Raw genomic sequence first — 139,651 nt, forward strand, 5'->3', positions numbered from 1 at the left:
ACCTCTGAAGGCTGGGCAGGGCTGGGCTTGTGCTTCTGAGGGTTGGCTTTGGACTTGCCCCCTGGGCTCCTCTGACAAAGTCCCACATCACCTGGTGCCTTTTGATGGGCCTGGTAAGTGCAGGCTTGGGAGTCGGAGCTGTGCTGTCACAGCACTGAGCTGCTGGAGGGCAGCGCAGAGGAGGGAGAGGGACCTGGGGGTGCTGGGGGCCAGAGGAGCCTGAGGGCTGCCCTCATAGCTGGTGATAAAGAAGTGCAGGGCTGGAGCCAGGCTCTGCTCAGGGATGTCCAAGCACAGCACAAGGGGCACTGGGGGCAAGCTGGAGCAGAGGAGGTGCCACAGGAACAGCAGGGGGAAAACTTTGTCCCTGGGAGGGTGCTGAGGCCTGGAGCAGGCTGCCCAGAGAGGTTGTGGAGGCTCCTTCTCCAGAGCCTTTCCAAACTCTCCTGGCTGTGTTCCTGGGTGCCCTGCCCTGTGTGTCCCTGCTGTAGGCCTCCAGATGTCTCCACGGATGCATTTTTAGCTACTCTCTCTGCTCAGAACAAAGACACTGAAGAGGCTACGGAGAACGACCCAAAGAGGCAGCTGCCTGACAAGGACACTGCTGCCCAGGAAGTCAGAAGGACCACAAGTTCCAGCTTCCCCTCCTCCTCCTCCAGCACAGGGAAAAAACCCAATGAGAACAACCTTGCAGCAGGCTGCTCTGAGGGTGCCCCTGCCACCACCTCTAAAGCCTCTCCCTTCATTAACCTAAAGAGGGACCCGCGGCAGGCAGCTGGCCGCAGCCAGCAGGCTGCAGAGAGCAAGGAAGGGGAGGCCAGCAGGGGAGAGGAGCGCCAGGGGCCCCCGGGCGCTGAGCCAGCAGAGGCAGACTGCAAGCAGCCTCCTGCAGAAGCGGCAGTGAAGCCCTACCAGGGAGAGGCTCAGGGCAGCGAGGCGCAGCAGGGCCCGGCCGCAGCCCAGGCGGAGGCCGCGGAGGCCAAGCAGCCCCAGGAGGATGCCCTGCTGCAGAGCGTGGAGGCAGCGGCTGCCTTCAGGAGGGGCCCGGCGGCAGCCGCGGCTCCCTTCGAAGCAGAGAACCCTTCTCGCTCGGAATTCCTCCCCCAGGGCCCCGGCCCCGTCCCGGGCAGCAGCTTCCCCCCGGCCAGAGCCGCCCAGCAGAGCTTCCAGCACGCCAAGCCCAGCCCAGCCGGCTTTCAGTTCCAGGCCCCGGCGCCCCCCAGCTTCCCACTGCTGCAGAGAGCAGGGAAGGGGAGGCCAGCTCTATGAATCCCTTTTTGGTTTGTTTTGCACTGATTGTAATGATTCAGAATTTCCACCCAGTCAAATCCATTTGTGTTGTTTTAATACTCAAAAGTCTCACCCATCAAAAGCCTTTTTTCTTCCCCCTAATAACTCCACTTCTCCAGCCATCAAAATGCCTTTTTCATACCCAAAGTCTCCAGGCCTTCTCCCACCACATCTGTTGCACACCCCATGGCTTGGCTGTCCCCCGTTTGGGGCCTGAATGGGTTTCTGGACCTGTGACCTTTCCCTGTTCTAAAGGGCTCTTCACCACTTCCCCATTACTTTCCCTGGTTCCCACTGTGAACGTTGAACCCTTCTGCTTTCATCAGCTGGATCTTCCTGGAGTCCTGGAAGAGCACCACGTCCTTCACCTTGCCAACAAAGTCCTTGTGGAAGAGCCCTCTGGTGACCTCGCTGACCTTCCTGCCCAGCTCAAAGCCCCCCAGGTAGCAGACGCCGCCGTAGTTGAGCGCGGTGTACGTCCTGCGGGGGTCGATGTCTTCGAAGACCACCAGCTCCTCGTCCAGGAACACCTTGATGCAGGTCTGGTTTTGCAGGACGGTGACCACGTGCCACCTTCGGTCGCTGCAGGTGGGCTGCTGCCTGTCGGCCAGAGGGACGGAGATCCTCTCCCCGAGGTTGACCACCACCTTCAGCCTTCCCTCGGCCAGGCCGATGGCCAGGAAGTCGTCGTCCTCGTCCTGGCCTTCCCCCATCCAGGCCAGCAGGCCCTCGGCTTGGCTGGTGCTGAAGTTGAGGGAGATGCGGCTGTGCCGCAGGTCCCTGCGGGGGTAGAGAGGGTCTCTGTACTTGATGTAGGAGCCGCCGACAAACTCCGCTATGAAGAAGGAGACTCTGCTGCGGCAGAACCTCCCTGCCCAGCCCAGGGAGCAGAGGCAGACGTAGGAGGCGGCGGCGGGCCGAGGAAGGCAGAGCGCCTGCGGCCCGCACGCGGCGCGCGCGCAGAGGAGGTGCTGCCGGCAGGTGCTGCCTGCCCAGGGCCGGGGGCAGGCGCAGGAGAAGCCGGAGGGCCGCGGCAGGCAGCTGCCCCGCTTCCCGCAGACGCCGTAGCCGCAGGCGGTGCCGTCGCAGTCGCCCACGTTGGCCCCGCCGCTGGCCCCGGCGGCCGTCAGCAGCAGCTCCCTGCCGTTGACCACGGCCTCCCGCAGGCAGCCGCTGAAGCCCGAGGGGCCCCCTCCAGCTGCCAGGGGGTGAACGAGGTGCGGGGAGGACACCCCCCCCACAAAGAACTCCGTCCGCGTGTCCAGCGCCCTCCTCCCGGGCCGCGCCGCCTGGCTGACGTTGACGCCATCCAGCTGCAGGTAGCCCTCGTTGCCAACCCTGCCTGCCTGCAGCAGGTGCCACCTGTGCCCGGCCGTGGGCACCTGCTGGAGGCTCTGCAGGGTGATGGTCCTGTCCCCCAGGTTGTAGCGCAGCTGCACGAAGCCTTTCAGCAGGGAGATGCACAGAAAGTCTCCTGCAAAACACCAGCACGGAGCAGTTCAGCCTCTCAGGGCAGGGCCTTCTCTGCTGGCACTTCCCAGCCTCTGCTCCCAGCCTGGAGCCTTCCTGGGGTGGTTGTGGCCCAAGGGCAGGACCCAGCCCTTGGCCTTGTTGAGCCCTATCCCACTGGCCTCAGCCATGGATGTGGCCTGGCCAGGTCCCTCAGCAGAGCCTTCCTGCCCTCCAGCAGATCACCGCTGCCACCCAGCCTACTGCCATCTGCAAGCTGACTGAGGCTGCCTGGCTGCCCTCGCCCAGCCCATTGCTAGAGATGTCCAAGGGAACAGGTGGCACTGGAAGCTTCTTTTCTCCCCTGAAGAAAGGGTCTCAGTGGAGCACCTCTGCAGGGGCTGATGTCACTGTGCCACTCACTGCCCCTCCCTGGAGATGCTCAAGGCCAGAGAAGTGCTCTGGTGGGAGGTGTCCCTGCCCATGGCAGCGGGGTAGAGCTGGGTGATCCAAGGCCCCTTCCAACCCAACCCATCTATGACCTTGAAGGTCCCTCCCAGGCCAACTCATTCTGACTGCTTCACGAGCTGCACAGTCCAAGCCTGTTTCTTTTAGCAAGAAAAAACAGGGCCTGGAAACAAAAATCCCCATTCTAATTGGGTGCCACAAAGAGGAGCTGTAGGGAAAGCACCAAAATCTTCTGATCTTGGCCATCAGTTCATTAACACTTGCATAACTGGGGGAGGGAAAAGGCCCTCTGCACTAATCCCCAGCAGAAAGCTCCTTCACATCTGCTGCCTGCTAAGAATACTTCTGAGTCCTTCAGCAGTCTAATTCTGGCTGGATTGGAGGGGATTAGGTGAAGGCAAACCAAAGGAGATGGACAATTGGCTCCCTCCAGTGACAGAGGTTCTTCCTCACGTTCAGGTGAATTTCTGATGTTCCAGTTTGTGCCCCTTGCCCTGTCCCTGGGCACCACTGACCCAAGCTTGGCCCCATCCTCCTCACCTCCACCTCTGAAGCATTTATCAGCTCTGATCAGATCCCCCTCAGGGGGGAAAACTGCTGCTCAAGGCCTCAACTTGGCTGCTCAAGGTGCTTCCCTGTGGAGCTGCTTCCCAGCAGTTCACTCCCTGCCAGCTGTCCCAGTGCTGGGGCTGTTCCTGTCCAGATGCAGGACACTCATCACCACCTTTCCTCCCCTAGAACTGCTGTGGGTGTCTGACACCAAGGAGCTGCCCCCACCCCTACCTGCCCGAGAGCCCAGGTGCTGTGCTGTGTAGAACAGGATCCCATCAGCAGCCAGGGGCTGAAACTGGAGTTGGATGTGAGTCCTGTGGCGGATGTAGAAGGGTGCAAAGGACATCCAGGAGGAGTGGTTGCTTCTGAAGGATGCATCACTGATGGAAACAGCTGAAACACAGCACACAGGGCTTGGAAAGATGTTTGGAGAGGCACAGGAAGGGCTGTGGGACCTGGCTGAGTGATCGACTCCAACCAGCAACCCAACCCCACCCTGGCCACTAAACCCTGGCCCCCAGTGCCATGGCCACAGGTTTCTGGAACACCTCCAGGGGTGGGGACTCCACCACCTCCCTGGGCAGCCTGTGCCAGTGTCTCTCCACCCTCACTGTCAGGAACTTCCTCCTCCTCTGCAGTCTCCATCTGCCCTCTCCCAGCCTCACCCGTGCTGCTCTCCCTGCCCTACCTTGCTCGCAGTAGTCCCCGGCTGTGCCCAGAGGGCAGTGGCAGCTGTAGCCGCTGGGCAGTGGCACACAGGTGCCCCCTTGCTGACAGAGGTGTGGGGGGTGATGCTCAGGGTCACACACGGACACTGCCTCTGTGCAGAAGGCTCCTTTCCAGCCAGGGAGGCACTCACAGCTGTGGAGGGGGAGGGACAGCAAAGAGCCAATGTTAGCACCAGACACAGCCTCCCCCCTGGGCAGCCTCTGCCAGTCCTTGACCTCTCCTGCAGCAAGGAAATGTCCCCCAGGCTCCAACCTAACCCTTCCCTGGCACATTCCAGGCCATTTCCTCTCCTGTCACCTGAGACTGGGAAGCAGAGCCCAACCCCCAGCTCCCTGCAGCCTCCTCTCAGGGAGCTGGAGAGAGCAGTGAGGTCTCACTCAGCCTCCTCTTCTCCAGGCTGAACACCCTCAACTCCCTCAGCTGCTCCTCCCCAGCCCCTTCCCCCTTGGCTGCTGCCATGCCTGTGCTCCCCAGCCCCTCGGCTCCACTACTCACTACACAGAGGCTCCTCTCTCTCTGCACTTGCCGCCGTTGCTGCATCTGATCAGGCTGCACGGGGAGTGCCTGCACTGCCCCACGCTGCGCCCGGAGCTGGGCTGCCCTGCTGGAGCCCCTGGCCAGCTGAACTCCTGCTCCCCGCTGCTGCGGACCTGCACCTCAAAAATGCAACCTCAGAGGCAGAAAGGAAAGGAAAAATCAATGAATGAAGAGGAGAGCAGAGAGGAAAAGGGAAAGCAGCCAGGATGGCAAGGGCAGCCCGCGGGGAAGCGGAAGTTGTGCTGGCTTCCCACAGGGCCTGGCATGAGGAGAAAAGCAGGCAGGCACTTGTAGCAAGGAAAGGATGGCTGCCTTGGGATCCCATCAAGCACTTCAGCCCAGCCAATCCCATCCAAACCACACCACACCAATCCAATCCAATCCTATCCATGCAGTCCAATCCCTTCCAAACCACACTCATCCAATCCCATCCAATTGAAACCAATCCAATCCCATCCAAACCAAATGCATCCCATCCAATCCCATCCAGTCCAATCCCAGTCCTAGGAATGTGCATTTTAAAAGTGGGATTTTGCCCAGGCAGTGTTGGTAGAGGTAGAGAATGGTTGGACTTGATCACCCTGGGGAGCATCAAGACAACTCTGGGGTCAAAGGAGGTTTTCCTCTCCCTCTGCTCTGCTGAGGCCACATCTGGAGTGTTGTGCCCAGCTATGGTCTCCCCAGTTCCTGGGGGTGAGGCCTCCACCACCTCTGTGAGCAACCTCCTCTAGCCCTGATGAAGCCAAAGGAGGTCACTGTGGAGTGGTGCTGTGGGACAGAGCCAGAGAAGAAGATCTGATGTCCTGGAGAGCTTCCCCTCTGAGCAGCAACTGAAGCTGTTGGAACAGCTGCCAGAGCTCCCTGGAGGCTCTTGGGAGGTTCAGTGAGGAGGGGAAAGCCACAGGGGTCTCAGAAAGGAGGCTCCAGGAGGTGTTGACTCCTGGTCCCACTCACACCCAGCACCTCCTGCATGCTGGGGAGGAGCTGAGCTCAGCCTTACCTTCGAAGCTGTTCCGGAATCTGGAGCCCTTGGGCAGGAGCTCTGGAGTGTACTCCCCATAGCCTCCTAGGTAAAACTGGCTGAAGACATTGAGCCCAAGCAGCCTGCCAGGAGAAGTGATGGTTCTGTTCTCCTGCTCATCCACCTGCCAAGGAGACATTTCCTGTGGTCACAAGGAGGCAGTTCAGCTCCCTCAGCACCTCCTGCCGAGGACTGTCCTCCACTGCCTGGCACAAAAGGAGTTTCTGAACTTCCACAGCAGCACAGCAGAGAGGGATGGAGTCATGAGGAGTGGGAGAAGAGCTTCTCAGGACTGAGATGGGGATGGAACCTGGCCTGGAAATGGCCTCAGGTTGCCCCAGGGGAGGGTTAGGTTGAAGAGGAGGAAAGATCTCTTTGCTGCAAGAGTGGCCAGGGACTGGCAGAGGCTGCCCAGGGAGGTGGTGGAGTCCCCCTCCCTGGAGGGGGTTCCAGCAAGCTGTGGCCTTGGCACTTGGGGCCATGGTGGGGTTGGGCTGGGTGATCTCAGAGAACTCTTCCATCCTTAGTGATTCCATCTCAAAGGTATCCTAGAGATAATTTCTTACCTTCAGCCATCCCTCTTGGAGGTACCTGCCCAGATGGACCACGTGGAGGTCCAGTGTCAGATCCAGAGGCTCACTGGTGATGGTTGCTGTGCCAGAACCCAGGTTATAGCTGTATACCACTCTGCCCTTCCTCAGCCCCAGCTCCAGGAAATCATCTCCATTCAGACCTGGGGAGACAAAGAACAACAAAATAACTCCAGGCTCCAGGACTCATGCCAGGATGGAGGAACTGCTGATCCATAAGATGCCAGTGACACAGACAGGGATGGAGGCAGCCTCAGCAGGTCTGCAGGTGACACCAGGCTGTGTGGTGTGGTTCCCATGCTGGAGGGAAGGATCTGTCCTGAGGGAGCTGAGCAGGCTGCAGAGCTGGGACCAAGCCAGCCTCATGCAGTTCAACAAGGCCAAGGGCAAGGTCCTGCAGCTGGGGCAGGGCAATCCTAGATCCAGGCTGGGTAAGGAGTGGCTAACAGCAGCATGGAGGAGAAGGCCTTGGGGGTGTCAGGTGGTGACAAAGTCCCCAGGAGCCAGCAATGGTCCCTGGCAGCCCAGAGGCAGCTGTGTGCTGAGCTGCAGCCAGAGCAGGGAGAGCAGCAGCACAGGGAGGGGATTCTGCCCCTCTGCTCTGCTCAGACCCCACCTGCAGCATTGCCTCCAGCTCTGGGGTTCCCAGCACAAGAGGGACCTGGAGCTGCTGGAAAGGATCCAGAAGAGACTTATGAAGATGATCAGAGGGCTGGAGAACCTTCCCTGTGGGGACAGGCTTGGAGCGTTGGGGCTGTGCAGCCTGGAGAAGAAAAAGCTCCAGGGAGATCTTAGAGCTGCCTTATAGTAGGGAGAAGTGCTCCAGGGGTGGTGGAGTCCCCAATCCTGGGGGTGTTCAGAGATGTGCGGGTGTGGTGCGGGTGTGGTGCGGGTGTGGTGCGGAGCGGGTGTGGAGCGGAGCGGGTGTGGAGCGGGTGTGGTGCGGGTGTGGTGCAGAGCGGATGTGGTGTGGGTGTGGTGCGGGTGTGGTGCGGAGCGGGTGTGGTGCGGAGCGGGTGTGGTGTGGGTGTGGAGCAGAGTGGATGTGGTGCAGAGCGGATGTGGTGCAGAGCGGATGTGGTGTGGGTGTGGTGCGGACTGGGTGTGGTGTGGAGCGGGTGTGGTGCGGGTGTGGAGCAGAGCGGATGTGGTGCAGAGCGGATGTGGTGCGGGTGTGGTGCAGGTGTGGTGCGGGTGTGGAGCAGAGCGGATGTGGTGCAGAGCGGATGTGGTGCAGAGCGGATGTGGTGCGGGTGTGGTGCGGGTGTGGTGCGGGTGTGGTGCTGAGCGGGTGCGGGTGTGGAGCGGGTGCGGGTGAGGTGCGGGTGTGGAGCGGGTGCGGGTGTGGTGCGGGTGTGGTGCGGGTGTGGTGCAGAGCGGGTGTGGTGCAGAGCGGATGTGGTGCAGAGCGGATGTGGTGTGGGTGTGGTGCGGAGTGGGTGTGGTGTGGAGCGGGTGTGGTGTGGGTGTGGAGCAGAGCGGATGTGGTGCAGAGCGGATGTGGTGTGGGTGTGGTGCGGGTGTGGTGCGGGTGTGGTGCTGAGCGGGTGCGGGTGTGGAGCGGGTGCGGGTGAGGTGCGGGTGTGGAGCGGGTGTGGGTGTGGAGCGGGTGTGGTGCGGTGCGGGTGTGGTGCGGAGCGGGTGTGGTGCGGGTGTGGTGCAGAGCGGGTGTGTATGTGGTGTGGATGTGGTGCGGGTGTGTATGTGGTGTGTATGTGGTGCGGGTGTGTATGTGGTGTGGGTGTGGTGCGGGTGTGGTGCAGAGCGGATGTGGTGCAGAGCGGATGTGGTGCGGGTGTGGTGCGGGTGTGGTGCGGGTTGTGTGTGGAGCGGGTGTGGTGCGGAGCGGGTGCGGGTGTGGAGCGGAGCGGGTGTGGTGCGGGTGTGGTGCAGAGCGGGTGTGGATGTGGTGTGGATGTGGTGCGGGTGTGTATGTGGTGTGTATGTGGTGCGGGTGTGGTGCGGGTGTGGTGCTGAGGGCTGTGGCTCAGTGGCAGTGGTGGGATCCTGAGCTCTGGGTGAGGGGCTGGGCTTGGTGGTCTCTAAGGTCCCTTCCAGCCTCAGCAGATCCATGGCTGTGTGGTTGTAAACCCCGGCCTAGAGCAGGCTCGGGGAGCAGCTGTCTGTGTCTTCAGCTGTCCAGTCAGGACCTGGAAGCCACACCAACAGAACTGACCTTGACCCTTCTGCCCAGTGAAGAAGATCAGGTTGTCCTCCAGAGCCGAGTGGTGGTTGGCCAGCTGGAACTTGAGGTGGAACTCGTGGGACAAGGAGATGTTGGGGATGGTGGAGTAGGCCAGGAAGGAGGTGTAGCCAAAGGCATCTGTGCCGCTGAAGCTCGGCTGGCTGATGGAGATCACTGCAGGGAAACAACAGCGGCATCCAGCATGAGGGCAACATCTTGAACTAGGATGTGGAAGTTCTGTTTAACAGCCTGGTTTAGAACTTAATAGTACCAAATAATGGTTAATGGTGCTTAATAACAGAGACGTAGCCCTAGAGATGAGACCTGGAGGTGTTGGGTGCTGAGCAGCCCCCCAGGAGCCAGCAGTGCCCTCCTGCGGCCCAGCAGGCAGCTGTGTGCTGGGCTGCAGCCAGAGCAGTGTGGGCAGCAGGGCAGGAGAGGGGATGCTGCCCCTGGGCTCTGCTCTGCTCAGACCTCACCTCCAATCCTGCCTCCAGCTCTGCTGTCCCCAGCACCAGAAGGACACAGAGCTGTGGAGTGAGGCCAGAGGAGGCCACAAAGATGATCCCAGGGCTGGAGCAGCTGTGCTGTGAGGCCAGGCTGAGGGAGCTGGGAGTGCTCAGCCTGGAGAAGGCTCTGGGAGACCTGAGCAACCTGGGCTGGTGGAAGGTGTCCCTGCCCATGGCAGGGGGTTGGAACCGGGTGGTCGTTAGGGTCCCTTCACCCCAGCCCTTTCTCGGGGGCTGTCTCCTGACTGAACTCCCTCTCGTTTCCAGGGTTCCACCCAGGGTGATGCATTCTCGGCCTCTGCTGCCCTCTGCTGGACTGCAGAGGACACTGCTGCGGAGAGCAGCCAGGCTGCGCGACTCGGGCAGCCTCCAAAGCAAATTCTCTGCTGCAGAGGAAATCCAACCTCTGAGGCACCTCTGAGAGGCTGTGCTGAAGAGGCGAGCTCAGGATGGAAGGGACCTCAGCGCTCAGCTGCTCGAGTGCCATGGCCACAGGTTTCTTGAACACCTCCAGGGATGGGGACTCCACCACCTCCTCTCCTTCTGCTACCTGAGCCTAGGGAACAGAGCTCCATCCCCAGCTCCCTGCAGCCTTCTCTCAGGGAGCTGCAGAGAGCAAGGAGGTCTCCCTCAGCCTCCTCTGCTCCACACTCAACACCCCCAGCTCCCTCAGCTGCTCCTCCCCAGCCCTCTTCTCCAGACCCTTCCCCAGCTCTGTTGCCCTTCTCTGGACCTCTTTCAGCCTCTCAATGTCTTTCTGGGAGTGAGCAGCCCAAAACTGAACCCAGCACTCAAGCTGTGGCCTCCCCAGTGCCCAGCCCAGGGGCACAGTCCTGCTGGCCACACCATTGCTGCTCCAGGTCAGGCTGCTGGTGGCCTTCTTGGCCACCTGGGCACCCCCTGGCTCATCTCCAGCTGCTGGCACCCAGCACCCCCAGGGCCTTTCCTGCTGGGCACTTTCCAGCCACTCTGCCCCCAGCCTGGAGCCTTCCTGGGGTTGTTGTGCTCCAGGTGCAGTGCCCAGCCCTTGGCCTTGGTGAGCCTCAGCCCGTTGGCCTCAGCCATGGATGCAGCTGGCCTCTCCACCCTCCCCACTTCTCTGAATGGTAGGAAGCACAGCCAGTGATGCAGAAGGCTTGGTTCTTACCCTCAGTGCAGAGGATGCCAGCCCTTCCATATGGGCACAGGCAGACAGCATCTCTGCTGGACTTTGGCACACAGGTGGCACCGTTCCCACAGGGGTTTCCATCACAGGTGGCAAACTGGCAGAGTTTCCCAGAGTAGAGCTTGGGGCATTCACAAAACCAGTTTTCTGCATTGCTGCCAAATGGGCATGGGAAAAGAAAAGAAAAGTAACTATGAGTAAACACCAAAATGGCCTTAAAACCACCCAGGGTGGGCTCCCAGGCTCAGAGGAAAGCACAGGAACACAGAATGTGTCTGGCTGGAAGAGACCTCCATGGCCCTCCATGGATCTCTGCTTGTGGTTTGTCATAGACACAGTAAGCAGAGGGTGGTAGGGCTTGGAAGGGACCTCTGGAGCTCCCCCAGTCCAACCCCCTGCCAGAGCAGGGCACACATCCAGGTGGAAAGTGTGCAGAGGAGACTCCACAACTGCTTGGGGCAGCTCAGTTCCTCGTTTTGACTCTCTTCTCTCCTCACCTGTTGCGTTGTACCCAGCACTGGAGATGCCCAAGTGGTGCCTGGCTGACTTGAGCTGAGAGATTGCTTGGGGCTCCATTTGATGTCTGGGCTTTGCTTTCCTTTTCTGGTCAGAGATTTGACTTGCTGGATCCCAGAAAGGCTCAGGCTGGAAGCAGCAGAGTCTGGTTGAGAGGAGACCCTGCCCATGGTGGGGAGGTTGGAGCTCTGAGCTCCCTTCCAGCCTGAGCCCTTCTGGGATTCCATGGAACCCCCTGCCATGGGCAGGGACACCTCCCACCAGCCCAGCTTGCTCAAGGCCTCATCCAGCCTGGCCCTGCACACCTCCAGGCAGGAGGTATCCACAGCCTCCCTGTTCCATTGCAGAATTACCTCCTGCTTGTCCTTTTTATCCAAGGGTCACTTTCAGCTGCACCATGCTGCTGCTAAGCCCCAAAGGCACAACTGAATTTGTTCTCCCCAGGACTCCATAAATCTCCCATTTGTGGGGCAGACAAGAAAAACCTGCTCTCTGCAGGGCCCTTCAGCACTCCCTTTGTTAGCTAGAAAAGATGTTCTCCTCTGCAGCAAGCCTCTTACTGTGTCCCCCCAGCAGCACAGCTCCCAGCTCGTCTCAGAGCTGAGCCTTGCTGCTGGTGGGACACAGTGAGGGGCAAGGAGCACCAGCACCATGAATTTATCCAGGAGCATAAATCATGCAGGGTCAGCAACCCTGCATCCATCACTCCTGCCTCAGAGCTCACCACCTGCCAGGGGATAGCTGGGAACCTGCCCTGGCTCCTTCCCAGGGAGCTGCAGGCACTGCCTGAAGTAGTTTGATGTCCTCTTTGATGAAGGTTAAGTGTGCTGAGAGCAGACCTCTGCCTCCTGCTCCCCAAGCTGTTCAAAGGTCTCCCCCTCCATCCATCCCCATCAGCATTTCCAGGGATGCTCTGCAATGCCAGGGCCTGACCCTCTGCAGACCCCAGCCTGCAGCAGCTTCCCCCCAGCTATCACACTGCAAGGGCAGAGCTGTTCCATGTGAGCACCACAGACCCTGCCACAAAGCTCCAAACACGTTGCCCTGCAGCCAGCCTGATGACAAAGGGGGAAAAATTCCTTCCCAGCACCCCTAAAGAAATTATCCTGAGGGTCACAGGCCTGACTGTGTGCTCTGAGCTGTGGTTGCCACAGTCCCAGCATGCTGGGGCTGGAAGGGACCTCTAGGGATCCAGCAGGGCACCCACAGCAGCTTGCCCAGGAGCACAATGCCTGGGGGGGGGTGGGGTGGGGTGTTGAAATCTCTCCACCACCTCTCAGGGCAGCCTGCTCCAGGGCTCAGCACCCTCACACCAGAGAACCCTGGGGCAGTGCTGGAGTCCTGCCTTCCAGTTTTTGGCTTCTCACTCCAAGAGGGACACTGAGAGGCTGGAGCAGGTCCAGAGGAGGACAACCAAGCTGGGGATGGGTCTGAAGAGCAGGGCTGGGGAGGAGCAGTTGAGGGTGCTGGGTGTGGAGAAGAGGAGGCTGAGGAGGACATTACAAGAAGGACACAGAGCTGCTGGAGAGAGGCCAGAGGAGGCCACAAAGATGATCCCAGGGCTGGAGCAGCTCTGCTGTGAGGCCAGGCCGAGGGAGCTGGGGGTGCTCAGCCTGGAGAAGGCTCCAGGGGGACCTCAGAGTTCTCCATCAAATCAGAATGGTTTGGGTTGGAAGGGACCCCCAGAGCTCATCCAGTCCAACCCCCTGCAGCCAGCAGGGACATCCTCTACCAGATCAGGTTGCTCAGCCTGACCTTGAATTTCTCCAGAGATGAAGCCTCAACCACCTCCCTGGGCAACCTGCTGCAGGGTTTCAGCAGCCTCCTGGTGCAGAGCTCCTCTCCTCTCCGAACCTCTCCGAACCTCTCCTCTCCTCTCCGAACCTCTCCTCTCTTCTCCTCTCCTCTCCGAACCTCTCCTCTCTTCTCCTCTCCTCTCCCAACCTCTCCTCTCCGAACCTCTCCTCTCCGAACCTCTCCTCTCCGAACCTCTCCTCTCCTCTCCTCTCCTCACTGAACCTCTCCTCGCCGAACCTCTCCTCTCCTCTCTTCTCCTCGCCGAACCTCTCCTCTCCTCTCCTCTCCTCTCCTCTCCTCTCCTCTCCTCTCCTCTCCTCTCCTCTCCTCTCCTCTCCTCTCCTCTCCGAACCTCTCCTCTCCGAACCTCTCCTCTCCGAACCTCTCCTCTCCGAACCTCTCCTCTCCGAACCTCTCCTCTCCGAACCTCTCCTCTCCGAACCTCTCCTCTCTGAACCTCTCCTCTCCTCTCCTCTCCGAACCTCTCCTCTCTGAACCTCTCCTCTCCTCCCCGAACCTCTCCGAACCTCTCCTCTCTTCTCCTCTCCTCTCCGAACCTCTCCTCTCTTCTCCTCTCCGAACCTCTCCTCTCCTCTCTGAACCTCTCCTCGCCGAACCTCTCCTCTCCTCTCCTCTCCGAACCTCTCCTCTCCTCTCCTCTCCTCTCCTCTCCTCTCCTCTCCTCTCCTCTCCTCTCCTCTCCTCTCCTCTCCTCTCCTCTCCTCTCCTCTCCTCTCCTCTCCTCTCCTCTCCTCTCCTCTCCTCTCCTCTCCTCCCCTCCCCTCTCCTCCCCTCCCCTCCCCTCTCCGAACCTCTCCCCTTCCACTGCCCTCAACACCCCCAGGTGCTTCTCAGGCAGGTTCCAAACGTGACTGCAGAAGTCCCACTCTCTGTGCAGCCTCAGCAGGACCAGAGCCTGGAGACTGCTTCGTGGCACAGGAACGGATGTCCCCGCAGGCACGCCAGCAGCAGGCAGAGGGGAGGCAGGCCGGGAGGTGCCCCTCACCTGATGCAGGTGCCGCCGTTGCGGCAGGGCCGGTGGGCACAGACCGGCACCTCGCAGTTCTCCACGTTCCTGCCCCCCACAGCCTCCTCTATCAGGAACAGCTCCTTCTGGTTCACTTGGAAATCCCTAATGCAGCCCTGGAAGCCATGGATCTCTCCTGCACAGCCAGGAACCCCTTGGGGAGCAGGGAGGCTGCCGAGGAAGATGGCTCCAAAGGTGACCTGCGGAGACCAGGAGAGAAGCATGGACAAAGCCTGCCCCCTGGGGGGTGCTGGGGGGGGGGGGGGGGGGGAGGGTGGGTAGTGGTGATGATGACAGGGAGCTACTGGAGAGCCCAGAGCAGGGACACTCAGATGGGGAAAAGTCTCTCTGCAGCCTTCCTGCAGGATCCTTTCAGGTCCTGGCAGGCAGCTCTGAGGTCCCCCTGGTGTCTGAGCACCCCCAGCTCCCTCAGCCTGGCCTCACAGCACAGCTGCTCCAGCCCTGGGAGCATCTTTGTGGCCTCCTCTGGACTCAATCCACAGCTCTGTGTTCTTCTCCTGCTGGGGACAGCAGAGCTGGAGGCAGGACTGGAGGTGAGGTCTGAGCAGAGCAGGGTCAGGGGGCACAGGAACTGCCCCCAGGAGCCTCTCTGGCGCTCCCCAATGCACAGATCCTGCTCTGCTGCTTCATTTGCCCAGACTGGAGTTAGGCTGCTCACAGTTTCAGGTGAATCTGGCAGGTGCCAGGCAGATGAAGGTCAGCAGAGCCTCCTCTGCTCAGTGGGCAGAGCACAGTGAAATGCTGCAAGGCAGGAGCTGTGCTGCGGTGCTCTGGGGACTCACCTGAGGTGCTGGGTAGGGCAGGGACAGCTTGTGCTGCACAGGAGGGCTCCCAGCTGCAGCCAATTCGATCATGCAGGAGCCTTCAGGGCTGCTCCCAGGCAAGGTGAAGCTGGAAGGGAGTAGAAGATCTCATGACCCTTCAAGCTGGCTGACCACAGAGCCTTCAGACCTCACCCAGTGGGGAACCAAGGGCTGCTGCCTCCACACATGGGGACACCAACATCCCTGGACACCAACATTCCAGCTGCATGGATACTGGGACAAACCACCTCAGTACTGCTGGGAGTGCCCCAAGGGAGGAAGGCTCTGCAGAGGGACCTGGACAGGCTGACTGATGGCACTTCAGGGCATGGAGGTGTTGGGTAGACACCCCCCACCTCCCCAACGTACTGATCAGCACTGATCAGATCCCCTTGGCTTCATTTCAAGGGGGTGTGTGTTTCACTCTATGCCTGTTTTGAAGGCATTTTGTCCTTCTTCTCCATTTCCAGGGTGCTTCACACACTCACAGGATGGTGTAGGGGTTGGAAGGGACCTTTGCAGGTCACCCAGTCCAACCCCCTGCCAGGGCAGGGGCATCCAGGGCAGGGCACACAGAACACTTCCAGCTGGGGCTGGAAAGCCTCCAGAGAAGGACACTCTACCACCTCTCTGGGCAGCCTGCTCCAGGGCTCAGCACCCTCCAGTTACAGAAGTTCTTCTTCATGCTCAGATGAACTTCTGATGTTCCACTCTGTGCCCCTTGCTCCTTGTCCTGTCCCTGGGCACCACTGAACCAAGCCTGGTCCCAGCCCCCTGACCCCCACCCTTGCAGTATTGATCAGCACTGATCAGATCCCCTCAGGCTGCTCCTCTCCAGGCTCTGAGCCCCAGGGCTCTCAGCCTTTGCTCCTCCCAGAGCTGCTCCAGGCCCCTCAGCAGCTCTGCAGCCCTTTGCTGTGCCCTCTGCAGCAAGTCCCTGTCCTTGGACTGGGGAGCCCAGAACTGGAGAGCAGCCTCCAGCTGTGGCCTCATCAGGGCAGAGCAGAGGGGCAGGAGAAGCTCCCCTGAGCGGCTGGCCACACTCTTCATGGTGCCCCCCAGGCTGCCCTTGGCCTTCTTGGCCCCAAGAGCAGCTTGCTGGCTCCTGGGCATCCTGCTGGCCACCAGCACCCCCAGGGCTGCTCCCCAGAGCTGCAGGAGGTTGGAGCTTGCTCAATTGTTTCCCCTTTCTAAGCAGTCACCAATTTGCCCATTTCTGAGTAATTAACCAAGGGCAACTTTCTGCCCCATGCTGTGGAGCTCACTTGGGGGCTTCAGAGCTGCCACCACTGCTTCCTTCACCTCCTCTCTCTGCTAGGGTTTCTGTATTATTATACATAGATATATAAATCCATATTTAGATCTAGAAAAAGTCTATCTAGAGAGAGGGAAATGATCTATATTTATATATAGTCAAACCCCTATACATAGATTAAAAGCCAGAGCTATAGGTGCTGTATACCTTGGGATATAGAATAATTGCACTGATTAAAATGAGGTCTTCAACTTGAAAAGGGAAACAAACACACAAATAACATTAGCCATCAAAGGAAATAAAATTTAGCATGAATCTTCCATTGGCAGTAAGTAACAAAAAAAGTAAGTAAGCAGCAAAAAGGGAATTTAACAAAAAAAATAAAGGAAGAAAAATACAATAAAGTAACAAAAAATAAAGTAAGAGAAAATAAAATAAAGTAAGAGAAAATAAAGCAAGAAAAAATAAATTAAAGCAAGAGAAAATAAATTAAAGCAAGAGAAAAGAAATTAAAGCAAGAAAAAATAAAGCAAGAGAAAATAAATTAAAGCAAGAAAAAATAAATTAAAGCAAGAAAAAATAAAGCAAGAGAAAAATTAAAGCAAGAGAAAAGAAATTAAAGCAAGAGAAAAGAAATTAAAGCAAGAAAAAAGAAATTAAAGCAAGAAAAATAAATTAAAGCAAGAGAAAAGAAATTAAAGCAAGAGAAAAGAAATTAAAGCAAGAAAAAAGAAATTAAAGCAAGAAAAATAAATTAAAGCAAGAGAAAAGAAATTAAAGCAAGAAAAAATAAAGCAAGAGAAAAATTAAAGCAAGAGAAAAGAAATTAAAGCAAGAGAAAAGAAATTAAAGCAAGAAAAAATAAAGCAAGAAAAAATAAATTAAAGCAAGAAAAAATAAATTAAAGCAAGAAAAAATAAAGCAAGAGAAAAATTAAAGCAAGAGAAAAGAAATTAAAGCAAGAGAAAAGAAATTAAAGCAAGAAAAAAGAAATTAAAGCAAGAAAAATAAATTAAAGCAAGAGAAAAGAAATTAAAGCAAGAGAAAAGAAATTAAAGCAAGAAAAAAGAAATTAAAGCAAGAAAAATAAATTAAAGCAAGAGAAAAGAAATTAAAGCAAGAAAAAATAAAGCAAGAGAAAAATTAAAGCAAGAGAAAAGAAATTAAAGCAAGAGAAAAGAAATTAAAGCAAGAAAAAAGAAATTAAAGCAAGAAAAATAAATTAAAGCAAGAGAAAAGAAATTAAAGCAAGAAAAAATAAAGCAAGAAAAAATAAATTAGACCAAGAGAAAAGAAATTAAAGCAAGAAAAAATAAATTAAAGCAAGAAAAAATAAATTAAAGCAAGAAAAATAAAGCAAGAAAAAATAAAGCAAGAGAAAAGAAATTAAAGCAAGAAAAAATAAATTAAAGCAAGAAAAAATAAATTAAAGCAAGAAAAAATAAATTAAAGCAAGAAAAAAGAAGTTAAAGTAAGAAAGAAAAAAGGAAAAAATTAAGTTACCAAAAAAAGTCACAAAAAATAAAGAAAAAAAAAGGCAACCAAAAAAATTTAAGCAACAAAAAAATTTAAGCAACAAAAAATAACAAAAAATTAAGTAAACACAAACAAACAAAAAAATCTAAGCAACAACAAAAAAATTAAGCAACAAAATAAATTAAGCAACCCAAAAAAGTTAAGCAACCAAAAAATTAAGTCACAAAAAAATTGAAGTAACAAAAAATTGAACCAAGAAAAAATTAACAAGAAAATGTAACAAAATCATTAAGTAACCAAAAAAATTAACAAAAAATTGAAGCAGCCAAAAAAAATTGAAGCAGCCAAAATATTTAAGCAGCCAAAAAAAAAAATTCAAGCAGCAAAAAAAATTTAAGCAACCAAAAAGTTTAAGCAACCAAAAAGTTTAAGCAGCCAAAAAATGTAAGCAGCAAAAATATTCGAGCAGCAAAAAAAATTTAAGCAAAAAAATTTAAGCAACCAAAAAGTTTAAGCAGCAAAAAATAACAAAAAATTAAGTAAAAAAGGCAACAAAAAATTAAGCAACCAAAAAAAAGCAGTAAACAAAATTCAAGCAACAAAAAAAAAAAATTCAAGCAGCAAAAACATTAAAGCAACCAAAAAGTTTAAGCAGCCTAAAAATTTAAGCAGCAAAAAAATACAAGCAGCAAAAAAATAACAAAAAATTAAGTAAAAAAGGCAACAAACAATTAAGCAACAAAAAAATTCAAGCAACAACAACAAAAAAAATTCAAGCAACAAAAAAAAAATTCAAGCAGCAAAAACATTTAAGCAACCAAAAAGTTTAAGCAGCCAAAAAATTTAAGCAGCAAAAAAATTCAAGCAGCAAAAAATAACAAAAAATTAAGTAAAAAATGCAACAAAAAATTAAGCAACAAAAAAAAATCAAGCAGTAAAAAAAAATTCAAGCAACAAAAAAAAAATTCTAGCAGCAAAAACATTTAAGCAACCAAAAAGTTTAAGCAGCCTAAAAATTTAAGCAGCAAAAAAATTCAAGCAGCAAAAAAATAACAAAAAATTAAGTAAAAAAGGCAACAAAAAATTAAGCAACAAAAAAATCAAGCAGAAAAAAAAAATTCAAGCAGCAAAAAAAATTCAAGCAGCAGAAAAATTCAAGCAGCAGAAAAATTCAAGCAGCAGAAAAATAACAAAAAATTAAGTAAAAAAGGCAACAAAAAATTAAGCAACAAAAAAAAAGCAATAAAAAAAATTCAAGCAACAAAAAAAAAATTCAAGCAGCAAAAACATTTAAGCAACCAAAAAGTTTAAGCAGCCAAAAAATTTAAGCAGCAAAAAAATGCAAGCAGCAAAAAATAACAAAAAAATTAAGTAAAAAATGATACAAAAAATTAAGCAACAAAAAAAAATCAAGCTGTAAAAAAAAATTCAAGCAACAAAAAAAAAATTCAAGCAGCAAAAACATTTAAGCAACCAAAAAGTTTAAGCAGCCTAAAAATTTAAGCAGCAAAAAAAAAAATCAAGCAGCAAAAAAATTCAAGCAGCAAAAAAATTCAAGCAGCAAAAAAATTCAAGCAGCAAAAAAACCCAAAAAATTAAGTAAAAAAGGCAACAAAAAATTAAGCAACAAAAAAAATCAAGCAGTAAAAAAAAATTCAAGCAGCAAAGAAAAATTCAAGCAGCAAAAAAAATTGAAGCAGCAAAAAAAAATTGAAGCAGCAACCCCCCCCCCCAAAAAGTAAAAAAAAGCAACAAAAAATGAAGCAACAAAAAAAAAAGGAACAAAAAATTAACAAAAAATTCAAGCAGCAAAAAAATTGAAGCAACAAAAAAAATTAGCAACAAAAAAAATAACAAAAGAGTAAAAAAAAAGTAACAAAACATTGAAGCAACAAAAACTTGAAGCAACAAAACATTGAAGCAACAAAAAATTAACAAAAGAAATTCCAAGCAGCAAAAAAAAAAATAAATGAACAAAAAAAAAAAAGAAGGAACAAAAAAAATTTAGCTCACAAAAAAAAAATTGAAGTCACAAAAAATGAAGTCACAGTATCACAGTAACACAGTATAACCAAGGTTGGAAGAGACCCCAAGGATCATCAAGTCCAACCTGTCCCAACAGACCTCACAACTAGACCATGGCACCAAGTGCCACGTCCAATCTCCCCTTGAACACCTCCAGGGACGGCGACTCCACCACCTCCCTGGGCAGCACACTCCAATGACGAACGACTCGCTCAGTGAAGAACTTTCTCCTCACCTCGAGTCTAAACCTCCCCTGGCACAGCTTGAGACTGTGTCCCCTTGTTCTGGTGCTGGTTGCCTGGGAGAAGAGACCAACCCCTTCCTGTCTACAACCACCTTTCAGGTAGTTGTAGAGGGCAATGAGGTCTCCCCTGATCCTTCTCTTCTCCAGGCTAAACAACCCCAGCTCCCTCAGCCTCTCCTCACAGGGCTGTGCTCAAGGCCTCTCCCCAGCCTTGTTGCCCTTCTCTGGACACGTTCAAGTGTCTCAATGTCCTTCCTAAACTGAGGGGCCCAGAACTGGACACAGGACTCAAGGTGTGGCCTAACCAATGCAGAGTCCAGGGGCACAATGACCTCCCTGCTCCTGCTGGCCACACTATTCCTAATACAGGCCAGGATGCCATTGGCCCTCTTGGCCACCTGGGCACACTGCTGGCTCATGTTTAGGCGGGTGTCAATCAGCACCCCCAGGTCCCTCTCTGTTTGGCAGCTCTCCAGCCACTCTGCCCCCAGCCTGTAGCTCTGCATGGGGTTGCCGTGGCCAAAGTGCAGCCCCTGGCACTTGGACTTGTTGAATGCCATCCTGTTGGACTCTGCCCATCTGTCCAGTCGGTCGAGGTCCCTCTGCAGAGCCTTTCTACCCTCTAACTGACCAACATCCGTTCCCAACTTGGTGTCATAAAAAATTAAGTTACAAGAAAAATTAAGTAACCAAAAAAAGAATTGAGCCACACAAATCTCTTAAGGAAGAAAAGCTAAAGTAAGGGAAGTGACGGCGAGATAAAAGTCAAGGAGCTCCTTTAAGCGATGCTGTCGTTTGAAAGCTCCCCCCGCGCCCCCTCCCCGCGTTGTGCTTCCCTGCCGGGCAGTCAGCAGGTGGCACTGAAGGAGCGCAGCAGCCCTGCGCACAGCTCACCCCAAAGCCTCTTCTAACCATTGACCAAGTTCGATTCTCTCTCTCTCTCTCTCCCCAGTCGCAATTGATCTCCTGATTGCTTCAGCGCCCAGCTGGCAGCAGGGGAGCCCCGGGGAAGTGTCCTGACCTGCTGGGCAGAGTGGATGGGGACAGGGCTGGGGACTGCAGCTGCTGGGAGATTGTCCTCTGCTGCTGCTGCTGCACTGCAGCAGCCTCCTGAGAGCAGCTGAGGCTGCTCGGAGGCTGTGCATGTTGGTGGAAGAGCTGCTTGGCTGTTCCTGTGCCCCCTGACCCTGCTCTGCTCAGACCTCACCTCCAGTCCTGCCTCCAGCTCTGCTGTCCCCAGCAGGAGAAGGACACAGAGCTGTGGAGTGAGTCCAGAGGAGGCCACAAAGATGCTCTGCTGTGAGGCCAGGCTGAGGGAGCTGGGGGTGCTCAGCCTGCAGAGGAGAAGGCTCCAGGGGGACCTCAGAGCTGCCTGCCAGGACCTGAAGGCATCCTGCAGGAAGGCTGCAGAGAGACTTCTGCTGAGGGTGTCTGGGACAGGCCAAGGGGGAATGGTTTGGAGCTGAGGCAGAGCAGGGGCAGACTGGAGCTGAGGAAGAAGTTGTTCAGTGCCAGGGTGCTGAGACTCTGGCACAGGCTGCCCAGGGAGGCTGTGGCTGCCTCCTGCCTGGGGGTGTTGAAGGCCAGGCTGGATGAGGCCCTGAGCAGCTGAGCCTAGCTGAGAGGTGTCCCTGGGCATGGTGGGGAGGTTGGAGGAGATGAGGTCTGAGCTCCCTTCCCACCTGAGCCTTTTCCTTCCTTTTCCCATTCCCTTACCCTTCCCTTTTTTCCTTTCCCCCTTCCTTTCCCCATTCCCTTTCCATTTCCCTTTCTTTCTTCTTCTCCTCTCCTTTCCCTCCATCTCTTTCTCCTCTTTCTCTCTCATTTTTCTTTTTCCTTTGATTTTTTTCCTTCACCTTTATCCTTTCCTTTTCCCTTTGCTATTTTTGGTGCAAACTGGTCCAGCCCTGCTGGCAGAAGGCAGAGCCCCAAGCAGAGGTCACATCTGCCTGTGGTGAGCATACCAAAGGCTGCATGCTGCATACAGAAGGACCAAGGGCCCCAACCCATTTCTGGCTACATTAAGTAGGAAATGAAGCAGCAGGGAATGGTTCAGTTTGAGTGCAGGCAGAGCTCCTCCAGCTCACCTCACCTTACACAAGGGCTTGAACTCAGCACAAACCAACATTTCACACCCTGCAGCTTCCAGGCTGTTAGCCCTGGGACTGCTTGGCCTGAACAAGGGCAGATCAAAGCATTCCTGTGCAGTGATCCTTTCCTTCTTCCCTATTGAACTCTGAAGGACAACTTCCTCCTCCAGACCTTGCAAATCCTGGTGCCCCCAGCACAAGAAGGACCTGGAGCTGCTGGAGGGAACTGCTCTGAGAGTGGCCAGCAGGAGCAGGGAAGTCCTTGTGCCCTGTGCTCAGCACTGCTCAGGCCACACCTTGAGTCCTGTGTCCAGTTCTGGGCTCCTCAGTTTAAGAAGGACATTGAGACTCTTGAAGGTGTCCAGAGAAGGGCAATGAGGCTGGGGAGAGGCCTTGAGCACAGCCCTGTGAGGAGAGGCTGAGGGAGCTGGGGTTGCTTAGCCTGGAGAAGAGGAGGCTCAGGGGAGACCTTCTTGCTGTCTGCAACTCCCTGAAGGGAGGTTGTAGCCAGGTGGGGGTTGGGCTCTTCTGCCAGGCAATCAGCACCAGAACAAGAGGACACAGTCTCAAGCTGTGCCAGGGGAGGGTTAGGCTGGAGGTGAGGAAGAAGTTCTTCCCAGCAAGAGAGATTGGCCATTGGAATGTGCTGCCCAGGGAGGTGGTGGAGTCCCCATCCCTGGAGGTGTTCAAGAGGGGACTGGATGAGGCACTTGGTGCCATGGTTTAGTAGTCATGAGGTGTTGGGTGACAGGTTGGACTTGATCTCTGAGGTCTTTTCCAACCTTATTGATTCTATGAGATCCTCCAGGACAGCCATCCTCTGGCTCTGCCCAGGCTGGGGCTAACCCACAGCCCTCAGCACCACAGCTCTGCCTCTGACACACCTCCAGGGATGGGGATGCAGTCACCTCCCTGGGCAGCCTGGGCCAGGCTTAGAGAACCCTTTCAGACAAGAAGGTTCTGCTAATCTCCAACCTATGCCTCCCCTGCCACAATCCCAGGACATTTCCTCTCCTTCTATAACCATAGACTAGGGAGCAACCCCCAGCTCCCTGCAGCCTCCTCTCAGGGAGCTGCAGAGAGCAAGGAGGTCTCCCTCAGCCTCCTCTGCTCCACACTCAACACCCCCAGCTCCCTCAGCTGCTCCTCCCCAGCCCTCTTCTCCAGACCCTTCCCCAGCTCTGTTGCCCTTCTCTGGCCCTGCTCCAGCCCTCAATATCTTTCTGGGAGTGAGGAGCACAGAACTGAACCCAGCACTCAAGCTCCTCAGTGCCCAGCCCAGGGGCACAATCCCTGCCCTGCTCCTGCTGCCCACACCATTGCTGCTCCAGGCCAGGCTGCTGGTGCCACCTGGGCACCCCCTTGGCTCATCTCCAGCTGCTGGCACCCAGCACCCCCAGCTCCTTTCCTGCTGGGCACTTTCCAGCCACTCTATCCCTAGCCTGGAGCCTTCCTGGGGTTGTTGTGCCCCAGGTGCAGGACCCAGCCCTTGGCCTTGGTGAATGTCATCCCATTGACCTCAGCCATGGGTGCAGCCTGGCCAGGTCCCTCTGCAGAGCCTTCCTGCCCAGCTCCCTCTGCAGAGCCTTCCTGCCCATCACTCTTTTGCCCCTTCTTCAAAGACAGCAAACACAAACTGCAGTAGGCAAAGCAAGGAATAAATGGAACCAAGCTCACTTTTTAGTGTCAACTCCACAAGCACCCAGGTGTTCATTCTGGGGTAGAGAAGAGGGAAATAAATCCATTCTGAATGCTCTAATGAGAATCAGTCTTCCCAGTGCCATGGAGCTGCAGTTATTGCTAAGGCCTGATCTGACTTAGAAACCTCTACAGCACTTTGATCTCTTCATCTGGTGAAGCAGAGACAGAGTTACCACCAGGGCTGATGGGGTGTGGACAATTAGCTGAGCAACATCCCACCCAAGAGTGGCTTTGAGACTGCAAGACAAACTCAGAGCCCTTTGGTGGCAATGAGTTGTAGGCTTCCATCTTGATACACTCACACCTCGTGTCCTCCTACCTTCCCAGAGGTAGAAGGTTCTCTCTGGCAGGAGAACCTTCTTGACTGAAAGGGCTCTCAAAGCCTCACCAGGGTAGAGTAGAGGGGGAGGAGAACCTCTCTGGACCTACTCCCCACAGCCCTTCTCATCCACCCCAGGCTGCCCTTGGCCCCCTTGGTCACAAGGGCACATTGCTGGCTCTTGGGCACCCTCCTGGCCACCAGCACCCCCAGGTCCTTCTCCCCAGAGCTGCTTTTCAGCCTCTGCTGGCCATGGGGTTTTTCTTCCCCAGATGCCAGACTCTACCCCTGCCCCTGTTGGCTTTCCTTGTGTGCTCCAGAGGTTCTCACCTGAGTGTGATGGGGGTGAGGCTACCCTGGCTGATGGCCTGCCTGAGGGACACGGTCAGGATGTTCTGAGAGCTCCCACAGCCCAGGCGAGCTGTTGGCCTCCCCTCCACCAGGTACAAGTGCAGGAACTGCTCTCCCAGACTCCTTTCTCCAGCTGGGAAAACAAGCATTGGAGACAGTCACACAGATGGAAGTGCAGAACATCCCCAGTCCAGTGCTCCAGCACCTTACATGGTGTAGCAGCGGTCCCTGGCAGCCCAGAGGCAGCTGTGTGCTGAGCTGCAGGGAGAGCAGCAGCACAGGGAGGGGATTCTGCCCCTCTGCTCTGCTCTGCTCAGACCCCACCTGCAGCACTGCCTCCAGCTCTGGGGTCCCCAGTACAAGAGGGACCCTGGAGCTGCTGGAGAGGCTCCAGAGGAGGCCACCAAGATGCTCAGAGGCTGGAGAACCTCCCCTGCAGAGCCAGGCTGGGAGAGTTAGGGCTGTGCAGCCTGGGGAAGAGAAGGCTCTGGGGAGACCTCAGAGCAGCCTTCCAGTACCTGAAGGGGCTCCAGGAGAGCTGGAGAAGGACTTTGGGCAAGGGATGAGAGTGCCAGGAGGAGGGACAGTGGCTTTGAGCTGGGAGAGGAGAGACTGAGACTGGAGATGAGGAAGAAATTCTTGCCAGTGAGGGTGGGGAGACTCTGGCACAGGCTGCCCAGGGAGGCTGTGGCTGCCTCCTCCCTGGAGGTGTTCAAGGCCAGGCTGGATGAGGCCCTGAGCAACCTGAGCTGGTGGGAGGTGTCCCTGGGCATGGCAGGGGGTTAGGACTGGATGAGCTCTGAGGTCCCTTCCAACCCAACCCATTCTGTGACCTCTGAGGTCCCTTCCAGCCCAACCCATCTCATGCTTCCATGATCTGTGTCTCAGAGCTGCAGCTCTCCCAGCTGCACTCCTGTGCCTGCCATGCTCTGTGCTGGCAGGAAGCAGCACTCTGCAGTCTTTCTGTGTTGCTCAAGGAGCCATAAATCAGAGCACTTTCCAGAGGCACACAAGGAGCAAAGGCTCCAGACTGGAGCATCAGGATCCCCACAAGGCTTCTCCTGCCTTTTAAGGCCTCATGCTCTGTGCTGAGTGGGAAGTGCCAGGCTGAAGGGGGACCTGGAGGAGCCCCAGCTGATGGTCAGCTGCAAGGGCCCTGGGTACTCACTGTAGAGAATGGTGCCACGTGGAGCTGTTGTCTTCACTGTCAGGTGCAGAGTGGTCACACTGCTGGGTTCCTGCCCAGGGGCAGCCCTGCTCCCAGATCCTGGTGCCAGGGGAGGGAGCTCCAGGTAGGAATTTCCAGTGAAGGATGGGAAAAAAAGTGCAGTGTCTGAAACAAGGCACAGAGCAGAGCTGCAGCACCACATTTCATCACAGAATCATGGAACTGAGGCACCCTCCAAGGGCATCCAACCCCTGCAGGGAGCAGGCACACCTCCACAGGCTGAGCTTGAATGTCCCCAGGGATGGAGCCTCCACCACCTCCCTGGGCAGCCTGTGCCAGTGTCTCCCCAGCCTCACTGTGCAGAACTTCCTCCTGATGTCCAACCTAAGCCTGCCCTGCTCCAGTTCCAAACCACTGCCCCTTGCCCTATCCCCACTGCCCCTTGCCCTATCCCCACTGCCCCTTCTGAACAGTCCCTCCCCAGCCTGCCTGCAAGTCCCCTGCAGATATTGAAACTCTAGTGTCTCCCTGGAGCCTTCTCTACTCCAGGCTGAACAGCCCCAGCTCCCTCAACCTGTCCCCACAGCAGAACTTCTCCAGCCTCTGCTCATCTCTGTGACCTCCTCTAGACCCTCTCCATCAGGTCTGTGTCTCTCTTGTGCTGGGGGCCCAGAGCTGGGCACAGCCCTGCAGGTGAGGTCTCCCCAGAGCAGAGCAGAGGGGCAGGATCCCCTCTCTCCACCTCTGGCCACACTGCTTTGGATGCAGCCCAGGCTGCCCTTGGCCTTCTGTGCTGCCAGTGCCCATGGCTGGCTCCTGCCCAGCTTCTCCTCCATGCCTTGCCCTCTCCATCAACACCTCCATGAAGATGGAGGAGAGGGGAGACCTCATTGCTCTCTGCATCTCCTTGAAAGGAGGTTGGAGCCAGCCTGGGGCTGATCTCTTCTTCCTAGCCACAAGTGACCAGGACAAGAGGCAGTGGCCTCAGGCTGCAGCAGGGGAGGTGTAGGCTGGGTGTGAGGAGAAGCCTCTTGCTGCTCAGTGCAACAAGGCTGTTGCAATCCACCAAGAACAGAGCTGCTCCCAGCAGGCAGAGGGTTTAGCAGCCACATCAAGGGAGTGATGAATACCTGCCTTGCTCTCTCCATCTCCAGCTCAAAGAATGGCCCCAAGGAACCAAATTTCACAGCCTGGAGTGAAAGTTTATCTTTTATCTCATGGTCAGGGTGGGAATTAAATATCAAAGAGAAATAAACATGGTGCAGAAAGTCCTTAGGGATTCTGCCTGGCTCCAGGCAAAACCTGACCTGGATATTTCCTGAAGCATCACCCAGCACAGCCCAGCAGCACCAGACCCAGCTCAGCTGGAGCTGCAGAGAGCTGGGAAGCAATGGATGTGCTGAGAGCAGCTGCTTCCAGACAACGAAACAGCATCCAAGAGAGAACAAGAGGACACAGTCTCAAGCTGTGCCAGGGGAGGTTTAGGCTGGAGGTTAGGAAGAAGTTCTTCCCAGCAAGAGAGATTGGCCATAGGAATGTGCTGCCCAGGGAGGTGGTGGAGTCATCATCACTGGAGGTGTGTAGGAGGACACTGAATGAGGCACTTGGTTGATTAGATGGTGTTGGGTGATAGGTTGGACTTGATGATCTCAAAGGTATTTTCCAACCTGGTTAATTCTATTCTATTCTATTCTATTCTATTCTATTCTATTCTATTCTATTCTATTCTATTCTATTCTATTCTATTCTATTCTATTCTATCCTATCCTACTCTATCCTATCCTATCCTATTCTATTCTATCCCTATCCTATCCTACTCTATCCTATCCTATCCTATCCTACTCTATTCTATCCTATCCTATTCTATCCTATCCTATCCTACTCTATTCTATCCTATCCTATCCTATTCTATCCTATCCTACTCTATTCTATCCCAGTCTAGTCTAAATCTCCCCCTGCTGCTCTGCTCAGTTTTGCTACTGGGCCCAGTTCTGGGCTCCCCAGCTCAACAGGGACAGGCATCTGCTGCAGAGAATCCCACAGAGAGCTCCAAGGACAATGGAGGGCCTGGAACATCTCTGGGTGGAGGAGAGGCTGAGAGCCCTGGGGCTGAGAGCCTGGAGAGGAGAAGGCTGAGAGGGGATCTGAGCAATGTCTGTAAATATCTGAGGGGTGGGGGGCAAGAAGGGGCCAGGCTCTGGTCAGTGGTGTCCTGGGGCAGGACAAGGGGCAGTGGACACCAGCTGGAACCCAGGAGGTTCCAGCTCAGCAGGAGGAGAAACTTCCTTGGTGTGAGGGTGCTGAGCCCTGGAGCAGGCTGCCCAGAGAGGCTGTGGAGTCTCCTTCTCTGGAGGCTTTGCAGCCCCAGCTGGATGTGTTCTGGGTGCCCTGCTCTGGCAGGGGCTTGGAGTTGGTCTCCAGAGGTCCCTTCCAACCCCTGCCAGTCTGTGGTGCCTGTCACAGACCAATGGTGCCCAGAGCTCTCCATGGCCCTGCTGGCTCTGCAGCCTTGTTGCAGAGGACCTGACCTAAAGCAACACACAAAGCCCTTCAGGCAGGCTCCCAGAGCCAGCAGCTCTCTTCCCAAGCCCAGGACATTTCACTCCTCCTTTTCATGGAACAGTTCAGCAAACCTTCCCAGAATACTAAACAACAGGGGGGGAGGAGGCTTGCAAAATGTTAATGCTGTAATTACCAGGCAGGCAGAGCCTTGTCCCTAGCAAGGATGTGCCACAGCTCTCATGGTGAACTTCAGGGTAAGAGGCAACCATCTGCCCTCAGGGCAGTCCCCTACCTGTGTGCAGGGACTGCAGAGACAGCAGCTGAGCAAAGAGAATCTCCTGGACATAATTCATAGAGTCACAGAATGGTTTGGGTGGGAAGGGACCTCCACAGCTCACCCACTCCAACCCCCTGCAGCCAGCAGGGACATCCTCCACTGGATCAGGCTGCCAGAGCCCTGTCCAGCCTCACCTTGAGTATCTCCAGGGATGGAGCCCCAACCACCTCCCTGGGCAACCTGTTGCAGTGTTCCAGCAGCCTCCTGGTGCAGAACTTTTTCCTTCCATCCAATCTCAATCTGCTCTGCTCTCATTTCAAACCATTCCCCCTTGGCCTGTCTCCAAGGGGGAATGGCCTCTCTCCCTCAGGAGAAGTCTCTCTGCAGCCTTCCTGCAGATCCCTTCAGGTCCTGGCAGGCAGCTCTGAGGTCCCCCTGGAGCCTTCTCCTCTCCAGGCTGAACACCCTCAGCTCCCTCAGCCTGACCTCCAACTCTCAGAGTTCCCCCAACCCCACACAATGATCCTGCCCCTGAGTTTGCAGCAGTCCCTGGGATGGTCAGGTGAGATAGAATAGAACAGAAAAAAACAGGCTGGAAGAGACCTTCAAGATCACCAAGTCCAACCTATCACCCAACACCATCTGATCAACTAAACCATGGCACCAAGCACCCTATCAAGTCTCCTCCTGAACACCTCCAATGATGGTGACTCCACCACCTCCCTGGGCAGCACATTCCAATGGCCAATCTTTCTCTCTGTGTAGAACTTCCTCCTAACCTCCAGCCTAAACCTCCCCTGGCACAGCTTGAGACTGTGTCCTCTTGTTCTGGTGCTGGCTGCCTGGGAGAAGAGACCAACCCCCACCTGGCTACAGCCTCCCTTCAGGGAGTTGCAGACAGCAAGAAGGTCTCCCCTGAGCCTCCTCTTCTCCAGGCTAAGCAACCCCAGCTCCCTCAGCCTCTCCTCACAGGGCTGTGCTCCAGACCCCTCCCCAGCTTTGTTGCCCTTCTCTGGACACCTTCCAGCACCTCAACATCTTGCCTAACCTGAGGGGCCCAGAACTGGACCCAGGACTCAAGGTGTGGCCTGAGCAGTGCTGAGCACAGGGCACAATGACTTCCCTGCTCCTGCTGGCCACACTCTTCCTGATGCAGGCCCTCCTGGCTGCCTGGGCACACTGCAGGCTCATGTTCAGCCTACCATCAACCAGCAGCCCCCCAGGTCCCTCTCTGCCTGGCTGCTCTCAGCCACTCTGCCCCCAGCCTGTAGCACTGCCTGGGGTTGCTGTGGCCAATGTGCAGAACCTGGCACTTGGATGTGTTCAGTCTCCTGCCCTTGACCTCTGCCCATCTGTCCAGCCTGGCAAGGTCCCTCTGCAGAGCTCTCCAACCCTCTAACAGATCCACTCCTACCCCCAGCTCGGTGTCATCTGCACATTTACTGCTGATGGACTCAATGCCCTCCTCCAGATCATCAATAAAGCTATTGACCAGGCTGGGGCCCAGCACTGATCCCTGGGGCACACCACTGGTGCCTGGCTGCCAGCTGGCTGTGGCACCATTCCCCACCACTCTCTGGGCTCAGCCTCCAGCCAGTTCCTGACCCAGCTCAGAGAGCTGCTGCCCAAGCCAGGGGCTGACAGCTTGGCCAGCAGTTTGCTGTTGGGGAATGGTGTCAAAGGCCTTGCTGAAGCCCAGGCAGACTACATGCACAGCCTGCCCCACATCCACCAGGCAGTCACCTGATTACTGATCCCTGCTGCTGCCCAGCCCTCCCCTGTGGCAGCTCCCTGGCAGCAGGGGCTGGCAGCCCAGAGCTCCGAGCAGCCCCCTGTACCTTTCTGGCAGAAGCGGCCGGTGAAGTGCAGGGGGCAGTGGCACTGGAAGGAGCTGGCCCCAGTGGGCAGAGTCAGAGGCTGGCAGGTGCCTCCATTGTGGCACAGCCCCTCCTGGCACACAGGGGGCAACGGGGAAAGCTCCTCAGAGGGCACGGCAGGCTCGGGCAGCCCGGGCACGGCAGGGGAACGCAAGGGCAGCGCTGCTGGCCGGGGGCTGGGGACAGGAGTCCTGGAAGGAGAGAGGAATAGTGTCAGAGCTACTCAAAACAAAACAACCAGGAGAGCAAGTTCACCACTTCAGGCAAATCCCAGACAGGCATCCCTGGAGCTGCTCCAGGAAGCTGTGGCCATGGCACCTGGGGCCGTGGTGGGGGTGGGTTGCTGGTTGGACTGGCTGCTCTCAGAGGGCTTTTCCAGCCCAGACCATTCCATGAGTTTATGGGTTTCATTTCCCCCCACCCTCCTCTCCTATAACCATTGTTAAATTCCCTGAAGTGGTCACTCCAGAGAGGAAGCAACACCAGCACAAACCTTTCCTTCCACTCCAGCAGAGCAGCAGAGGGACCTTACCTGCACCGCTCCACTTTGCTCCTTCCCACAGCGCTGGAGAGGTTGAAAGGTCCCAGGCTGTTGACTTGGACAAGCTGTATGCAGCCAGTGAAATTGGAGCCAGGGCCAGCCCTCTGCAAAAGAGAAGCTGCTCAGAGCTGGTTTGCTTCCTGCTGCTGTGATCAGCTGGAAAATCATCCCAGAGGCACAAATGGCAGGGGCTGGGAGGGGCCTCTGGAGATCAGCCAGTGCAGACCCCCTGCCAGAGCAGGGGCACCCAGGGCAGGGCACCCAGGAACACAGCCAGCAGGGTTTGAATGCCTGCAGAGATGGAGACTCCACAGCCTGCCTGGGCACCCTGCCCCTGTTGCCAGTCCTGTCCCATGTGCCAGTCCCCAAACCAGAAGCAGCTTCAGACTGAAGGGGCGCAGAAGACACTGACCTGCTGCACTGCATCACCACCAGGCAGTCCTCCAACAAACATGGGTCCTGTGCCAAGCCTGGAGGGAGTGCCCTGAGCAGGCTGAGGGCTGCTTCTTTCTCCTGGCAGCCCCAGGACTGACATCTGTGCCTCACACGGGGCCAGGCTGTGCCTGCAGGGGGGGAGAGGCAGGCACCGGCTCAGCACCACCAAGGGCTGAGATTGCTCTGCAGCTGGCAAAGGCATGAGGCTGGGACTACAGCAAGGAGAGAGGAAGACTAAGCAAAGACTTGGGTTGACATTGCAAGACCATGAAGAGGAAAGAAGCTGGAAGCTGGTGTGGCTCTGGGGGTCTGAGCTGCCATGGGGATGAAGGCACCTGGTAAATCTGAGCGGCGCAATCGCTAACTCCCCTCAGCACCTCGTGGTGGCTGAGCAGAACAGGGAGCACTGAAAGCTTCATCCCTGGACAAAAGTCAGCCACTGACCTCAAATGATTTCAGGATCCCTCTTTTTCAGCACTAAAAGCAACCCCCAGCAAAGCAACTGAGAATAAACTGCACCTGAGAGGGTGGATCACAGGAAGGTAGTGGCTGGAAGGGACCTCGGGAGCTCCAACCAGAGCAGGCTGCCCAGGTGTCCAAGGGGGGATTGGATGTGGCACTTGGTGCCATGGTTTAGTAGTCATGAGGTGCTGGGTGACAGGTTGGACTTGATGATCTCTGAGGTCTTTTCCTACCTTATTGATTCTATGACACAGCAAGGCTGAGACTGTCCCCAGGGATGGGACCTGCTCCTGCTGGTTGCACTACTGCTGAGCCAGGCCAGCATGTCTCCATGTGCCATGGCCACAGGTTTCTTAGTCCCCACCCCTGGAGGGATTCGACGTTCTGTGAAGACTTCTTCCCTGCTGCTGCCCCCAGGGGGTTTTACTCAGCCAGAAAAGGTCCCAGCTCCCTTCACAGTCATTAAGCTCTCACTCTGCAGCAGGCTGCAGCATTTGAGGCTCCTCACACCTGCTGCTGCTGACTGTGCCCTGCTGAGACACCAGGCAGCAGCAGCAGCTTCCTTGGCTGCAGATGAGCTGAGGAGACAACACCACATCAATTCTGTTCTCATTCTCCCTGACAGCAGACTCCCAGTCCCTGGAGCTGGAGCTGATTTTCTCTGCTGTTCCTAGAGGATGATTCAGCCAAATGAGTAAGAAGAACAGAGCTCAAGACAAGGCATGATGGAAACATTGCTAACAACACAGGGGGGGGGGGAGGGGGAAACCCACCCCAGCCTGTGTCTGATGCTCTGAGGGATGAGTAAGAGCAGCAGCCTCTTCCCTCCACAGAGCTTACACCTGCAGTACTAAATGCAGCTCATAGAATCTTGGAGCTCTTCAGGTTGGCAAAGCCCTCTGAGATCACCCAGCCCAACCATCCCCCCAGCCCCACCATGGCCCCCAAACCCTGGGCCCAAGTGCCATGGCCACAGCTGGCTGGAACCCCTCCAGGGCTGGGGACTCCACCACCTCCCTGGGCAGCCTCTGCCAGCCCCTGGCCACTCTTGCAGCACACAAGTCAGAGCTTCCTCCAGCATCCACTCACAGCCTTTTGTGGGGTGAATTTCTCTGCTCCCCTGCCACCCTTCCTAAACAAACTCTCCAGCTGCATCCCCTTCTGCAGGAACCAAGGCAGAAAGGTCATGGCAGCTCTGCAGAGATGCTCTGAACACCCCCAGGGAGAAGGCAGCCACAGCCTCCCTGGGCAACCTGTGCCATTGTCTCCCCAACCCTCACTCTCAGGAATTTCTTCCTCTTCTCCAGTCTCAGTCTCTCCTCTCTCAGCTCACAGCCATTGTCCCTCATCCTGGCACTCCCAGCCCTTGTCCAAAGTCCCTCTCCACTGCTTCTGGAGCCCCTTCAGGTACTGGAAGGCTGCTCTAAGTTCTCTGAGGAGCCCTCACTGTGCTCCAGTAGCATCAGCAGTAGAAAGCATGACAGTTCTGAGGGCAAGTGCCATTGCTCCTTTTAAGGAGCCAAGCTGTAGGCTAAAATTTGAGAGAAATTCTGAGAGCAAATGGAGGACTGAAGAAAAGGAGGCTGCAGGGAGCCCTTCTCTCTCCTGCTCTCTGAAAGATCACAGAATCACCAAGGTTGGAAGAGACCTCAGAGATCATCAAGTCCAACCTGTCACCCAACACCTCATAACCATGGCACCAAGTGCCACATCCAATCCCCTCTTGAACACCTCCAGAGATGGTGACTCCACCACCTCCCTGGGCAGCACATTCCAATGGCTAACAACCCTCTCTGGGAAGAACTTTCTCCTCACCTCCAGCCTAAACCTCCCCTGGCACAGCTTGAGACTGTGTCCTCTTGTTCTGGTGCTGCTTGCCTGGGAGAAGAGATCAACCCCCACCTGACTACAACCTCCCTTCAGGGAGTTGGAGAGAGCATATAAAAACAGAATCATAGAATCAATAAGATTGGAAAAGACCTCAGAGATCATCAAGTCCAACCTGTCACCCAACACTTCATGAATAACTAAACCATGGCACCAAGTGCCACATCCAATCCCCTCTTGAACACCTCCAGGGATGGGGACTCCACCACCTCCCTGGGCAGCACATTCCAGTGGCCAATCTCTCTTTCTATGAAGAACTTCTTCCTCACCTCCAGCCTAAACCTCCCCTGGCACAGCTTGAGACTGTGTCCCCTTGTTCTGGTGCTGGTTGCCTGGGAGAAGAGACCAACCCCTTCCTGTCTATAACCACCTTTCAGGTAGTTGTAGAGGGCAATGAGGTCACCTCTGATCCTTCTCTTCTCCAGGCTAAGCAACCCCAGCTCCCCCAGCCTCTCCTCACAGGGCTGTGCTCCAGACCCCTCCCCAGCTTTGTTGCCCTTCTCTGGATGTTCCAGTTGGTCTCTTCCCTCAAGTAAGAAGTGACAGGACAAGGGGCAGTGGACACCAACTGGAACCCAGGAAGTTCCACCTGAGCATGAGGAGAAGCTTCTTTGGTGTGAGGGTGCTGAGCCCTGGAGCAGGCTGCCCAGAGAGGTTGTGGAGTCTCCTTCTCTGGAGACCTTCCAGCCCCACCTGGCTGTACTCTGTGTCCCCTGCCCTGGGTGCCCTGCTCTGGCAGGGGGTTGGTCTGGGTGATCTCCAGAGGTCCCTTCCAAGCCCTGCTGCTGTGTGGCTGTAAAGCAGCAGGAGGAGAGGCAGCAGTCAGACAGGAACCTTACCTGACCTGCACCTCGTACCAGCGGCCATCGTCCACCCCAGCAGCTGCAGCGATGCTTCTGACCTCTGCTGCTTCCCCACAGGCAAACTGCAGCTGCAGGGTGGGGAAAGCAAGTTGTGATTGCAGAACTCCTGAGAAGTGAACACAGGCTCAGGAGCTGCAGTTCAGAAACACTGAAAGGTTTCCTAAACCCTGAGGGATGTCAGTGTGAGAAAGTGAATGCCAGGATGGCTCAGGCTGGAAGGGAGCTCAGAGCTCATCCCCTCCAAACATCAAAGGAGAAAGGAAAAACGAGAGAGAAAGAGGAGAAAGAGATGGAGGGAAAGGAGAGGAGAAGGAGAAAGAAAGGGGAAGGGAAAGGGAATGGCAAAAGGAAGGGGGAAAGGGAATGGCAAAAGGAAGGGGGAAAGGGAATGGCAAAAGGAAGGGGGAAAGGGAATGGCAAAAGGAAGGGGGAAAGGGAATGGCAAAAGGAAGGGGGAAAGGGAATGGCAAAAGGAAGGGGGAAAGCAAAAAAGGGAAGGGTAAGGGAATGGGAAAAGGAAGGAAAAGGCTCAGGCTGGAAGGGAGCTCAGAGCTCATCCCCTCCACCCTCCCCACCATGCCCAGGGACACCTCTCAGCTAGGCTCAGCTGCTCAGGGCCTCATCCAGCCTGGCCTTGAGCACCCCCAGGCAGGAGGCAGCCACAGCCTCCCTGGGCAGCCTGTGCCAGAGTCTCAGCACCCTGGCACTGAACAACTTCTTCCTCAGCTCCACTCTGCCCCTGCTCTGCCTCAGCTCCAAACCATTCCCCCTTGGCCTGTCACAGACACCCTCAGCAAAAGTCTCTCTGCAGCCTTCCTGCAGGATCCCTTCAGGTCCTGGCAGGCAGCTCTGAGGTCCCCCTGGAGCCTTCTCCTCTGCAGGCTGAGCACCCCCAGCTCCCTCAGCCTGGCCTCACAGCAGAGCTGCTCATGAGCCACGAGGAGGAGGATGTCTGCAACAGCAGAGATGTTCAAGCCCACCTGGCTGCTTCCCAGCCTGCAGGAAAAGGCTTTAGAGGTTGTGCAGCTCACAGCCAGGTCCTGTGGACCTGACCTGCAGAGATCCTGCCCAGCTGCAGCCCGGCTGCAATCCGCTCTGGCCACGGCTGGATTTAAGTGGCTGTTTTACAGCCTCCTTCCAGTTCCACACACCTAATGGGGCATGAAAGGGCCGAGCAGTTTGCAACACCATTGAATTTCCTCTGCTAATGTGAACAAGCTCCTGATTTCATGGTTTGTCTGCTGGTAATTGGGGCTTGATTGGGAGCTTGGAGCCCTTTCTGCCTTGGGTTTTAAATCTGGGTGTAATTGAGCAGCCTTGGAAAAGGATGAAGGGAAGGCAATTACTCTTAACATGCCACTTGGGGACCTCTGAAGAGGGTTTTTTTGTCACTCAGAGGACTTTGGAGCTTTATGGGGCTTGGGGTAGGGCAGGAAAATATTTGTTTGTGCTGGTACTTCACTTGAACACAACTAAGATGGACTGAGAGCCAGTGGTGGTCTCTGTACCTTGGATAACTTCCTGCCCCTGACTGAGTTCATCGAATCCTATTCTAGAGTGGCTCAGGCTGGCAGGGAGCTCAGAGCTCATCCCCTCCACCCTCCCCACCGTGCCCAGGGACACCTCTCAGCTAGGCTCAGCTGCTCAGGGCCTCATCCAGCCTGGCCTTCAACACCCCCAGGCAGGAGGCAGCCACAGCCTCCCTGGGCAGCCTGTGCCAGACTCTCAGCACCCTGGCACTGAACAACTTCTTCCTCAGCTCCACTCTGCCCCTGCTCTGCCTCAGCTCCAAACCATTCCCCCTTGGCCTGTCCCAGACACCCTCAGCAGAAGTCTCTCTGCAGCCTTCCTGCAGGATCCCTTCAGGTCCTGGCAGGCAGCTCTGAGGTCCCCCTGGAGCCTTCTCCTCTGCAGGCTGAGCACCCCCAGCTCCCTCAGCCTGGCCTCACAGCAGAGCTGCTCCAGCCCTGGGATCATCCTCATGAAGCCTCTCTGTAGCTCTATCTACTAAATTCTACACCAGGAGACAGAAAACCACTGTCTAAACTTTCCCCACATCCCAGTTTCTCCTGCCTTCATGGGCAGGACTGGATGCCTTACCTGCAGGCTGCCCCCTTGGATGAACAGCTGAAGTAAAAACTCTCCTCTTCTGCCTGGGCTCTGGGCAACATACAGCAGGAGTCCATGAGGGCTGGAGGTGATGAATGCCAAGTGGATGAAGTTTTCCATGCTCAGATGCCAGCCCTGGAACTGCAGGTAGGAGTCCCCCTGGTAGTGAGCAGCACTGTAATCTGGGAAGAGAATGTGGAGAGCTCCCAGCACACAAAGCCCTCTGGCTGCTTCTCTCAGGGCCTTCTCCTCCCCCTGCTCAGGGTATCAGAGGTACAGGGTCACAGAATGGGTTGGGTTGGAATGGATCTCAGTGATCATGCAGTGCCAAGCCCCTGCCATGGGCAGGGACACCTCCCACCAGCCCAGGCTGCTCAGGGCCTCATCCAGCCTGGCCTTGAACACCTCCAGGGAGGAGGCAGCCACAGCCTCCCTGGGCAGCCTGTGCCAGAGTCTCCCCAGCCTCACTGCAAAGAATTTCTTCCTCCTCTCCAGTCTCAGTCTGCCCTCTTCAAGCTTCACATCCAGCCTGGCCTTGAACACCTCCAGGGCAGGGACAGCCACAACAGAATGTTCAGGATTGGAAGGTGCCTCTGGAGCTCACCCAGTCCAGCCCTCTGCCAGAGCAGGGCACCCAGAACACAGCCAGCTGGGGCTGCAAAGCCTCCAGAGAAGGAGACTCCACAGCCTCTCTGGGCAGCCTGCTCCAGGGCTCAGCACCCTCACACCAAACAAGTCCCTGACCACTCTTGCAGCATAGAAATGTTTCCTGATGTCCATCCTGACCCTCCCCTGCTGCAGCCTGCAATGCTGGGCTTGAGATAACCACAGCCAAGGTCAAAGCTGCTCCCTGAGCACTGCATGTGCTGGATGCTGCCTGTGTTGCTTTCCCCTTTCTCCCACCCTCCCATGGCTGAGTACCCCCAGCACTGCAGTGCTCATGGCCAAGTCCCTGCAGAGTGGCTTCCTGCCCTCCCTCAGGTAGGATCAAGACCTCTGCAGGACTTGGAAAGGGAACCAATTTTTCAACCAGCCCCCCCCAGAGCCAATGCAGGAAGCAGGACTCCATCTCCAGCTGGGTAACAGAAACCAGGGAAAGCAGTGGCAGGGCCTCTGAGCCCTCTGCAGCTGCCAGGGGTCTGCTGAAGGACCACATGCAGGTGCCTGAGCACGGGAGCTGAAGGCCAGGACCTTCTGCTGTGCACTGACACGTCCAAGTGACCTCTCTAGGAGCCACAGAGGGCTCATTACAGTCCTGGCCAGCACTGCCAGGGAGCTGCTGCCACTGCCACTGCTCAGCTTGGCTGCTCCAGGCCAATCATTACCCTGCTCAGCCCGGGGCTGACCCAGGTTCATTCCACTTGCTTTGTCTAGGACTCAGCCTCTGCAGCCTCCACACCCAAGCCACTAGACAGAAGCACAGCCCCAAGGGCAGCTTGGCCTCCAGAAGGGCAGCACTCAGCAAAAACCATCAGGGGAAAAAGGATCATTTCTGTTCTGTGTCCTTAGGTCATAGAACCATGGGATTGGTCGGGCTGGAAAAGCCCTCTGAGATCACCCAGCCCAGCCAACCCCACCATGGCCACCAAACCATGGCCCTAGGTGCCATGGCCACAGCTTTCTGGAGCACCTCCAGGCATGGGGAGTCCACCACCCCCCTGGGCAGCCTCTACCAGGGCTTTTTGTTTCCACTCAGGCACTAAGAGAGACCTAAAGCAATGCCAGTGCTGAAAATGCTTGGGAGGGATTAAAGCCAGGAGGTGTGAAACACTGCAGAGTGCCCAGGGGAGTGTTTTATGAGCTGCTGCTTCCACCTGACTGCAGCAGATGAGTAAATCTGAGGTAACCACTCTTGATTTAAGTGTCCATGGAGAATAGCTTGGAAATAAAGCAAGCCACACAAACAAGGAAGCAAAGACTGGAGGTGTCTGCAGTCCTCAGACACAGAGGGCAGAAGCCTGGGGGGCTGGGGGCTGGAATGAACCTCTGCAGACCACTCTGCCCTGGGGAGACCTCACCTGCAGCTCTAAGGCATTCAGCACAGGAGGGAGAGGGACCTGATGGTGCAGGGCCAGGGTGATGATCAGAGGGCTGAGAACCTGCCCTGTGGGGACAGGCTGGGAGAGTTGGGGCTGCTCAGCCTGGAGAGGAGAAGGCTCCAGGGAGACCTTGGAGCAGCCTCCCAGTTCCTGAAGGGGCTACAAGCATGAAGATAAAGATGATAAAATCAGTAAGGTTGGAAAAGACCTCAGAGATCATCAGGTCCAACCTGTCAGCCAACACCTCATGACTAAACCATGGCTCCAAGTGCCACATCCAGTCCCCTCTTGAACACCTCCAGGGATGGGGACTCCACCACCTCCCTGGGCAGCACATTCCAGTGGCCAGTCTCTCTTTCAGCTCTTGTTACAAGGGCTTGTAGTGAGAGGACGAGGGGCAATGGTCTGGAACCAGAGCAGGGCAGGTTTGGGCTGGACAGCAGGAGGATATTCTGCACAGGGAGGGTGAGGAGACACTGGAACAGGTGAAAATAGAACCATGGGTGTGAGGAGGAAGGGGGTTTGGGCCAGGATTAATGGAGTGCAAACATGGGGAGAAAAAAGAGATGCTGCACCTGATCTATGAACAGTCCCAGAGGCAGAGCCCAGCAGGAGATGAGTGCTCAGTGATTAGAAGCTGCAGAAATGAGTGAAGAGCAGATGGGGGTTGGCCTAGGTCCCAGGGATGCATCAGCTGAGCACAGCTAAGGGACCAGGGGAAGTCTTCTGCACTAGCAAAGATTTACAGCCTGAGCCCACCCTGAGCAGCCAGAACACAGCACTGAGCACCAGCCTGCCTGTGGCTTTTGCATTGCTCCTCACAGCACCAGGAGGGTTGGCAAAGCCCTCCAGGGTCACTGAGTCCAGGTCCAGGTCCACCACACAGGCTGCAGCTGCAGAGAGAAGGAAGGCCCCCAGGACTCAGCACTGCTCAGGCAGCACCTGGAGTGCTGGGTGCCCAGCACAGGGGCACAATCCTGCCCTGCTCCTGCTGACCACACCAGGCTGCTGGTGGCCTTCTTGCCCACCTGGGCACCCCCTGGCTCATCTGCAGCTGCTGGCACCCAGCACCCCCAGCTCCTTTCCTGCTGGGCACTTTCCAGCCACTCTGTCCCCAGCCTGGAGCCTTCCTGGGGTTGTTGTGCCCCAGGTGCAGGACCCAGCCCTTGGCCTTGTTGAACTTCATCCCATTAGCCTCAGCCATGGATGCAGCCTGGCCAGGTCCCTCTGCAGAGCCTTCCTGCCCTCCAGCAGATCACCACTGCCGCTCAAGTTAGAGCCATCTGCAGTGATGATCTCTGGAGGCCCTCTCCAGCCCCTCTCACTCTGTGATTTATGTTTGCCTTCTAATTCTTTGTGTCCTTGGTCCTGAGCAGTGGTCAAAGACAGCCCAAAGCTGTTGTCACTCAGGCTGGACACTGATGTGTTCAGACACTGTTCCCAAGCAGAGCTGGAGGGCAGAGGAAGTGGTTCCCAGAGGAGGCTGCAACATGGGAGCTGTTTTGCTCACCAGAATATTTCACTGCTAAGAGAAGTGTGAGAGTGCCTCAAATCCTGTGCTGGGCTGCAGCCAGAGCAGTGTGGGCAGCAGGGCAGGAGAGGGGATGCTGCCCCTGGGCTCTGCTCTGCTCAGACCTCACCTCCAATCCTGCCTCCAGCTCTGCTGTCCCCAGCAGGAGAAGGACACAGAGCTGTGGAGTGAGGCCAGAGGAGGACACAAAGATGATCCCAGGGCTGGAGCAGCTCTGCTGTGAGCACAGGCTGAGGGAGCTGGGGGTGCTCAGCCTGGAGATGAAGGAGGCTCCAGGGGGACCTCAGAGCTGCCTGCCAGGACCTGAAGGCATCCTGCAGGAAGGCTGCAGAGAGACTTCTGCTGAGGGTGTCTGGGACAGGCCAAGGGGGAATGGTTTGGAGCTGAGGCAGAGCAGGGGCAGACTGGAGCTGAGGAAGAAGTTGTTCAGTGCCAGGGTGCTGAGACTCTGGCACAGGCTGCCCAGGGAGGCTGTGGCTGCCTCCTGCCTGGGGGTGTTGAAGGCCAGGCTGGATGAGGCCCTGAGCAGCTGAGCCTAGCTGAGAGGTGTCCCTGGGCATGGTGGGGAGGGTGGAGGGGATGAGCTCTGAGCTCTCTTCCAGCCTGAGCCATTCTGGGCTCCTCCTTCCAGCTGTCCCTGGCACTCACAGTTTCACCCTCCCAACACCTCTGGTTTTGCTATGGCTGTGCCCAAGCCTGGCTGCTGCTGCTGAGCTCCCTGAGCAGGGAGCTTGTTTCACATCACCACTAAATCTTTGCTGCAGGGAGACAAAGTGACTTCAGAAGGCAGCTTTGTGTTTACTTGGAGGTCACATAGGTCACCCTGAGACTGAACTCATGACTCAACTCTCCTGATGATTGGTCCTGGTCAGCAGTAAGCTGCCCTCTGGCCTGACTTGGCCTGGCCAGCAATTTGTCACACAGAGCTGAGCTTGGTTTCTGGGGTTTGAAAGGAAGGTGCAGCCTGTTGGTGCTTACTGACAGCTGCAGTGTGCAGCAAGGCTTTTGGTCCCCAAAAGTCATGGAATGGATGGGGTTGGAAGGGACATTCAAGACCACCCAGTCCCAACCCCCTGCCCTGTCCCTGCAGGGACACCTCCCACCAGCCCAGGTTGCTCAAGGCCTCATCCAGCCTGGCCCAGAACACCTCCAGACAGTGGACAACCACAGCCTCCCTGGGCAGCCCGTTCCAGAGTCTCCCCACCCTCACTGGCAGGACTTTCTTCCTCCTCTCCAGTCTCAATCTGCCTTCTTCCATCTCAGGCCCTGCCCCTTGTCCTGGCACTGCCAGCCCCTGCATAATCCCTCAGCAGCTGCTTTGGCAGTTGCTGGGAGCTTTGCCCCAGGTATTGGCAGCAAAAGGCCCTTAGGAGGCACAGAGAAGTGCTCAGAACAGATGTGAGCTAGGAGAGGCAAACACAAGTCCCCATGGAGTGAGGCACATTATCTCTCAGCTTCTGACCAGTCAAGCAAGGAGGGAAGATGGGCATCAGGGGCAGAGAGAGCTGGGCACAGCAGGAGCTCCATCAGACTTCCAGCAAAGCAGGGTGGAAAGCAAGCAAAGAGAGAGTGCAGTTTCCCTTACCTGGTATGGAAGCTGCTGGGGAAAAAAAACCTGTTTTGAGGGCAAAAAGTAATGTGCCAGTTAGATTGCAGTGCCATTAGGGATGGTGGGTTAAATGACAGGAACAGAAGGGCGTAGAAGAGGTAGAAATCAGCATACTTGAGATGAAAACTAAACCCTTTTGCTCTGGTGTGACCCCACCTGCAGCACTGCCTCCAGCTGTGGTGCCCCAGTACAAGAACATGCAACTGTTGGACAGGGTCCAGAGGAGGTCACCAAGGTGATCAGAGAGCTGGAGAACCTCTCCCCTGTGGGGACAGGCTGGGAGAGTTGGGGCTGTGCAGCCTGCAGGGGAGAAGGCTCCAGGGAGACCTCAGAGCAGCCTTCCAGTACCTGAAGGGGCTCCAGGAGAGCTGGGGAGGGACTTTGGACAAGGGGTAGGAGTGTCAGGGTGGGGGACAATGGGTTTGAGCTGGGAGAGGAGAGACTGAGACTGGAGATGAGGAAGAAATTCTTGCCAGTGAGGGTTGGGAGACACTGGCACAGGTTGCCCAGGGAGGCTGTGGCTGCCTCCTCCCTGGAGCCATTCGAGGTCAGGCTGGATGTGGCTCTGAGCAAGCTGGGCTGGTGGGAGGTGTCCCTGCCCATGGCAGGGGGTGGGAGCTGGCTGATGTTGAAGGTCCCTTCCAACCCAACCCACTCTAAGGAATGAGCTCTGCTAGCTGCATTTCTCAGTTGTCTGTTTACCTTGGGCCACCTCTCCTGAGGGAGCCCCAGGAGAAACCTCTTTGGACCAAACATCCACAGGCAGGGCTGGGGGAAGGTCATTGCCCACAAGCTCATCAGGGGACACTTCAGCCACCTGAGGGGCTGGTGGCCTGCTCTGGGGGGTGGCAGGCAGGCAGCTGATGTTGTTTATTCCATCCACACAGAGGAAGCCAGGCGAGCAGGAGCGCAGGAGGCAGTCGTCGTAGTTCAGCTCGCAGCTTCGGCCCTGCAAGGCAAACAGTGACCAAAGCCAGCAGCTGTTGGAGGCAAAGTGCAGCTCAGCCTCGGGCTGCCCAGGCAGGTGGGGGAGTCCCCAGCCCTGGAAACCTGTGGCCATGGCACTTGGGGCCACGCTGGGCCTGGCTTGGATGATCCCAGAGGGCTCTTCCAACCTTACTGATTGTCAGCCACTCTCAAAGGATCCTTTTGGTGTGTTAAAGAGAGAACAAAACCCAGGCTTGGAGTGGAGGCACCTTTCCAGCCTAAGCCATTCCATGATGGCACCAAACCCACAGGGTCAAGGCTTCAGAGGAGTTAGTTGCTTTGCTTTCAGGGAATTTGTTTCCTGTATGGAAGAGTTTCAAGTCTGAGTTGCCTTCAGTTTAGGCAAGATGTTGAGTTGCTGGAAGGTGTCCAGAGAAGGGCAACAAAGCTGGGGAGGGGTCTGGGGCACAGCCCTGTGAGGAGAGGCTGAGGGAGCTGGGGTTGCTTAGCCTGGAGAAGAGAAGGCTCAGGGGAGATCTTCTTGCTGTCTCCAACTCCCTGAATGGAGGCTGTAGCAAGGTGGGGGTTGGTCTCTTCTCCCAGGCAAGCAGCACCAGAACAAGAGGACACAGTCTCAAGCTGTGCCAGGGGAGGGTTAGGTTGGAGGTGAGGAAAAAGTTCTTCCCAGAGAGAGTTGTTGGCCATTGGAATGTGCTGCCCAGGGAGGTGGTGGAATCCTCATCCCTAAAGGTGTTTAGGAAGAGCCTGGATGAGGCACTTGGTGCCATGCTTTAGTTGGTTAGATGGTGTTGGGTGAGAGGTTGGACTCAATCGCAAAGGTCTTTTCCAACCTGGTTAATCCAATCCTATCCTATCCTATCCTATCCTATCCTATCCTATCCTATCCTATCCTATCCCATCCCATCCCATCCCATTCCCTTCCCTTCCCAGTCCCCCTGCCAAGGCAGAGTCATCTGGAGAAGGTCACACAGGGACACATCCAACATGTTTGGAATGCCTCCAGAGAGGCCTTGAGCACCAAGTCCAGCTGAGAGGCCTCATCCAGCCTGGCCTTCAACACCCCCAGGCAGGAGGCAGCCACAGCCTCCCTGGGCAGCCTGTGCCAGAGTCTCAGCACCCTGGCACTGAACAACTTCTTCCTCAGCTCCAGTCTGCCCCTGCTCTGCCTCAGCTCCAAACCATTCCCCCTTGGCCTGTCCCAGACACCCTCAGGAGAAGTCTCTCTGCAGCCTTCCTGCAGGATCCCTTCAGGCACTGGCAGGCAGCTCTGAGGTCCCCCTGGAGCCTTCTCTTCTCCAGGCTGAGAACCCCCAGCTATTCCATTCCATTCCATTCCATTCCATTCCATTCCATTCCATTCCATTCCATTCCATTCCATTCCATTCCATTCCATTCCATTCCATTCCATCCCATCCCATCCCATCCCATCCCATCCCTAACTGGTGTGTGAAAGGAAAGCATGAATTGGCACTGGAAGGCAGTGATTAGTGTACTGACACCAGCATAGGCTGACAGGTGCCAGGATCACCCTGGCCACTTCATGGACATTAGGTAAATACTTGTTGGGAATCTTGGAGCTCCTGGTAATGAACCAAACATGGTGGAATGGGCTTGGGAGGAGAGCTGGACTCGGGGATCTTAAAGGTCTCTTCCAGCTGAAACGACTCCATGCAGGGCAGCAAAGAACTGCTAACTGAAAGGTGGTGTTTCTCAGCCAGGCCCAGGTGAGGTGGGGGAGGAGGGCACCAAGGGAAGGGTAATCCCCTGTCAGCGATGGATGTGCAGCTTCTGTGGCAGGAGGAAGGGGGGAGGGCAGCGTCTCACCACGAATCCTGGCTTGCAGAAGCAGGAGTAGCCAAAGGCGGGCTGCTGCTGAACGCAGATGCCGTGGATGCAAGGGCTGGAGAGGCACTCGTCAACATCCAGCTCGCAGTGCAGGCCTTCCCACCCTGCGGGGAGGGAAACCAAATCCAGACCAAAGCCAAAGCCGCAGCCACGCCAAGGCCGCAGCCAAGCCTCAACCAAAGCTGCAGCCAAGGTCACAGCTGTAGCCGCAGCCAAGGTCACAGCCATAGCTACAGCCAAAGCCGCGGTCGCAGCCGCAGCCCAGCCCACAGCCGCACTCAAAGCCACAGCCAAGCTGTGGTCAAAGCTGCAGCCAAAACCACAGCTGCAGCCAAAGCTGCAGTCGCAGCCACAGCTGCAGCCAAAGCCTCAGCCAAGGCCGCAGTCAAGCCTGCAGCCACGGCCAAGGCCGCAGCCAAGCCAAAGCTGCAGCCAAGCCATGGTCGCGGCTGCGGCCAAGCTCGCAGTCAAGGCACAGCTGCAGCCACAGCCAAAGCCGCAGCCAAAGCCGCAACCAGGCAGTGGTTGCAGCTGTGGCCAAGACTGCAGGCAAGCCGCAGCCAAGCCTGCTGCTGCAGCCAAGCCCAAGGCCAAGCTCGCAGCCAAGGCACAGCTGCAGCCGCAGCCAGGCCGTGGTCGCAGCTGCGGCCAAGACTGCAGGCAAGCCGCAGCCAAGCCTGCTGCTGCAGCCAAGCCCACAGCCAAGCCCAAGGCCAAGCTTGCAGCCAAGGCACAGCTGCAGCTGCAGCCAGGCCATGGTTGCAGCTGTGGCCAAGACTGCAGCCAAGCCACAGCCAAGCCTGCTGCTGCAGCCAAGCCCACAGCCAAGCCCAAGGCCAAGCTTGCAGCCAAGGCACAGCTGCAGCCGCAGCCAGGCCGTGGTTGCAGCTGCGGCCAAGGCTGCAGCCAAGCTGCAGCCAAGCCTGCTGCTGCAGCCAAGCCCAAGGCCAAGCCCGCAGCCAAGGCACAGCTGCAGCCACAGCCAAAGCTGCAGCCAGGCCGTAGTTGCAGCTGCGGCCAAGGCTGCAGCCAAGCCGCAGCCAAGCCTGCTGCTGCAGCCAAGCCCAAGGCCAAGCTTGCAGCCAAGGCACAGCTGCAGCCGCAGCCAAAGCCGCAGCCAGGCCGTGGTTGCAGCTGTAGCCAAGACTGCAGCCAAGCCGCAGCCAAGCTTGCTGCTGCAGCCAAGCCCACAGCCAAGCCCAAGGCCAAGCTTGCAGCCAAGGCACAGCTGCAGCCGCAGCCAGGCCGTGGTTGCAGCTGCGGCCAAGGCTGCAGCCAAGCCGCAGCCAAGCCTGCTGCTGCAGCCAAGCCCAAGGCCAAGCTTACAGCCAAGGCACAGCTGCAGCCGCAGCCAAAGCTGCAGCCAGGCCGTAGTTGCAGCTGTAGCCAAGGCTACAGCCAAGCCACAGCTGCAGCCAAGGTGGTGGCCAAAGCCATATCTGCAGCCAAGGCAAGGCTGCAGCCAAAGCCACAGCCAAGCCAAGGCCGCAGCCAAAGCCACAGCCAAGCCAAGGCCGCAGCCAAGCTGCAGCTGCAAAGACAGCAACAAACCCCCCACCAACAACCAACCAACCAGACAGTTTAAGAGGCACCAGCAGTGCCAAAACCCCAACCAAACAAACCAGCAGCATGAAAGAGACAGGGACCTGCTGGAGAGGGTCCAGAGGAGGTCACAAAGATGATCAGAGGCTGTAGAACCTCTGCTATGGGAACAGGCTGGGAGAGTTGGGGCTGTGCAGCTTGGAGAGGAGAAGGCTCCAGGCAGACCTTAGAGCTGCCTTCCAGTATGTGAAGAGGAAGGCTGGGGAGGGGCTGTGGGGATAGGACAAGGGACAATGGTTTGGAACTGGAGCAGGGCAGGGTTAGGTTGGACATCAGGAGGAAGTTCTGCACAGTGAGGGAGGGCAGACACTGGAGCAGGCTGCCCAGGGAGGTGGTTGAGGCTCCTTCCCTGCAGACCTTCAAGCTCAGCCTTGCTGTGTCCCTGGGCAGCCTGCTCTGGCTGAAGCTGTCCCTGCTCCCTGCTTGGGAAGTTGGACAAGATGACCTAGGGGAGTCCCTTCGAAGCCCATGCAGGCTGTGAAGCTGTGCAAATTGAATCTTCCCATTTCCAAGCAAACACAAAACCCTACAGCCAAAAGGACCCCACCAGCAGTGCTGCTTGATCCAAAGCTAAGTGCCTCTGCCCTGACCTTGGAGCCTTCACCCAATGGCTGCTGATAAGAACCAGAGAATCATCTGGGTTGGAGGAGACCTTTAAGATCAAGTCCAACCCTCAACCCAACCCCAGCATGGCCACTAACACCATGTCCCAAAGTGCCATGGCCACATGTTCTGTGCACACCACCAGGGACTGTGACCCCAGCACCCCCTGGGCAGCCTGTGCCAGGCTCTGAGAAGGCTTTCAGTGGAGAACTTTCATCTAACCTCCAACCTAAACCTCTTCTGGCTCAACTCAAGGCCTTTTCCTCATCTTCTATCACTAGACAGTGGGAGAAGAAACCAACCCTCAGCTCCCCAGGAGGTCCTTCCAGAGGTTCTTTCTCAGGAGCAGCACTGACAGCTCCCAACCCTCTCTAAGGCTCTGTGCCAGAGGGCAGTTACCTGGCTGGCAGTGACAGGAGTAGCCATTGACAAGGTCTTCACAGGTGGAGCCATGCAGACAGGGAGCTGAGCTGCACTCATTCACCTCCAGCTCGCACAGCTGGCCAGAAAACCCAGCAAGGCACCTGGAGGAAACAGTCCAAAGGGTTACCCTGTGCAGAACCAGCAGCTCAGAGAGCCCTGCTGTGGAAACCAGACCTGCAGGCACATCATCTCACCTCCTCCTCTGCAATTTAAGGATTAAACTCCTCCAGGTTTCACATGGGAACCCAGAGCACTGTAAAATGAAGGTTAGAAATGCTCTCTAAGGTCACCCAGTCCAACCAGCAACCCAGCCCCACCATGGCCACTGAACCATGGCCCCATGTCCATGGGGTTCTTGAATGCCTCCAGGAACCACAGAGGTTGGAGAAGATCTCCAGGACCAAGTCCAACCTTCTACTTGACACCCCCATGGCCACTAAACCATGTCCTGAAGTGGCAACAGCAGAAAAGATAGAAGAAAATAGAATCATTAAGGTTGGCAAAGCCCTCTGAGATCACCCAGGGCAACCATCAACCCAGCCCCACCATGGCCACCAAACCCTGGCCCCAGGTGCCATGGCCACAGCTTTCTGGAACACCTCCAGGGATGGGGACTCCACCAGTGAAGCTCTGTGGCCACACTCTGTGTATATTTAATATCTTTATTGATGATCTGGAGGAGGGCATTGAGTCCATCAGCAGTAAATGTGCAGATGACAGCAAGCTGGGGGCAGGAATTGATCTGTTAGAGGGTTGGAGAGCTCTGCAGAGGGACCTTGCCAGGCTGGACAGATGGGCAGAGGCCAAGGGCAGGAGATTGAACACATCCAAGTGCCAGGTGCTGCACATTGGCCACAACAACCCCAGGCAGTGCTACAGGCTGGAGGCAGAGTGGCTGAGAGCAGCCAGGCAGAGAGGGACCTGGGGGTATGGGGTGAGAGTAGGCTGAAGATGAGCCAGCAGTGTGCCCAGGTGGCCAAGAAGGCCAATGGCATCCTGGCCTGCATCAGGAAGAGTGTGGCCAGCAGGAGCAGGGAAGTCATTGTGCCCTGTGCTCAGCACTGCTCAGGCCACACCTTGAGTCCTGTGTCCAGTTCTGGGCCCCTCAGGTTAGGCAAGATGTTGAGTTGCTGGAAGGTGTCCAGAGAAGGGCAACAAAGCTGGGGAGGGGTCTGGAGCACAACCCTGTGAGGAGAGGCTGAGGGAGCTGGGGTTGCTTAGCCTGGAGAAGAGGAGGCTCAGGGGAGACCTTCTTGCTGTCTGCAACTCCCTGAAGGGAGGTTGTAGCCAGCTGGGGGTTGGTCTCTTCTGCCAGGCACCCAGCCCCAGAACAAGAGGACACAGTCTCAAGCTGTGCCAGGGGAGGTTTAGGCTGGAGGTGAGGAAGAAATTCTTCCCAGCAAGAGAGACTGGCCTTTGGGATGTGCTGCCCAGGGAGGTGGTGGAGTCACCATCCCTGGAGGTGTTTAGGAGGAGAATGGATGGGGTGCTTGGTGCCATGGTTTAGTTGATTAGATGGTGTTGGGTGATAGATTTGACTTGATGGTCTTGAAGGTCTCTTCCAACCTGGTTTATGCTATTCTATTCTGTATCCACAGGCATTCATGGCACCTGGGGCCAGGGTTTGGTGGCCATGGTGGAGTTGGGCTGGATCATCTCAGAGGGCTTTGCCAACCCAAACCATTCCATGATTCTATATTAAAAGCCACTAAGCAACTGCTGACAGCTGTGGCAGAGCAGCACAGAGAAAACCCAAGGGGTAACCTTCCCAGAAACAGCTGTTCCTGAGCTGCTGAACGCTGTGCAGAGCTCTCAGGGAGATTGATGTTGACAGCTGAGGCTGTAAATCTCCATCAGGGTTGGACATGGGGACACACAGCCTCATTTTGTCTCCATAAGAATGCAGGGGGGCTGCTGAAGGGCTCTGCTGTGCCATAAGGACGTGTGATGAAGCTGCTCACACAGCCCCTGCTCCCTTCACCACTTGATGATGACAAACTGGTGCCTGTTGCTAGGCAGGCAGCGTGTGGCTAAGTTGAAGTAACTTCTAAATGAGGTGACTTCGGCTGAGCACCACAGAGTGCTGCTCTGCCAGGGCAGGAGATGTTGTGTCTTGCTTCAGAAGAGCCAGGATCTCACTCACTGAGCTCCTGGGGCATGGCCCAAGAAGGGCAGCCCAGCAGGAGAAAGGCCTTGGTGTTCTGAGAGGGGCAGCTGAGGGAGCTGGGGGTGTTGAGTGTGGAGAAGAGGAGGCTGAGGGAGCTGCTCTCTGCAGCTCCCTGAGAGGAGGCTGCAGGGAGCTGGGGGTTGAGCTCTGCTCCCTAGGCTCAGGTGATAGAAGGAGAGGAAATGGCCTGGAACGTGCCAGGGGAGGCTTAGGTTGGACATCAGAAGAACCTTCTGGCCTGAAAGGGTTCTCCAAGCCTGGCCCTGGCTGCCCAGGGAGGTGGCTGAATGCCCATCCCTGGAGGGGATGCCCAGGAGGCAGAGCTGAGGTGCTGAGAGCCATGGGTAGAGTTCAATACTGGTTGGTCCCCATGACCTCCAAGGTCTTTTCCAACCCAAATGATTCTGTGACTATAAAACTCCCCTGAGGAATGGTTTCTTTTGCTCAAAATGCTTGGACAAGAGGATGAGAAGGCTCCAGAATTCCCCTCACACATTCATTAGACCAACCCCCTGCAGGCTGAGCTGCTGACTGCTTTCTCCCTAAGTTCCTAATGGCTCTGGTGGTTGTTTTGGCAGCCAGGTCCTTTCCCTCAGGGGACTGCAGCACACAGGCAGGTTGCTGGGCAGCCATCCCCACCATGAGCTCTTGCCTGAAGCCCTCATTCAGTGGCAGCCTGCCCAGGATGGAAGTGAATGACAGCTCCCAGCACCCCCCTCACACAGTCATGGAGTGGTTTGGGTTGTAGGAGCCCTCCAAGAGCATCCAGCCCAACCTGCAGCCCAACCCCGCTGTGGCCACCAAACTATGTCCCCATGGCCACAGCTTTCTGGAGCACCTCCAGGGCTGGGGACTCCACCACCTCCCTGGGCAGCCTCTGCCAGTGCCTGACCACTCTTGCAGTCATCAAACTGCTGCTGATGTCCAACCCAAGCCTCCCCTGGCACGACTGCAGTCCACCACAGCCCTTCACAACTCAGGGAGTGTGAGCTGCAGCAGCTGCAGGGCCATGGCCACACTGACCTGCAGTGGAAAGCTCTTCCAGGTCCATCCACACAGACACCTCCATTGGAGCAGAGAGCTGTGCCCAGGGCCTCACTGCAGACATCCACATCCACCTCACAGAGCCTCCCAGTGTAGCCACTTGGACATGTGCAGAGGAAGGCATTGAGGGCATCTTGGCAGGAGCCTCCATTGATGCAGGGAGCAGACTCACATTCCTGAGGAGAGCAACAGCCACACTCTCACCCCCAGCCCTGTCACACCACACAATGGCTTGGGCCAGAAGGCACCCTAAAGGCCATCCAGTGCCAACCCCATACCATGGTCAGGGACACGTCCCACCAGCCCAGGTTGTTCAAGGCCTCATCCAGCCTGGCCTTCAACACCTCCAGGCAGGGGACATCCACAGCCTCCCTGGGCAACCTGTGCCAGTGTCTCCCCACCCTCACTCTCAGGAATTTTTCCTCATCTCCAGGCTCAATCTGCCCTCTCCCAGCTCAAAGCCATTGTCCCTCCTCCTAGCATTCCCAGCCCTTGGCAAAAGTCCCTCCCCTGCTCTCCTGGAGCCCTTCAGGTACTGGAAGGTCAGTCCAGAGAAGGGCAAGCAAACTGAGGAAGGGTCTGGAGAAGAGGGCTGGGGAGGAGCAGCTGAGGGAGCTGGGGGTGTTGAGTGTGGAAAAGAGGAGGCTGAGGGAGACCTCCTTGCTCTCTGCAGCTCCCTGAGAGGAGGCTGCAGGGAGCTGGAGGTTGGGCTCTGCTCCCTAGGAACAAGGGATAGGATGAGAAGAAATGGCCTGCAATTGTGCCAGGGGAGGGTTAGGTTGGAGAGGAGTTAAAATATCTTTGCTGCAGGAGTGGTCAGGGACTGGCAGAGGCTGCCCAGGGAGGTGGTGGAGTCCCCATCCCTGGAGGGGTTCCAGAAAGCTGTGGCCATGGCCCTTGGGGCCATGGTGGGGTTGGGTTGGTGGCTGGGCTGGGTGAGCTCAGAGGGGTCTTCCAACCATAACAGTTCTAAGATTCTATAAAATCAGAGCTTGTCAGGATGGGTTTGAACCACCTGAAGCCCTGCCATGGATTTCCTCTTAAAAGAAGGTGCCTGATTCAAGATGAGCTGCAAGCAGCACAGGACCCCTGCCCCTACAGTGATAATTCAAGTCATGACCTACATTGATGTTGGTCTCACATCTGGAGCTGGTCCATCCTGGGTCACAGGAGCAGAGATATCCATCAACCAGATCTGTACAGCTGCAAGGCACAAGATGAAGCCATCTCATTCCAGAGTCAGCACCAGCAGCACCATTCCAATGCAGCTCCAAAGGGACCCCAAGGGCACCTCCTCAAATCCAGGGCACTGCTAAGTAGTCTCTTAAAGGGGTTGAGAAGTATGTTTGAGGGGAGAGCTCACTGCTCCCTGCAACTCCCTAAGGAGGCTGCAGTGAGCTGGGGGTTGGGCTCTGCTCTCTAGTAGGAGGTGATAGGACTAGAGGGAATGGCCTGGAATGTGCCAGGGGAGGCTGAGGTTGGAGAGGAGGAAACATTTCTTTGCTGCAAGAGTAGTCAGGGACTGGCAGAGGCTGCCCAGGGAGGTGGTGGAGTCCCCATCCCTGGAGGTGTTCCAGAACCTTGTGCCTGTGGCACTTGGGGCTGTGGTTTGGTGGCCATGGTGGGGTTGGGTTGCTGCTTGGACTCAGTTCTAGAGGTCTAATTCCCAGCCCAAACAATTGTATGGTTCTGTGTTATGGGTGCTGAGGAGCTTCACCTGGATACAGAGTGCCACATTAAAAAGCCATCTTCTGTTGGCATGAAGCAGCTAAAGCTGAGGGTTTAATTGCATTAACCTTTAATTAAGCCACATGTACTGGTTTATGCTAATGAGCCACACTGAATGAGAAGCTGAGATCATGGAGCATGAGCAGGGTACACCTCCCACCTCTGAGTGCACCTGGGGTATTCTCCTGTGGAATAACTTCATCCACAGAGTGTTTGTCAACCTCCCCATGGCATTAAATGGTCACTGTCACCAGGGACAGCACCACAGAATCCCAGAGTGCTCCATGCTGGAAGGGAGCTCAGGGCTCATCCCCTTCACCCTCCCCACCATGCCCAGGGACACCTCTCAGCTAGGCTCAGCTGCTCCAGGCCTCATCGAGGCTCTGGCCAGCCTGATCTAGTGTGGGGTGTCCCTGCCCATGGCAGGGGGGTTGGAACTAGCTGATCCTTGTGGTCCCTTCCAACCCTGACTGATACTATGATCCAGCCTGGCCTTGAGCACCCCCAGGCAGGAGGCAGCCACAGCCTCTCTGGGCAGCCTGTGCCAGAGTCTCAGCACCCTGGCACTGAACAACTTCTTCCTCAGCTCCACTCTGACCCTGCTCTGCCTCAGCCCCAAACCATTCCCCCTTGGCCTGTCCCAGACACCCTCAGGAGAAGTCTCCCTGCAGCCTTCCTGCAGGATCCCTTCAGGTCCTGGCAGGCAGCTCTGAGGTCCCCCTGGAGCCTTCTCCTCTGCAGGCTGAGCACCCCCAGCTCCCTCAGCCTGGCCTCACAGCAGAGCTGCTCCAGCCCTGGGATCACCTCTGTGGCCTCCTCGCTCCAGCAGCTCTGTGTCCTTGGTTGGAGGCAGTAAGAGTTAAAGAGCAGCAGTCACCTTCCATGGAGACAAGGATCTGGCCAGCAGTCGTTGATGTCTGTCTCACAGTGTGCTCCACCAAAGCCTCTCCTGCAGTGGCACTGGTAGGCACCAATGGCATCGATGCAGCTCCCACCGTTGAGGCAAGGGCCTGACAGGCACTCATCTATGTTAGCTTCACACCTGGCTCCTGTGTGGAAGGAAAACAAGAGCAGCAAGGGACTGGCACAGGCTGCCCACAGCTCATTCCCTGCAGTCACTGATTCAGTTAGGATAGGGTAGGGTAGGGTAGGGTAGGGTAGGGTAGGGTAGGATAAATTAACCAGGTTGGAAAAGACCTTTGAGATCATCAAGTCCAACCTATCACCCAACACCATCTCATCAACTAAACCATGGCACCAAGTGCCTCATCCAGGCTCTTCCTAAACACCTCCAGGGATGGGGACTGCACCACCTCCCTGGGCAGCACATTCTTGAGGGCTGGAGCTGCTCTGCTATGGGGACAGGCTGAGAGAGTTGGGGCTGTTCAGTCTGGAGAAGAGAAGGCTCCAAGGAGACTTAATTGTGGCCTTCCAGTATCTGAAGGGGGCTACAGGATAGCTGAAGAGAGACTTTTTAGGGTGTCAAGGTGTGATAGGACTGGGGGGGATGGAGCAAAACTGCAAGTGGGTAGATTCAGATTGGATGTTAGGAAGAAGTTCTTCCCCCTGAGGGTGGTGAGAGACTGGCACAGGTTGCCCAGGGAGAGGGTGGAAGCCTCATCCCTGGAGGTTTTAAGGGACTGTTTAAAAGGGTGGTGAGACCCTGAAACAGGCTGCCCAGAGAGGCTGTGGATGAACCCTCCCTGGAGGTATTCAAAGCCAGGCTGGAGGTGGCTGTGAGCAACCTGCTGCAGTGTGAGGTGCCCCTGCCCATGGGCAGGGGGGTTGGAACTGGCTGAGCCTTGAGGTCCCTTCCAACCCTGACAGTTCTGGGATGATTCTTCACCATCTCAATTTTGCCACTCAGGACTAACAATAAATATGGAAAAGAAGGGAAAAGTGCAGAGCTCTGCTGGGCACTGAGGGCAGCAGGGAAAACCTGCTCTGGCATCTCTCTGAAATAACACAAATACAGCTCAGGGCAAAACAAAATGCAGCTCAGATTGAGGTCCTTATCAGCCCCTGAGCTGCCTGCCTGCAGCACACACTGCCACTGTGATTCCTGTGATCATAGCTTTCCATCTGCCTCTCTCTCACCCATGGTTTATGCAGGCTGTAAGAGGCTGAATCTCCACTCAGGGAGGTTTTACAGTGCAGGGAGAGAGGAGCTGGAGTTTAGAGCTACAAAAATGATCAGCTGGTCTTTGACCCCAAGAGCTGCACAAGCTCAGGTCCCTTCCAACCCCACCCTTTCTGCCATGCTGTCTCAAAAGTGGTCATACCAAAACTGTTCACAGTGCAGCTCAAATGTCCCAGCAGAAGGGAGAGCAGCACCCTCCATGGAGGTTCTTACACACACCTGGGGGCAGAGTGGCTGAGAGCAGCCAGGCAGAGAGGGACCTGGGGGTACTGGTTGAGAGTAGGCTGAACATGAGTTAGCAGTGTGCCCAGGTGGCCAAGAAGGCCAATGGCATCCTGGCCTGCATCAGGAAGAGTGTGGCCAGCAGGAGCAGGGAAGTCATTGTGCCCTGTGCTCAGCACTGCTCAGGCCACACCTTGAGTCCTGTGTCCAGTTCTGGGCCCCTCAGGTTAGGCAAGATGTTGAGGTGCTGGAAGGTGTCCAGAGAAGGGCAACAAAGATGGGGAGGGGTCTGGAGCACAGCCCTGTGAGGAGAGGCTGAGGGAGCTGGGGTTGCTTAGCCTGCAGAAGAGGAGGCTCAGGGGAGACCTTCTTGCTGTCTGCAACTCCCTGCAGGGAGGTTGTAGCCAGCTGGGGGTTGGTCTCTTCTCCCAGGCAGCCAGCACCAGAACAAGAGGACACAGTCTCAGGCTGTGCCAGGGGAGGTTTAGGCTGGAGGTTAGGAAGAAGTTCTTCATAGAAAGAGAGATTGGCCATTGGAATGTGCTGCCCAGGGAGCTGGTGGAGTCCCCATCCCTGGAGGTGTTTAGGAAGAGCCTGGCTGAGGCACTTGGTGCCATGGTTTAGTTGATCAGATGGAGTTGGGTGAGAGGTTGGACTTGATGAACTTGGAGGTCTTTTCCAGCCTGGTTAATTCTATTCTGTTCTATTCTAAAACCTGGTCCAGCCCTCTAGCTAACCCTGATTACAGCAAGAAGTTGGACTAAAGACCTCATAAAATCCCTTCCAACCCCAAATACTCTGATTTAAGAATGAAATTTGCCCTGGTAGCTTGACCTGGGAGGTTGGTAAATGGCAACATGCATCAAGAGCATAAGGTGGGGGAGCAGAAGCAGATGGCAGTGCCACTCTCAACTAGATATGGCTGCTCAAGGCCTCATCCAGCCTGGCAGGAGGCAGCCACAGCCTCCCTGGGCAGCCTGTGCCAGAGTCTCAGCACCCTGGCACTGAAGAACTTCTTCCTCAGCTCCAGCTTGACCCTGCTCTGCCTCAGCTCCCAACCCTTGCCCCTTGCCCTGTGGCTGGTCCATGTGAACGCTGTGGGAGAGCCTCGTGCAGCACGGCAGCATACCTGTGAATCCAGGGGGGCACAGACACCCATAGCCCCCCAGCCTGTTGATGCAGCTGCCTCCATGCAGGCAGGGCAGAGCCTCACACTCGTTGACATCCATCTCACAGAGGCTCCCATAGTAGCCGGGTGCACAGCTGCAGAGGAACCTGCAGGGGAGGCACAGTCAGGGGCGGCAGCGGGAGGGCACAACAGGATCTGTTCCAGCATCTGCAGGCCTGTGCAGGTGCTGCTGGCAGGCTGGAGCCACTGAGCAGCACCCAGCACCTTCCCACCACGAGGAAGAAGGAGACTAGGTGCAAGGAGGATGTTGAGGAGAGGGAGGGGGGCCAGGGAAGGGCAACCAAGCTGGGGAAGGGACTGGAGAAGAGGGCTGGGGAGGAGCAGCTGAGGGTGTTCAGTGTGGAGAAGAGGAGGATTTCTTCTCATGAAATCCTTTGCCATGAGGACTCTGAGGATTTGTACAGGCAGCAAACTGTGGGAGCTCAGGCTCTGAGCTCTGCTCCTGCTGGTTTTCCATGGGCTGTGTTGGGGTCAGTGTCCCTCTGCTTCCAGCTGCAGGAGAGGGCAGACAGCACTGATAAAACACTCAGGTGGTACATTGAAGGGCCTGGAGTGGGTCCAGAGAAGGGCAACAGAGCTGGGGAAGGGTCTGGAGAAGAGGCCTAGGGAAGAGCAGCTGAGGGAGCTGGGGGTGTTGAGTGTGGAGCAGAGGAGTCTGAGGGAGACCTCCTTGCTCTCTGCAGCTCCCTGAGAGGAGGCTGCAGGGAGCTGGGGGTTGGGCTCTGCTCCCTGCTAACAAGTGAGAGGATGAAAAGAATGGCCCCAAGCTGCCCCAGGGCAGGTTTGTGCTGGACATCAAAAGAACCTTCTGGCCTGAAAGAGTTCTCCAAGCCTGGCCCAGGCTGCCCAGGGAGGTGGCTGAATGCCCATCCCTGGAGGTGTTTCAGAGAGGCAGAGCTGTGGTGCTGAGGGCCAGGGGTGAGCCCCAGGCAGGGCAGCACCAGAGCAGGGTTGGGTTGGGCTGAGCTGAAAGGGCTTGGCCAACAAAAACAATTCCATGAGTCTCATTCCAAATCAAGGGAAACCAAAAGCCAGGACAGGGCAAATGAAGCTGTGCTGAAGACCATTTTCCTTCTGTTGTCCTCTTGGGTCACATAAGAGGCAAACCTGTGAGTCAGTGGCACCTGCTGGTTTATTTTACCACTGAATTCCTGTCACACCCTGAGGCTGCCACCCACCCCTCAAGGCAACAAGAACAACATGCAGGCAAGGACAGCAGGGACCTCCTTTCCCTGGGGGAGGAACCAACCTGTTTCTGAGATCCAGGCAGGTGCCATTGTTCCTGCAGGGTCTGGACAAGCATTCATTGATCTCCACCTCACACAGAGTGCCAGTGAAGCCATGCTGGCAGCTGCACCTGGCACAGAGAGGATGGCAGAGGTGTTCCTGGGTTACTTTTATCAAGAGACATAGTGTGGCCAGCAGGAGCAGGGAAGTCATTGTGCCCTGTGCTCAGCACTGCTTAGGCCACACCTTGAGTCCTGTGTCCAGTTCTGGGCCCCTCAGGTTAGGCAAGATGTTGAGGTGCTGGAAGGTGTCCAGAGAAGGGCAACAAAGCTGGGGAGGGGTCTGGAGCACAGCCCTGTGAGGAGAGGCTGAGGGAGCTGGGGTTGCTTAGCCTGCAGAAGAGGAGGCTCAAGGGGAGACCTTCTTGCTGTCTGCAACTCCCTGAAGGGAGGCTGTAGCCAGGTGGGGGTTGGTCTCTTCTCCCAGGCACCCAGCACCAGAACAAGAGGACACAGTCTCAAGCTGTGCCAGGGGAGGTTTAGGCTGGAGGTGTGGAGAAAGTTCTTCCCAGAGAGAGTTGTTGGCCATTGGGATGTGCTGCCCAGGGAGGTGGTGGAGTCCCCACCCCTGGAGATGTTCAAGAGGGGATTGGATGTGGCACTTGGTGCCATGGTTTAGTAGTCATGAGGTGTTGGGTGATAGGTTGGACTTAGAATCATAGAATGGGCTGGGTTGGAAGGGACCTCAGAGGATCATCTAGTCCAGCCCCTTCTGCAGTAAGCAGGGGCACCCATCCTTGATGATCTCTGAGGTCTTTTCCAACCTTATTGTTTACATACATACATAGAATAAACCAGGTTGGAAGAGACCTTCAAGTTCATCGCGTCCAACCCATCAACCAATCCAACTCCGCCCAATCAACTAACCCACAGCACCAAGCACCCTGTCAAGTCTTCTCCTAAAAACCTCCAGTGATGGCGACTCCACCACCTCCCCAGGCAGCCCATTCCAATGTGCAATCACTCTTTCTGTATAGAACTTTTTTCTAACATCCAGCCTGTATCTCCCCTGGCGCAGCCTGAGACTGTGTCCTCTTGTTCTGGTACTGCTTGCCTGGGAGAAGAGACCAACATCCGTCTGTCTACAACCTCCCTTCAGGTAGTTGTAGAGAGTAATAAGGTCACCCCTGAGTCTCCTCTTCTCCAGGCTATGCAACCCCAGCTCCCTCAGCCTCTCCTCGTAGGGCTTATGTTCCAAACCCCTCACCAACTTTGTTGCTCTTCTCTGGACTCGTTCCAGCAAGTCAACCTCCTTCCTAAACTGAGGGGCCCAGAACTGGACACAGTACTCGAGGTGCGGCCTAACCAGTGCAGTGTACAGGGGCAGAATGACCTCCCTGCTCCTGCTGGCCACACTGTTCCTGATGCAGGCCAGGATGCCATTGGCCCTCTTAGCTGCCTGGGCACACTGCAGGCTCATGTTCAGTCTACCGTCGACCAGCACCCCCAGGTCCCTCTCAGCCTGACTGCTCTCCAGCCACTCTGACCCCAGCCTGTAGCTCTGCATGGGATTGCTGTGGCCAATGTGCAGAACCTGGCACTTGGATGTGTTCAATCTCATGCCCTTGGACTCTGCCCATCTGTCCAGCCTGTCGAGGTCCCTCTGCAGAGCCTCTCTACCCTCCAGCAGATCAACTCCTGCCCCCAGCTTGGTGTCGTCAGCAAATTTACTGATGATGGACTCGATGCCCTCGTCCAGATCATCAATAAAGATGTTAAAGAGCATGGGGCCCAGTACTGATCCCTGGGGCACACCACTGGTGACTGGCTGCCAGCTGGATGTGGCACCATTCACTACCACTCTCTGGGCTCGGCCCTCCAGCCAGTTCCTAACCCATCGCAGTGTGGTCCCATCCAAGCCATGGGCTGACAGCTTGGCCAGGAGCTTGCTATGGGGAACGGTGTCAAAGGCCTTGCTGAGGTCCAGGTAGACTACATCCACAGGCCTCCCCACATCCACCAGGCGGGTCACCTGATCATAGAAGGAGATCAGGTTGGTCAGGCAGGACCTGCCCTTCCTAAACCCATGCTGGCTGGGCCTGATCCCTTGGCCATCCTCTAAGTGTTGTGTAATTGCACTCAGGATGACCTGCTCCATAATCTTTCCTGGCACTGAGGTCAGGCTGACAGGCCTGTAATTCCCTGGCTCATCCAACCGGCCCTTCTTGTGGATGGGTACCACGTTGGCCAGCTTCCAGTCAGCTGGGATCTCTCCAGTGAGCCAGGACTGATGAAAAATAATGGAGAGTGGCTTGGCCAGCTCATCTGCCAGCTCTCTCAGCACCCTAGGATGGATCCCATCTGGTCCCATGGACTTGTGGGGGTCCAAGCTGCTGAGGAGAGCTCCTATCACTTGCTCATGGAACACAGGGAAACCATGCAGCTCCCTGGCTCCCTCTGCCAGTTCTGCAGGCCAGCTGTCTGGTAGACGTTCTTTCCAGCTAGTAAAAACTGAGGTAAAGAAGGTGTTAAGTACCTCTGCCTTTTCCTCATCCTGTGTTACAACATTTCCTTCCATGAGTCTAAGAGACTGATAGAAATGGGGGAGCTTGTGGGGGGTGAATTAAGTGCAGGACCTCACCCTTGCCCCTGTTGAGCTCCATGAGGTTCCTCTGCCCAGCTCTGCAGCCTGCCCAGGTGTCCCCTCAGCACAGCCTGATGTGGTGCCAGCCACTGCTCCCACCCCTGTACCACCAGCAAACTGCCTGAGGGGACACCCTGCCCCTTCATCCAGGTTGGTGAGGAAGATGCTGAGCAAGGCTGGACCCAGCCTGACTGCTGAGGAACACCACAAGCTGCAGGCCTCCAGCTGGAGCTTGCCCCACTGACCACAGCCCTCTGGGATCCCTCCTTCAGCCCCTTCCCAGCCCTCCTCACTCAGTGGGTGGTGCAGGGGCTCCTTTCTGAAGGAACAGCTCTGCCAAACTGGTCTCCTACAGCCTGAATTTTCTTGTCCAGTCCATCAGTGTTGGGGAAAAAAGGGGCAGATTGGGTCCCTGAAGGGCAGCAAACAGCTAGGTGAGAGCCACCCTTGCATGGGACTGAACATCTGCTGCTCAAACAGTGGTAATTACCTGAAATGGTTGACCCCATCCACACAGAGACCTTCATTCTGGCATGGGTGGGAGATGCACTCATCACTGTTGACTTCACAGTGAGTCCCCTCAAACCCTGAAACAAGGGTACAGCAGCTGTGAGTGAAGGACCTCTACCACACAGACCCAGCCTCACCCCAGCCTCCCTTCAGGGAGTTGGAGAGGGCAAGAAGGTCTAACCTCAGCCTCCTCTTCTCCAGACTAAGCAACCTTCTGCCCTGCTGAGGCCACATCTGGAACATGGTGTCCAGCTCTGGGCCCTCAGCTCAAGAAGGAGCTCAGGGAACTGCTGGAGAGAGTCCAGAGCAGAGCCACAGAGCTGCTGCAGGCAGTGGCACAGCTGCCTGTGAGGCCAGGCTGAGGGAGCTGGGAGCAGAGGAGCCTGAGGGCTGCCCTCATTGCTGGGGATAAAGAAGTGCAGGGCTGGAGCCAGGCTCTGCTCAGGGATGTCCAAGCACAGCACAAGGGGCACTGGGGGCAAGCTGGAGCAGAGGAGGGGCCACAGGAACAGGAAGGGAAACTTCATCCCTGTGGGGTGCTGAGCCCTGGAGCAGGCTGCCCAGGGAGGTTGTGGAGTCTCCTCTGGAGCCTTTCCAAACCCTCCTGGCTGTGTTCCTGTGTGACCTGCCCTGGGTGCCCCTGCTCTGGCAGGGGGCTTGTCCTGGATGACCTCCAGAGGTCCCTTCCAACCCCTACCAGTCTGTGAACCCCAGCTCCCTCAGCTGCTCCTCCCCAGCCCTCTTCTCCAGACCCTTCCCCAGCTCTGTTGCCCTCCTCTGGCCCTGCTCCAGCCCTCAAGGTCCTTCTGGGAGTGAGGAGCCCAAACCTGAGCCCAGGTCTCAAGCTGTGGCTTCCCCAGTGCCCAGTCCAGGGGCACCACCCCTGCCCTGCTCCTGCTGCCCACACTACTGCTGCTCCAGGGGCACCACCCCTGCCCTGCTCCTGCTGCCCACACCACTGCTGCTCCAGGGGCACCACCCCTGCCCTGCTCCTGCTGCCCACACCACTGCTGCTCCAGGGGCACCACCCCTGCCCTGCTCCTGCTGCCCACACCACTGCTGCTCCAGGGGCACCACCCCTGCCCTGCTCCTGCTGCCCACACCACTGCTGCTCCAGGGGCACCACCCCTGCCCTGCTCCTGCTGCCCACACCACTGCTGCTCCAGGGGCATCATCCCTGCCCTGCTCCTGCTGCCCACACCACTGCTGCTCCAGGGGCATCATCCCTGCCCTGCTCCTGCTGCCCACACCACTGCTGCTCCAGGGGCACCACCCCTGCCCTGCTCCTGCTGCCCACACCACTGCTGCTCCAGGGGCATCATCCCTGCCCTGCTCCTGCTGCCCACACCACTGCTGCTCCAGGGGCATCATCCCTGCCCTGCTCCTGCTGCCCACACCACTGCTGCTCCAGGGGCACCACCCCTGCCCTGCTCCTGCTGCCCACACCACTGCTGCTCCAGGGGCATCATCCCTGCCCTGCTCCTGCTGCCCACACCACTGCTGCTCCAGGGGCACCACCCCTGCCCTGTCCCTGCTTTGCCAGGCTGTGCTGTGCTGCTGCAGGGCTCTCACCTGGCCTGCAGATGCACATGGGGCTGCCATCAGCCTGTGCCAGGCAGGTGGAGTTGTTCCTGCAGGGGTTGTGGGGCAGCTGGCAGGGGCTGAAGCGCAGCTGGCAGAGGGCTCCAGTGTAGAAGGGGGGACAGAGGCACACAAACTGCCCCTGCCTGGCAGACTCGTGGCAGGTGGCTCCATTCAGGCATGGCTCAGAGTCACACTCGTTGACATCCTCACTGCAGTCAGGTCCTGCCCAGCCTGGTGCACAGGAGCAGCTGCAAGGCAAAACAAACCAGGGCTGAGGTGCTGGCAGAGGGGGGCAAAAAGGTCTGGTGCTGACTTCTGAGTCTAGGAACATCTTCAGTGAGATGGGATGAGGGTGAGCTGCAGAGAGCTTCACAGCACCACAGGGTGCTGGGGGCTGGAAGGGACCTCTGGACATCATCAAGCCCAGGGAGGTGGTGGAGTCACCATCTCTGAAGGTGTTTAAGACTGGCTGAGGCCCTTGGTGCCATGGTTTAATTGATCAGATGGTGTTGGGTGATAGGTTGGACTTGGTGATCTCTAAGGTCTCTTTCAACTGGGTTAATTCTATTCTATTCTAAGCCCAGTTCCCCTGCTGAGGCAGAGTCATCTGGAGAAGGTCACACAGGGACACATCCAACATGTTTGGAATGCCTCCAGAGAGGCCTTGAGCACCAAGTCCAGCTGAGAGGCCTCATCCAGCCTGGCCTTGAGCACCCCCAGGCAGGAGGCAGCCACAGCCTCCCTGGGCAGCCTGTGCCAGAGTCTCAGCACCCTGGCACTGAACAACTTCTTCCTCAGCTCCAGTCTGCCCCTGCTCTGCCTCAGCTCCAAACCATTCCCCCTTGGCCTGTCCCAGACACCCTCAGGAGAAGTCTCTCTGCAGCCTTCCTGCAGGATGCCTTCAGGTCCTGGCAGGCAGCTCTGAGGTCCCCCTGGAGCCTTCTCCTCTGCAGGCTGAGCACCCCCAGCTCCCTCAGCCTGGCCTCACAGCAGAGCTGCTCCAGCCCCACCAAGCATCCTCTTGGCTGCAGCTGCTCCATCAGGTACCTGGGCTGGGGGCGGCAGCAGAAGCTGGGCAGGGCTGGGGGGAGCAGCAGAGCCGGGCAGGGCTGGGGCAGCAGTGGCACAGCTGGGCAGGGCTGGGGGCATTGGCAGGGCTGGGCAGGGCTGGGGGGAGCAGCAGAGCCGGGCAGGGCTGGGGCAGCAGTGGCACAGCCGGGCAGGGCTGGGGCAGGCAGTGGCACAGCCGGGCAGGGCTGGGGGCGGCGGTGGCACAGCCGGGCAGGGCTGGGGGCGGCGGTGGCACAGCCGGGCAGGGCTGGGGCAGCGGTGGCACAGCCGGGCAGGGCTGGGGCAGGCAGTGGCACAGCCGGGCAGGGCTGGGGCAGGCAGTGACACAGCCGGGCAGGGCTGGGGGCGGCGGTGGCACAGCCGGGCAGGGCTGGGGCGGCGGTGGCACAGCCGGGCAGGGCTGGGGCAGGCAGTGGCACAGCCGGGCAGGGCTGGGGGCGGCGGTGGCACAGCCGGGCAGGGCTGGGGCAGGCAGTGGCACAGCCAGGCAGGGCTGGGGGCAGCGGTGGCACAGCCGGGCAGGGCTGGGGCAGGCAGTGGCACAGCCAGGCAGGGCTGGGGGCAGCGGTGGCACAGCTGGGCAGGGCTGGGGGCGGCGGTGGCACAGCCGGGCAGGGCTAGGGGCGGCGGTGGCACAGCCGGGCAGGGCTGGGGGCATCGGCAGAGCCGGGCAGGGCTGGGGCAGCGGTGGCACAGCCGGGCAGGGCTAGGGGCGGCGGTGGCACATCCGGGCAGGGCTGGGGGCGGCAGAGGCACAGCCGGGCAGGGCTGGGGGCGGCGGTGGCACAGCCGGGCAGGGCTGGGGGCATCGGCAGAGCCGGGCAGGGCTGGGGCAGCGGTGGCACAGCCGGGCAGGGCTGGGGGGAGCAGCACAGCCGGGCAGGGCTGGGGCAGGCAGTGGCACAGCTGGGCAGGGCTGGGGGCAGCGGTGGCACAGCCGGGCAGGGCTGGGGCAGGCAGTGGCACAGCCGGGCAGGGCTGGTGGCAGCGGTGGCACAGCCGGGCAGGGCTGGGGGCATCGGCAGAGCCGGGCAGGGCTGGGGCAGGCAGTGGCACAGCCGGGCAGGGCTGGGGCAGCGGTGGCACAGCCGGGCAGGGCTGGGGGGAGCAGCACAGCCGGGCAGGGCTGGGGCAGCAGTGGCACAGCCGGGCAGGGCTGGGGGGAGCAGCACAGCCGGGCAGGGCTGGGGCAGGCAGTGGCACAGCCAGGCAGGGCTGGGGCAGGCAGTGGCACAGCCGGGCAGGGCTGGGGGCAGCGATGGCACAGCCGGGCAGGGCTGGGGCAGGCAGTGGCACAGCCGGGCAGGGCTGGGGGCTGCGGTGGCACAGCCGGGCAGGGCTGGGGCAGGCAGTGGCACAGCCGGGCAGGGCTGGGGGCAGCGGTGGCACAGCCGGGCAGGGCTGGGGGCAGCGGTGGCACAGCCGGGCAGGGCTGGGGCAGCGGTGGCACAGCCGGGCAGGGCTGGGGGCAGCGGTGGCACAGCCGGGCAGGGCTGGGGCAGGCAGTGGCACAGCCGGGCAGGGCTGGGGCAGGCAGTGGCACAGCCGGGCAGGGCTGGGGCAGCGGTGGCACAGCCGGGCAGGGCTGGGGGCAGTGGTGGCACAGCCGGGCAGGGCTGGGGCAGGCAGTGGCACAGCCGGGCAGGGCTGGGGGCAGGTGGTGGCACAGCCGGGCAGGGCTGGGGCAGCAGTGGCACAGCTGGGCAGGGCTGGGGCAGCGGTAGCACAGCCGGGCAGGGCTGGGGGCAGCGGTAGCACAGCCGGGCAGGGCTGGGGCAGGCAGCGGCACAGCCGGGCAGGGCTGGGGCAGGCAGTGGCACAGCCGGGCAGGGCTGGGGGCAGCGGTGGCACAGCCGGGCAGGGCTGGGGCAGCAGTGGCACAGCTGGGCAGGGCTGGGGGCAGCGGTGGCACAGCCGGGCAGGGCTGGGGCAGCAGTGGCACAGCTGGGCAGGGCTGGGGGCATCGGCAGAGCCGGGCAGGGCTAGGGGCGGCGGTGGCACAGCCGGGCAGGGCTGGGGGCAGCAGTGGCACAGCCGGGCAGGGCTGGGGGCAGCAGTGGCACAGCTGGGCAGGGCTGGGGGCATCGGCAGAGCCGGGCAGGGCTAGGGGCGGCGGTGGCACAGCTGGGCAGGGCTGGGGCAGCAGTGGCACAGCCGGGCAGGGCTAGGGGCGGCGGTGGCACAGCTGGGCAGGGCTGGGGCAGCAGTGGCACAGCCGGGCAGGGCTGGGGGCGACAGTGGCTCAGCCGGGCAGGGCTGGGGCAGCGGTGGCACAGCCGGGCAGGGCTGGGTGCAGCAGCAGAGCCGGGCAGGGCTGGGGCAGGCGGTGGCACAGCCGGGCAGGGCTGGGGCAGCGGTGGCACAGCCGGGCAGGGCTGGGGCAGGCAGTGGCACAGCCGGGCAGGGCTGGGGCAGCGGTGGCACAGCCGGGCAGGGCTGGGGGCAGCGGTGGCACAGCCGGGCAGGGCTGGGGCAGGCAGTGGCACAGCCGGGCAGGGCTGGGGCAGGCGGTGGCACAGCCGGGCAGGGCTGGGGCAGCGGTGGCACAGCCGGGCAGCGCTGGGGGCAGCGGTGGCACAGCCGGGCAGCGCTGGGGGCATCGGCAGAGCCGGGCAGGGCTGGGGGCGGCGGTGGCACAGCCGGGCAGGGCTGGGGGCAGCGGTGGCACAGCCGGGCAGGGCTGGGGCAGGCAGTGGCACAGCCGGGCAGGGCTGAGGGCATCGGCAGAGCCGGGCAGGGCTGGGGGCAGCGGTGGCACAGCCGGGCAGCGCTGGGGGCAGCGGTGGCACAGCCGGGCAGCGCTGGGGGCAGCGGTGGCACAGCCAGGCAGGGCTGGGGCAGGCAGTGGCACAGCCGGGCAGGGCTGGGGCAGGCAGTGGCACAGCCGGGCAGCGCTGGGGCAGCGGTGGCACAGCCGGGCAGGGCTGGGGCAGGCAGTGGCACAGCCGGGCAGGGCTGGGGCAGGCAGTGGCACAGCCGGGCAGCGCTGGGGCAGGCAGTGGCTCAGCCGGGCAGCGCTGGGGCAGCGGTGGCACAGCCGGGCAGGGCTGGGGACATCGGCAGAGCCGGGCAGGGCTGGGGGCAGCGGTGGCACAGCCGGGCAGGGCTGGGGCAGCGGTGGCACAGCCGGGCAGGGCTGGGGCGGTGGTGGCACAGCCGGGCAGGGCTGGGGCAGGCAGTGGCACAGCCGGGCAGGGCTGGGGGCAGCGGTGGCACAGCCGGGCAGGGCTGGGGCAGGCAGTGGCACAGCCGGGCAGGGCTGGGGCAGCGGTGGCACAGCCGGGCAGGGCTGGGGCAGGCGGTGGCACAGCCGGGCAGGGCTGGGGCAGGCGGTGGCACAGCCGGGCAGGGCTGGGGGCAGGCGGTGGCACAGCCGGGCAGGGCTGGGGGCAGCGGTGGCACAGCCGGGCAGCGCTGGGGCAGGCAGTGGCACAGCCGGGCAGGGCTGGGGGCAGCACTCACCGGTAGGTGCCGCCCAGGGCTGTGCAGCTGCCGTTGTTCCTGCAGGGCTCGGAGCGGCAGCGGTCGGCTTCCCGCTCGCAGAACCTCCCCTCCCAGCCCGGGGGGCACAGGCAGCGGTAGCTCTGCGGGGAGTGAGGGCAACAGCAGCTGGTCAGTTGGGTCCTCTCCTCGCTCTACCCACACAGGGAGTGTGGCTAAGCCTCCTCTGCTCACCAGGTGGAGGTCGACGCAGGTGGCCTGGTGCTGGCAGGCGTTGCCGATGCAGTCGTCGATGTCCTGCTCGCAGGTCGGACCCGCGTAGCCTGGGTTGCACAAGCAGTAGAAGCCGTCCACAACTGCCACAGAAACAACAGTTCAGGGGCTGAGGATAACGTGGAGCAAGCTCCAGCTGCAGGTACAGAGCCGGCAGGGCTCCACCTGAAAGGTCTGGCCATAAAGAATGGAAGGAAAGGAAACCAAGATCCCCAAACACTTCGACAGGAAAGCAGATCCACAAACTGCCCCCCCTGTGCTGGGCTGCAGCCAGGGCAGTGTGGCCAGCAGGGCAGGGCAGGGGATTCACCCCCTCAGCTCTGCTCAGACCCCACCTGGAGTACTGGCTCCAGCTCTGCAGTCCCAACACGAGCAGAGAGTCCCTGTGGAGCTGTGGGACAGGGTCCAGAGAAGGACCACAACGATGCTCAGAGAGCAGCTCTGCAATAAAGACAGGTTGGGGGAGCTGGGGCTGCTCAGCCTGGAGAAGAGAAGGCTCCAGGGTGACCTCAGAGCAGCCTTCCAGTATCTAAAAAGGACCTACAGGAAAGGTGGGGAGGGGCTGTTCAGAAGGGTGGTGAGACCCTGGCACAGGCTGCCCAGGGAGGCTGTGGATGTCCCCTCCCTGGAGGTGTTCAAGGCCAGGCTGGATGAGGCCTTGAGCAACCTGGGGCTGGTGGGAGGTGTCCCTGCTCATGGCAGGGGGCTGGGACTGAATGATCCTGAAAGTCCTTTCCAACTGAAACCATCCTCATTTAATGAGCTGGAGGTTGGGCTCTTCTCCCAAGTGAGAGGAGGAGAAGAAAGGGCCTGGAATTGTGCCAGGGGAGGGTTAGGTTGGAGAGGAGGAAAAATGTCTTTGCTAAAAGAGTGTTCAGGGACTGGCAGAGGCTGCCCAGGGAGGTGGTGGAGTCCCCATCCCTGGAGGGGTTCCAGAAAGCTGCAACCATGGCACTTGGGGCCATGGTGGGGCTGGGTTCATGGTTGGATGCTCTGCTGTCTACAGCTCCCTGAAGGGAGGTTGTGGCCAGGTGGGGGTTGGTCTCTTCTCCCAGGCAAGCAGCACCAGAACAAGAGGACACAGTCTCAAGCTGTGCCAGGGGAGGTTTCTTCCCAGCAAGAGAGACTGGCCATGGGAATGTGCTGCCCAGGGAGGTGGTGGAGTCCCCATCCCTGGAGGTGTTCAGGAAGAGCCTGGCTGAGGCACTTAGTGCCATGGTTTAGCTGATTAGATGGTGCTGGGTGACAGGTTGGACTTGATGATCTCTAAGGTCTTTTCCAACCTGGTTAATTCTATTCCATTCTGTTCCATTCCATTCCATTGTCTCAGAGGGGCTCCCCAGGCAAGCAGCCCAGGGCTCAGCACTCACTGTCGTAGCAGAAGCCGTGCAGGCAGGGCTCGGAGCCGCACTCGTCGATGTTGATCTCGCAGCGAGGCCCTGCAAAGCCCTTGGCACACTGGCACTGGAAGCCCAGGGGGAAGGCCTCCAGGTTGGCTTCCTCCAGGCACTGGGCACCGTTCTCACAGGGGTTGCTGGCCTCACAGGCCCTGAGCTCACACTGCACACCTGCAAAGCAAGCACCACAGCTGGCACTGCCGAACCGACGGGCACGGCCCTGCAGCCGCTGCCTCTGCTGAGCTCTGGTTCTGCATGAGCAGCTCTGGGGAGCAGCCCTGGGGGTGCTGGTGGCCAGCAGGATGCCCAGGAGCCAGCAAGCTGCTCTTGGGGCCAAGAAGGCCAAGGGCAGCCTGGGGGGCACCAAGAAGAGTGTGGCCAGCAGCTCAGGGGAGCTTCTCCTGCCCCTCTGCTCTGCCCTGATGAGGCCACAGCTGGAGGCTGCTCTCCAGTTCTGGGCTCCCCAGTCCAGGGACAGGGACTTGCTGCAGAGGGCACAGCAAAGGGCTGCAGAGCTGCTGAGGGGCCTGGAGCAGCTCTGGGAGGAGCAAAGGCTGAGAGCCCTGGGGCTCAGAGCCTGGAGAGGAGCAGCCTGAGGGGATCTGATCAGTGCTGATCAATACTGCAAGGGTGGGGGTCAGGGGGCTGGGACCAGGCTTGGTTCAGTGGTGGCCAGGGACAGGACAAGGGGCAAGGGGCAGAGAGTGGAACATCAGAAGTTCATCTGAGCATGAGGAGGAACTTCTGTAACTGGAGGGTGCTGAGCCCTGGAGCAGGCTGCCCAGAGAGGTGGTGGAGTCTCCTTCTCTGGAGGCTTTGCAGCCCCAGCTGGAAGTGTTCTGTGTACCCTGCCCTGGGTGCCCCTGCCCTGGTGGGGGGTTGGACTGGGTGACCTGCAAAGGTCCCTTCCAACCCCTACACCATCCTGTGAGTGTGTGAAGCACCCTGGAAATGGAGAGGGAGCACAAAAATCCCTGCAGAACAGGCACAGAGTGACACCCTCCCCCACCCCCCCCCAAATGAAGCAAAGCATTGCTCTGAGAGGGCAAAATCTCTGCAAGGTTTTGCACTTTGGGTCAGCTGGAGAGCAAATCCATTCCCCCTCCTTGGGAAGCAGATTCTGCTTCCCAGGAACAGGGGATGATAAAGAACTGTAATAAAAAAAGTAGTAATGGCAAATGATTTTGTGATCCTCCCCCTGTGAAGAGGCACTGTGGGGTGAAATCCACATTGGATTAATGACAGACTCATTAGAAATGGTAGCACAGATCATGCAGCAGTGCTGGGACAGAAGCAAGAGGAACAGCACAGACTTTCCAATGGAAACCAGACAAACCTCTGTGTAGGATTTCTTCCTAACCTTCAGCCTAAACCTCCCCTGGCAGAGCCTGAGACTGTGTCCTCTTGTTCTGGTGCTGCTTGCCTGGGAGAAGAGACCAACCCCCACCTGGCTACAACCTCTCTTTAGGGAGCAATGAGTCTCCCCTGAGCCTCCTCTTCTCCAGGCTAATCAACCCCAGCTCCCTCAGCCTCTCCTCACAGGGCTGTGCTCCAGACCCCTCCCCAGCTTTGTTGCCCTTCTCTGGACACCTTCCAGCAACTCAACATCTTGCCTAACCTGAGGGGCCCAGAACTGGCCACAGGACTCAAGGTGTGGCCTAACCAGTGCTGAGCACAGGGCACAATGACTTCCCTGCTCCTGCTGGCCACACTCTTCCTGATGCATTCCAGTCTCAAGCTGCACCAGGGGAGGTTTAGGCTGGAGGTTAGGAAGGAGTTCATCATAGAAAGAGAGACTGGCCATTGGAATGTGCTGCCCAGGGAGGTGGTGGAGTCCCCATCCCTGGAGGTGTTTAGGAAGAGCCTGGCTGAGGCACTTGGTGCCATGGTTTAGTTGATTAGATGGTGTTGGGTGATAGGTTGGACTTGATGATCTCAAAGGTCTCGTTCAACCTGGTTAATCCTATCCTATCCTATCCTATCCTATCCTATCCTATCCTATCCTATCCTATCCTATCCTATCCTATCCTATCCTATCCTATCCTATCCTATCCCATCCCATCCCATCCCATCCCATCCCATCCCATCCAGTAAAGGTTTGTCTCTCTCCACATCCCTGTGTGCCATACTTCAACATAAAATCAAGCTCCACTCATGCTCAGATGAGAAAGCAATAGTGAGGAAAGTGTGGCCAGCAGATGGGGAGAGGGGATCCTGCCCCTCTGCTCTGGGGAGACCTCACCTGCAGGGCTGTGTCCAGCTGTGGGGCCCCCAACACAAGAAGGACCTGGACCTGATAGAGCAGTCTAAAGGAGGCCACCAAGATGATCAGAGGCTGGAGAAGCTCCCCTGCAGGGACAGGCTGGGAGAGTTGGGGCTGTTCAGCCTGGAGAAGAGAAGGCTCCAGGGAGACCTCAGAGATGCCTTCCAGTACCTGAATGGCTCCAGGAGAGCTGGGGAGGGACTTTGGGCAAGGGCTGGGAGTGACAGGATGAGGGACAATGGCTTTGAGCTGGGAGAGGGGAGACAGACTGGAGAGGAAGAGGAAATTCTTTGCAGTGAGGGAGGGGAGACAGTGGCACAGGCTGCCCAGGGAGGCTGTGGATGGTGTCTGGAAGTGTTCAAGGGGCCTTGAGCAGCCTGGGCTGGTGGGAGGTGTCCCTGCCCATGGCAGGGGGTTGGACCTGGATGATATTTAATGTCTCTTCCAACCCAAGCCATGGCAGGAGTCCATGCATCTGCCTTGCACTCCGTGAGTGACCTCAGCCTGTCACCAAAGTGCTTTTAAAGCTCCCATTTTAATGGGCACACAAAGCCCCCTGGTAGATGTCCAAGCTAAGCTCATTCCCCAGGACTCACAGCCCAAGGCAGGGTTGGCTGCTCACAGAAAGCTTTGCTTGGTGAAAGGAAGGCCCTAATGAAACTGTAGGAGGAGTGAGCTGAGCTCAGGCAATGAGAAAGGCTTGCTGCAGCTAATTGTGTTTGCTTTCCCCCCTCCCCCCTTGCTGTTCAGTACCTTTGAAGGGAGCCAGGCACTGGCAGAAGTAGCTGCCAGGTCGGTCCAGGCAGGTGGCTCCATTCTTGCAGGGCATCGAAGCACACTCATCTATGTCTGTTTCACACCTTGCACCTTGGAGAGGATGAAGGATTTGGGTGATCAGCAGGGCAATTTCCCAGCCCTTGGCTCCAGGAGGGTCTCAGGCAGCTGGGTGAGCAGAAGCTGCTATCAATCAGCCAGCACCCACTGCACTCTTAGCACCATATCTTAGCTCTTTCACACCTTGCACCTTTGAGCAGATGAAGGATTGGAGCCTTCAGCAAGGCAGTCTCCCAGCCCTAGGCTCCAGGAGGGTCTCAGGCAGCTTGGTGAGCAGAAGCTGCCAGCCCTCAGCCAAGCAAGCCCCACACAGCAATGCCAGCACCCACTGCACTCTTAGTATCATAGATTATCTTATCACCACATCTCATCATCACATCTCTTCTCTGTTTCACATCTTGCACCTTTGAGCAGATGAAGGATTGGAGCCTTCAGCAAGGCAATTTCCCAGCCCTTGGCTCCACAATGCTCTCAAGCAGCTGGGTGAGCAGAAGCTGCCAGCCCTCAGCCAAGCAAGCCCTACACAGCAATGCCAGCACCCACTGCATCCTTAGCACCTTAGATCATCTTATCACCAGAGCTTCTCTTCTCTGTTTCACATCTTGCACCTTGGAAAAGATGAAAGATTTGGACATTCAGCAAAGTCAATTTCCCAGCCCTTGGCACCACAAGGGTCTCAGGCAGCTGGGTGAGCAATAGCTGCCAGCCCCAGCCAAGCAAGCCCCACACAGCAATGCCAGCACCCACTGCACTCTTAGCAGCCTAGGTCATCTTAGCACCCCATCTCATCACCACATCTTCTCTTCTCTGTCTCACATCTTGCACCTTTGAGCAGATGAAGGATTGGAGCCTTCAGCAAGGCAATTTCCCAGCCCTTGGCACCACAAGGATCTCAACTTGGTGAGCAGAAGCTGCCAGCCCTCAGCCAGCACCCAATGAATTCTTATCACCATATCTTATTTGTTTCAGATCTTACACCTTAGAGAAGATGAAGGATTGGAACCTTTAGCAAGGCAATTTCCCAGCCCTTGGCTCCACAATGCTCTCAGGCAGCTGGGTGAGCAGAAGCTGCCAGCCCTCAGCCGAGCAAGCCCCACACAGCAATGCCAGCACCCACTGCACTCTTAGCAGCCTAGGTCATCTTAGCACCACATCTCATCACCACATCTTCTCTTCTCTGTCTCACATCTTGCACCTTTGAGCAGATGAAGGATTGGAGCCTTCAGCAAGGCAATTTCCCAGCCCTTGGCTCCACAATGCTCTCAAGCAGCTGGGTGAGCAGAAGCTGCCAGCCCTCAGCCAAGCAAGCCCCACACAGCAATGCCAGCACCCACTGCACTCTTAGCACCATAGATCATCTTATCACCACATCTCATCACCACATCTTCTCTTCTCTGTTTCACATCTTGCACCTTTGAGCAGATGAAGGATTGGAACCTTCAGCAAGGCAATTTCCCAGCCATTTGCTCCAGGAGGGTCTCAGGCAGCTTGGTGAGCAGAAGCTGCCAGCCCTCAGCCAAGCAAGCCCCACACAGCAATGCCAGCACCCACTGCACTCTTAGCACCATAGATCATCTTGGCACCACATCTCATCACCTTATCACCACATCTTCTCTTCTCTGTTTCACATCTTGGACCTTGAAAAAGATGAAGGATTTGGACACTCAGCAAAGGCAATTTCCCAGCCCTTGGCACCACAAGGATCTCAACTTGGTGAGCAGAAGCTGCCAGCCCTCAGCCAGCACCCAATGAATTCTTATCACCATATCTTATTTGTTTCAGATCTTACACCTTAGAGAAGATGAAGGATTGGAACCTTTAGCAAGGCAATTTCCCAGCCCTTGGCACCACAAGGACCTCAGGCAGCTTGGTGAGCAGAGGCTGCCAGCCCCAGCCAAGCAAGCCCCACACAGCAATGCCAGCACCCACTGCACTCTTAGCACCATAGATGATCTTTCCACCCCATCTCAGCCCCCCCATCTCATCACCTTATCACCACAGCTTCTCTTCTCTGTTTCACATCTTGCACCCTTGAGAAGATGAAGGATTGGAACCTTCTCAGAGGCAATTTCCCAGCCCTGGGCACCACAAGGGTCTCAGGCAGCTGGGTGAGCAGAAGCTGCCATTCACCAGCCAGCACCCACTGCATTCTTAGCACCATACCTTATCACCATACCTTCTCTTGCCTGTCTCACATGGTGCACCTTTGGGAAGGTGCAGGATTTGGATGATCAGCAAGGCAGTTTCCCAGCCCTGGGCACCACAAGGGTCTCAGGCAGCTTGGTGAGCAGAAGCTGCCATCCATCAGCCAGCACTGCATTCTCAGCACCACCAACACACAAGCTCTCCTTGCTGAGTAGGCTAAGTGCTAACTCATCTTCCCTGCCTGGAGAAGCTCTGAAGGCCTCTTCAAATGCAGGCTGATTTATCTGCTGCTCCTTAGCTTGCAGATGGAGGCATGGTTCCAGAGTGTGGGAATGCAAATGGAAGAGCAGGGCAGAGCAAGAGGAATGAGGAGGGGAGCCCCAGCACATTGCTCAGTGCTGGCTGGCTGGGAAGCAGCTGGCTGTGCAGAGCCAGGCTCAGCACCATCACTCACCAGTGAAGCCAGGCAGGCAGAGGCACTGGTAGCCAGCATGGAGGTCTGCACAGGAGGAGTTGTGGAGGCATGGAGAGGAGAGGCACTCATTGATGTCTGCTTCACACCTGGGGCCTGGGCAGAGACAAACAAGGGGCAGAGGATTTACTGCACAGCACAGGGAGGGCAGCACCAGCAGGGAGCTTAACTGCATAGAGTTCAGCTGAGAGCCTGCTGAGAGTCAGTGGCTGGGCTTGATTTATTCCTTCTAGGTGACTGATGTCTCTGATATTAGCTATATGATTGATACTGTGCTGGTTACAGTGTTTAGATTGTATCATTTATTTATCTATATTCTATAGGATTTAGGTTGTATCATTGTGCCCAGAGAGTGGTGGGGAATGGTGCCACAGCCAGCTGGCAGCCAGGCACCAGGGGTGCCCCCCAGGGATCAGTGCTGGGCCCCAGCGTGGCCAATAGCTTTATTGATGATCTGGAGGAGGGGATTGAATCCATCAGCAGTAAATGTGCAGATGACACCGAGCTGGGGGCAGGAGTTGATCTGTTAGAGGGTTGGAGAGCTCTGCAGAGGGACCTTGCCAGGCTGGACAGATGGGCAGAGGCCAAGGGCAGGAGATTGAACACATCCAAGTGCCAGGTGCTGCACATTGGCCACAACAACCCCAGGCAGTGCTACAGGCTGGGGGCAGAGTGGCTGAGAGCAGCCAGGCAGAGAGGGACCTGGGGGTACTGGTTGAGAGTAGGCTGAACATGAGCCAGCAGTGTGCCCAGGCAGCCAAGAAGGCCAATGGCATCCTGGCCTGCAGCAGGAAGAGTGTGGCCAGCAGGAGCAGGGAGGTCATTGTGCCCTGTGCTCAGCACTGGTTAGGCCACACCTTGAGTCCTGTGTCCAGTTCTGGGCCCCTCAGGTTAGGCAAGATGTTGAGTTGCTGGAAGGTGTCCAGAGAAGGGCAACAAAGCTGGGGAGGGGTCTGGAGCACAGCCCTGTGAGGAGAGGCTGAGGGAGCTGGGGTTGCTTAGCCTGGAGAAGAGGAGGCTCAGGGGAGACCTTCTTGCTGTCTGCAACTCCCTGAAGGGAGGTTGTAGCCAGGTGGGGGTTGGTCTCTTCTCCCAGGCAGCCAGCACCAGAACAAGAGGACACAGTCTCAAGCTGTGCCAGGGGAGGTTTAGGCTGGAGGTGAGGAGAAAGTTCTTCCCAGAGAGAGTTGTTGGCTATTGGAATGTGCTGCCCAGGGAGGTGGTGGAGTCCCCATCCCTGGAGGTGTTCGAGAGGGGATTGGATGTGGCACTTGGTGCCATGGTTTAGTCATGAGGTGCTGGGTGATAGGTTGGACTTGATCTCTGAGGTCTTTTCCAACCTTACTGATTCTATGATTTCTATATTCTGTTATTTAATTGGCTTCCATTCTTTATTTACATTTTATTTTGTATTTCTTTTCTTGTTTAGTATTCTTTATTTCTTTAGCTTCCATTCTTGAGCTCACACTCTTGAGCCTCTATCCTATTATTTACTGATTTTACACCATTTCTCCTGTGTTATTTATTTTCCAGGGTGTATTTACTCTGCACTGTATGTTTATTTATGGCAATATCTATTCATGGGACTCCCTTTCTCTGCTCCAAGGTGGGCACCTGTGACCACGTGCTGTTGTGTTGAGTGATTCAGCTCCTCACTAACCACAGAGCCACAGAATGGCCTTGAACACCTCCAGGCAGGACATCCACAGCCTCCCTGGGCAGCCTGTGCCAGTGTCTCCCCAACCTCACTCTGAGGAATTTCTTCCTCATCTCCTGGGCCAGGCTCAGAGAACCTTTTCAGCCAAGACATTTCTTGTCCAATCTAGCCCTCCCCTGGCACAATTCCAGGCCCTTTCCTCTCCTTCTGTCACCTGAGCCTAGGGAGCAGAGCCCAACCCCCAGCTCCCTGCAGCCTCCTCTCAGGGAGCTGCAGAGAGCAAGGAGGTCTCCCTCAGCCTCCTCTGCTCCACACTCAACACCCCCAGCTCCCTCAGCTGCTCCTCCCCAGCCCTCTTCTCCAGACCCTTCCCCAGCTCTGTTGCCCTTCTCTGGCCCTGCTCCAGCCCTCAATGTCCTTCAGGGAGTGAGAGCCCAAACCTGAACCCAGCACTCAAGCTGTGGCCTCCCCAGTGCCCAGCCCAGGGGCACAATCCCTGCCCTGCTCCAGCTGCCCACAGCACTGCTGCTCCAGGCCAGGCTGCTGGTGGCCTCCTTGGCCACCAGGGCACCCCCTGGCTCATCTCCAGCTGCTGGCACCCAGCACCCCCAGGGCCTTTCCTGCTGGGCCCTTTCCAGCCACTCTGCCCCCAGCCTGGAGCCTTCCTGGGGTTGTTGTGCCCCAGGTGCAGGACCCAGCCCTTGGCCTTGGTGAACCTCAGCCCATTGACCTCCTCCAGCCCCTCAATGTCCTCCTTACAGCAAGGACCCCAAACCTGAACCCAGCTGTGGCCTCCCCAGTGCCCAGCCCAGGGGCACAGTCCCTGCCCTGCTCCTTGCTGTGCCGCTGTCACAGTTCACAGGGCTTTTACACTACCTTGAAATCCATCCTGGCAGAGACAGCTGAAGGCATTCAGGTGATCCACACAGGTAGCTCCGTGGTGGCAAGGGTCACTGAGGCACTCATCCACCTCAGTCTCACAGTTATTGCCTGGGAACAAGGGCAGGAGTCACAGCATCAGGAGCTGGGCGCTGCCCTGGCACCGCTGCAAGCAGCCACAGCAAAGGGCAACCACCAAGGCTGGGTGCTGGGACCTTTCACCAGCCACCCACAAGCTCCCTGCTGGGGAATTAGCTTCTTGCTGCTCCAAAGGGAAAAGGGAAGCTGTGTCTGAAGGGCCCTGCAGAATCTGACAGGGATTGAAAGATTCAGTTGCAGGGTGTGCTCCCAAAGTTCTGTAGCCTCAGGTTTTTGAGGCAGCAAAGTCCTGAGTGCTCCTGAAGCATCAGGAGTGACAGCACCACAGACTGGCAGGGGCAGAAGGGACCTCTGGAGCTCACCCAGCCCAACCCCCTGCCAGGGCAGGGCACACAGAACACAGCCAGCTGGGGCTGGAAAGCCTCCACAGCCTCTCTGGGCAGCCTGCTCCAGGGCTCAGCACCCTCACACCAAGGAAGTTTCTCCTCCTGCTGAGGTGGAACCTCCTGGCTTCCAGTTGGTGTCCACTGTCCCTTGTGCTGCCCTGGGCACCACTGACCAGAGCCTGGCCCCTTCTTGCCCCCCCATCCCTCAGATATTTACAGGCATTGCTCAGCTCCCCTCTCAGCCTTCTCCTCTCCAGGCTCAGCACCCCCAGGGCTCTCAGCCTTTGCTCACAGCAGAGATGTTCCAGGCCCCAAATCATCCTCATAGCCTCTGTTGGACTCTCTCCAGCAGGCCTCTGTCTCTTGTTCTGGGGACCCCCAAACAGTATTGCAGATGCAGTCTCACCAGGGCAGAGCAGAGGGGCAGCAGAACCTCCCTAGCCCTGCAGACCACAGTTTTCTTGATGCACCCTAGGATGCCCTTGGCCCTCTTGGCCACCAGGGCAGGAGAAGGACTTCAGGAATTCATAGTCAGCCTTCAGTTTTCCTGAAAGACCCCTAAAGTGGAAGCAGGGTTTCTAAGAGCAAGTGTTGAAACACCACAGCCTTGCTCTGTAGCAGACCTCACCTGGAGCACTGCATCAGCTCTGCAGCCCTCAGCACAGGGAGGACAGGGACCTGGTGGAGAGGGTCCAGAGGAGGCCATGGAAATGATCAGAGGGCTGGAGAGCCTCCCCTGTGGGGACAGGCTGAGAGAGCCTGTGCTGTGCAGCCTGGAGAAGAGAAGCCTCCAGGGAGACCTCTCAGGCAGCTGCAGAGAGCAATGAGGTCTCCCTCAGCCTCCTCTGCTCCAGCCTCACCACCCCCAGCTCCCTCAGCTGCTCCTCCCCAGCCCTCTTCTCCAGACCCTTCCCCAGCTCTGTTGCCCTTCTCTGGGGCACCTTGAGTAGCTGAAGCTGCCCTGGGTGTGGGCTGCAGAGGTGGCAGCTGAGGTCCCTGTCTCTGCCTCCCTGTTGTCAGGAGAAGCCCAAAGCAGGGACCTGATGGTTGGGTCTGCAAGCACATCAGTGTCAGAGAAGCTCCCTGTCTCGAGGAAGAGGAGGAGGAAGCAGGGGTTGCTGGGGTGGAAACAGTCCCCTGTAGTCAGGATTTGTCACAGCTGAATGCCCTGCCACAGTCCCTTTGTGTACCAGGAGACAGAAGCTGCCTCTGCTGAGGGGCACCCTGCTGAACCATGGCTGCTGCTGCCTCTCAACAGCCTCATTTGCTGTGGCTCAGGACTTGAGCAGGTGCTGAACAACCTCCCCTTTGGCCCTACCTATGTAGCCAGGTGCACAGAAGCAGGCATAGCCTCCCAGAGTCTCTCTGCAGATGCTGGAGGCTCCACAGGGCTGGGACAGGCAGGCAGCAGCATCTGCTTCACAAAACTGGCCAGTGAAACCTGGTGGGAAACAGGGGGAGGGGAGGCACAAACACTTCAGCATCACACTTAGCCCAGGACACCAGAAAAGGGAGGGAGGCATTTTGCTGAGCACTTCTGTGTCCTTCCTTGTACCTCCAGGTACCCAGCACAGGGCAAAACCTCCCAGGTTTGGTGAGAGTTCAGCTCTGCAAGTGGAACAAAGGAGCTGTGTGGCTAAGCCTGGCTTGCAGCAAGCACAGAATCATGGAAGGGGTTGGGCTGGAAAGGACCTGAAAACTCATCCAGTCCTAACCCCCTGCCATGGGCAGGGACACCTCCCACCAGCTCAGGTTGCTCAGGGTCTCATCCAGCCTGGCCTGGAACACCTCCAGGGAGGAGGCAGCCACAGCCTCCCTGGGCATCCTGTGCCAGTGTCTCCCCACCCTCACTGCAAAGAATTTCTTCCTCCTCTCCAGTCCCAGTCTTTCCTCTCCCAGCTCAAAGCCATTGTCCCTCATCCTGGTGCTCCCAGCCTTATCCAAAGTCTCTCTCCACCTCTTCTGGAGGGCTTCATGTGCTGGAAGGCTGCTCTGAGGTCTCCCTGGAGCCTTCTCCTCTCCAGGCTGAGCACTCCCAACTCTCCCAGCCTCTGCCTACAGCAGAGGTTCTCCAGCTCTGGTCACCTCCTTACCTGGCAGACAGCTGCAGTACAATTCCCCATTCAGCTGGTGGCAGTGGCCTCCATTTTTGCAGGGCTGGAAGGAGCATTCCTGAAGAGCAGTGGAGCAGTTTTTACCTGGCAGAAAAGAACAGCAAAAAAAGAACATTAAAGCTGGAAATCAGGCTGGGCTGGGGAAAGCAGGAAAGCTGCTTGGCAGTGCAAGTGACAGCTGCACAATCCCAGCTTTCCAGGGGGAAAGAGACTGCTGGTTTTGCTTGACTGCTCTAGAAAGTAGAGAGGTTGATGGACTTGAGGTCAGGGACTGGCAGAGGCTGCCCAGGGAGTTGGTGGAGTCCCCATCCCTGGAGGTGCTCCAGAAACCTGTGGCCATAGCACTTGGGGCCAGGGTTTGGTGGCCATGGTGGGGTTGGGTTGCTGCTTGGACTGGATCACAGAGAAGAGGAGGCTCAGGGGAGACCTTCTTGCTGTCTGCAACTCCCTGAAGGGAGGTTGTAGCCAGGTGGAGGTTGGTCTCTTCTCCCGGGCAGCCAGCACCAGAACAAGAGGACACAGTCTCAAGCTGTGCCAGGGAAGGTTTAGGTTGGAGGTGAGGAGAAAGTTCTTCCCAGAGGGAGTTGTTGGCCATTGGAATGTGCTGCCCAGGGAGGTGGTGGAGTCCCCATCCCTGGAGGTGTTCAAGAGGGGATTGGATGTGGCACTTGGTGCCATGGTTTAGCAGTCATGAGGTGCTGGGTGACAGGTTGCACTTGATGATCCTTGAGGTCTTTCCAACCTTATTGACTCTATGATCTTAAAGGGCTCTTCTCAACCAAAGCAATTCTCTGCTCCTGTGCTGCTGACTCCCCAGATGCTGCCCACAAGGTGGCATTTGAGAGCTTTGATTGATGGGACAGAAAAGCCTTTTCCTTGGCTGCTTCAGCAGCTGCTCCTCTCCCTCTGCCTCTCTTGCTCAGGACACTCCAGGCAGCAGCTGGCAAGGCTGCCAGCACTCAGGTGGCCACCCTTGAAAGAGCAAAACCTGCCCTTGGAAGGAGCAGCTGCAAGAAGCCTCCCTGCTCCTCTCAGCATTCCCTCAGGTGTTTGGGGTGTTCCTGGCCTGCTGGCTTCCCCCAGCTTGCTCAAGGCCTCATCCAGCCTGGCCTTCAGCACCTCCAGGGAGGAGGCATCCACAGCCTCCCTGGGCAGCCTGTGCCAGAGCCTCCCCAGCCTCATGGGGAAGAACTTCTTCCTAACATCCAATCTGAATCCCTTCTCCTCTAGCTTGGATCCCTTCCCCTCAGTCCTATCACTCCCTGATGCCCTAAGAAGTCCCTCCCCAGCTTTCCTCTAGCCCACCTTCAGATAGAATCATCAAGGTTGGAAAAGACCTCAAGGATCATCAAGTCCACCCATCAACCTCTTCTCACAGGCAACAAGTGACAGGACAAGAGGAAACAGCTTCAGGTTGTGCCAGGGCAGGTTCAGGTTAGAGATTAGCATTTCCTCCTCCCCTCCATCTCCCCCCTCCCAGCTCAAAGCCACTGTCCCTCGTCCTGGCACCCCCAGCCCTTGTCCAAAGTGCCTTCCTGGCTTTCTTGTGGCTCCTTCACTGAAACAATCCTCTGTTGCTCTGCTCTGATTGGAGGAAAGGGGAAACCAAAAGCTTGCACTGTTTAACGATGACATCTTACCAGTGAAGCCTGGGGGACAAACACAGCTGTAGCCTGCCACCAGGTCCAGGCAAGTGGAGTTGCTCTGGCAGAAGCCATGAGGGCACTCATCAACGTTGATTTCACAGTTCAGACCTTCAAAGCCTTGGGGAAAGACCCAGCAAACACTGACATGTTAATCACCTTGCAACCCCAGGAGGAGTTAAGGCCTGAACAGAGAGCTGTAGGATTTCAGAGTCACAGACCCCTAGGGCTTCACATTTCCATTCAGCTACTTACCCACAGGAATCACACAATGGGTTGGGTTGGAAGGGACCCCAAAGACCACACAGTTCCAGCCCCCTGCCGTGGGCAGGGACACCTCCCACCAGCCCAGGCTGCTCATGGCCTTGTCCCAACAGAACAGAACAGAATAGAATAGAATAGGCTGGAAGAGACCTTCAAGATCATGGAGTCCAACCTATCCCCCAACACCATCTAATCAACTAAACCATGGCACCAAGAACCCCATCAAGTCTCCTCCTGAACACCTCCAATGATGGTGACTCCACCACCTCCCTGGGCAGCAGATTCCAATGGCCAACAACTGTCTCTGGGAAGAACTTCCTCCTAACCTCCAGCCTAAACCTCCCCTGGCACAGCTTGCGACTGTGTCCTCTTGTTCTGGTGCTGGCTGCCTGGGAGAAGAGACCAACCCCCACCTGGCTACAACCTCCCTTCAGGGAGTTGCAGACAGCAAGAAGGTCTCCCCTGAGCCTCCTCTTCTCCAGGCTAAGCAACCCCAGCTCCCTCAGCCTCTCCTCACAGGGCTGTGCTCCAAACCCCTCCCCAGCTTTGTTGCCCTTCTCTGGACACCTTCCAGCACCTCAACATCTTGCCTAACCTGAGGGGCCCAGAACTGGACACAGGACCCAAGGTGTGGCCTGAGCAGTGCTGAGCACAGGGCACAATGACCTCCCTGCTCCTGCTGGCCACACTGTTCCTGATGCAGGCCAGGATGCCATTGGCCTTCTTGGCCACCTGGGCACACTCCTGGCTCATGTTCAGCCTACCATCAACCAGCACCCCCAGGTCCCTCTCTGCCTGGCTGCTCTCAGCCACTCTGACCCCAGCCTGTAGCACTGCCTGGGGTTGCTGTGGCCAATGTGCAGAACCTTGCACTTGGATGTGTTCAATCTCCTGCCCTTGGCCTCTGCCCATCTGTCCAGCCTGGCAAGTTCCCTCTGCAGAGCTCTCCAACCCTCTAACAGATCAACTCCTGCCTCCAGCTTGGTGTCATCTGCACATTTACTCAATGCCCTCCTCCACATCATCATTAAAGATGTTAAAGAGGCTGGGGCCCAGCACTGATCCCTGGGGCACACCACTGGTGCCTGGCTGCCAGCTGGCTGTGGCACCATTCCCCACCACTCTCTGGGCTCAGTCTCCAGCCAGTTCCTCACCCAACACAGTGTGCTCCCAGGTCTCAGTGCCTTGCCCAGGAGCATCAGGCTGTGGTTTGCCAAACCAGCTCCCAGCCAGTCCCTCCTCTCCCCTTTGCTCTTTCTCCCCTGTGGCACTGTGACTTCTGTCAAGCCCAGCAGCCTTGGGGATTTTGTCTGTGTGCTCTTCAGAGCAGTGGAGGATCACCACTGCAATCCCTGACATTTCATGCTCCTGTAAATGCCTTCTAATTGCTGGTCACACCACCAAATGAGTGTCATTAGTGCTGCCAGGGGCCAGGGCTGCAGCGGGACCGTGACTAATGCCAAGCTATCAGCACCCTCAGCCCCAGGCTCAGCCCCATCCTCTCACAAACTGACCATGAAACCAATTTCCACTGCTCCCTAGGTCATAAAACTTTGGAATGACCCTCAGCTCATTAAGGATGTGTGCAGCAAAGCCCTCATTTGCATTCAGAGCTTAATCATCTCTCTCAGGTGAAGACTGAGCCCCAAAATGATCAGTGGGGGGGCCCAGATGTGTTTTTCTGTCAGCTGATCAGGCAGGCTAGCAGCAAGAAGGATCTTCTCCAAGCTCAGTTTTCAGCTGCCTTCCAACATCTTGCAGCCCAGCAGGCAGCTGTGTGCTGAGCTGCAGCCAGAGCAGGGAGAGCAGCAGCACAGGGGGGGATTCTGCCCCTCTGCTCTGCTCAGACCCCACCTGCAGCACTGCCTCCAGCTCTGGTGCCCACAGGATAAGAAGAACATGGAGCTGCTGGAGAGGCTCCAGAGGAGGTCACAAAGATGATCAGAGGGCTGGAGAACCTCCCCTGTGGTACAGGCTGAGAGAGTTGGGGCTGTGCAGCCTGGAGAAGGGAAGGCTCCAGGCAGACCTTAGAGCTGCAGTTCAGTATCTGCAGGGGAGCTGCAGGCAGGCTGGGGAGGGACTGTTCAGAAGGGGCTCTGGGGATAGGATGAAGGGCAAGGGTTTGGAAGTGTAGCAGGGCAGGGTTAGGTTGGACATCAGGAGGAAGTTCTGCACAGTGAAGGAGGGGAGATACTGGAACAGGCTGCCCAGGGAGGTGGCTGAGGGCAGGACAAATGGAGAGGGAAATCTCCCTCAACCTGCTGGCCACACTCTTCTTGATGCCCCCCAGGAGCCCCCTGGGGACTTCTTGGTCAGGAGGGCTGAGTGCTGCCCCGTGGAGACCCTCTTGTGAAGGACCTGAGGAAGTTCCATGGTCAGGAAGCTCTCCCAGCAGGTTTGAAGAGCATCACGAAGCAGCTTTGCAGCCTGCAGGCAACGTGGGACGCGGCCAAGGAGAACCAAAGCAAAGAGTTGTGCAGCTCTCACCTTGGGGGCAGAAGCAGTCATAGCTGTGGCCAGAGCTCAGGCAGGCAGCACCATTCCAGCAGGGAGCTGAGGCACAGCCACTCCTCTCCAGCTCACAGAACTGGCCTGAGAAACCTGCAAAGGAACCACAGCACCTCTGACCTCCTCCATCTCCCTGTGTGTTATCAGCACACCGCTGGGGCTGCAGAGCCTGTCCTGGAGCTAAATGTGAGAGAGGTTCTGCCCCACGGGCAGGGAAGCTGCAGGGTGCTGCTCACAGAGAGGTCAATGCAGAATCACAAAGCCACGCATTCAGACCATCACAGAGCTGCAGCAGTGCCTCCAGCTCTGCTGCCCCCTGCAGAAGAGGGTTGTGGAGCTGGGGGAGCCACCAAGGTGATCAGAGGCTGGAGAGCCTCTGCTGTGGGGACAGGCTGGGAGGGTTAGGGATGTGCAGCCTGGAGAGGAGGAGCTCCAGGGAGACCTTAGGGCTGCACTTCAGTATCTGCAGGGCTTCAGGAGAGCTGGGGAGGAACTTTGGACAAGGGCTGGCAGTGCCTGAATGAGGGACCATGGCTTTGAGCTGGGAGAGGAGAGATGGAGACTGGAGATGAGGAAGAAGTTCTTGAGTGAGGGTGGTGAGACACTGGCACTGGCTGCCTCCTGCCTGGAGGTGTTCAAGGGCAGGCTGGATGAGACCTTGAGCAGCCTGGGCTGATGGAACCTTTGGATCTATGAATGACCTGTGCAACACTAACTCTGTTAAAGAACAGCTACCAGTGCAGGATTGATTCACAGAATAGGCTGGCTTAGAAGAGACCTTCAAGATTGGCCAGTGGGATGTGCTGCCCAGGGAGATGGTGGAGTCCCCATCCCTGGAGGTGTTTAGGAAGAGCCTGGATGGGGCACTTGGTGCCATGGTTTAGTTGATTAGATGGTGTTGGGTGAGAGGTTGGACTTGATCTCAAAGGTCTTTTCCAACCTGGTGAATTCTATCCTATTCTATCCTGCCAGCATGAGAGGCACCAGGCTTTGTGACACTGGAAGTGCAGTGGTTGAACCCAGCCAGGAAGGGATATTCTGGCAAGGGCTTGGAGTGATGCCCTGGGAGGGAAGGGATTGAAGCTTGAGGAGGGCAAATTGAGGCTGAGTGTTGATCACAGAATGGGTTTGGGTTGGAAGGGACCTTAAAGCTCATCCAGTGCCACCCCCCTGCCATGGGCAGGGACACCTCCCACCAGCCCAGGCTGCTCAAGGCCTCATCCAGCCTGGCCTTGAACTCCTCCAGGGAGGAGGCAGCCACAGCCTCCCAGGGCAGCCTGTGCCAGTGCCTCAGAGCCCTCTCTGGGAAGAAACTTTTCCTACTATCCAACCTGAGCCTCCCCTGCTGCAACTTGAGGCCACTGCCTCTTGACTTGTCAGCTGCTGCATGTGAGAAGCAACCAACCCCCACCTCACCCCTCCTGGCCTTGAATACCTCCTGGGAACACATCCACAGCCTCCCTGAGCAACCTGTGCCAGCATCTCCCCACCCTCACTGTCAGGAATTTCTCCCCCCTCTGCAGCCCTCCCATGCTAATAGCTCTGAGCAGAGCTTGCAGGAGACAGCAACAGCTCTGCTGGGAATGTTGTCCACTCTGCCTTTCATCTTTGGGACTTCAAAGGGTTGTTTGGGTTTTTTTCCCCCCCCCCTCTTTGTAATTAAGCAGTGCAAACTCTTTCCATCATTTTCATCATCTTTCATATCACAGAAGGTCAGGGGTGGGAAGGGAGCTTGAAAGAAAACCCAGAGACATTTAGCAAATGGATCATGTGAAGCAAAGGACATCACAGCAGAGTTGGGTGGGCCTGAAGAGCCCCCAGCTGACACAGGATGAACAATGCCAGGGTGGGGGAGAGACCTTCTGCTCAGCTCTGGTGAGACCCCACCTGCAGCACTGCCTCCAGGCCTGGAGCCCCTATTGCAAGAGGGATCTGGAGGTGCTGGAAGGTGTCCAGAGCAGGGCCACAAGGATGATCAGAGGGCTGGAGCACCTCTCCTGTGAGGACAGACTGAAGGAGTTGGGGCTGTTCAGTCTGGAGAAGAGAAGGCTCCGAGGTGACCTAATTGTGGCCTTCCAGTATCTGAAGGGGGCTACAAGAAGGCTGGGGAGGGACTTGTCAGGATCTCAGGTAGTGATAGGACTAGGGGGAATGGAATGAAGCTGGAGGTGGGGAGATTCAGGCTGGAGGTGAGGAGGAAGTTCTTCCCCATGAGAGTGGTGAAGCCCTGGAATGGGTTGTCCAGGGAGGTGGTTGAGGCCCCATCCCTGGAGGTGTTTAAGCCCAGGCTGGATGAGGCTCTGGCCAGCCTGATCTAGTGTGGGGTGTCCCTGCCCATGGCAGGGGGGTTGGAACTAGCTGATCCTTGTGGTCCCTTCCAACCCTGGCTGATTCTAGGAGCCAGATGCTGACAGCAGGAGCAAGTGGCACTGAGGAGGGCAGTGAAGCCTTTCCCACTCTGCTCAGAAGCCTCAGCTTCAACACCCTGTAGAAGACATTTTGAGAAGGCCTCCTGAAGCCCCTGTCAATGTTCCCATGGGAGAGAGCCAGGGAATTCCTTGGCTTGGCAGAGCCCTCTGAGCTCATCCAGCCCAACCAGCAGCCCAGCCCCACCATGGCCACCAAACCCTGGCCCCAGCTGCCATGGCCACAGCTTCCTGCAACCCCTCCAGGGCTGGGGACTCCACCACCTCCCTGGGCAGCCTCTGCCAGACCCTCACCACTCCTGCAGCACAGACATTTCTCCTCCTCTCCAACCCAGCCCTCCTCTGGCACAATTCCAGGCCATTTCCCCTCCTTCTAAAGCCAAAGGACAGCTGCCTCCCAGCTCCTGGGAGGAAGATGAAGCCCATCCCAGTCCAAGCCAGAACAATCATCTGCCTGAGACAGGGAATACTTCAGGTGGAGAGCTCCCAGTGCCCAAGCCAGGCCTTGCTATAGCTCTGTGCTCATCATATTGAAGTGGTTAACCTCTTTGTAAGATGCCACTTCCTTACTTCTGTCACCAAGGCATAGGTTTGATGATCTTCAGAGGCCCTTTCTGGAGTCATTCAGTCTTGCAAAGAGGCTGAGGGGAGACCTCATTGCCCTCTGCAGCTCCCTGAAAGGAGGTTGGGTGAGGTGGGGGTTGGTTGCTTCTCACATGCAGCAGCTGACAGGTCAAGAGGCAGTGGCCTCAAGTTGCATCAGGGGAAGCTCAGGTTGGATAGTAGGAAAAGTTTCTTCCCAGAGAGAGCTCTGAGGCACTGGCACAGGCTGCCCTGGGAGGCTGTGGATGTCCCCTCCCTGGAGGAGTTCAAGGCCAGGCTGGATGAGGCCTTGAGCAGCCTGGGCTGGTGGGAGGTGTCCCTGCCCATGGCAGGGGGTGGCACTGGATGAGCTTTCAGGTCCCTTCCAACCCAAACCCATTCTGTGATCAACACTCAGCCTCCATCTGCCCTCCTCAAGCTTCAATCCCTTCCCTCCCAGGGCATCACTCCAAGCCCTTGCCAGAATATCCCTTCCTGGCTGGGTTCAACCACTGCACTTCCAGTGTCACAAAGCCTGGTGCCTCTCATGCTGGCAGGATAGAATAGGATAGAATTCACCAGGTTGGAAAAGACCTTTGAGATCACCAAGTCCAACCTCTCACCCAACACCATCTGATCAACTAAACCATGGCACCAAGTGCCTCAGCTAGGCTCTTCCTAAACACCTCCAGGGATGGGGACTCCACCATCTCCCTGGGCAGCACATCCCACAGGCCAATCTCTCTTGCTGGGAAGAACTTCTTCCTAACATCCATCCTGAACCAGGGATGTGGCCCTGTGGGGGCAAGACCTCCAGTCCTGCCCGTGAGACACTGAGGAGTCCCTGTGAGAAGCATCAGCTGAGGAAGGCTCAAGCTGAGCTCTCACCAGATTGACAACCTCTCCTCTCCCAGCTGCTCTCCTGCTTCTCCAGAGCAGCACAAGCAATTTACCCTCCACTGTGCCTATTTATTAGCTTGTTAATTGCCATGGACTGCTCCTGCCCATGGAGCCATTAAATGGTTGTGGAGCAGGAGGGATGTGCGTGGTGGGTGAGAGCAGCTGGGCTGTTAACTCCTAAGTGAATAAATTGAAGCCATTCAAACACAGTGTGCAACATCTGCTCAAGAGCAGTTCAAGCTGTCCTGGGGTTCTAGGGCAGTTCCTTGTCAAGCAGTGGTTGCTGCATGGGATTTGGAGGATTCACAGAATGGCAGAGGTTGGGAGGGACCTCTGGAGCTCACCCAGCCCAACCCCCTGCCAGAGCAGGGCACCCAGGGCAGGGCACACAGAACACAGCCAGCTGGGGCTGCAAAGTCTCCAGAGAAGGAGACTCCACCACCTCTCTGGGCAGCCTGCTCCAGGCCTCAGCACCCTCACACCATAGAAGTTTCTCCTCCTGCTGAGGTGAACCTCCTGGCTTCCAGTTGGTGTCCATGGTCCCTCATCCTCTCACTCCCAACCCTTGTCTAAAGTCCCTGCCCAGCTCTCCTACAGCCACCTTCAGGTACTGGAAGGCAGCTCTAAGGTCTCCCTGGAGCCTTCTCTTCTCCAGGCTGCACAGCCCCAACTCTCCCAGCCTGGCCCCACAGCAGAGGTTCTCCAGCCCCCTGGTTATCTTCTGGACTCCCCTGGGGGCCCCAGAGCTGGAGGCAGTGCTGCAGGTGGGGTCTGAGCAGAGCAGAGGGGCAGAATCCCCTCCCTGTGCTGCTGCTCTCCCTGCTCTGGCTGCAGCTCAGCACACAGCTGCCTCTGGGCTGCCAGGGACCAGTGCTGGCTCCTGGGGACTTTGTCACCACCTGACACCCCCAAGGCCTTCTCCTCCAGGCTGCTTTCAGCCACTCCTCACCCAGCCTGGATCTAGGATTGCCCTGCCCCAGCTGCAGGACCTTGCCCTTGGCCTTGCTGAGCTGCATGAGGCTGGCTTGGTCCCAGCTCTGCAGCCTGCCCAGCTCCCTCAGGACAGATCCTTCCCTCCAGCATGGCAACACAGCCTGGTGTCACCTGCAGAGGCTGCCTCCATCCCCCTCTCCACATTGCATATTCAATGCTCTGCCTCTCAACACAGAAATACTTCTGAAGCAGCCTCAGGAGAGCTGAAATGCTGGGGACTGGCAACAGGCAGGGCAGCTTCTGCAGGGAACAAAGCATTGAATTCAGAGATGGAATTAATGCAGAGGAGCAGCTCCTCAGCTGGAGGTGCCCAGAGCACCCTGAGTGCTGCAGGGGGGAACCGAGAGCTTGGTGGAGAAGGGTTTGGGAGGGGTGTGGAGAGGGGCACGGATCAGGATGCTTGATGGGTGCATTAAGGACACCTTGACAACAAAGGGGCCCAGGTTTAAAGCCTGGATGCAGACCTGCAGGTGCTCCCTTCAGCTGTGAAGAGGGTAGCACTGCAGTTGCTGCTGTCTCCCATTCCAGACTAATTAACAACAATTCTATACTCATTAAGGAAAAGCACAACACAGCCATCACCTAAAGCAGAGAGATAAAGCCAAGACACAAAGTAATTAAGCAAAAAAAAACAACCCCAAACAACCCTAAAGTCCAGTCTAGGGCAAAGATAAAGCCAAGGGAAAAAGTAATTAAGGCCCAAAAGTCCAGGCCAGAGCAATGATAAAGCCAAGGCACAAAGTCATTAAGACCAAACACAGTTCAAACCACATCTTTCTCCCTGCTTTCACAACTGCTCCACCAGCAGAGCTGAGGGGTGACCTGGTGGAGGGCAGCTCCATGGGAGACAAGAGGATCACCACAAGCCAGCAGGGGGCCCTTGTGACCAGCTCCGGGCTCCCCAGGCAAAGGAGGACAGGGGTCTGCTGGAGAGAGTCCAGGGGAGAGCTATGAGGATGCTGAAGGGACTGCAGCACTGCTTGGTGAGGAGAGGCTGAGAGCCCTGGGGCTGGTTAGTTTGGAAAGGTGAAGGCTGAGAGGGGAGCTGAGCAATACCTGTAAATATCTGAGGGGTGGGGGCCAAGAAGGGGCCAGGCTCTGGGACAGGACAAGGGGCAGTGGACACCAACTGGAAGCCAGGAGGTTCCACCTCAGCAGGAGGAGAAACTTCCTTGGTGTGAGGGTGCTGAGCCCTGGAGCAGGCTGCCCAGAGAGGCTGTGGAGTCTCCTTCTGTGGAGCCTTTGCAGCCCCAGCTGGCTGTGTTCTGGGTGCCCTGCTCTGGCAGGGGCTTGGAGTTGGTCTCTAGAGGTCCCTTCCAACCCCTGCCAGTCTGTGGTGCCTGTCACAGACCAATGGTGCCCAGAGCTCTCCATGGCCCTGCTGGCTCTGCAGCCTTGTTGCAGAGGACCTGACCTAAAGCAACACACAAAGCCCTTCAGGCAGGCTCCCAGAGCCAGCAGCTCTCTTCCCAAGCCCAGGACATTTCACTCCTCCTTTTCATGGAACAGTTCAGCAAACCTTCCCAGAATACTAAACAATGTGGGGCTGGGAGAGCTCCAGAGCTCCCTTCCAAGCATTCTGTGACCCTGTGAAAAGCAAATAGCTTCTTCCCACCCTCACAAACCCCTGCTCAGTGCTGGCATTCCCTAGGGTTGGCTGCACCTTCTCCCAAAGCAGTGGGAAGAAGTCACCAGTGCTGTACAGATGGAGTTCTGAAGTGGACAAAGAAAGGGTAGAATGGTGGCAAAGTGAACATCCAACCTCTCACACCTTGCCTGCTGGCTCCCAGCAATACTTCCCCTTGCTCCTATTGCTTCCTCCAGAGCAATTCTGGCTCTGTGTGTGTCCTCACAGGCAAGCCCAACACCTCCAGCTCCAGCCACCACCCCTGCAGATGAGCAGGAGATGGTGAGCAGTGGAGGGCAGCAAGCTCCCTCCACATTCCTCTCTGTTCCCATGCTTATTGTTCTGTCTAGGACAGCCTTGTCAGGGTGTGGGAGGAGGAAGCTGAATTCTCTCCACAGCAGGAAGCAAGCAAAGCAAAGCAAAGCAAAGCAAGGCAGCTTTCTTCAGCTGAGCTTTGAGAGAAGAAGAGGGCCAGGCTGCTGTGGCAGGGAGGTGCCCCTGGGGTGCCAGCACACATCCCTCTGCTCACAGCCATCCTCTCCTGTCAGTGGCAAGTGGCAGTGTGTGCTGCAAGGTGGGAATCCTTACCCCTCCTTTAGGAGATCCACTTCTCCTGGGGGTTCAGAGTTCAGCCTGGCTTGCTGCTGCCTGTGGGCAATCTCTCTTTGGTGCTCAGCTCAGTTTGTGGCTAATGACTGTGTGGCCAGGAGAAGGGATAAAGGCAGCTTAGCTTCCCATTCTTCCTTCCTTCATTGTCTGGCCAACAGCAGAGCTTTCTTTTCTGGAAGCATTTGCCTCTGTTTGAAAGGAGCTGAGACTTGATCTAAACCCCCTCTGAGCACAAGCCCTGCATTAGGAGAGCAGGCAGGCCAGGCAAATTCCACTTCATTCAGCAGCAATCACAGCAACAGAAGGCCTTGGATTCCATTTTCCCTCCCTGATACCATTCAACAGAAGCTTAGAGGCTGGAGGAGCTTTCCAGCAGGCTACAGAGCAAGAGCACCTCTAGCATCAAAGCTTGGGCACTACAGGAGATGAAAACATTGAGGCAGAGAATGCAGCATCTTCCAGGTGGGGGAAGAACCTTCCTCACTGCTGCCAGAGATTGGTTTTTAGGCTGGATGTGAGGAGGAAGTTCTTCCCAGCAAGAGAGATTGGCCATTGGAATGGGCCACAGCAACCCCAGGCAATGCCACAGGCTGGGGGCAGAGTGGCTGAGAGCAGCCAGGCAGAGAGGGACCTGGGGGTACTGGTTGAGAGTAGGCTGAACATGAGCCAGCAGCGTGCCCAGGCAGCCAAGAAGGCCAATGGCATCCTGGCCTGCATCAGGAAGAGTGTGGCCAGCAGGAGCAGGGAAGTCATTGTGCCCTGTGCTCAGCACTGGTGAGGCCACACCTTGAGTCCTGTGTCCAGTTCTGGGCCCCTCAGGTTAGGCAAGATGTTGAGGTGCTGGAAGGTGTCCAGAGAAGGGCAACAAAGCTGGGGAGGGGTCTGGAGCACAGCCCTGTGAGGAGAGGCTGAGGGAGCTGGGGTTGCTTAGCCTGGAGAAGAGGAGGCTCAGGGGAGACCTTCTTGCTGTCTGCAGCTCCCTGAAGGGAGGTTGTAGCCAGGTGGGGGTTGGTCTCTTCTCCCTGACTGTCCTTTAGCAGTCCTCCACCACCTCCCTGGGCAGCACATCCCAAGGGCCAATCTCTGGGAAGGATTTCTTCCTAACCTCCAGCCTAAACCTCCCCTGGCACAGCTTGAGACTGTGTCCTCCTGTTCTGGTGCTGCTTGCCTGGCACCACAGCAACCTTCTGTGTCCTTAGCCTTCACTACCACCAGAGTGCAGTCCCAGCCCACATTCATGTCCTCATCCAGACAGCAGCTCAGGACCTTCTCTGCAGCACATCCCTCCCAGCACTGACACAGCAGCTTGTGCTGGCCCTGGGGCTGTTGAACTTCACAGAGCCTGGTGGCTCATATCTCACCAGGCCTGGAAAGCCTCCCCTCAAGCACATCAACTGTGTGTCCCAGCCTGCTGTCACCCACAGAGCTGCTGAGGCAGTCAGATGGAGCACTGAGCCCTGAGCCACTGGCACAGGTCACTCAGAGGGGTTGTGGCATCTCTGTAGGTGGGGAACTCAGGATCTGGACCTACCTGACCTAACTGAATGTGCTCTGAGCAGGACATGGATGACCTCTGGAGATCCTTCCAGCCTCACTCATCAGTGCCAACAGAAAATGTGGGAGCAACCTTCTATTTTCTCAGCATGTTAACTCAGGTCAGAGGGCTGCTGAGAGGAGGAGTAGCTGCTTCTAGAATGAATAGTCAGAGAACCAGAGAGCTGTTGAGGTTGGAAGAGACCTTTGAGGCCACCCAGTCCAACACACACCCCCCAAGAGCTCACAACCTCACCCCTGCAGCTGAGCCACTGCCACTACAAGCTCAGCAGCACAGCCTTGTGTCTTTGCAACACCTCCAGGGATGTGGAGTCCATCACCTCCCTGCCTGGGCAGCCTGTGCCAGTGCCTGAGAGCCCTTTCTGGGAAGGAATTTTTCCTTGTCTCCAACCTGAACCTCCCCTGGCAGAACTTGAGGCTGTTTCCTCTTGTCCTGTTGCTTGCTGCATGTGAGAGGAGCCCAACCCCCACCTCACTGCAGCCACTGCAAGTGGGTGCCCAAAGGAATGGTGCAGGCTCCATCCCTGGACATATCAGAGGTCAAGCTTGATGGGACTCTGAGCAGCCTGCTCTAGTTGGGGCTGCATCAAAAGCAGGGTGACCAGCAAGATGAGGGAGAGGATTCCCCCTCTCTGCTCTGCTGAGACCTCACCAGGCCCACTGCAGCCAGGTCTTGGATTAGGATTGCCTACAACTTGACCTTTTCTTCTATTGCAGCCCTAATGTGCTCTAAACTTAGAGAAGTAGACACAGAACCATGGAATTGTTGGGCTTGGCAAAGCCCTCTGAGATCACCCAGTCCAACATCAACACAGCCCCACCATGGCCACCAAACCATGGCCCCAGGTGCCATGGTCACAGGTTTCCAGAAACCCTCCAGGGATGGGGACTTCACCACCTCCCAGGACAGAGAGAGAGTGGTGGGGAATGGTGCCACAGCCAGCTGGCAGCCAGGCACCAGTGGTGTGCCCCAGGGATCAGTGCTGGGCCCCAGCCTGGTCAATAGCTTTATTGATGATCTGGAGGAGGGCATTGAGTCCATCAGCAGTAAATGTGCAGATGACACCAAGCTGGGGGCAGGAGTTGATCTGTTAGAGGCTAGGAGAGCTCTGCAGAGGGACCTTGCCAGGCTGGACAGATGGGCAGAGGCCAAGGGCAGGAGATTGAACACATCCAAGTGCCAGGTTCTGCACATTGGCCACAACAACCCCAGGCAGTGCTACAGGCTGGGGGCAGAGTGGCTGAGAGCAGCCAGGCAGAGAGGGACCTGGGGTGCTGGTTGAGAGTAGGCTGAACATGAGCCAGGAGTGAGCCCAGGTGGCCAAGAAGGCCAATGGCATCCTGGCCTGCATCAGGGAGAGTGTGGCCAGCAGGAGCAGGGAGGTCATTGTGCCCTGTGCTCAGCACTGCTTAGGCCACACCTTGAGTCCTGTGTCCAGTTCTGGGCCCCTCAGGTTAGGCAAGATGTTGAGGTGCTGGAAGGTGTCCAGAGAAGGGCAACAAAGGTGGGGAGGGGTCTGGAGCACAGCCCTGTGAGGAGAGGCTGAGGGAGCTGGGGTTGCTTAGCCTGGAGAAGAGGAGGCTCAGGGGAGACCTTCTTGCTGTCTGCAGCTCCCTGAAGGGAGCTTGTAGCCATGTGGGGGTTGGTCTCTTCTCTCAGGCAAGCAGCCCCAGAACAAGAGGACACAGTCTCAAGCTGTGCCAGGGGAGGTTTAGGCTGGAGGTTAGGAGGAAGTTCTTCCCAGCAAGAGAGATTGGCCATTGGAATGTGCTGCCCAGGGAGGTGGTGGAGTCCCTGTCCCTGGAGGTGTTTAGGAGGAGACTGGATGGGGTGCTTGGTGCCATGGTTTAGTTGGTTAGATGGTGTTGGGGGATAGGTTGGACTTGATGATCTCTGAGGAGGTCTTTTCCAACCTGATTGATTCTATGACACCCTATCCCAGTGCCAACCACCACCCAACATCCCAAACAGGTTCCTGTTTTGTCCACAACCATGACACCTGCACTTAAACCCCCTGAACTCATGAACCTCCTTGGGCCAGCCTCATGCTGATGCTGCTGTCAATGGGCAGCAGCTGGCACAGATGTCCCTATTAGCAAGCAGGTCTTGGAGACCCCATTGGAATGCACACAGCTCCCCCCTTTCCACCAGGCATTTCACCTCACTTTGTGAGTGGATCCACCAGGCACCTCTCCCCACTGACTCAGAGCACACCCTGGCAGTGATGAGCAGCACTGAGCAAGGCAGCAAAAGGTTTCTGGGACCCTGAGAGAGGGAGGTTGCCATGGAAACAGCTGGGTTAGAGATCTCCTCTGCCTACAATTTCATTTGGCTTAGGGTTGGTTACTCTAATAAATCCATCCTCCTGAAGCTCTCCAGGGGTTTATTTTGTTCTCAACACAAGATGATGCCTTAGGAACCCCCTGGAGGCACTGACTGGTGACCTGTCCACCTGTCCTGAGACACAAGACAGAAGGCAAACTTCCATTAGAATAGAATAGAATAAACCAGGTTGGAAGAGACCTTCAAGATCATCGTGTCCAACCTATCATCCAACACCACCTAATCAGCTAAACCATGGAACCAAGCATCCTGTCAAGCCTCGCCCTGAACACCCCCAGCGACGGCGACCCCACCACCTCCTCAGGCAGCCCATTCCAGTGGGCAATCACTCTCTCTGTGTAAAACTTCCTCCTAACCTCCAGCCTAAACCTCCCCTGACACAGCCTGAGACTGTGTCCTCTTGTTCTGGTGCTGGTTGCCTGGGAGAAGAGACCAACCCCCGCCTCACTACAACCTCCCTTCAGGTAGTTGTAGAGAGCAATAAGGTCACCCCTGAGTCTCCTCCTCTCCAGGCTAAGCAACCCCAGCTCCCTCAGCCTCTCCTCACAGGGCTGTGCTCCAAGCCCCTCACCAACCTTGTTGCCCTTTTCTGGACACACTCCAGCAAGTCAACCTCCTTCCTAAACTGAGGGGCCCAGAACTGGACACAGGACTCAAGGTGTGGCCTAACCAGGGCAGTGTACAGGGGCACAATGACCTCCCTGCTCCTGCTGGCCACACTGTTCCTGATGCAGGCCAGGATGCCATTGGCCCTCCTGGCCACCTGGGCACACTGCAGGCTCATGTTCAGCCTACCATCAACCAGCACCCCCAGGTCCCTTTCCACCTGGCTGCTCTCAGCCACTCTGACCCCAGCCTGTAGCACTGCCTGGGGTTGCTGTGGCCAATGTGCAGCACCTGGCACTTGGATGTGTTCAGTCTCCTGCCCTTGGCCTCTGCCCATCTGCCCAGCCTGTCGAGGTCCCTCTGCAGAGCCTCTCTACCCTCCAGCAGATCAACTCCTGCGCCCAGCTTGGTGTCATCTGCACATTTACTGCTGATGGACTCAACACCCTCATCCAGATCATCAATAAAGATGTTAAAGAGGCTGGGGCCCAGCACTGATCCCTGGGACACACCACTGGTGCCTGGCTGCCAGCTGGCTGTGGCACCATTCCCCACCACTCTCTGGGCTCAGCCTCCAGCCAGTTCCTAACCCATCGCAGTGTGCTCCCATCCAAGCCATTCTCTAGGTGCCCCTGCCCTGGCAGAGGGCTTGGGCTGGATGATCTCAGGAACACTGCAAAGCAGATCATAGAATCAGTCAGGGTTGGAAGGGACCACAAGGATCATCTAGTTCCAACCCCCCTGCCATGGGCAGGGACACCTCACACTAGATCAGGCTGCCCAGAGCCTCATCCAGCCTGGGCTTAAACACCTCCAGGGATGAACATCTCCAGAGGTGCCTTCCAACCCCTACCCTACTGTGATTGTCTTAGGCTTAAATTCATCCAGGTTAAACTTCACAGACTGGCTCAGGCTGGAAGTACCACACAGAGCTCATCCCCTCCACCATGCCCAGGGACACCTCTCAGCTAGGCTCAGCTGCTCAGGGCCTCATCCAGCCTGGCCTTGAGCACCCCCAGGCAGGAGGCAGCCACAGCCTCCCTGGGCAGCCTGTGCCAGAGTCTCAGCACCCTGGCACTGAACAACTTCTTCCTCAGCTCCACTCTGCCCCTGCTCTGCCTCAGCTCCAAACCATTCCCCCTTGGCCTGTCCCAGACACCCTCAGCAAAAGTCTCTCTGCAGCCTTCCTGGAGGATCCCTTCAGGTCCTGGCAGGCAGCTCTGAGGTCCCTCTGAAGCCTTCTCCTCTGCAGGCTGAGCACCCCCAGCTCCCTCAGCCTGGCCTCACAGCAGAGCTGCTCCAGCCCTGGGAGCATCTTTGTGTCCTCCTCTGGACTCACTCCACAGCTCTGTGTCCTTCTCCTGCTGGGGAGACCAGACCTGGAGGTAGGATTGGAGGTGAGGTCTGAGCAGAGCAGGGTCAGGCTGAAGAGCAAGAGGTGAGTAAAATCCTTGCTCACTATCTCCATGGAGGCTGTCATTGCATCCTAGACAATGTTTTAGTTCAGCTGAACTACCACAAGAAGAAAATAGCCCCCCACATTCCACAGGGTCACAGAATGGGTTGGCTTGGAAGGGACCTCAAAGACCATCCAGCTCCAAGCCACCTACCATGGGCAGGGACACCTTCAGCTCCAACCTTCAGGTTGCTCAAGGCCTCATCCAGCCTGGCCTTGAACACCCCCAGGGAGGGGACAGCCACAGCCTCCCTGGGCAGCCTGTGCCAGGGTCTCAGCAGCCTCCCTGGGCAGCCTGTGCCAGGGTCTCAGCAGCCTCCCTGGGCAGCCTGTGCCAGGGTCTCAGCAGCCTCCCTGGGCAGCCTGTGCCAGGGTCTCAGCAGCCTCCCTGGGCAGCCTGTGCCAGGGTCTCAGCAGCCTCCCTGGGCAGCCTGTGCCAGGGTCTCAGCAGCCTCCCTGGGCAGCCTGTGCCAGGGTCTCAGCAGCCTCCCTGGGCAGCCTGTGCCAGGGTCTCAGCAGCCTCCCTGCCAGGAATTTGCTCCTAATCATTGAAATGCTGAAGTGATTTGTTCTGTGTGCAGGCAAGGTGTGGACTGAAATGATCACCAGAGCTTGACTCTAAAGAGCAAAGTAATCTTCCCCCAAAGAGCACATTTGAAATGCTCACAAGTTAAAACCAGCTGAAACCTCCAGTTCATCAGGAAAGGAACACAAAGCCATCATTAATCCCCAGCTTGCTGCCTGCAAGCAGCAGAGGTTTAAGGAGGCTGCATGAGCACAGCAGCAGCAAACATTAATTACCCTTAAACAAGAGCAGGGGCAAAGGCCACTGGGAGAGGAATGGAAAGGGCAACAAGTGGCACAGCTTCAGAGAACAACCTGAGGCGAGGAAGGTACAGCCCAAGGGAAGGACAGACTCAATGGAGAGCAGCAGAAGCTGGCAAAATGGTGAAAGAGGAAGAGCAAACTCAAGTTCTCCTCTCTGTCAGTCACAATCACCCTCTCTGTGCCTTGCACTCAAGGCTTCAGAGGTGCCAAGTGCAGAACTCTCGCCTGCAGTCAAACCCAAGCTGGGAGGACTCACCGAGGGAGCAGTTGCACCTGAAGCCATTGAGGTCTTCTTCACAGACTCCTCCATTCCAGCAGGGCCTGTCCAGACACTCAGCCACCTGGACAGAACAGGTCTCCCCTGAAATTACACATGGGAAAAGGCAAAATAAGGACACCTGTGCTGATGCAGGGGCTGCTCTGGCTGGAGGTGTCCCTGCTGCCTGCAGGGGGTTGGTTAAGATGCCCTCTGCGGTGGGTTGAGAGTTCCCCCCACCCCAACACTGACTTTGCCAGACCAGCTCAGGTGGAAGCAAGTGAAAGCTGTATTGACAAGCAGAACTACGACCTGGAATGGAATGGACCAGGTTGGAAGAGACCTTTGAGATCATCCAGGCCAACCTATCCCCCAACACCATCTCATCAGCTAAACCATGGCACCAAGTGCCTCAGCCAGGCTCCTCCTAAACACCTCCAGGGATGGGGACTCCACCACCTCCCTGGGCAGCACATTCCAATCTTTCTCTCTATGAAGAACTTTCTCCTAACCTCCAGCCTAAACCTCCCCTGGCACAGCTTGAGACTGTGTCCTCTTGTTCTGGTGCTGGGTGCCTGGGAAAAGAGACCAACCCCCACCTGGCTACAACCTCCCTTCAGGGAGTTGCAGACAGCAAGAAGGTCTCCCCTGAGCCTCCTCTTCTGCAGGCTAAGCAACCCCAGCTCCCTCAGCCTCTCCTCACAGGGCTGTGCTCCAGACCCCTCCCCAGCTTTGTTGCCCTTCTCTGGACACCTTCCAGCAACTCAACATCTTGCCTAACCTGAGGGGCCCAGAGCTGGACACAGGACTCAAGGTGTGGCAAAATGCCCAGGATTCACAATATTTACAGACCACAGAACTGTCAGGGTTGGAAGGGACCTCAAGGCTCAGCCAGTTCCAAACCCCCTGCCATGGGCAGGGACATCTCACACTACAGCAGGTTGCTCACAGCCACAGCCAGCCTGGCCTTCAACACCTCCAGGGATGAGGCTTCCACCACCCCCCTGGGCAACCTGTGCCAGTGCCTCCCCACCCTCATGGGGAAGAACTTCTTCCTCACATCCCTTCTCTGGACCTGCTCCAACCCTCAATTTCCTTCTGGGAGTGAGAGCCCACATCTGAACCCAGCTCTCAAAGTGTGGCCTCAGCAGTGCTGAGTCCAGGGGCACAATCCCTGCCCTGCTCCTGCTGCCCACACCATGGCTGATATTCACTGCTGCCATCTGAAACCCACTCAGGGACAATGAAGACACCTGGGGTTTGTGTGCTGCAGAGAAGCATCATCTCTGGGAGGATCACAGAGGTCTTTTCTAACCCAGAGAGCTCAATGATGCTGGCTAGGTGGCATAACAAAGAGAGCTAAACTGGTAGCTGCAGCTCACAGGGGGGCACAGAATCAATAGAATCAGTGAGGTTGGAAAAGACCTCAAAGATCATCAAGTCCAACCTGAAATGTCCCAAACCTTCCAGCAATCAGCTGCTAGAGAATCTTCAGGACTGATATTCTCAGAGCACAAAACTGATCCATGGATAGCAATTGAACCTAGACTGGAGATGAGGGAGAAATTCCTGACAGCAAGGGACCCTGGCACAGGCTGCCCAGGGAGGCTGTGGATGTGCCCTCCCTGGAGGTGTTCCAGGCCAGGCTGGATGAAGCCTTGAGCAACCTGGGCTGGTGGAAGGTGTCCCTGCCCATGGCAGGGGGTTAGGACTGGATGATCCTTAAAGTCCCAACTGAAACCATCCTCATTTAATGAGCTGGGGGTTGGCCTCTTCTCCCAAGTGAGAGGAGGAGAAGAAAGGGCCTGGAATTGTGCCAGGGGAGGGTTAGGTTGGAGAGGAGGAAAAAACCCCTTTGCTTTGGTGACAGAAGTAAGGAAGTGGCATCTTACAAAGAGGTTAACCACTTCAATATGATGAGCACAGAGCTATAGCAAGGCCTGGCTTGGGCACTGGGAGCTCTCCACCTGAAGTATTCCCTGTCTCAGGCAGATGATTGTTCTGGCTTGGACTGGGATGGGCTTCATCTTCCTCCCAGGAGCTGGGAGGCAGCTGTCCTTTGGCTTTAGAAGGAGGGGAAATGGCCTGGAATTGTGCCAGAGGAGGGCTGGGTTGGAGAGGAGGAAAAATGTCTGTGCTGCAAGAGTGGTGAGGGTCTGGCAGAGGCTGCCCAGGGAGGTGGTGGAGTCCCCATCCCTAGAGGGGTTGCAGGAAGCTGTGGCCATGGCAGCTGGGGCCAGGGTTTGGTGGCCATGGTGGGGCTGGGCTGCTGGTTGGGCTGGATGAGCTCAGAGGGCTCTGCCAAGCCAAGGAATTCCCTGGCTCTCTCCCATGGGAACATTGACAGGCACTTCAGGAGGCCTTCTCAAAATGTCTTCTACAGGGTGTTGAAGCTGAGGCTTCTGAGCAGAGTGGGAAAGGCTTCACTGCCCTCCTCAGTGCCACTTGCTCCTGCTGTCAGCATCTGGCTCCTAGAATCAGCCAGGGTTGGAAGGGACCACAAGGATCAGCTAGTTCCAACCCCCCTGCCATGGGCAGGGACACCCCACACTACATCAGGCTGCCCAGAGCCTCATCCAGCCTGGGCTTAAACACCTCCAGGGCTGGTGCCCCAACCACCTCCCTGGACAACCCATTCCAGGGCATCCAGGGCTGGATGGTCTTGAAGGTCCCTTCCAACCCAACCCATCCCTAGGAATTAAAAATCACCTCTGCAGCTTCTGAGAGACCAAATTTTCTCACCCTTCAAGACATAAGAGAAGCCTTGTTGGGTGTTTTTTTCCCCCCCTCCCCCCACTCCCAGCATGCAGCCACTCTCAGCTCCACATTTGCAACGGATGCTGAGCAGCTCCTTTGAAGGCCCAGATGAGAATAACTCACAGATCCCTAATTGGCTACAAATTGCTCTTAGCATCAAAGCAGGCTAACAGAAACCACTGGCTGCATTTCCACTTCCAAGGCTGACATTAGCACAGCTCATCCAAACAGCATTGGTGGCAACACTTCCTGTTGAATCAGCTGTTTAATTAAGCCATGGCTCGGGGGCTGGATTCCTTCCCTGCTTCCAGGGAACCACATCACCAAGTGGGGAAGCACCAGGAGGAGAGGGTTCAAAGTGAGCAGGGAATGGTTGGAAGGGGCCTCCCAAGGTCATCCAGTCCAAACCCCCTGCAGTCAGCAGGGACATCCCCAGCTAGACCACTTCTGCTAGTGAGGGGAGACCTCATTGCTCTCTACAGCTCCCTGAGAGGAGGCTGGAGCTAGGTGGGGGCTAGGCTCTTCTCCCCAGAATCAGGGAGGGGGAGGAAGGAGGAGAAGGAACAGAAATGGCCTGGAGGGGAGGGTTAGGTTGGAGAGGAGGAGAAATGTCTTTGCTGGAAGTGTGGTCAGGGACTGGCAGAGGCTGCCCAGGGAGGTGGTGGAGTCCCCAGCCCTGGAGGGATTCCAGAAAGCTGTGGCCATGGCACTTGGGGTCAAGGTTTAATGTCCATCCTGGTCTGAATTTGACTAGAACAGAACAGAATTAACCAGCCTGGAAGAGACCTTTGAGATCACCAAGCCCAACCTCTCACCCAACACCATCTAATCAACTAAACCATGGCACCAAGAGCCTCAGCCAGGCTCTTCCTAAACACCTCCAGGGATGGGGACTCCACCACCTCCCTGGGCAGCACATTCCAATGGCCAATCTCTCTTGCTGGGAAGAACTTCTTCCTAACATCCAGCCTAAACCTCCCTGGCACAGCTTGAGACTGTGTCCTCTTGTTCTAGTGCTGCTTGCCTGGCAGAAGAGACCAAGGTAGAAGGTTAGGTTCAATGAGATTGAAGTTCTTTTCCAAGCACAAGAGTCCTCTGATTCTACAACAACATTCCAGCTGCTGAGGGAAGCTGGGGCCGGGAGGAGGGGAGGGGAGGGGAGAGAGGCTCCCAGGGGGAGCTGGGGCTGGGAAGTGTGTGGTGCCTCAGCTGTACAGGTCCCAGGGCTCCACTCACCTGTCTCCATGGTTTGCACCACTACCCACCAAGCAGGCTGCATGGGCAGGAGGTGCCAGGAAGAATCAGTCCCTTGGACCAGAACAAGGCAACCAGAGCCACCCAGGCTGGTTTGCTGGGGGAGCACACAGAAGCTCTGCTCTCATCCTGCTCCTACCCTCTTAAATGAGGGCTGTGAGAATGGAGGTGGAGGCACCAATCAGGCAAGGTGTGTCACCCCCCAGCTGAACCCAATAGCCTCCAGTACTGCAGCACCAGTTACAGCTTCAGCCTCCCAGGGGACCCTGCTAACATAATCACCTCCTGAGCATCCTCACCTGGGACCTCTCCACATTTCCAGCCCCTTACCCAAAGAGCTTACCCAAGAGCTCAGCCTTACCCAGCTGTAGGCACTTAGGTCTGGCCTGAGATCTGCTTTAGCTGTGCCTCCTCCAGTCCTGCCTCTGGGCTTCTATCCTGCTGATTCTAACTTCCCTCTGTGCATGGATTCTAGGCCTGGTCACAGAATCACAGAATGGTTTGGGTTGGAAGCTAAAGCTCCTCCAGTCCAACCCCCCTGCAGTCAGCAGGGACATCACCAACCAGAGCAGGTTGCTCACAGCCCCATCAAGCCTGACTTTGAATGTCTCCAAGGAGGGAGCCTCCATCACCTCCATGGGCAACCTGTTCCAGGGCTCCATCACCCTCACACTAAGGAACTTTTGTACTTTTAGATGCTGTAGGACTTTGCCTTTCCTCTTCAAGGTAGACCTCCCAGTCCCATAATCATCTTGTAGTCATAAGACTCCAGGGGGACCCCAGAGCTGCCTGCCAGGACCTGAAGGGATCCTGCAGGAAGGCTGCAAAGAGACTTCTGCTGAGGGTGTCTGGGACAGGCCAAGGGGGAATGGTTTGGAGCTGAGGCAGAGCAGGGGCAGAGTGGAGCTGAGGAAGAAGTTGTTCAGTGCCAGGGTGCTGAGACTCTGGCACAGGCTGCCCAGGGAGGCTGTGGCTGCCTCCTGCCTGGGGGTGTTGAAGGCCAGGCTGGATGAGGCCTTGAGCAGCTGAGCCTAGCTGAGAGGTGTCCCTGGGCATGGTGGGGAGGGTGGAGGGGATGAGCTCTGAGCTCCCTTCCAACCTGAGCCATGCCTGCAGGGGCTTGGACAAGATGACCTTACATAATACTTAGCCATGCTGAGAGAACAGAGTAGGATAGGATAGGATGGGAGTAGAGTAGAATAGAACAGAGAAGAATAGAATAGAGAAGAATAGAATAGAGAAGAATAGGATAGGATAGGATAGGATAGGATAGGAGTAGAGTAGAGTAGAGTAGAGTAGAGTAGAGTAGAACAGAATAGGACCAGGTTGGAAAAGACCTTTGAGATCATCAGGTCCAACCTATCACCCAACACCATCTGATCAACTAAACCATGGCACCTTGGAGGGTCCCTTCCAACCTGATGCAGTTTGTGAATGTGACCCTTAACGGCCATGCTGCTGCTTGGCTGGATGATCTCAGAGGTCTTTCCAAACCACCCCTGCAGTGCAAGACCCTTCCCAAGGGTCAGGTTACCTTTGAAGCCAGCAGCACAGTGACAGGAGAAGTGGCCAAGGAGATCCACACAGGTAGCTCCATTCCTGCAAGGCGAGCTCAAGCACTCATCTGTCTCAGCTTCACAGAAGGCTCCCTCGTAGCCAGGGGCACAGCTGCAGCTGTAGCTGTCCAGGTGCTCCTGGCACACACCATGCTCAGAGCACTGGTTCCCAAGGCAGCTGCCTACAGCCAGCTGGCAAAAGCTGCCAGTGTAACCAGGAGGACAGATGCACCTGGCATGGAAATGAGAGCAGAGCAATGAGACAAGCACCACGGAGCCCACCAGGACTGAGCAGGGAGAATCCCTGAAGCCCAGATCCCCTGAAGCCCAGAACTGTAGGGCTTGGATGGAACCTCTGCAGACACAGAATACAGAATTAACCAGGTTGGAAAAGACCTTCAAGATCATCCAGTCCAACCTATCCCCCAACACCATCTAACCAGCTAAACCATGGCATCAGATGCCTCATCCAGGCTCTCATCACCTCCACTGACTTGGTTCCTGCAGAAGGGGATGGAGCTGGAGAGTTTGTTTAGGTTATGGATGCCTCCTCCCTGGAGGTGCTGAAGGCCAGGCTGCATGAAGCCTTGAGCAGGCCTGCCTGTCACTTGTTGCCTGTGAGAAGAGGTTGATGGGTGGACTTGATGATCCTTGAGGTCTTTTCCAACCTTAATGATTCTCTTTCCAACCTTAGTGATTCTATCTGAAGGTGGGCTAGAGGAAAGCTGGGGAGGGACTTCTTAGGGCATCAGGGAGTGATAGGACTGAGGGGAAGGGATCCAAGCTAGAGGAGAAGGGATTCAGATTGGATGTTAGGAAGAAGTTCTTCCCCATGAGGCTGGGGAGGCTCTGGCACAGGCTGCCCAGGGAGGCTGTGGATGCCTCCTCCCTGGAGGTGCTGAAGGCCAGGCTGGATGAGGCCTTGAGCAAGCTGGGGGAAGCCAGCAGGCCAGGAACACCCCAAACACCTGAGGGAATGCTGAGAGGAGCAGGGAGGCTTCTTGCAGCTGCTCCTTCCAAGGGCAGGTTTTGCTCTTTCAAGGGTGGCCACCTGAGTGCTGGCAGCCTTGCCAGCTGCTGCCTGGAGTGTCCTGAGCAAGAGAGGCAGAGGGAGAGGAGCAGCTGCTGAAGCAGCCAAGGAAAAGGCTTTTCTGTCCCATCAATCAAAGCTCTCAAATGCCACCTTGTGGGCAGCATCTGGGGAGTCAGCAGCACAGGAGCAGAGAATTGCTTTGGTTGAGAAGAGCCCTTTAAGATCATAGAGTCAATAAGGCTGGAAAGACCTCAAGGATCATCAAGTGCAACCTGTCACCCAGCACCTCATGACTGCTAAACCATGGCACCAAGTGCCACATCCAATCCCCTCTTGAACACCTCCAGGGATGGGGACTCCACCACCTCCCTGGGCAGCACATTCCAATGACAAATTACTCTCTCTGGGAAGAACTTTCTCCTCACCTCCAGCCTAAACCTCCCCTGGCACAGCTTGAGACTGTGTCCTCTTGTTCTGGTGCTGCTTGCCTGGGAGAAGAGACCAACCCCCACCTGGCTACAACCTCCTTTAAGGTAGTTGTAGAGAGCAAGAAGGTCTCCCCTCAGCCTCTTCTTCTCCAGGCTAAGCAACCCCAGCTCCCTCAGCCTCTCCTCACAGGGCTGTGCTCAAGGCCTCTCCCCAGCCTTGTTGCCCTTCTCTGGACACCTTCAAGTGTCTCAATGTCCTTCTTAAACTGAGGGGCCCAGAACTGGACACAGGACTCAAGGTGTGGCCTAACCAATGCTGAGTCCAGGGGCACAATGACCTCCCTGCTCCTGCTGGCCACACTCTTCCTGATGCAGGCCAGGATGCCATTGGCCTTCTTGGCCACTTGGGCACACTGCTGACTCATGTTCAGCCAGCTGTCAATCAGCACCCCCAGGTCCCTCTCTGTTTGGCAGCTCTCAGCCACTCTGACCCCAGCCTGTAGCTCTGCATGGGGTTGTTGTGGCCAAAGTGCAGCCCCTGGCACTTGGACTTGTTGAATGCCATCCTGTTGGACTCTGCCCATCTGTCCAGTCGGTCGAGGTCCCTCTGCAGAGCCCTTCTGCCCTCCAACTGACCAACATCTGTTCCCAACTTGGTGTCATCTGCAAATTTGCTGATGGCTGACTCAATCCCCTCATCCAGATCATCAAGGAAGATGTTAAAGAGGCTGGGGCCCAGCACTGATCCCTGGGGGACACCCCTGGTACCTGGCTGGCTGTGGCACCATTCCCCACCACTCTCTGGGCTCGGCCTTCCAGCCAGTTCCTAACTCAATCACCCTGAAGGCCTCTTTCCAAGCAAACCAATCCTCTGACCCCTACCATTCTGTGATTCCTTTTGTCCTGTGGCAGGAGGCCCAGAGCAGCACTGCAGCCTGGAGTTTGCTCTTTTCACAGATGTGGATTTGGGTTGGGAGTGTTTTTTTGGGGTGGGTTTGGGATTTATTTGTATGAATGCTTTTTTTTTTCCCCCCCTTTCATTTCCTTAGAGCAGCCCAAGCAGTTTAACAGCAGTCACTCAGCAGGCATTAAGTTTGTTTGCTACCTGTAGTAAAACCTTCACCACCCACCCCTCCCACCCACTCCCAAAAGGACTGCAAGGTTATTTAGCTCCACTGCTGCTTTCTGCAGGCAGGCTGCTCTGTGACTTAATCCCCAGCTGCTCCCTAAGGATTTGTGACATACATTCACCTAGCTTCTGGGGCTGCAGCAACCAGCACAAAAAAGCAATCTCTTTCCCTCTTTCTTTGGTGGAAGGAGTCTATTACTGCTCCAGAGAGCTGCGTAGATCACGGTGCTGGCTTTATAGGGCACCGCCAGCCAGGTCCTGCACTTCAATTGCCTCCTGGAGAGCAGAAGATGAATGAACTTGGAAATGGAAAATTAGATATCAAAAAAAAACCCCAAACCCCACCCCAGGAGTAATAATTCCACTGAAACAGCTTAATTTATCCAGCTGGTAGGGAATGGGGAGAGCCAGGGATAAAGAGCAGCTTTGAATGTGCTGAGGCTCGCAAGGCAGCTCAGTCGTATTGGCTTGCCACCACCTGGCTGGCACCAAAGGATCCACCAGCTGGGTGAGGGCAGCCCAGGTGCCCTTGGGGAGTTTGCAGATGGCACTCAGTTGGGTGGCAGTGGTGAGGGCAGGGAGGGACCTGGCCAGGCTGCACCCATGGCTGAGGGCCAGTGGGGTTGAGATTCAAAAACTGGGAGCACACCTACCCCAGGAAGGCTCCAGGCTGGGGGCAGAGTGGCTGGAAAGGGCCCAGCAGGAAAGGCCCTGGGGGTGCTGGGTGCCAGCAGCTGCAGATGAGCCAGGCGGTGCCCAGGTGGCCAAGAAGGCCACCAGCAGCCTGGCCTGGAGCAGCAATGGTTGTGGGCAGCAGGTGCAGGGCAGGGATTGTGCCCCTGGGCTGGGCACTGGGGAGGCCACAGCTTGAGTGCTGGGTTCAGGTTTGGGCTCCTCACTCCCAGAAGGACCTTGAGGGCTGGAGCAGGGCCAGAGAAGGGCAACAGAGCTGGGGAAGGGTCTGGAGAAGAGGGCTGGGGAGGAGCAGCTGAGGGAGCTGGGGGTGTTGAGTGTGGAGCAGAGGAGGCTGAGGGAGACCTCCTTGTTCTCTGCAGCTCCCTGAGAGGAGGCTGCAGGGAGCTGGGGGTTGGGCTCTGCTCCCCAGTAGCTAAAGGCAGGCCAAGAGGACATGGTCTCAACTTGCCCCAGGGGAGGGTTAGGTTGGATATGAGGAAGCAATTATTTGCTGCAAGAGTGGTCAGGGAGTGGCAGAGGCTGCCCAGGGAGGTGGTGGAGTCCCCATGCCTGGAGGTGTTCAAGAGAGAGCAGATGTGGCACTTTGTGAAGCGGTTCAGTGGTGAGGGAGGTGCTGGGTAGAAGGCTGGACTGGATGACCTTAGAGATCTTTTCCAGCTCTAATGATTCTCTGATCCTATTGACTCTCTGGTGCTGCCCACTGAGCACAGGACCTATGTGACAGTTTTGCCAGCACAGAAAAGCTCCAAATGTTCCTGCAGTAGCAGCTGCCTCTGGATGGAGAAACACCTCCACAGGGAACCAAGCCCTCTCTGGAAGCTCCTGTGGCAGGCATCCCATGGGTACCTGTATTGGTTGGTCTCATCCTCACAGGTGGCTCCGTGCTGGCACTGGTTCTCTTCACAGTCATTGATGTTCTCCAGGCACCTTTGTCCTGTCCAGCCAGGAGCACAGACACAGTGAGCCCTCTGCTTCTCTTCCTCATAGAAGCAGCTCCCTCCATTTGCACACACCTGAGGCCAAGGAGGACAAAGACAGGAAGAGACTTTTCTTCATGGGGTGAAGTTCATTCTTCCACAGAATCACAGAAGGCATCAGCAGGCTGGAAGGGACCCTCCAAGGGCATCTTGCCCAAACCCCTGCAGGCAGCAGGGACAGCTCCAGCCAGAGCAGGCTGCCCAGGGACACAGCAAGGCTGAGCTTGGATGTCTGCAGGGATGGAGCCTCAGCCACCTCCCTGGGCAGCCTGCTCCAGTGTCTCCCCAGCCTCACAGTGCAGAACTTCCTCCTGATGTCCAACCTAATGCTGCCCTGCTCCAGTTCCAAACCCTTGTCCCTCATCCTATCCCCACAGCCCCTTCTGAACAGTGCCTCCCCAGCCTGCCTGCAGCTCCCCTGCAGATATTGAACTGCAAGATCTGAGGCCTCCCTGGCTTCTCCCTGAATCTTTTAGGCATCCTATCTATGCCCTGGGATGAGCAGAACACTTCTGTGCAACCTGAAGACAACAAAAGATGACCAAAACTGGGCTGGAACAGCATTCCCCATCCCCCTTTCCTCTTTTATTTGCCACTATTACTTACTTAATATTTCCTCTATTCTTCCAAAATAAAGAAAGAAACAACAGACCAGGGAGGTGGTGGAGGCTCAGGGGTCTGGAGCACAGCCCTGTGAGGAGAGGCTGAGGGAGCTGGGGTTGTTTAGCCTGGAGAAGAGGAGGCTCAGGGGAGACCTTCTTGCTCTCTACAACTCCCTGAAGGGAGGTTGTAGCCAGGTGGGGGTTGGTCTCTTCTCCTAGGCACCCAGCACCAGAACAAGAGGACACAGTCTCAAGCTGTGCCAGGGGAGGTTTAGGCTGGAGGTGAGGAGAAAGTTCTTCCCAGAGAGAGTTGTTGGCCATTGGGATGTGCTGCCCAGGGAGGTGGTGGAGTCCCCATCCCTGGAGGTGTTCAGGAGGGGATTGGATGTGGCACTTGGTGCCATGGTTTAGTCCTGAGGTGTTGGGTGACAGGTTGGACTTGATGATCTTTGAGGTCTCTCCCAAACTTGGTGATTCTGTGTCCAAAAGCTGCTTTCTTCACTTGGCCCTTTCTAGACTCCCATTTCAGTATCTGAAGGGGACCTCAGTATCTGAAGGGGGCTACAAGAAGGCTGGGGAGGGACTTGTCAGGATCTCAGGCAGTGATAGGACTAGGGGGAATGGAATGAAGCTGGAGGTGGGGAGATTCAGGCTGGAGGTGAGGAGGAAGTTCTTCCCCATGAGAGTGGTGAAGCCCTGGAATGGGTTGTCCAGGGAGGTGGTTGAGGCCCCATCCCTGGAGGTGTTTAAGCCCAGGCTGGATGAGGCTGTGGCCAGCCTGATGTAGTGTGGGGTGTCCCTGTCCATGGCAGGGGGGTTGGAACTAGCTGATCCATGTGGTCCCTTCCAACCCTGACTGATACTATGATTGCATTTCCCTGAGCAGGGGAAACCTGGGAGCCCACATTTTCATCTCCAAGCAATTGTGCCTGGAAGATGAGCTGCTACCTCACTTTGATGGAGTCTGAACCTCCTTCTAATGCCATCAAGATCTGTAATCATCACAGTTCTGGGCACAAATCCTCTAATGTTCATTTGGCTTTGATTAAGTCTTAAATTGACCATAAAATGAAGATGAGTTTTTTTTTCTGGGCTCCACTTAGTAGATTTTAGCCTTGAGATCCTTTTACAGCAGGACAATGGCTTGGAAGAAAGTGATGCTCAGTGCCAAGGCAAAGAAAACTCTGTGCAGTGTTCTGGAAATAGACAGCTTGGGATTTTTCTACCTCTTCCTCCTCTTTTTATTTGGTGTGCTGTCAGTGTTCCTGCAGGATTGTGTCCTGAAGTGGTCTGTGGGACATGATGGGGTTCAGGGAGTGAAGCATGAGGAGGGCAGACTGAGACTGGTGATGAGGAAGAAATTCTTTGCAGTGAGGGTGGGGAGAGACTGGCACAGGTTGCCCAGGGAGGCTGGGGATGCCTCCTGCCTGGAGGTGTTCAAGGCCAGGCTGGATGAGGCCAACCTGGGCTGGTGGGAGGTGTGCCTGCCCATGGCAGCGGGTTGGAGCCTGGAGAGGAGAAGGCTGAGAGGGAATCTGATCAATGATCTCAGTTGTCACTGCTGATCTTTCATCTGGGTGGAGCCACACCTGATGGGTTCAGTTTTGCTGTTGTGGAGGTAAAAATGTGGCAGCAGACACCAAAAAAAAAAAAAGAAGAAGAAGAAAAGAAAGGAAGTTAAAGGCTGAGAGCCCTGGGGGTGCTGAGCCTGGAGAGGAGAAGGCTGAGAGGGGAGCTGAGCAATGTCTGTAAATATCTGAGGGGTGGGGGGCAAGAAGGGGCCAGGCTCTGGTCAGTGGTGTCCTGGGACAGCAGGACAAGGGGCAGTGGACACCAGCTGGAAGCCAGGAGGTTCCAGCCCAGCATGAGGAGAAACTTCCTTGGTGTGAGGGTGCTGAGCCCTGGAGCAGGCTGCCCAGAGAGGCTGTGGAGTCTCCTTCTCTGGAGTCATTCCAAATCCACATGCCCTCCTGTGCAGGATGCTCTAGTTGGAGGTATCCCTGCTGCCTGCAGGGGGGTTGGCAAGATGACCTTTGAGGGTCCCTTCCAAACCAATTCATTCTGTGAAACTATAAACATGCTCTAGAGCATCCTGCTTTGGCAGCAGGGCTGGAGACAATGATCCCCAGAGGCCCCTTCCAAGCACTGGATGATGCCATGAAATGCCCAGATTGGGAACATCACTCACTTTTGGGTGTCCCTGTTAGACAGGGAAGAGAATGCTTTGACCAAGCCCTGGTTAGGCTACACCTTGAGTCCTGTGTCCAGTTCTGGGCCCCTCAGTTTAGCAAAGATGTTGAGTTGCTGGAAGGTGTCCAGAGAAGGGCAACAAAGCTGGGGAGGGGTCTGGAGCACAGCCCTGTGAGGAGAGGCTGAGGGAGCTGGGGTTGCTTAGCCTGGAGAAGAGGAGGCTCAGGGGAGACCTTCTTGCTCTCTGCAACTCCCTGAAGGGAGGTTGTAGCCAGGTGGGGGTTGGTCTCTTCTCCCAGGCAAGCAGCACCAGAACAAGAGGACACAGTCTCAAGCTGTGCCAGGGGAGGTTTAGGCTGGATGTTAGGAAGAAGTTCTTCCCAGCCAGAGAGATTGGCCATTGGGATGTGCTGCCCAGGGAGGTGGTGGAGTCCCCATCCCTGGAGGTGTTTAGGAAAAGCCTGGCTGAGGCACTTGGTGCCATGGTTTAGTTGATTAGATGGTGCTGGGTGATAGGTTGGACTTGATGATCTCAAAGGTCTTTTCCAACCTGGTGAATTCCATTCCATTCCATTCCATTCCATTCCATTCTATTCCATCCCATTCCATTCCACTCCATCCCATCCCATCCCATTCCACTCCATCCCATCCCATTCCACTCCATCCCATCCCATTCCATTCCACTCCATCCCATCCCATCCCATCCCATCCCATCCCATCCCATCCCATCCCATCCCAAGAAGGAGCAATGTGTTTAGGACACCCATAGGAAATGAGGATTCCTCTGCTCTTAGAGTAACTTCTTTGAGTTTCCCCAAAGCACTGGAGGGACTGCAGCACCTCAGCCTACCTCTGTGTCTGCAGGGCATGGAGCCAAACAGGAGTAATTAAAGCCCTGAGCTGGGCGCACACAGGCTGCTCCTGGGGCACAGCTGCTGTTGCAGGGCAGGCAGGCATGGACAGCCAGCTGACATCGCTCCCCTCCAGAACCTGCACCACAAAGAGAACCCTTGATCACAGCTCAGCCAGGGGCTTGGCAGCAGGGCACTCTGCCAGAGCAAGCTGCCAGCTTCATCTCCTAAAGACAGTGGGATTGGATGTGGCACTTGGTGCCGTGGTTTAGTTAGTCATGAGGTGTTGGGTGACAGGTTGGACTGGATGATCTTTGAGGTCTCTTCCAACCTTATTGATTCTATGAGAAGTGGGATTGTCCCCTTGCACCAGCACAGGTGAGGAAGTGACCTGCTCCAGAGCAGCTCTATGGGGAAGGGGCTGGGAGGGCTGGTGGTCAGCAAGCTCCCCAAGGGCCAGCAGTCTGCCCTCATGGCCAAGGCCAATGGCATCCTGGGCTGTGTAGAATCACAGAATGGTTTGGGTTGGAAGGGACCTCCACAGCCCATCCAGTCCAACCCCCCTGCACTCAGCAGGTTCATCCTCAACTAGATCAGGTTGCCCAGAGCCCTGTCCAGCCTCACCTTGAATATCTCCAAGGCTGGAACCCCAACCACCTCCCTGGCCAACCTGTTGCAGTGTTCCACCACCCCCACTGTAAACAGTTTGTTCCTCATCTCCAGTCTGGGACACAGGAAGTTCCATCCTAACATGAGGAGGAAATTCTTTACTCTGAGGGTGATCAGACACTGGAGCAGGCTGCCCAGAGTGGCTGTGGAGTCTCCTTCTCAGGAGTCATTCCAAACCCACCTGGATGTGTTCCTGTGCAACCTGGTCTAGGTGACCCTGCTCTGGCTTAGGGGGGGGGTGGGGTTGGGCTGGATGATCTCCAGAGGTTCCCTTCCAACCTCCACCACTTCTGCAACTCTTTGATTGAAAGGTTCACTGCCCACATGATGAGATCCTGCTCTTTGGATGGGATTTCCTCCATATTTGGGTGACATTTTCTTTCTCCTCTTTAGAAGACACATTAAAGTTCCAAGGACTCACCTGGGGGGCAAATGCACTTGAAGTGACCTTCATAGTCAACACAGGTCCCTCCATTTGCACATGAGCTGGAGCCACAGTTGCCAATCTGCATCTCACAGGATTCCCCTGGGGCTGAAAAAGAAAAACCAACCCAAAAACCCCTAAAAAAAGGTGAAAAAAGAATGTCATGGTCCTAAAAAACCCCCACCCAAACCACCAACCAAAAATGATATTGTTGGTACTGCTAAGAACAAAACTATTGCTTGAAATCATCTTCTGGGGCTAGTAGAGGGAATTTAAAGACTCAGAAGATCATAGAATGGTTTGGTTGGATGAAGCCTCTGAGATCAGAGGAATTAGAGGACACAGTCTCAAGCTGTGCCAGGGGTGGTTTAAGCTGGAGGTGAGGAGAAAGATCTTCCCTGAGAGAGTTGTTGGCCATTGGAATGTGCTGCCCAGGGAGGTGGTGGAGTCCCCATCCCTGGAGGTGTTTAGGAAGAGCCTGGCTGAGGCACTTGGTGCCATGGTTGAGTTGATTAGATGGTGTTGGGTGAGAGGTTGGACTTGATGATCTCAAAGGTCTTTTCCAACCTGGTTCTTCTCTTCTCTTCTCTTCTCTTCTCTTCTCTTCTCTTCTCTTCTCTTCTCTTCTCTTCTCTTCTCTTCTCTTCTCTTCTCTTCTCTTCTCTTCTCTTCTCTTCTCTTCTCTCCTACCCTACCCTACCCTACCCTACCCTACCCTACCCTACCCTACCCTACTCTATCCCATCCCATCCCAATGATAACAATGACAGCAATGGTAAGAAGAAGAATGACAAGAATGCTGTTTATAAGCATATTGATGACTATATTTATACTAATACTATAAGTAATAACACTCATGATCAAAATGACAAGCATGCTACTAATAATACTAATCCTACTCCTAATAAGAAGGGCAATAATTGAATAGAAGGGGCCTCCAGGATCATCCAGTTCTAACCCCCCTGGCATGGGCAGGGACACCTCACACCAGATCAGATTGCTCAGAGCCAGCTCCAGCCTGGCCTTAAAAAACCTCCAGGGATGAGGCTTCCACCAGCTCCTTGGCACCTGGGGCCATGGTTCAGCAGCCATGGTGGGGTTGGGTTGCTGGTTGGACTGGAGGATAGGGTGGGATGGGATGGGATAAACCAGGTTGGAAGAGACCTTCAAGATCATCAAGTCCAACCTATCACATAACTCCATCTAATCAACTAAACCATGGCACCAAGTACCCTATCAAGTCTCCTCCTGAACACCTCCAATGATGGGGACTCCACCACCTCCCCAGGCAGCCCATTCCAATGGCCAATCTCTCTCCCTGTGTAGAACTTCCTCCTAACCTCCAGCCTAAACCTCCCCTGGCACAGTTTGAGACTGTGTCCTCTTGTTCTGGTGCTGGCTGCCTGGGAGAAGAGACCAACCCCCACCTGGCTACAACCTCCCTTCAGGGAGTTGTAGAGAGCAAGAAGGTCTCCCCTGAGCCTCCTCTTCTGCAGGCTAAGCAACCCCAGCTCCCTCAGCCTCTCCTCACAGGGCTGTGCTCCAGACCCCTCCCCAGCTTTGTTGCCCTTCTCTGGACACCTTCCAGCAACTCAACATCTTGCCTAACCTGAGGGGCCCAGAACTGGACACAGGACTCAAGGTGTGGCCTGAGCAGTGCTGAGCACAGGGTACAATGACTTCCCTGCCCCTGCTGGCCACACTCTTCCTGATGCAGGCCAGGATGCCATTGGCCCTCTTGGCCCCCTGGGCACGCTGCAAGCTCATCTTCAGTCTACTCTCAACCAGCACCCCCAGGTCCCTTTCTGCCTGGCTGCTCTCAGCCACTCTGACCCCAGCCTGTAGCACTGCCTGGGGTTGCTGTGGCCAATGTGCAGCACCTGGCACTTGGATGTGTTCATTCTCCTGCCCTTGGCTTCTGCCCATCTGTCCAGCCTGGCAAGGTCCCTCTGCAGAGCTCTCCAACCCTCTAACAGATCAACTCCTGCCCCCAGCTTGCTGTCATCTGCACATTTACTGCTGGTGAACTCAATGCCCTCCTCCAGATCATCAATAAAGATATTGAAGAGGCTGGGGCCCAGCACTGATCCCTGGGGCACACCACTGGTGCCTGGCTGCCAGCTGGCTGTGGCACCATTCCCCACCACTCTCTGGGCTCAGCCTCCAGCCAGTTCCTGACCCAGCTCAGAGAGCTGCTGCCCAAGCCAGGGGCTGACAGCTTGGCCAGCAGTTTGCTGTGGGGGATGGTGTCAAAGGCCTTGCTGAAGCCCAGGAGAATGCAACATCCTGGAAGGAGGATTTGGCTGTAAGGCTGCAATTCCTGCAGCAGCAGCAGCTGTATCCTGCACAGCTTCCCCCTTCCACACAGAGGTTAGGAAACCCCAGCAGCACTCCAAGCTGATCTAACATTTATCAGGCTCTGCATCCTGCTGAGAAATGCATCACTGATGGTATTAAGATCTGATTAAGTGCTAAATGGGCATCTGGAGAGATCTCCACAGTAATCCACTCATCTTTTTGTGCCTAATTATCACTTCAGAGCCACCCAGGGCTGAAGCCTTGACACAGGCAGCACTGGGAGGGCTCCAGCCAGACTTTGGTGTGCAGTGAGCTGGGTTGGGAGTTCTGGTATCTGCCCCAGGTAGCAGGGACAAAGGTGTTCTGCAGCACATGAAATAGCCTCTTGCAGACTCTGCAGAGCTCCTCTGCCCCCTTCTTGCTCTCTGGGCAGTGAAGAGCTTCACACTGCTGCTTTCTCTGCTTTGGTATTTTCTAAAGTGGAAATAATACCACCAATACCAATAATAATATGACCAATACCTCCAAATCTGAGTGCCAGGTTCCACACATTGGCCACAACAACCCCAGGCAGTGCTACAGGCTGGGGGCAGAGTGGCTGGAGAGCAGCCAGGCAGAGAGGGACCTGGGGGTGCTGGTTGAGAGTAGGCTGAACATGAGCCTGCAGTGTGCCCAGGGGGCCAAGAAGGCCAATGGCATCCTGGCCTGCATCAGGAACAGTGTGGCCAGCAGGAGCAGGGAGGTCATTGTGCCCTGTGCTCAGCACTGCTCAGGCCACACCTTGAGTCCTGTGTCCAGTTCTGGGCCCCTCAGGTTAGGCAAGATGTTGAGGTGCTGGAAGGTGTCCAGAGAAGGGCAACAAAGCTGGGGAGGGGTCTGGAGCACAGCCCTGTGAGGAGAGGCTGAGGGAGCTGGGGTTGCTTAGCCTGGAGAAGAGGAGGCTCAGGGGAGACCTTCTTGCTGTCTGCAACTCCCTGCAGGGAGGTTGTAGCCGGGTGGGGGTTGGTCTCCACTCCCAGGCAAGCAGCCCCAGAACAAGAGGACACAGTCTCAAGCTGTGCCAGGGGAGGTTCAGGCTGGAGGTGAGGAGAAAGTTCTTCCCAGAGAGAGTTGTTTGCCATTGGAATGTGCTGCCCAGGGAGGTGGTGGAGTCACTGTCCCTGGGTGTGTTCAAGAGGGAATTGGCTGTGGCACTTGGTGCCATGGTTTAGTAGTCCTGAGGTGTTGGGTGACAGGTTGCACTTGATGATCTCTGAGGTCATTTCCAACCTTATTGATTCTATGAATTCTTTCTGTGGTCTGTGGTGCCAGGTTGGACTGGATGATCCTTGAGGTCTCTTCCAATCTTAGTGATACTGTGAAGATGGATTCCTGCTCTCCTCAGTCAAATGTGGAGTTAAAATTTGGCCTCCTCCTTGTTTAGAGTGAAATGAATCCTTCAAAGACCCTCAGGACCAGTCCTTCCCCAGAGTTCCTCCACAGCTGCTGGTGTAGCTCAGAGACTTCAAGCTCAGCTACTTCTCTTGTCTTTTCCCTGCAGAATGTCTTTAAATCCCTTTCAGCTGTGTTTTGCTAACCTTGGCTCTTCAATGACTTCATGATTTGGGAACACACAGTGTGACTTTTGACTACCTAATAGATTACCTCTCCTTCCCTTCAGCTGCCTCCAGGATCTAGCTGGCAACCTGGCCTTAAAACTTCAGCCCTTGGCAAAGTCTCTGCCAGACCTCTATTTCAAGCTGTCTCTTGCTCTCTGCTGGGGAGTCTGTTTGTTTTGCTGCTGGTCCAAGTGGCCTTCTGGTGCCTCACTGAAAAATGTGCTCCATAAACCAAACCCCTCAAGGATCCTAGAGGAATATGCAAAACTTTGCTTCATGCCTTGCAAAGAGGAATTTCTTCTGCTTTGATTCCATTGCACTCCTTCCCTTGCCTGAAGGGAGGCAAAGACTCAAGACTTGGTTGGGCTGGGAAAGCCCTCTGAGATCATCCAGACCAACCAGCAGCCCAACCCCACCATGGCCACCAAACCATGGCCCCAGGTGCCATGGCCACAGCTTTCTGGAACACCTCCAGGCATGGGGACTCCACCACCTCCCTGGGCAGCCTCTGCCAGTCCCTGAGCACTCTTGCAGCAAAGAAATATGTGTCCATGGCAGCTGGGGACATGGTTTAGTGGCCATGGTGGTGCTGGGTTCATAGTTGGACTCAATGATCTTAGAGGTCTTTTTAACCCTCTGATTCTCTGTCCCATTCCACTGGAGGAGCATGGGTGCTGGCCATGTCCTCGTTAGCTGCCTATCAAGGTTAGAAGCTTCCATCAGTGTCTCCTGAAGAACAAAACCACTTCAAGAAACACAGATTTCACCAGCTGGAAGGGTTTCAATTCCACCATGGCTTTGGCTCAGCAGTACAAATGTTGTCTCAGCCAGCTGGTGAAAGACACAGCAGCTTTTATAGCCCATACCTATAATGCTGTGATGCTTGCTTCTGTAGGACATGAATTGCCCTGGCATCAAAAATACCTCCTGCAGAAGACCTCCACAGTGCAATACTGCAAGGTGCACCCAAGTCTCTTTATAGTCTTTTCCCATATACCTGTAGAAATCAGCAGCCCTGTCTCATAGAACCAATAAGGTAGCAAAAGACCTCAAAGATTATCAAGACCAACCTGTCACCCAACACCTCATGCAACACCTCAGCAATTAAACCATGGCTGCAAGTGCCGCATCCAGTCCCCTCTTGAACACCTCCAAGGACAGTGACTCCACCACCTCCCTGGGCAGCACATTCCAATGGCCAACAAATCTCTCTGGGAAGAACTTCTTCCTATCATCCAGCCTGAACCTCCCCTGGCACAGCTTGAGACTGTGTCCTCTTGTTCTGGTGCTGCTTGCCTGGGAGAAGAGACCAACCCCCACCTGGCTACAGCCTCCATTCAGGGAGTTGGAGAGAGCAAGAAGGTCTCCCCTGAGCCTCCTCTTCTCCAGGCTAAGCAACCCCAGCTCCCTCAGCCTCTCCTCACAGGGCTGTGCTCCAGACCCCTCCCCAACTTCTTCTGGGGACACCTTCCAGCAGCTCAACATCTTTCCTAAACTGAGGGGCCCAGAACTGGACACAGGACTCGAGGGCACAATGACTTCCCTGCTCCTGCTGGCCACACTCTTCCTGATGCAGGCCAGGATGCCATTGGCCTTCTTGGCCACCTGGGCACACTGCAGGCTCATGTTCAGCTTACCATCAACCAGTACCCCCAGGTCCCTCTCTGCCTGGCTGCTCTCAGCCACTCTGCCCCCAGCCTGTAGCACTCCCTGGGGTTGTTGTGGCCAATGTGTGGAACCTGGCCTTACATTCTTTTCTCATGTACCTGCAGAAACCAGCAGCCCTGCCTCAGCTCAATCAAACATTAAGAGGGGCAAAAAAGAAAGAAATTGTGGATAAAACCATGAATGATCTTCAGGAGTCTTCCAAAAGGAAAGCTGAAGGTGAGGAATTGAAGTATTTGTTTTACATTCTGGTGGGTAACTTGCTTGGGGTGCACTTCAATTAGCAGCATTAAGATCCTTTTAATTAAAGGACTTTTCTATCAGCCAAATCAAGTCCTTATGTGCCCAGTCTATTCCTTCCAATGTGATTGCTCTGCATACAAGGAGAGATAGCAATTAATTAGAGGCAGCTTCCTCAAGGACAACAGAATCACAGAATCACCAAGGTTGGAAGAGGCCTCAAAGATCATCAAGTCCAACCTGTCACCCAACACCTCAGGACTAAACCATGGCACCAAGTGCCACATCCAATCCCCTCTTGAACACCTCCAGGGATGGGGACTCCACCACCTCCCTTGGCAGCACATCCCAATGGACAACAACTCTCTCTGGGAAGAACTTTCTGCTCACCACCAGCCTAAACTTCCCCTGGCACATCTTGAGACTGTGTCCTCTTGTTCTGGTGCTGGTTGCCTGGGAGAAGAGACCAACCCCCACCTGGCTACAGCCTCCCTTCAGGAAGCTGTAGAGAGAAGTGTTCAAGAGGGGATTGGACATGGCACTTGGTGCCATGGTTTAGTAGTCATGAGGTGTTAGGTGACAGGTTGGACTTGATGATCCTTGAGGTCTTTTCCAACCTTGTTGATTCTCTGATTCTGTAAGGTCTCCCCTGAGCCTCCTCTTCTGCAGGCTAAGCAACCCCAGCTCCCTCAGCCTCTCCTCACAGGGCTGTGCTCCAGACCCCTCCCCAGCTTTGTTGCCCTTCTCTGGACACCTTCCAGCAACTCAACCTCTTGCCTAACCTGAGGGGCCCAGAACTGGACACAGGACTCAAGGTGTGGCCTGAGCAGTGCTGAGCACAGGGCACAATGACTTCCCTGCTCCTTCCACCCAGGCTTGCCCAAGCACAGATCTGGGCTGGGTGCGGAGTGGGAGCCAAGGGCAGGATCCAGCCCTTGGCCTTGTTAAACCATTTTCCACTCCCAGCTGTTTATTTTCACAGGTCTGTGCTTGGGGAAGGACAAAGCAGTGGCATTTTTGGCCTGCTTGCCTGACTCAGAGCTGACAAACATCAGCAAGCAGAGAGGGCCACGGCAGCCTCGCAGCTAATGGTTGTTAATTGTGTTTGTAAATGCTCCCCACTTACAGCTGCAGCCTCTGCATTAATGTTGAAATCATCCCTGGAGCAGATTTATCTGAGGGGAAAGCAAAACATGACATGATGTACCCTGCTCAGCTGTGAAAAGATGAACTGGGGTTTTCAAAAGGAGGAAAAAGGCATTTCACAGAATCACAGACTGCCAGGGGCTGGAAGGGACCTCTGGAGATCAACTCCAACCCCCCTGCCAGGGCAGGGCACCCAGGGCAGGGCACCCAGAGCAGGGCACCCGGAGCACAGCCAGCTGGGGCTGCAAAGTCTCCACAGAAGGAGACTCCACAGCCTCTCTGGGCAGCCTGTTCCAGGCTCAGCACACTCACAACAAAGTTGTTTTACTTCATGTCGAATTGGAACTACCTGGGTTCCACTGTGTGCCCTTTGCCCCTTGTCCTGTCCTTTGCCACCATTGAGAATAGGGAAAATTGTGGCAGGGGAGGTTTAGATTGGAGATGAGGAAGAATGTCTTTGCTGCAGGAGTGGTGAGGGACTGGCAGAGGCTGCCCAGGGAGCTGGTGGAGTCCCTATCCCTGGGGGTGTTCCAGCAAGTTGGGGCCATGGTTTGGTGGCCACGGTGGGGTTGGGTTGCTGGTTGGACTGAATGATCTCAGAAGGCTTTTCCAACCCTGAAGCTACCTTTAGGGAGTTGTAGAGAGCAATGAGGTCTCCCCTGAGCCTCCTCTTCTCCAGGCTAAGCAACCCCAGCTCCCTCAGCCTCTCCTCACAGGGCTGTGCTCAAGGCCTCTTCCCAGCCTCGTTGCCCTTCTCTGGACACGTTCCAGTGTCTCAATGTCCTTCTTAAACTGAGGGGCCCAGAACTGGACACAGGACTCAAGGTGTGGCCTAAGCAGTGCTGAGCACAGGGCACAATGACTTCCCTGCTCCTGTTGACCCTAAAGGGTGGTTGTAGCCAGGTGGGGCTTGGTCTCTTCTCTCAAGCAACCAGCACCAGAACAAGAGGACACAGTCTCAAGCTGCACCAGGGGAGGTTTAGGCTGGAGGTGTTGGGTAACAGGTTGGACTTGATGATCCTCGAGGTCTATTCCAACCTTATTGATTCTATGATTCTATGCCTCCCCCAAACACTTTCCTGTTCCTTATCTTTGATAGCTCAGCAGTCCTAGACTTGAGTTTGAAAAGCAATGAAGCCAGTAAGCTCTCCCTGAGCTGCAGAGCCCTTACCTGTGAGGTTGTGGGGACAGAGGCACCGAAGCAGAGGTTGCTCTCCCGGCTGGCTCACGCCGATGCAAGTGGCTCCATCAGCACAGGGGTTTGGGTGGATCACACAGGCGTTGGCAGCCAGCTGGCACCACTCCCCTGTCCATCCTGCTGCACAGAGGCACTGCACATCACCAGCACACCAACAAACAGCAGCACAGCAGCCACAGAGGAGACAAGAAATGGCAAGAGTGAAAGGGTGCAGAGATGTTGGGGAGTCATAGAATGCATCTGGTTGGAAGGGACCTTCAGTGGTCCCCTAGTGGAAGCCTCCTGCAGTAAGCAGGGACATCCCCAACTAGAGCAGGGTGCTCACAGTCCCATCAAGCCTGACCTTGGATGTCTCCAGGGATGGGGTCTTCACTGCCTCCTTGTTGCAGTGTTCCAACATCCCTCCCAGAACATCTTCCTAATGTCCATCCTAAACCTACCATGCTCCAGTTTAAAACCACTGCCCCTTTGCCCTGCTGCTACAAGCCCCTGAAAAAAGTCCCTCCCCAGCTTTCCTGTAGCCCATTTCAGGTACTGGAAAGCTGCTCTAAGGTCTCTCTGGAGCCTTCTCTTCTCCAGGCTGAGCAGCCCCAACTCTTTCAGCCTGTCCTCATGCAATAGATTCTCCAGCCTCTGATCATTTTTGCTCTGCAGAAGAGGAGGCTGAGGGAGACCTCATTGCTCTCCACAGCTCCCTGAGAGGAGGCTGCAGTGAGCTGGGGGTTGGGATCTGCTCCCCAGTCTCAGATGATAGAGGAAATGGCCTGGAACTGTGACAGGGGAGGGTTGGATTGGAGAGAAGGAAAAATTTCCTTGCTGCCAGCGTGGTCAGGGGCTGGTACAGGCTGCCCAGGGAGGTGGTGGAGTCCCCATGCCTGGCGGTGCTCCAGGTACCTGTGGCCATGGCACTTGGGGCCATAGCTCAGTGGCCACGGTGTGGTTGGGGTTGCTGGTTGGGCTGGATGATCTCAGAGAGCTTTTTTGCAACCCTGATGATTCCCTGAGCAGGGACCAGTCACTGATGTCACTCTCAAGTTGGTTTTCATTGCATTCCCCCTCTCTTCAATACAACTTCCCCCTAATTCGTGTAGCCTACCCAGCAGCCCTGATCAGATTTGCATATCATTAACTACACTGCCTTTTGGAAGCAAACCAACTCTCCTGTCTCAAAGCTCCTGATTGGCTGCACCCATTAAAGTGCCACCAACATCTAGGATAACTTCTCCCCCTTTCCCCCCCCCCTCCTCCCCCTTAGAACTGAACTCGCTCCACTAAGTGATTTATTTTGCTTAATGAGCGAAGTGCAGCAGAGAATCCTTCCCCATCACTATCTGTCAGGTCATCTCATTAAACCTGCTTTGTCTGCTGTGATCTGTGTTCATTAAGTGGCATTAATTACACAGCTACCCTCTGTTTTCCTATTGATAAATCCCTTTCTCAATGTATACACACGTCCTGACCGTGGTTCCCAGGAGGATGGGCCACGGGGGAAGGAACAAAGGAGGTGATTTGTTGTAACTGCAGCTGTGCCCTGCAAAGAGAGGCAGGAGAATTGAGACATGGAAATGTGAAATATGAAGAGGATGGAACAGGAGGGAAAAGTCCCTTTCCTAAGGAGTGACAATTCCCCCCTGCACCTGACCAAATAGAATAGAATAGAACAGAATAGAATAGAATAGAGCAGGTTGGAAGAGACCATCAAGATCATCAAGTCCAACCCATCAACCAATCCAACCCAACTAAACCATGGCACCAAGCACCCCATCAAGTCTCCTCCTGAACACCTCCAATGATGGTGACTCCCCCACCTCCCCAGGCAGCCCATTCCAATGGGCAATCACTCTCTCTATGAAGAATCTCTACCTCACCTCCTTTGAGATCAAGTCCAACATATCACCCAACATCGTCTGATCAACTAAACCATGGCACCAAGTGCCTCATCCAGTCTCCTCTTAAACACCTCCAGAGATGGGAACTCCACCACCTCCCTGGGCAGCCCATTCCAATGGCCAATCTCTCTTGCTGGGAAGAACTTTTTCCTAACCCCCAGCCTAAACCTCCCCTGGCACAGCTTGAGACTGTGTCCTCTTGTTCTGGGGCTGGCTGCCTGGCAGAAGAGACCAACCCCCACCTGGCTACAACCTCCCTTCAGGGAGTTGCAGACAGCAAGAAGGTCTCCCCTGAGCCTCCTCTTCTCCAGGCTAAGCAACCCCAGCTCCCTCAGCCTCTCCTCACAGGGCTGTGCTCCAGACCCCTCCCCAGCTTTGTTGCCCTTCTCTGGACACCTTCCAGCATCTCAACATCTTGCCTAACCTGAGGGGCCCAGAACTGGACACAGGACTCAAGGTGTGGCCTAACCAGTGCAGTGTACAGGGGCAGAATGACCTCATCCTGCTGGCCACACTCTTCCTGATGCAGGCCAGGATGCCATTTGCCCTCTTGGCTACCTGGGCACATTGCAGACTCATGTTCAGCCTACCATCAACCAGCACCACCAGGTCCCTCTCTGCCTGGCTGCTCTCCAGCCACCCTGACCCCAGCCTGTAGCACTGCCTGGGGTTGCTATGGCCAACGTGAAGAACCTGGCACTTGGATGTGTTCAATCTCCTGCCCTTGGAAACAGCTTCCCACAGCTAAGCATTGTTATGGACAAGGGAGGGGATTCTGCCCCTCTGCTCTGCTCAGCTCCCACCTGCACCACTGCCTCCAGTTCCGGGCTCCCCAGCACAAGAGGGACCTGGAGCTGCTGGAGAGGCTCCACAGGAGGTCACAAAATTGATCAAATGGCTGGAGAGCCTCCTCAATGGGGACAAGCTGTGCAGCCTGGAGAAGAGAAGGCTCCAGGCAGACCTCAGAGCAGCCTTCTAGTACCTGAAGGGGCTCCAGGAGTGGTGGGGAGGGACTTTGGACAAGGGTTGGCAGTGCCAGGATGAGGGACAATGGATTTGAGCTGGGAGAGGGCAGACTGCCACTGGAGATGAGGAAGAAATTGGTGGCAGTGAGGGTGGGGAGACACTGGCACAAGTTGCCCAGGGAGGCTGTGGATGACCTCTGCCTGGAGGTGTTCAAGGCCAGGCTGGATAAGGCAACCTGCTCTGGTGCATCTGCCCATGGCAGAAGAGTTGGATCTTGATCTCAGAGGTCCTTTCCAACCCAACCTATTCTATGGCTCTCTGAGATGCCTTCCCAACATTCAGATTCCCTTAACAGCCTACAAGAAAGCTGGGGAGGGGCTTATGAGAAGGGTCTGTAGGGACAGAAGGAGGGACAATGGCTTTGGGATGGAAGTGTGGATAACAGCTCTGGAGCATGAATAGTTCCCCATCCCTTTTACTGCAAGCATACTCTTTGGTCCCTGTAACACAGCACAGAACTGTCTCAGCAGAGAAGCAATAACAAAATCCCCAGTGCCTGCCCTTGGCTTACTGATGGAAGCAAAGAAAACACCTCCAGGTCTACCTCCCTCTTGTCTCTCAGGGCAGTGACTGCAGCCCAGGCTCTGCTGCTCTGGAGCTCTGAGACTTGATAGAATCATAGATTCAATAAGGTTGGAAGAGACCTCAGAGATCATCAAGTCCAACCTGTCACCCAGCACCTCATGACTACCTAACCATGGCACCAAGTGCCACATCCAATCCCGTCTTGAACACCTCCAGGGACTGTGACTCCACCACCTCCCTGGGCAGCACATTCCAATGGCCAACAACTCTCTCTGGGAAGAACTTTCTCCTCACATCCAGCCTAAACCTCCCCTGGCACAGCTTGAGACTGTCCTCTTGTTCTGCTGCTGCTTGCCCGGGAGTGGAGACCAGCCCCCACCTGGCTACAACCTCCCTTCAGGCAGTTGGAGAGAGCAATGAGGTCTCCCCTGAGCCTCCTCTTCTCCAGGCTAGGCTCCAAGCTTTGGAGGGCTGAAGGAGCCGAGCGCAGGTGGAATGACTTACAGTGAAGCCGCCAGGGGCACTGAAGCACACTCCTTGGTGCCGGCAGCCGAGGCTGAGCAGCCCGCAGCAGTCGATGGGTTCCCGGCAGGGCGTCCCGGGGAAGCCTGGAGTGCAGCTGCAAACACACAGGGGGTGGGCAGGGGGGTGGGGAGGGGTCGGTTAGGGCCCTGCCCGAGCAAACCCAGCTCCTTGCGCTGCTTGCTACCGTCCCAGGCAGCTCTCCTCTGGCAGCAACAGCAGAGAGCTCGCAGGTGAGCTGGAGATAAGTAGAGCATTGCTTTCAAGCCATTAAAAATCCAGTTGCATCATTCTGGACCTTTTCCTTCTCCATAAAAGGATTCCACACCCTACCACCACCCCCCTTTCTTTTCATTATCTACAGGATTTTAGTAGCAAAACGTTCATAGAAAGCTTCCAGGAAACCAACCCACCCAAACCAACCTCACCCCAACCCAACAAACCCCAACCCCATCAAACCCAACCCACCCAAACCCCCAAACCAACCTCACCCCAACCCAACAAACCCCAACCCCATCAAACCCAACCCACCCAAACCCTCAAACCAACCTCACCCAACAAACCCAACCCCAACAAACCCCCAAACCAACCTCACCCCAACCCAACAAACCCCAACAAACCCAACCCACCCAAACCAACCTCACCCCAACCCAACAAACCCCAACCCCAACAAACCCAACCCACCCAAACCAACCTCACCCCAACCCAACAAACCCCAACCCCATCAAACCCAACCCACCCAAACCCTCAAACCAACCTCACCCAACAAACCCAACCCCAACAAACCCCCAAACCAACCTCACCCCAACCCAACAAACCCCAACAAACCCAACCCACCCAAACCAACCTCACCCCAACCCAACAAACCCCAACCCCAACAAACCCAACCCACCCAAACCAACCTCACCCCAACCCAACAAACCCCAACCCCAACAAACCCAACCCACCCAAATCCCCAAACCTACCCCACCCCGACCCAACAAACCCCCCACCTCACAAAACCCCAACCCAACAAACCCCAACCCAAACCCCATCCCAACCAAACCCCAACCCAACCAAACGAACCACATCCCATCAAAACCCCACCCCAAGCAAAACCAACCCCCAACCCCAACCCAACTAACCCCCAACCCCAACACAACTAACCCCCAACCCCAACACAACTAACCCCCAACCCCAACACAACTAAACCCCCATCCCAACCAAACCTCCAACCCAACCAAACCACCAACCCAACCAAACCCCAACCCCCAACCCATCCCAACCAAACCCAACCCATCCCAACCAAAGCCCCAACCTCCAACCCAACCAAACCCCCAACCCATCCCAACCAAACCCCCAACCCAACAAAACCCCAACCCATTCCAAACAAATCCCTAACCCCAACCCATGCCAACCAAACTCCCAAACCATCCAAACCCCAACCCATCCCAACCAAACCCCCAATCCAACCAAACCCCAACCCATCCCAACCAAACCCCTAACCCTAACCCCCAACTCATCCCAACCAAACCCCCAAACCAACCAAACCCCAACCCATCCCAACCAAAGCCCCAACCCAACCAAACCCCAACCCATCCCAACCAAAGCCCCAACCCAACCAAACCCCAACCCATCCCAACCCAAAGCCCCAACCCAACCAAATCCCAACCCATCCCAACCAAAGCCCCATCCCAACCAAAGCCCCAACCCATCCCAACCAAAGCCCCAACCCAACCAAACCCCAACCAAACCCCTAACCCTAACCCCCAACTCATCCCAACCAAACCCCAACCCATTCCAACCAAATCCCTAACCCCAACCCATCCCAACCAAACCCCCAATCCAACCAAACCCCAACCCATTCCAACCAAATCCCTAACCCCAACCCATCCCAACCAAACCCCCAATCCAACCAAACCCCAACCCATCCCAACCAAAGCCCCAACCCAACCAAACCCCAACCCATCCCAACCAAACCCCCAACCCAACCAAACCCCAACCCCCAACCCATCCCAACCAAATCCAACCCATCCCAACCAAAGCCCCAACCTCCAACCCAACCAAACCCCCAACCCCCAACCCAACCAAACCCCCAACCCAACAAAACCCCAACCCATTCCAAACAAACCCCTAACCCCAACCCATGCCAACCAAACTCCCAAACCATCCAAACCCCAACCCATCCCAACCAAACCCCCAACCCCAACCAAACCATTTGATACTTTTAATGATAACAACCTAGGGCTAAAATGTGTAATGAAAATGATCAAGAAAGTTGCTATTAATAACTTTTAATAATAGCCACCTAGAGAATCACTCTTGATGGTTTTAACAGCAGAAATCCAGAGGGCCACTATTAATGACTTCAATAATGGCAATCTAGAAAGCCACTATTAATGATTTTAGTAATAGACATCTGGACAATGACTATTAATGAGTTTAATGGTAGACATTTAGAGAGCCACTATTAATGACTTTAATAATGGCAGTCCAGAAAGCCACTGTTTTAGTAATAGGCATCCAGATAATGACTATTAATGATTTTAATAGTGGAAATCTAGAAAGCTATTAAACAGCAATCCAGAAAGCCACTCTTAATGATTATAGTAACAGACATCCAGATAATGACTATTAATGATTTTAATAGTGGAAATCTAGAAAGCTATTAAACAGCAATCCAGAAAGCCACTCTTAATGATTGTAGTAATAGACATCCAGATAATGATTTTCATAGACATTTAGAAAAATATTAATGACTTTAATAGCAATTAAGCTACTATTAATAACTTTAATAAAAGCAATCTAGTGAAGCACTATTAATGCTTTTAATAGCAGCAATCTAGACAGTTACTATTAATGATTTTAATCCCAGCAACCTAGAAAGCTACCATTAATAGTCTTAACAATAGCAACCTAGAAAGCCACTATTAATGATTTTAGTAATAGACACCCAGATAATTACTATTAATGACTTGAATAATAGGAATCTAGAAAGCTGTCAATAACAGCAATCTAGAAAGCCACTATTAATTATTTCAGCAATAGAAACCCAGGTAATTACTATTAATGATTTCAAGAGAAATCTATGAAAGCTATTAATAACAGCAACCTAGAAAGCCACTATTAATTATTGGAATGGAATGGAATGGAATGGAATGGAATGGAATGGAATGGAATGGAATGGAATGGAATGGAATGGAATAGACCAGGTTGGAAGAGACCTTCAAGATCATCATGTCCAACCTACCACTCAGCACCATCTAATCAACTAAACCATGCAACCAAGCACTCTATCAAGTCTCCTCCTAAACACCTCCAGGGATGGGGACTCCACCACCTCCCTGGGCAGCACATTCCAAAGGGCAATCACTCTCTCTGTGTAAAACTTCCTTCTAACCTCCAGCCTAAACCTCCCCTGGCACAGCTTGAGACTGTGTCCTCTTGTTCTGGTGCTGGGTGCCTGGGAGAAGAGACCAACCCCCACCTGGCTACAGCCTCCCTTCAGGTAGTTGTAGAGAGTGATAAGGTCAGCCCTGAGTCTCCTCTCCAGGCTAAGCAACCCCAGCTCCCTCAGCCTCTCCTCATTGGGCTTGTGTTCCAAGCCCCTCCCCAGCTTTGTTGCCCTTCTCTGGACACCTTCCAGCAACTCAACATCTTTGCTAAACTGAGGGGCCCAGAACTGGACACAGGACTCAAGGTGTGGCCTAACCAGTGCTGAGCACAGGGCACAATGACTTCCCTGCTCCTGCTGGCCACACTCTTCCTGATGCAGGCCAGAATGCCATTGGCCCTCCTGGCTGCCTGGGCACACTGCTGGCTCATGTTCAGCCTACCATCAACCAGCACCCCCAGGTCCCTCTCTGCCTGGCTGCTCTCAGCCACTCTGACCCCAGCCTGTAGCACTGCCTGGGGTTGCTGTGGCCAATGTGCAGCACCTGGCACTTGGATGTGTTCAATCTCCTGCCCTTGGCCTCTGCCCATCTGTGCAGCCTGGCAAGTTCCCTCTGCAGAGCTCTCCAACCCTCTAACAGATCAACTCCTGCCCCCAGCTTGCTGTCACCTGCAAATTATTATTCTAGTAATTATTATTTATTATTTTAGTAGTAGGCACCCAGAGAAATACTATTAATGATTTTAACAACAGAAATCTAGAAAGCTGTCAACAACAGCAATCTAGAAAGCCAACTATTCATGATTTTAGTACTAGACGCCCAGATAATTGCTGTTAATGATTTCAGTTGAAATATAGACAATCACTGGTGACTTTAATAGCAATTAAGCTGCTGTTAATAAAAGCAATCTAGGGAAGCACTCTTAATGCTTTTAATAGCAACAATCTAGAAAGCTACTATTAATGATTGTAGTAATAGACATCCTGATGATTACTAAGAATGATTTCAACAAGAGAAATCTAGAAAGCCATATTAAACTTGAATAGCAATCTAGGAAGCCACTGTTAATGATTTTAGTACTAGACACCCAGATAATTGCTATTAATGATTTTAATAGAAATCTAGGCAATTAGTAGTAACTTTATCAGCAAGCTGCTATTAATAATTTTAATAAAGATAATCTAATAAAGAACTATTAATGCTTTTAATAACAGCAACCTAGAGAGCTCCCATTAATACTCTGAATAGTAGCAATCTAGAAAGCTCCTAGTAAGGATTTGCCTAACAGCACTCTAGCAGAACAATTCCTAATTTCACTAATAGCAACCTAGAATGCTAATTAATATTAATGCTTTTCATAATAGCAATCTAGAATATCAATTATTTCAATAACAGCACTTTAGGGAGTTATTAATGACTTTAATAACAGAAATCCAGAAATCTGCTGTGGATAATTTTAACCACAGCAGTCTAGAAAGTTGCCATTAATGGTTTCAATGAAAGCAACAGAGGAAGCTAGCACTAATTTCAATTAGAGCAACCCAGAAGAGTGCTATTAATAATTGCAATAACTGTAGGTTGAAAGCTGATATTAAAGCTTTTAATCATAGCCAGCTAGGAAGCTATTAATAGCTTTAACACAAGCAATCCAGAATGTTGATCTTAATTTCAATCACAGCCATCAAGAAAGCTGTTAATAGCTTCAATAAAAGGAATCTAGAAAGTTGATATCAATAATTTAAATCACAGCCATCTAGAAAGCTACTAATAGCTTTAATAAAAGCCATCTAGAAAGCTGATATTAACACTTTTAATCACAGCCATCTAGAAAGCTATTAATAGCTTCAATACCTGGTCTATTCTATTCTATTCTGTTCTATTCTATTTTATTCTATTCTATTCTAATAAAAGCCATCAAGAAAGCTGATAGTAACAATTTCAATCACAGCCATCTAGAAAGCTATTAATAGCTTCACTACCTGGTCTATTCTATTCTATTCTACTCTATTCTATTCTATTCTAATAAAAGCCATCAAGAAAGCTGATATTAACAAGTTCAATCACAACCATCTAGAAAGCTATTAATAGCTTCAATACCTGGTCTATTCTATTCTGTTCTATTCTATTCTATTTTATTCTATTCTATTCTAATAAAAGCCATCAAGAAAGCTGATATTAACAATTTCAATCACAGCCATCTAGAAAGCTATTAATAGCTTCAATACCTGGTCTATTCTATTCTGTTCTATTCTATTCTATTTTATTCTATTCTATTCTAATAAAAGTCATCAAGAAAGCTGATATTAACAAGTTCAATCACAGCCATCTAGAAAGCTATTAATAGCTTCAATACCTGGTCTATTCTGTTCTATTCTATTCTATTCTATTCTATTCTAATAAAAGCCATCAAGAAAGCTGATATTAACAAGTTCAATCACAGCCATCTAGAAAGCTATTAATAGCTTCAATACCTGGTCTATTCTATTCTGTTCTATTCTATTCTATTTTATTCTATTCTATTCTAATAAAAGTCATCAAGAAAGCTGATATTAACAAGTTCAATCACAGCCATCTAGAAAGCTATTAATAGCTTCAATACCTGGTCTATTCTGTTCTATTCTATTCTATTCTATTCTAATAAAAGCCATCAAGAAAGCTGATATTAACAAGTTCAATCACAGCCATCTAGAAAGCTATTAATAGCTTCACTACCTGGTCTATTCTATTCTATTCTATTCTATTCTATTCTATTCTATTCTATTCTAATAAAAGCCATCAAGAAAGCTGATATTAACAAGTTCAATCACAGCCATCAAGAAAGCTATCAATAGCTTCACTACCTGGTCTATTCTATTCTACTCTATTCTATTCTATTCTAATAAAAGCCATCAAGAAAGCTGATATTAACAAGTTCAATCACAGCCATCTAGAAAGCTATCAATAGCTTCACTACCTGGTCTATTCTATTCTATTCTATTCTATTCTACTCTACTCTACTCTACTCTACTCTATTCTAATAAAAGCCATCAAGAAAGCTGATATTAACAAGTTCAATCACAGCCATCTAGAAAGCTATTAATAGCTTCAATACCTGGTCTATTCTATTCTATTCTGTTCTATTCTATTCTATTCTGTTCTATTCTATTCTAATAAAAGCCATCAAGAAAGCTGATATTAACACTTTTAATCACAGCCATCTATAAAGCTATTAATAGCTTCAATACCTGGTCTATTCTATTCTATTCTGTTCTATTCTATTCTATTCTGTTCTATTCTATTCTAATAAAAGCCATCAAGAAAGCTGATATTAACACTTTTAATCACAGCCATCTACAAAGCTATTAATAGCTTCAATACCTGGTCTATTCTATTCTATTCTGTTCTATTCTATTCTGTTCTATTCTATTCTAATAAAAGCCATCAAGAAAGCTGATATTAACAATTTCAATCACAGCCATCTAGAAAGCTATTAATAGCTTCAATACCTGGTCTATTCTATTCTAATAAAAGCCATCAAGAAAGCTGATATTAACAAGTTCAATCACAGCCATCTAGAAAGCTATTAATAGCTTTACTAAAAGCAATCTAGAAAGTTGATATTAATAACTTTAATCATAACCATCTAGAAAGCTATTAATAACTTTAATAAGACCAAGGGTCCTGCAGCTGGGTCGAGGCAATCCCAGGCACAAATCCAGGCTGGGCAGGGACTGGCTGGAAAGCAGCCCTGAGGAGAGAGACTTGGGGGTGCTGGGGGAGGAGAAGCTCAACAGGGCTCTGGTGAGACCCCACCTGGAGTACTGCCTCCAGTTCTGGAGCCCCTATGACAAGAGGGATCTGGAGGTGCTGGAAGGTGTCCAGAGAAGGGCCACGAGGATGAGCAGAGGGCTGGAGCACCTCTCCTGTGAGGACAGACTGAAGGAGTTGGGGCTGTTCAGCCTGAAGAAGAGAAGGCTCTGAGGTGACCTAATTGTGGCTTTCCAGTATCTGAAGGGGGCTACAAGAAGGCTGGGGAGGGACTTCTCAGGCTCTCAGGGAGTGATAGGACGAGGGGCAATGGAATGAAGCTGGAGGTGGGGAGATTCAGGCTGGAGGTGAGGAGGAAGTTCTTCCCCATGAGAGTGGTGAAGCCCTGGAATGGGTTGTCCAGGGAGGTGGTTGAGGCCCCATCCCTGGAGGTGTTTAAGCCCAGGCTGGATGAGGCTCTGGCCAGCCTGATCTAGTGTGAGGTGTCCCTGCCCATGGCAGGGGGGTTGGAACTAGCTGATCCTTGTGGTCCCTTCCAACCCTGACTCATACTATGATAAAAGCAATTTGAAAGCTGATATTAATAGCTTTAACCATAGCCATCTAGAAAATTACTACTAATAATTTTAATAACAACAATGTAGAAAGCTGAAATTCATAACTTCAATAATAGCAATACTGAAGAACTGCTGCCCACCTGCACTCCAAGGCCCTGCTCCATTTTAGGGTGTCAGGGAGGGATAGGACTGGGGGGAATGGAGCAAATCTAAAAGTGGGCATTCAGATGGGATGTTAGGAAGAAGTTCTTCCCCATGAGAGTGGTGAGACACTGGCACAGGTTGCCCAGGGAGGTGGTGGAAGCCTCATCCCTGGAGGTGTTGAAGGCCAGGCTGGATGTGGCTGTAAGCAACCTGCTGTAGTGTGAGGTGTCCCTGCTCATGGAGGGGCGTTGGAACTGGCTGAGCCTTGAGGTCCCTTCCAACCCTGACAATTCTCTGATTCTCTGAAGCTGTTTTCCAGCAGATAGGATAGGATAGGATAGGATAGGATAGGATAGGATAGGATAGGATAGGATAGGATAGGATAGGATAGGATAGGATAGGATAGGATAGGATAGGATAGGATAGACCAGGTTGGAAAGATCAAGTCCAACCTATCCCCTAGCACCACCTAATCAACTAAACCATGGCACCAAGCGCCTCATCCAATCTCCTCTTAAACTCCTCCAGGGATGGGGACTCCACCACCTCCCTGGGCAGCACATTCCAATGGCTAATCTCTCTTTCCATGAAGAACTTCTTCCTCACCTCCAGCCTAAACCTCCCCTGGCACAGCTTGAGACTGTGTCCTCTTGTTCTGGCGCTGCTTGCCTGCGAGAAGAGACCAACTCCCACCTGGCTACAACCTCCCTTCAGGGAGTGGCAGACAGCAAGAAGGTCTCCCCTGAGCCTCCTCTTCTGCAGGCTAAGCAACCCCAGCTCCCTCAGCCTCTCCTCACAGGGCTGTGCTCCAGACCCCTCCCCAGCTTTGTTGCCCTTCTCTGGACACCTTCCAGCACCTCAACATCTTGCCTAACCTGAGGGGCCCAGAACTGGACACAGGACTCAAGGTGTGGCCTAACAAGTGCTGAGCACAGGGCACAATGACTTCCCTGCTCCTGCTGGCCACACTCTTCCTGATGCAGGCCAGGATGCCATTGGCCTTCTTGGCCACCTGGGCACACTGCAGGCTCATGTTCAGCCTACTATCAACCCACCAACATCATCAACACTGTTTCATTTTTCCTGTGGGAAAGCTGCCACCAGAGCTCTGCTTCCATTTTCCCTTCCAGCCTTCGCAGCTGATTCTCCACAGCCGGGGCTGTAACTTTCTGTTCCCTGCTCCTGGCACGGATGTGCAGCTCCCCAGTCCTCCCCTGACGTGTTCCCAGGCTTTTGTGTTGCCACAGCTTTGCAATTTTCTGCTTTTCTGCATATCCTCACACTCCCACAAGTTCTTTGCTGTGCTTCACTTCATGCTTTGCAAGGATGTACTTCAGGCAGGCAGATAAAAGCTGAGCTCATGGCAGGAGGACAAATTGTCCTCCTTAGTGCTGGGAAGGGAACATCTAACAAGCTATTTAGAAGGGAATGAATTCCATCCTGGGCCACTTCTGCTCATTGCAAATGGAGCATTTGGAGCGTGGTCCTCCTGCAGAAAGTACTTCATGTGCTGCCTGGAGGAGCAGGGTAAAGCCTGCTGCTGAGCTCTGTGAACCAGGAATTCAATCACTTCTCCTCTCCTTTCAGAAACAACACAAAGATCAAGCGGGGGCTGGGGGAGGGGGAGAAGGAACTGACCAGGTTGCTCCCCACAATGAGTTGTGATCAATGGCTCTAAGTCATACAATCAATAAGGTTGGAAAAGACCTCAGAGATCATCAAGTCCAACCTGCCACCCAGCACCTCATGACTACTAAACCATGGCTCCAAGTGCCACATCCAATCCCTTTTTGAACACCTCCAGGGATGGGGACTCCACCACCTCCCTGGGCAGCACATTCCAATGGCCAACAACTCTCTCTGGGAAGAACTTTCTCCTCACCTCCAGCCTAAACCTCCCCTGGCACAGCTTGAGACTGTGTCCTCTTGTTCTGGTGCTGCTTGCCTGGGAGAAGAGACCAACCCCCACCTGGCTACAACCTCCCTTCAGGGAGCTGCAGACAGCAAGAAGGTCTCCCCTGAGCCTCCTCTTCTCCAGGCTAAGCAACCCCAGCTCCCTCAGCCTCTCCTCACAGGGCTGTGCTCCAGACCCCTCCCCAGCTTTGTTGCCCTTCTCTGGACACCTTCCAGCACCTCAACATCTTTCCTAAACTGAGGGGCCCAGAGCTGGACACAGGACTCAAGGTGTGGCCTAACCAGTGCTGAGCACAGGGCACAATGACTTCCCTGCTCCTGCTGGCCACACTCTTCCTGATGCAGGCCAGGATGCCATTGGCCACCTGGGCACACTGCTGGCTCATCTTCAGCCTACTCTCAACCAGTGCCCCCAGGTCCCTCTCTGACTGGCTGCTGTCAGCCACTCTGCCCCCAGCCTGTAGCACTGCCTGGGGTTGCTGTGGCCAATGTGCAGCACCTGGCACTTGGCTGTGTTCAATCTCCTGCCCTTGGCCTCTGCCCATCTGTCCAGCCTGGCAAGGTCCCTCTGCAGAGCTCTCCAACCCTCTAACAGATCAACTCCTGCCCCCAGCTTGCTGTCATCTGCACATTTACTGCTGATGGACTCAATGCCCTCCTCCAGATCATCAATAAAGATGTTAAAGAGGCTGGGGCCCAGCACTGATCCCTGGGGGATGCCACTGGTGCCTGGCTGCCAGCTGGCTGTGGCACCATTCCCCACCACTCTCTGGGCTCAGCCTCCAGCCAGTTCCTGACCCAGCTCAGAGAGCTGCTGGCCAAGCCAGGGGCTGACAGCTTGGCCAGGAGTTTGCTGTGGGGGACAGTGTCAAAGGCCTTGCTGAAGCCCAGGCAGACTACATCCACAGCCTGCCCCACATCCACCAGGCAGTCACCTGAGCATGGAAGTAGATCAGGTTGGAGTGGCAGGACCTGCCCTTCCTAAATCCATCCTAAAACTTGCACAGGAAAAGACCCAAACAAAAGAATGGATCTCAGAGGGAAAGCTGATGGCTTTTCTGTGCCCCTCTGTGCCACGTGGGTGATCCAAGGAAGCACTGAACTATAAATCAGTCTCCACTCTTACCTGCAGCTATAGCTCTGCTGCTGAGCCACACAGCTTGCATTATTCAAGCAGGGGGAGGTCTCACAGGGGTTCAGGGCTGTTTCACAGAACTTGCCTGTGAAGCCTGGCAGACAGACACAAGCCACATCCTGGAGGAGAGAAGGAAAGCAGAAAGAATCACCTGTGGGACCCGAGGCGACAGAGGGATTCATGTTGGCTTCCACCACCGTGGAGACTTCAAGGAAGAGAAGGGTTCATAAATCCAGAGACTCACAGAATGGTTTGGGTTGGAAGGGACCCTAAAGGCCATCTAGTTCCACCCCTGTGCACCTAGCAGGAGCATCCTCTGCTAGGGCAGGCTGCTCAGAGCCCTCCCCAGCCTCACCTTGAATATCTCCAGGGATGGATCCTCAACCACCTCCCTGGGCAACCTGTTGCAGTGTTCCAGCAGCCTCCTGGTGCAGAACTTGTTCCTTCCATCCAATCTCAATCTGCTCTGCTCTCATTTCAAACCATTGCCCCTGGTCTTGTCCCTGCAGGCCTTTGGGAACAGTCCCTCTGCTGCCTTCTTGGAGCTCCTTTCAGGAACTGGAAGGCTGCTCTAAAGTCTCCCTGGAGCCTTCTCTTCTCCAGGCTGAACAGCCCCAACTCTCCCAGCCTGTCCCCACAGGGGAGGTTCTCCAGCCTCTGATCATCTTTGTGGCCTCCTCTGGACCTGCTCCACCAGGTCTATGCCTCTCTTGTGTTGAAAGCCCCATATCTGGACACAGCCCTGCAGGTGAGGGCTCCCCAGAGTAGAGGGGCAGGATCCCCTCTCTCCATCTCTGGCCACACTGCTTTGGATGCAGCCCAGGCTGCCCTTGGCCTACTGTAGAATAGAGGAGAGCAGAGCAGAATAGAATAGAACAGAATAGACCAGACCAGGTTGGAAGAGACCTTCAAGATCATCAAGTCCAGCCTATCATCCAACTCCATCTAATCAACTAAACCATGGCACCAAGCACCCTATCAAGTCTCTTCCTGAAGACCTCCAGGGATGGGGACTCCACCACCTCCCTGGGCAGCACATTCCAATGGCCAACAAATCTCTCTGGGACAAACTTCTTCCTCACCTCCAGCCTAAACCTCCCCTGGCACAGCTTGAGACTGTGTCCTCTTGTTCTGGTGCTGCTTGCCTGCCAGAAGAGACCAACCCCCACCTGGCTACAACCTCCCTTCAGGGAGTTGCAGACAGCAAGAAGGTCTCCTCTGAGCCTCCTCTTGTGCAGGCTAAGCAACCCCAGCTCCCTCAGCCTCTCCTCACAGGGCTGTGCTCCAGACTCCTCCCCAGCTTTGTTGCCCTTCTCTGGACACCTTCAAGTGTCTCAATGTCCTTCTTAAACTGAGGGGTCCAGAACTGGACACAGGACTCCAGGTGTGGCCTGAGCAGTGCTGAGCACAGGGAGAGAATCACCTCCCTGCTCCTGCTGGCCACACTGCTGCCAGTGCCCATTGCTGGCTCTTGTCCAGCTTCTTCCCCCCACCCCCAGCACCCCAAGTCCTTCTCTGCAGGGCTGCTCTCACTCTCATCACCCCCCAGCCTGTTCTGACATCGAGGGCTGCCCATTCTGTGTCCAACACAGGGAGCTCTGCAGCTGGCACTTACATTAGGCAGGTCAACGCAGGTTCCTCCGCTCTGACATGGCCTGGAAGAACATCCACTGATGGCAGTCTCACAATGGTCACCCAGAAAGCCAGCAGGGCAAACACAAACGTGGCCAGAGTGGTGGGACTGGCAGGTGCTGCCCTTGGGGCAGGGCTGAGAGGCACAGGGGTCAGCAGGCTCCTCACAGAATGCACCTGGAAGGCAGAAACGTCAATAGCCTCAGGAGTGTTGGAGTGAGTGATGGATGCTTCCTCCTCTGCTGCCCAAGAGCTTCACCTTCTGAATTGCTTCTCCCTGTCATTCCTCATTAATGGAATGAGTTGTTATTCTAGTAAGGGATCATTTCAGAGGCTCTCATTTGCTATGTTTATTCCTTAGCTACACTGTGAGGGCCCAGACACCCTCTGGGACATCTGCAAACTGCCATCACTTCCACAAGGAAGAACTTGACATCATTTCTCTGCTTTGTGTGGGTTGGTTTGTGCTGGTGAATGAGAGTAAAAATCCACCAGAGGGTCTGAGCTGACCCCAGAGCAGGGAGCAGAGCCCAACCCCCAGCTCCCTGCAGCCTCCTCTCAGGGAGCTGGAGACAGCAAGGAGGTCTCCCTCAGCCTCCTCTGCTCCACACTCAACACCCCCAGCTCCCTCAGCTGCTCCTCCCCAGCCCTCTTCTCCAGACCCTTCCCCAGCTCTGTTGCCCTTCTCTGGCCCTGCTCCAGCCCTCAAGGTCTTTCTGGGAGTGAGGAGCCCAGAACTGAACCCAGCACTCAAGCTGTGGCCTCCCCAGTGCCCAGCCCAGGGGCACAATCCCTGCCCTGCTCCTGCTGCCCACAACCATTGCTGCTCCAGGCCAGGCTGCTGGTGGCTTCCTTGGCCAACTGGGCACTGCTGGCTCATCTCCAGCTGCTGGCACCCAGCACCCCCAGGGCCTTTCCTGCTGGGCACTTTCCAGCCACTCTGTCCCCAGCCTGGAGCCTTCCTGGGGTTGGTGTGCCCCAGGTGCAGGACTCAGCACTCAGCCTTGTGGAACCTCATCCCATGGGGCCAGGTCCCCCTGCAGACCCTTCCTGCCCTCCAGCAGAGCCCCACTGCCAGCCAGCTTAGTGCCATCTGCAAGCTGCCTGAGGGTGCACTCACTCCCCTGCTCCAGAAGCACCTTTCTCTTGCTGCACCAAAAGTCTCTTTGCAACCCAAATGCAGCACTTGCACCTGCAGACACCTCCCTCCCCAAGGCCCATGAAGGACACCTTGCTCTCCCCATGTGGGGCTTCAGTGAGCCTGGACTGAGAAGGAGATCATCTTCAGCTGCTGGGAATCTGGGTCTCAGCAGAGAGTGAGTGAAGATCTCCACAGAGGATTAGAAGGGCTCCAGTCTGAATTTTGTACCAGATAGGCAGCATCAGGGCTCACTGATGTGCTCCACAGAAAAGCTCCAATCAGCAGGCTTGAAAACAGACATTTGTGAAGTAAATGAATGAGGAGAACATCAGCTTCCCTCAGAGGAAAGCCTCTTAGGGAGCAAATTACAGCCCTGCTGCAAAAACTCATCAGCAGCCCTTGGAGACTTTGCTGTTGAGCTCTTATCTTGCCTCACCACGGTGTTCAGAGGCTCTGGAATAGCCAAAGCAAACACAGCTGGGCTGCTGCTGAGCCAGCACCACCCTGCCCACTGCTAAGGCTGCTTCTCCCTGGGGCAAGAGCAGGGCATCAGCCTGGGCTTCTGCTAGGTGCCAGCAGCTGGAGAGGAGCCAGGGGGTGCCCAGGTGGAGGCCACCAGCAGCCTGGCCTGGAGCAGCAATGGTTGTGGGCAGCAGGAACAGGGCAGGGATTGTGCCCCTGGGCTGGGCACTGGGGAGGCCACAGCTTGAGTGCTGAGATCAATGTGCTAGTCCTATCCTAAAGTCACTTCCTAGAGCCTTCATTGAGTCCTTGACTGCAGAGAGAGGAGTTCAAGTTGCTGCCAGGGGCAGCAGCAAAAGCAGCCATCCTGTTCCATCTGGTGGGCAGGACTCACACCAACACCACCAATGCTGCCCCCTCAGGGGAACTCATGGAGTCACTGAGATGGAAAAGCCCTCTGAGACCACCCAGTCCAACCATCCACCCAACCCCACCATGGCCACTAAACCCTGGCACCAAGTGCCATGGCCACAACTTGCTGGAACACCTCCAAGGATGGGGACTCCCTGAGCCTGAGGGCTGCCCTCATTGCTGGGGATCAAGATGTGCAGGGCTGGAGCCAGGCTCTGCTCAGGGATGACCAAGGACAGCACAAGGAGCACTGGGGGCAAGCTGGAGCAGAGGAGGTGCCAGGGGAACAGAAGGGAAAATTTTGTCCCTGTGAGGGTGCTGAGCCCTGGAGCAGGCTGCCCAGAGAGTTTGTGGACTCTCCTGCTCTGGAGACTTTCCAGCCCTACCTAGATGTGTTCTGTGTGCCCTGCCCTGGGTGCCCTGCTCTGGCAGGGGGAGCTGGACTCACAGGAGGTCCCATCCCACCCCTGCCAATCTATGGTCCTGTGATGTTTTCTCTCTAGTCCATAACTGGTGGTAAAGCCAGCACTTAGAGCTTTAGCACAGAACCACCAAGGTTGGAAGAGACCTCAGAGATCATCAAGTCCAACCTGTCACCCAACACCTCATGACTAAACCATGGCACCAAGTGCCACATCCAATCCCCTCTTGAACACCTCCAATGATGGGGACTCCACCACCTCCCCAGGCAGCCCATTCCAATGGCCAATCTCTCTCCCTGTGTAGAACTTCCTCCTAACCTCCAGCCTAAACCTCCCCTGGCACAGCTTGAGACTGTGTCCTCTTGTTCTGGTGCTGGCTGCCTGGGAGAAGAGACCAACCCCCACCTGGCTACAACCTCCCTTCAGGGAGTTGCAGACAGCAAGAAGGTCTCCCCTGAGCCTCCTCTTCTGCAGGCTAAGCAACCCCAGCTCCCTCAGCCTCTCCTCACAGGGCTGTGCTCCAGACCCCTCCCCAGCTTTGTTGCCCTTCTCTGGACACCTTCCAGCACCTCAACATCTTGCCTAACCTGAGGGGCCCAGAACTGGTCACAGGACTCAAGGTGTGGCCTGAGCAGTGCTGAGCACAGGGCACAATGACCTCCCTGCTCCTGCTGGCCACACTCTTCCTGCTGCAGGCCAGGATGCCATTGGCCTTCTTGGCCAGCTGGGCACCCTGCTGGCTCATGTTCAGCTGGCTGTCCATCATCACCCCCAGGTCCCTCTCTGCCTGGCTGCTCTCAGCCTCTCTGACCCCAGCCTGTAGCACTGCATGGGGTTGTTGTGGCCAGAGTGCAGCACCTGGCACTCGGATTTGTTGAATGCCATCCTGTTGGCCTCTGCCCATCTGTCCAGTCAGTTGAGGTCCCTCTGCAGAGCCTTTCTGCCCTCTAACTGACCAACATCTGCTCCCAAAACCTGTCAAAAAAACCTCCCAAAACCTTTTAAACCTGTCAGTCTCCTGAAGAAGAAAAGGAAACTCTGCAATGAATTCCTGGGATCCCTTCCCCATCAGTGTAATTAATTAGCAGCCCAGGGAGGAAGCTCAGGACACTGCAGA

At 55.5% G+C, this 139,651-nt stretch overlaps 1 protein-coding gene across 1 annotated transcript; it reads right to left on the reverse strand.

The window, feature by feature from the left end:
- Window positions 1-1,493: 1,493 nt before the first annotated feature.
- EYS (eyes shut homolog) lies at window positions 1,494-111,580 on the reverse strand. Its single transcript, XM_054169571.1, has 41 exons — window positions 111,486-111,580; window positions 110,395-110,534; window positions 106,622-106,788; window positions 102,468-102,721; window positions 96,923-97,027; window positions 79,967-80,089; window positions 78,306-78,410; window positions 77,531-77,653; window positions 75,725-75,838; window positions 73,174-73,287; window positions 70,494-70,607; window positions 67,451-67,648; window positions 66,042-66,163; window positions 65,829-65,950; window positions 61,284-61,543; window positions 59,692-59,788; window positions 56,581-56,688; window positions 55,272-55,417; window positions 52,658-52,829; window positions 51,177-51,255; window positions 50,032-50,228; window positions 46,818-46,942; window positions 44,193-44,317; window positions 42,123-42,369; window positions 36,233-36,423; window positions 34,109-34,200; window positions 30,894-31,048; window positions 30,477-30,606; window positions 29,906-30,135; window positions 25,289-25,453; window positions 24,100-24,253; window positions 14,639-14,747; window positions 13,815-14,035; window positions 10,478-10,650; window positions 8,813-8,995; window positions 6,613-6,779; window positions 6,026-6,170; window positions 4,984-5,158; window positions 4,448-4,620; window positions 3,991-4,152; window positions 1,494-2,764 (listed from the first exon to the last, which is right to left on the reverse strand). The coding sequence occupies exons 1-41, from the start codon at window positions 111,574-111,576 to the stop codon at window positions 1,566-1,568; spliced, it is 7,272 nt and encodes a 2,423-aa protein (XP_054025546.1). The 5' UTR covers window positions 111,577-111,580; the 3' UTR covers window positions 1,494-1,565.
- Between the last annotated feature and the right edge of the window lie 28,071 nt (window positions 111,581-139,651).

The sequence above is a fragment of the Dryobates pubescens genome, chromosome 2 (assembly GCF_014839835.1).
Source record: "Dryobates pubescens isolate bDryPub1 chromosome 2, bDryPub1.pri, whole genome shotgun sequence".
In the NCBI taxonomy this organism is placed as follows: Eukaryota; Metazoa; Chordata; class Aves; order Piciformes; family Picidae; genus Dryobates; species Dryobates pubescens.

Bases quoted from the DNA above. Each gene is read 5' to 3' on its own strand.
- EYS (XM_054169571.1), bottom strand. From the start codon at position 111,576: ATGCAGATTGGCAACTGTGGCTCCAGCTCATGTGCAAATGGAGGGACC. The intron at 55,418-56,580 runs GTTGGTTCCTCC...CCTCCCCTGCAG, and splicing joins TGCCTGGATCTCAGAAACAG to GTTCCTCTGCAGCTGTGCAC. The intron at 42,370-44,192 runs GTGAGACGCTGC...TTTGCCTTGCAG, and splicing joins TCTGCAAGCCAGGATTCGTG to GGCCGAAGCTGCGAGCTGAA.